This window comes from Cololabis saira, chromosome 11, assembly GCF_033807715.1.
Source record: "Cololabis saira isolate AMF1-May2022 chromosome 11, fColSai1.1, whole genome shotgun sequence".
Classification (NCBI taxonomy): domain Eukaryota; kingdom Metazoa; phylum Chordata; class Actinopteri; order Beloniformes; family Belonidae; genus Cololabis; species Cololabis saira.
The window spans coordinates 19,482,698-19,603,775 of NC_084597.1; the positions used below are offsets into that span (position 1 = coordinate 19,482,698).

Consider the following 121,078-nt stretch of genomic DNA (forward strand, 5'->3'; position numbering starts at 1 on the left):
GTTTGAGCTGCGTTAGTGCCGTTCGCTTAGAAAAGTGATTAATAATTCGAGTTGGTGGAGTAAAAGATAAATAAACATCAACAGGAGATAATAGATAAATAAACAGGATGGAGAGGAGATCACTGTTCTGATTTGTTGTGATCTCGGTAAATAAAACAGCGCGATCGGAGATGGTTTGTCGGACTGTTCAACCAGAGCCGTCAGGAGACTGCAGAGCTCCAAGTGCTGCCGATGCAGCAACTGATGAAAAACAGCAGAGATATTTCTGTATTTGAACTACAGGTGTGTTTCAGGAGAACGAGCCTGTTGACGGGGGTGAATATTGCTGCAGGTCTCGTTCTGGCTCTGGCCGCGAGCGGCGCTGGTCCCGGTCAGACACCAGCTGACCACAGGGACCAGACGTGGAGGTCAGAAACAAGCAGCTGTTTTCCTCACATTCATGATGTGACATTGTCACCACACAGAGACAAACATGTGTCAAAACAGCGGCGGCAGATCAACACATTCCCGGTGCTCATGGGAAGATGCAGCGCTGATGATGCTGGTCGGGGTTTAGGCCACCGATCATCAAACATCTGAGCTGGATACAGAGGTTCTTCGGTTATCAGTCGACTGATACCGACTTTACTCCAGATATTTCGGTAAATTATTCTCCTGACATGTGCGTGCTGCTCCACCTGGCCGCTGCAGCTCGTCCCCGTCAGGCAGCGCAGCAGCTCTCTGCTGTCTGTCTGGTTCTGAGCTCAATCAGCGGGACAATCCCAAGTAACACGTAGTCAAACCAAACGGAGCAAATACAGAAATATCTCTGCTGTTTTTCATCAGTTGCTGCATCAGCAGGACTAAGAACTCTCCTGACGGCTCTGGTTGATCAGCCCGACAAACCATCTCCAATCGCGCTGTTTTATTTACCGAGATCACAAGAAAATAAGAACAGTGATCTCCTCTCCATCCTGTTTATTTATCTTTTATCTCCTGTTGATGTTTATTTATCTTTTACTCCACCAACTCGAAATATTAATCACTTTTCTAAGTGAACAGCGCTAACGCAGTTCAAACAGCAGGTGTATCCGCCCCTTTAATCTGATTGGTTTAGGTTTTATCCACTGCTCTGCGTCCCCCACGTGGGTGCGCTCATATGATTGGCTGAAATAAAGGAAGACATCTGATTGGTTGCAGATTCTTCCGTGTTAAAAAAAAACCTATTTGTGGATCGAGTCACGTCAAGGGAGTCTCAAAAGTCACACACAAATCCAGTGCAGCTCACAGACAAAAAAACATTTGTAAATCAGGTTATATTTGTGTGTGCATCAAAAATACATTTGTATATCTTGTCCTACGCACGTGTGAATTGTTCTGTGCACGTGTGAAACGGTGTGTGTATTTGCAAATCGGTCTGTGCATTTGTAAAACTTGTCCTGTGCATTTGTGAATTATGAGACTGTTCTAGCTCCATAGATTTAGGATTATTGTATACAAATACACACCCAATATAAATACTTACCAACATTGAAAGACTATTCTTAAATGTCTTTTTTTTATTTTTATTTATTAACATACAGTGCAAACAACGACAAAAGACGACATCAGTATGTGTGTGTGTGTGTGTGTGTGTGTGTGTGTGTGTGTGTGTGTGTGTGTGTGTGTGTGTGTGTGTGTGTGTGTGTGTGTGATATCATATAACAATATACAATATGATAGCACGATATCATATAAATATAGCATAATAATATAGTAATATCCTAATATAACATAATTTTTATAAAATATTATAACATATAACCAAATGATATCACCATACTATAATATATAACAATATAATAATACTATAGTTTAACATCCCAATGAGATTTCATAACTTAATATAATAATACACTATGAAATAATATATCATGATAATGCCAGGAATAATTATTAAAGTTAGATTTGGTGGTTTATGTATTGCTTAAAATATAAAGCCTTTTCCCCCTGTAAATTGGGCTTCTGTAATTCTCCTCACTGGAAAAGTGAAACAACTTTGCCAAAACTATTAAATAACTACTAAATAACTTATGTTAAACATTTTCTCATGTGATAGAAAAATCAGAAAAATATTTTCTCTTCCACTTTCGGCATGCAGTAACAGAAAATAATTGCAAAAGGTTAGATAATAAAACACATATATTCTAAGAGATGACTGCATGTGAATGTGATCTTTTTGGCTTTTATATTAAATAAAAACAAAATATAACAGTTGGAGATCGATACAATAAATTGTGTATATGTACGTAGTAACGAGAAAATGTAAACCAAAGTGTAAATTTGAATCAAATACATTCATTAAGCAGTTCCTTTTTAAAATCTGTAAAACATATTTTGGTCTATTTGGCTTGCCGTACCACATACGTCGTCAGCACGGCCTGTGTGCGCCTGCGTCAGCAATTTGTCCACGTGCAGATGTTGTGTCGTGCACGTCTGCAGAGCGAAGAAACTAAAGAAACTAAAATAAACACCAGAGGTTTAAAGAAATAATTTGAGTTTAACAGTATGAACTTAAAGATCAAACATGATACTGAGCGCATGTATTCCTCAGAATTATATTCTGAGGTCTAACTTTTACCTTAATAAGTTTTTCAAGAAAAAAAAAGAGATATGATGGCTTCATGGTACGTGGGGAAAAAAGATTGTGAGCCTCGAGTTTCAAAGCCGATACACCGATTAGTGACTAATCAGAATGTTACGTAATTTTAAATACACATAAGTTAAACAAAGCTTAATAAATATATTTAAACTAAAACAGCAAATATTAATAAGACTATCAGCGGGAACTTAGGTAGTAGTTATAGGCCTAGTTAAGAGTCACTAGCTGGCCTGTTTCATACTTTTCATGGTCATTTTTGCAACAGTTTTGTGTTGTATTTGATTTGGTCAAAGCAGTGCATGAATCATATTTATATGGATTCAATTAAAAAAGATTTTTATTTTTAAAAAAAAGAAAAAAAAGGGATGTTAGTATTGTTGGGTGGTTTAAACCTGCACGATGTGAGAAAGAAGACAGTTAGAAATAAAGACAACTTCTCTCAATTACAGTTTTTCTTATTGGAGATTCAAAGCAAACTTACACACGGACCTTTCTGTTCGGTAGGCAACCTCCCAGAAAAGATCAGATCAAGAATGTGCATCATAGTTTTCTACTGACAAGTGCAAATATTTAGATAGATGAACAATATAAAGGCTAAACTGATGGGGAGGAACCGCCATACATAGTGGATTCGGCCTTGTACTCTAGTAATCACTCTTGGTTGTCTCCTCTTCGTCGCTGTTTTCTTGAGAACATCTCCCTGGATGAATGAAAACAAGACACTGTTCCCACTAGTCCTCCCCTTCCCCGCCTGTGGACCTGTATGAGAACTGTACCGAGCTGCTTGATAACATCAAGGACAATGGCTGAGAAGTAGATCTGAGGCATAGTTCACAGACTTATCACTCATACATACATGGCAAGGCAAGGCAAGGCAAATTTATTTATATAGCACAATTCAACACAAGGTAATTCAAAGTGCTTTACATTGACATTAAAAGCGGCAACACATAATTAGACAGTAAATAACAAATAAGAATAAGATGATAAGAAAAGATGTAAAATAATAAAAAGCACAAGCTGTTAAAAATAAGGGCAGTAGAGTACAGCAGGTAAGTTTAATTTAGGAGTACGCTTGAGTAAACAGTAATGTTTTTAACCCTGATTTAAGCTGACAGTTGGAGCAGACCTCAGGTCTACACACACACACACACACATGCACATAATGATAAATACACCTCTCCCATTATTCAAGGACTTTCCTGGCTCCCCCGTATCATCCCCCCAACACAGTAAACTAGACTGAAACGCTGCACCAGGAGGCTGCGGCGATCATCCAGGTGACCTGTGGATGACCTGCCCTTCCTGATACAACCCTCCTCATTCATTCAGGCATGGGACTGCAGCCCCCTGGATCAATAATATGACAGCAGGTTTCTAAGCAGAAATGTGTCACACTTTTGCCTCATTTTTCTTATTTTGTGTATTTGTGCTAAATGTATGTGGTTTGTACGTGTTCCTGATGGCTGAACAACAAATCGTCCCCTCAGGGATAATAAAGGTACCTATGACCAGTTTGTGTCCTTTCCCATCTACTTTTGCTCAGTGTGTCTCAATTGGGCCATTTAACATCTCTCTTAGGGTGTATTGGGTTTAAATTGTGTTGTTTTACATTCTTTTTGCAGATAATTTAGATCTTGTCACTATAGCTGTTTAAAGTAGAGTTGTAAATCACAAGTGACATCACATTGATTACCGGTAGCTAGATGAAAAGTCTGTTTTTGTCTCTATCACCAAAGTTCCCATGACCAAAGCCCTCAGCCAGTGTATTCCTTCCCAGAACATCACCTTTTCTAACTCAACTTCACTTTTCTGCTTTCACTTTTTGTACATCTTGGACGTTGACATTTGTTGATACCTTACATGATTCTCCTGTGATTTGTAAGTCCCTTGGATAAAATTGCTAAACAAGTAACTGTAATTTTACCAGGCCTCTTTAATTGGTTCTTCATAATAAAAAATAAATAAAATGAATAATTGTTTTTCTTTTTGTAGGGGGTGCATAATAGCTCGGCGAGTTCCTTTACATTTTCGTTGTACACATGGAAATGTGTATAATGACGAAGTTCTATTCTTTATTCTTTATAGTAGTAGCTGACATCCGGCCCCCCCTCCCCCTGTCTACATCTGCTTATATAGTTATCTCTGCGGTGCACTAGCTAGCCATTGTGTCGGTGTCTCTCCTTTCTCTGTTCTTCATTCTCTCTGTCTGTTTTCTCTTTTCCTGCTCTGCCCAGCTGGCCTCCCTTATGATCCAGGTCCTGCTCAAGGTTTATTTCCTCCTAAACTAGGGGAGTTTTTTTTACTTGCCACTGTTTATGTTATGTTTAACAGTGCTGAGCTCTCTCTGCAGTATTCAGGACTGAGTACGCTGCATGCACTTATGACAAGATTATCGCATGATGGTGTGTTTTTAGACGTAGCTTTCTTGTATAAAGTTGGGTTGGGCGAAAAATAAATAAATACAAACAAATACAATTCTAGCAATGACATGGCAGCACCTGGATGCCAAAACCTCCAGACACAGAGACCGTTTCTTCCCCCAAGCTGTTGCTCTGATGAACTCTCATCACTCATAGAGTCTCAGAGTTATCAATTACTGTGGACGTGTGTAGTAGACCATAGTATTCTGCAAATTATGTTTAAAGCTCATAAAAAAACTTTACCAATCAACATTCAGAAAAGATTTGAAAAAAGAAAAAGCAAGTATAACTTAAAAGGAACAGAGATTTTTATAAAACCAAGATGCAGGACAAAATTGATGGAACGTTGTGTTTCTGTGAAAGGAATCAATTTAGGGAACAATCTGAACAAAGAAAACAAAGAATCCAAATCAAACATTACATTCAAAAGAACAATTAAAGCCTGTATGTTAAGGAAATATAACGAAAAATGTTGAGTTTGATTGACATACCCGTAGGCGGTGGTAATTTTATTTAATGTTATTTTAATTTTATTTTAGTTGTTTTTATTCACTTAGTTGTTTTTTATTATTATTTTTAATTTATGTTATTTGTGAAAGGGGCAGATCAGATAAGATTCTTCTTCTTTCTGCTCCCTTTTCATTCATAAGTTAGGAACATTTGTATTTGTGTTTGTATTAAATTGTTTTGTTTTTTGAATGAAATAAAGAATAAAATGAAATGAAATGAATGAAATGTGGAATAATAATAATAATAATAATAATAATAATAATAATAATAATCACATCATATGCTGTAACAGTGCACCTTTCAATAACCATGTCTACCTCATACTGCTGCACCTTTCACTTTTTTTTAAATTGTATATATGTTAATAAGAGCTACTTGTCTATTACTGTTTGTAACTATTTAAATCTGGGTTCAGTGAGTTCAGCTTATTCTTTCCTATTCTATTCTATTCTATTCTATTCTATTCTATTCTATTCTATTATTTTCTATTCTAGTAGTAGTTTACGTCATAATTGTTCGGGGGTCATGTTCTGGGTCTCTGGAAAGTGCTTAGAGACAATTTCCGTTGTAATAGAAGCTATATAAATAAAAATTTAATTGAAATGTATTATTTCCGCCTTTAATGAGCTGGGATCATGGATGTATTATATTAACTGGGTTAATATAATACTGGGATAGGCTCCAGTAGACCCCCGTGACCCTGCAGAGGATAAGCATAGAAAACGGATGGATAGATGGATTCTTCCTAATCAATGAAACAGTTAAAAAGATTTGTCCGGTTTTCCTCACGGCCGTGAAGGCAGCATGTGGCTGAGTTTAAACCCCTCCCCGGATTCGACAAACACGCACCTTGTGCTTGTAAACAGAGGCTCACACGTGACTGCTGGAGCCAGCTCTGCCGCCAGCAGCGCATTGTCTGCCGGACAAAGAGCCGCACTGTGAGCCGGAGCCGCCGCTCGTTATACGGTAACAGCGACGTCATGGCCCGCTTCTCCTCCAGCCGACGTGTCGGCGTCGGTTCGGCGGTCTGATCCCCAACATCTGGCTCGGGGGGGAACCTTTTGTCTGACGGGCTCAGCTGTTTTTTTGTTTGGGTTTTTTTTTTGTTGTTTTTGTTTGCGCAGACGTGAATCCACTTTTCTGGATTATTTTTTATTTATTTATTTTTTTGGCACAGTGATAGCACAATATTTTTTTTATTTTTTATTTTTAGGAGAGGAAAAGAAGCCCGAAGGGCTTATAAAAAATCATCCCCTCAATAAAAAAAAAATTGGATTAAAATGTCCTTCGCCATGGAGGACAACTTGGAGTCCGGCTGGGTGTCGGTTCGGCCCAGGGCTTTCGACGAAAAAGAGAGGCATAAATTTGTTTTCATCGTGGCCTGGAACGACATCGAGGGGAAGTTCGCCGTGACCTGCCACAACAGGACGGTGCAGAGACGCACCGCCGTGCAGGAGCTGGAGCGCACGGACACCGACATCCCGGACCCCGTGGTGGTGGAGGATGCACAAACAGACCCGGACCTGGACGGCGACGGCAATGGCCGTGAGGACTTCAGCTGGGCCGGGCTGTTCTCCTGCCAGGACCTGCGCACCGTGCACCAGCAGCTGTGCGCCGTCAACTCGGAGCTGCGGCCGTGCCTGCCGCCCTTCCCCGGGGAGCGCTCCTCCGGCGTGTGGACGGTGCTGTTCGGGGGCCCGGAGGTGTCTCCGCGGGAGACGGAGGCTCTGTGCTACCAGCTGCAGGTGTACCTGGGCCATGCCCTGGACACCTGCGGCTGGAAGATCCTGTCACAGGTGCTGTTCTGCGAGAGCGACGACGCGGAGGAGGACTACTACGAGAGCCTGGGCGAGCTGCGGCAGCAGGGCTACGAGGACGCGCTGCAGGCGGCCAGGACGCGCATGCAAGAGGTGACTATACCTCCTTTTTGAAACCTTGAAATAAAGAAAAACTATTTTATTTATAGACGAACCCGTAAATCTTGTTTATACCCATGAATTATGTTCATATATGCACGTCTTAAGCCTGAATTATGGTTCTGCGCTAAATCGACGCAGAGCCTACGCCGTAGGGTCTGCGTTGGTGTAACGCCGAACCATAAATCAGCCTTTTACAGTTAACCCTATATTGCATCGAAAGGCTGGATGTTTATGGACCGTTTTGAAGTTGGTTTCAGATTTGATGATCACCAGCCATCCCTGTGAAACTGAGCAAATGGGAATGGATTTATCACTAATGCCGCGTTCCATTTGTCCTCGGAAATGGGAATTTCCCAGTTCCCAGTCGGATTTTTCAACTGGAACGCCCCTGGAAGTGGGATTTCCCACTGGGAAAGTGGGAGAGTCTTCACCACCCCCGAGTTCACATTCCAAGATGGCTGCCCCGATTGTAAACAGTAGAAGAGAGCTCTGTAATAATTCGTAGCACTTCTTTCTAGTTTTGGTCACACTAGATCAGTCATATACAAGTATTGTTCAGTATATATATGCTGCTATAGTGTACTTCACATTTTTCATGTGGTATATGCAAACTACAAACTTGTTTTCCGACTTTGTAACTGGAACGCTGATAACTCGGCTGCGACGTCATTCCCAGATCCGAGTTCCGACTTCCGAGGTAAATGGAACGCAGCACAAAACCTGCCCCTCAAATCCAGAAGAGCCAATGGCTGTGGAGCACGAGTTTCACATGGACCGAGCTCCATAAAAAAAACAAAGAACATTTGAAGAGCTTTAACTCCCATGTGTTTTTATTGAGTTTATGCCAAAAAAAGAAGGACGAGTAAAAAAATGTTTCTGGGATAGTTGTCATACTAATTTCCAGGTATTCCAAGAGGATGGAACATTGAGTTTATTTAATTCCATTAACTAAATCCAAACAAAATAAGCAACATGTCTTCTTTGAATGAGGCTGTTAATTTAATGTCCAGAAGATCAACAAGGATGGTTACATTTGCTTTTAAGATAAATCAATGAAACAACGTTTTTAATGCAGTTACCTAAGCTTATTTAATTTGAGTTATTTAGCAACACAACCTTTGCCAATGATAAATTGGCGATCTCGAGCTAACAGCTAAAGTTAATTTTCGTTAAGTGTGAGTTTACCTCAGATTGAGGAGCTACTGGACACCAGAGGTAAACTTATTACTTTAGATCCAGTGTTGGGTAAATAGCAGTATCAAATCTGTTATAATGTGCTTGAACAGTGTTGATCCTGATATTGTCATCTGTAAATGTGATGAGAGTAAGTTTAGCTGTCTCCCATGTGCACCTTGATTTGTAAACCCTCCCCTCCAAATGAACCTTTTTACCAACCATATCTATTTTTAGATTTTTCACCTATGCCTCTATGACATATTTAAGACCCATGTCAATGCTTCTCCATGAAAGGTGGTCCTTTTTTTGTGCTTGAATTTTCTCAACAAAAAAAAAAACGTTGATAACGGTAACAGGGACTTGCAGAGGGATCATTTGCACAAATGAGTTCCGATTAAAAGTTTGCCAGAGAGAAACAAATCTCCATTTATCCCAAACAAAGTTTATAAGCTGAGGTGGTGTTGTTGTTTTTTCCTGGCAGTTTGTAGAAGTTGCAAATCTGGATTAGAAATTTCTTGCTTTTTTGTAGGAACTACCTCTGTTGGGCATTATGTAGCCGGCACAACATGAGGAGGTTGACACGGTGCTCATCAGAAGCTGCAGAAGTTATCTCAGTTTTGAATCTAATCTCCCAGACAAAGATCCACCTCCCTAAGAATTCTTCAGACGTGGCTGGCTCTGTGGCTAAGGGACTCGACTCTTGGTGTTTCATTTTTGGGCCTTTTCTGTAAACACTTTTCTGCTCTTTTAATACCGTGACCCAGTGGTTATAATAACGTGAGCTGGATTGTATTACTGCAAGAGCCAAACGTCTATGTAAAACATTTGAGAGCTTTCCCTGTTTTATGTTCATAGTTTAAATATTATGCAATTTTTGTACAAAAAAGCAAAACATATATATTTTAATTTGTTTTATTCCATAATCTTTGCACATGAAAGTCAACTTGTAGTAGTGCAATTTTGGCACATCTTCATTTATTTTTAAAATTGTATTTCAGGGCTTCTTTTTATTGCGATCTTCCTCTTTCTTCAAGTGCAAACGTGTAATTTATATATCTTGTAGAGCTTCTATGCAGCTTAGACTGGAGTCACGTGGTTTAGAAAAAGGGGGGGGGGGGGGTAAAAAAAAGGATTCAGTTGAAAATAAATTCAATAGACATATGAATCAATAATATAGGATAGCCCCTAATGCTGTACAAATAGAGCTTACTACAGTTCAGAAAAGGTTTTGAGTCACTGGGTCACGTGACTTGGAGGCTGTTGAAAACCAAAGCCTGATCCACAGTGAACGTTTGTCCCATATCCAACCTGAAACTCACTTCATTCTGGTATGTGTTGGACCATAGTTGTACCTATTTTCTGCTGATTTGCCTCCTCTTCCCTTGTCCCTCCCTGGTGCTATACCATCTGTTGCTGAGCATTCACAGACTGTAATATGATCTGACCGGACATCACACTCTAGTTGGCTGAAAGCTTTGAAGGGAGTTGCATAGATACAGAGGAGAACAAATGGAGGTGGAGTTAAAGAATGACGTCGCACCAGACCTGCCGAGTTTGTTCCACTGCACAGCTGACAACACATATTTACTTATTTACTTCAATTTCAGTTTAAATGGGCTGTTAAAGTAGACAACCAAATATAAACTTAAGCAGACTTCTGCAGGATATCTTGTGAAGTCAAAAAAAGAAAAAAAAGAAAAAAAGGTTTCAATCACATAAATTGCTGTTTGAGCAGAGACAAAGCCTCAGGCAAGTTTTACCACTTTCTTAGTTTTGTTGAACTGGTTGATTCAGAAACAGCTGGTTAAAGACCTGACTCAACCAGAAAGAACAAGCACTTGTTTATGTATTGTACAGAGGTGTCTTCAGTATTCACATTCATTACTCAGGTAGAAGTATAGATACTAGAGTTTAAAAATACTCCTGTAGAAGTTGAAGTATCAACTCAAGTTTTTTTACTCAAGTAAAAGTATAAACGTACTGGTTTCAAAACTACTTAAAGTATAAAAGTAAAAGTAATGTAAGGGGGAAAAAAGCCATTAAGGACAAAAGCCATTGAAAATGAATGCATCTTAGTATAATGCAAATATATTAAAGAACCATATATGTGTACTATTGAGCATTAACGTGTGTTTCAGAGAGCAGGAGATATGATGACTAGTTGCCTATAAGTATTGTCATGGTGCAAAAAGTAAAACTTCAGAGGCATGTTATCATTTATCCTAACCTTTATTGGAATGTACATCCAAGTTTAGTTGCAGGAATCTGAGGGAACGGATGTAAGAACAAAACTGGACAAGAACATCTGAAACAACCACAACCAAATTCACTCTATCCGGATGGAGCAATTTAACTGGATAGTTTTGTTTTAAAGGCCGATATGAAATAGAGTAACGAGGCTGTTTTTAAAATGTAAGGAGTAAAAAGTACAGATAATTGTGTGAAAATGTAAGGAGTAAAAGTAAAAAGTCTTCTGAAAAATAATTACTCCAGTGAAGTATAGATAACCAAAATTTCTGCTTAAGTAAGGTAACGAAGTATTTGTACTTCGTTACTTGACACCGCTGGTATTGTATGACATCACCTTTAAACTACATATCTTTGGAAGATATGTTCTCTTCTCTTCTCTTCCCCTCACTCACAGTTTCAGATGTCTTACATGGTCTGATTAGTGGTTCAGACCCTTAAATTACTTTAATACACATGAAAAGAGAAGAATTTCTCACAATTTAGATAGTCTGTAATGTCTATTTGTCCGAGGTCAAAACTGGCGGAAGTTACGTACTGAAGTAAAGCTGAAAAGGATATTATTTAGTTAATTTAGTTAATCATTATTTAGTTAATTAAGTTTTGTTTTACCCCCCCCCAGCTTTTATCTAGTTTCTTTTTTTTTATTAGAGGAAAATGTAGCAACTGTTTACATTCAGTGTATCTTACCAAAAAATAGTCTAACAAAGGTGTTCAATGCTTTTCTCCATTACTGTTTTGACTAATGAGTTTTTCGAGTGAAACTGGTGTTTCATGGTCAGCAGTCGGCCTACTGGAACTTGGCTGTTAAATCATCTTTAGATGTGTTTCCATTATTGGGGGTTCTGGGTAGATTTTCTTTTATGGAGGGGGCATGATTAATGAGGGGGCATGATTAATAAAGTGTTCATTACCAGGAACGACCCTGCAAAAGTGGCCTTCATGAACCTTTTGTATGGTGGAAAACGCTCCTGTGGAAGGAAAGGCACTCCGATCAGCGTAGAGAAACCTGGCCTACCTGCTAACTGGGGTTTCTAAATTGCGTTCAGCACCCTCATGAACATAAATAACATGAACACCATTTTATGCCATTTGTGAACAGCTAAAACGCCATCATGTGTAATATTATTTGTTCAGTCAATGGTTGTTTTGGAGATGAATGGACACATGCCGGCTGAAGGGCTGAGGAAGGGGTCAGTCCTGTTAAAGGGATTGTCGACCAAAGCGGTTCCAGTGTTACTGCCAGGCTTGGCACCAGTTTTGAGTTTTGATGCCTAGCTGCGAGGTAGGCACAGACTTGGTGATACGCTGGACCAGATGCTTGAACCGCCACTTCATGGTGCATACTTTAGCTACCTAGCATTTTTGGTGAACTTGGCATCTGAGCTGTGGATAAAGAGTAACTGAAGGCTGCTAGCCAGGGTGAGGATGGCTGCTTCTGGCTCACTGACTCTAGCCCGGGTAGCAGCAAGATCCTGAGGCTGAGACATCTTCTAGGTTGGCCTGGACTCTTCCAGGTGGACTTACTGGAACGCTACCCTGCTAGCTACCTTCACCTAGACCAGGGGTCGGCAACCCAAAATGTTGAAAGAGCCATATTGGACCAAAAACACAAAAAACAAATATGTCTGGAGCCGCAAAAAATTAAAAGTCCTGTATCAGCCTTAGAATGAAGGCAACACACTCTGCATGTTTCTATATTAGTTAGTTAATTAGTTTTTCATTATGTACTTTGAGAAAAAAGTCGAAATGTCAAGAAAAAAGTCGAAATGTCGAGAAAAAAGTAGAAATTTCGAGAAAAAAGTAGAAATGTCAAGATTAATGTTGAAGTACAATCTTGAGACAAAAGTCGAAATGTTGAGAAAAAAGTCGAAATGTCGAGAAAAAAGTCGAAATGTTGAGAAAAAAGTCAAAATGTCGAGAAAAAAGTCGAAATGTCGAGATTAATGTTGAAGTACAATCTTGAGACAAAAGTCGAAATTTCGAGAAAAAAGTCAAAATGTCGAGAAAAAAGTCAAAATGTCAAGGTTAATGTTGAAGTACAATCTTGAGACAAAAGTCGAAATGTTGAGAAAAAAGTCGAAATGTCGAGAAAAAAGTCGAAATGTTGAGAAAAAAGTCAAAATGTCGAGAAAAAAGTCGAAATGTCGAGATTAATGTTGAAGTACAATCTTGAGACAAAAGTCGAAATGTCGAGAAAAAAGTCAAATTTTGAGAAAAAAGTGGAAATTTTGAGAAAAAAGTATAAATATCGAGATTAAAAAGGAAAGGAAAAAGTAAGAAAAAAGAGGAAAAAAACGAAAAAAACGAAAAAAGAGAAAAAAAGAAGAAAAAAAGGAATAAAAGGTCAAACATTTTTGAAAAAGCTCCAGGAGCCACTAGGGCAGCGCTAAAGAGCCGCATGCGGCTCTAGAGCCGCGGGTTGCCGACCCCTGACCTAGACTAAGGTGAGGGGATGTTGCTAAGTAATAATAAATAAAGAAGATTGGAAATTGCCCTATTGACTTTTCTTGTGAGCCACAACATAAAAGGGTTCAGTTTCTTATAAGATGACAGCAAAAGCAGGCTGCACGTCTTTGCAAAGATCACCCTTTACGTCAGTTTTTACTTGCCTTACCGGCCTTCTTTTCTTCAGCTCAACTGGTTCATTCTTGCGTATCTTCAAGCTTATGTAAAAGCATTGACAGGGTATGTGCCACATCAATTCAATTCAATTCAATTCAGTTTATTTGGGAAGGGACAGTGTACATTCATATACATTTAGAATAAAAAAATGCAAATGCACCCAATTTTAGCTACAGAGCTAGTTTCCATTGGCAGTCCCCCGGCTAAAAATATAAAAGAAAGACAAGTTAAACAACAAGTTAGAACAAATACAAATAAAGCGTGCAAAAAGTTTCTGTTCTTGTTATTTTGCTTCTATTTAAGATAGAAGGAACAGTGATTTAAAGGTTAAAAACCCAGAGATAAACAAATGAAAAATGAAAAAGCAAAATAAATTAATATTTCTTGGTTGTAGCATTTAAAAATTAAGTAAAAAAGCTTCATGCTGTCTTTTTTTTTGTTAATTTGTTAATTTAATATCTTTGGCATGGTGGTGCAGTGGATGGGTCTGTTGCCTCACAGCTGGAGGGTTGTCGGTTTAAATCCTGTCTGGGTTATTTCTGTATGGAGCGACATCCACTCTTCCTCTCCTGCTTGTGCTTGTTTGAGTTTTCTCTCCAGGGACTGAGGCCTTCAGTCCAAAAACATTAGATGATTAGAGATACTAAACTGTCCATAGAAGTGAGTTGTTGATTGTCTGTCTCTTCCTGTGATGGACGGATGCCCAGTCCAGGTTCTCCCCTCGATGCCGGCTGCGATAGGATCCATGTTTGTTATTTGGAAGCAGCTCTTGTCAACAGAAACGAGCGTGTTTTATCTCACATCCATGAATAAAACAATTACAGACGGCATAACGCGATCAAGCTCAACCGCAAAACTTCCACCACAGTTCTGCATCAACAACTGCAGTGGTAATGTTTACTGGTTTATTGGATTTCACACGTTCCCTTTTCCAGGTCAGGAAGTCCTGGACCGTCGGCGATTTATAGTTCAGTGAGTGCTGACTGGTCCAGGGGCTGTGGACGGGTGCAGATTGAATAAGAATCTTTTTTTTTAAACTTATGTTGAATTATATTTAACCTCCTTTTCTGCGTTTCATATGTAAATGTGACAATATTTTATCGTGACTGCAGTTCCCCGTTTTAATGTAAAGTGTAATTACTTAAATAAAATGAAATGGCAGCTTCAAGGATAATTAGTACGACGGAGTATTAGGGCCAAACCAAGACAAAAAAAAAAAGGAAATTACGAGAATAAAGTCATAATAATATGAGAATAAAGTTGTATAATTACGAGAATAAAGTCATAATATTACGAGAATAAAGTCGTAATATTTTGAGAATAAAGTCATAATATTATGAGAATAAAGTCGTAATATTACGAGAATAAAGTCGTAATATTACGAGAATAAAGTCGTAATATTACGAGAATAAAGTCGTAATATTACGAGAATAAAGTCGTAACATTACGAGAATAAAGTCGTAATATTACGAGAATAAAGTCGTAACATTACGAGAATAAAGTCGTAATTTATGAGAATAAAGTCGTAATATTATGAAAATATCATTTATGAGAACTCTAACAGGAAGAGCAGTCTTCTCCCTGTGTTAAAATTAGGAATATTGAGCATCTTGTGAAGTTATATTTATATATTTATAATATATTTAATATTACGACTTTATTCTCGTAATATTACGACTTTATTCTCAAAATATTACGACTTTATTCTCGTAATATTACGACTTTATTCTCGTAATTATACAACTTTATTCTCATATTATTATGACTTTATTCTCATAATTTCCTTTTTTTTGTCTTGGTTTGGCCCTAATACTCCGTCGTAAATTAGTAATTCTGGCCATTTAAAAAAAAAAAACGCTATTAACCTTTTTTCCCCCTGATCATTTGACATTTTAATTAAAGATTAACACCATGGCCTGGTTGTTTTGCTGGTGTGGAGCAGCTGCAGATGGACAACCAGGTCCTGGCTCTTATCACCCCTGACCTGAGATAGTGTGTCCAACGCTGCTCTGAGAGATAACTGGGCCAAAAATGCAGGAAGATAAACTTGTGGTTTTTAAAAAAAAACCAAGCCTGTGTATTCATGACATCCATCTGTCAGTCATTGACCACAGACACTTTCCTGATTTTTTTTTCTTATCTGTTGTTAAACAAACCAGGCAGACGGTTTGACAGCAGTAAACCATACACATTGAAAGTGAATGGTTACAATTCAATTGCTTTCTTTATTTTTTTCTCTCTTTGGTGATGATTAAAAGCGTTTATAAAATGTGATGAAACGTTAACTGATGTTGTATTCCAAGGAGTCGTTTCCTGTTAAATATGGGCACATGCATGTGAGATAAAAATGGAGTTTAAAGTTCTCAAATGCACGTTGGGACTAGAGTAAACTATGTTTATTATGGATTACTCCATATATTTGATCTCAAATAAAACTCAAACCAAACAGTGAAAGTTCTCTAATCACAAAGAGGAAAAACAGCAATTTGGTGTTTTAAAGGATTTAAACTCTTACGTAATTGTTTTACAGATTGTTTGATAAACCAAGCCTTTCATTTCAAATGGACATTTAGACTACCGGTAATTTAATCCTGGTTTATACAATTCAGCTATGTGGATTAAAAACGCCTGTTTCTACGTGTTTGTAGAGTCAGAGCAAACAAAAGTGTTGTCATGTACAGTATGTCTGCAGTGACCAGAGTTGGAAATTAGCACCAAAACCCAGAGTTGGGGTTATTTAGTTTAGTGGCCCCACGTAGTAAATAACTGAACTGGTTTTGGCTTTCCTCAACAGAGATTGCATCCTGAGTTTGTTTCACCGGGATGTTTAACATGCACCAAAACTACTTTTGCTGCATAAACTAAAAGAATGTATTAAATACCAGGAGTTAAAGGGTATATGGAGCAGGAGGGCACATCCAGCAGTGAAAATCCAAAAGCTTTTTATCCCCTCCCCCTTTTTAATGAAAAGTGGAGAATATTTGACAGAAGTTAATCCCATGACTGGTTGGTGTATGAAGAGATGAGCCAGAATGTTGTTCAGCGTGCTGCCAGTACGCTTTGTAATCAAGTTAGAATAACAGCTGTGGAATGAAAAAAGCATTCAGGTGGACACATTTAAGACCATGCGACATCCATGTGGCTCATCCGTGTCAAGATAATTGTCCAGGGAAAGTTGGTGGACGAAAAAACGAGTACCTTGAAGTAGGCCTGTTCGATTAATCGATTTTAAATCGTAATCGCGATTATGTAATTAGAACGATGTTAAAACGTTAAAATCGTAAAATCGATTTTTCACTTAAAGGAGGAGGGGGCGTTGTAACATGCCACCGGGCATCCCTCAAGCCAGATGCCGTAGACCGGCTCGTGTTCCTTGCAAAAAACTTGCAAATGTGAATAGCAAATGTAATGACTGACATTACACACCTCTACCTCCTTCATGGGTTGCATTATTATTTAGCATGCAAAGACCCAATTTAGTTTAATTAGAAAATGTCTTGTTTTATTTAATTAGAAATATAACTTACTGTATGTTTGCAAGTGCTGATTTGCTGATTTTTTTTTTTCAGAGATAAAACTTTATATTTTATTATATTTTTTAAAACTTTTTTTCAACTTATTTTACAGAGTTTTGCACTTTATTCATCCATTTTTGGTTTAATAAGAGCAAAGTTTGCACTTAAAGCCCAATGGGGCAAATGTTCAATAAAAAAACAGCATATTTGAAATCATTTCTTTGCCTTTTGTCAATTCACAAAATAATCGTAATCGAAAATCGGATTTTGAGAGAAAAAAATCGAGATTTTATTTTTGGGCAAAATCGAACAGCCCTACCTTGAAGATAGTTTGTAGCCTGAAGACTAAACGAATGGAGAAGACGTAGATGCACAAACAGTCATGAAAAAGGGTTGAGATTAAGAATAGCTGTATAAGTAAGGGGCCTTTGTTGATTGTTTTGTTAAAATAAAACATAATATGGGTGGCAAGGTACTGAATGAAACCCGCCCCGAGTTCTTTAGGGGTCTGGATGTTGTGGGGCTGTCTTGGTTGTGCCTGTGCAACATCATGTGGGCATTGGGGAATGGGCCTCTGGATTAGCAAATCAGGGTAATGGTCCTGCTCTTAAAGAAGGGGGACAGAAGGTTGTGCTCCACTTATTGACAGAGGTGGGTAGTAACGAGTTACATTTACTCCCTTACATTTACTTGAGTAAGTTTAAGGAAATTTTGTACTTTTAGGAGTAGTTTTGAATCACTATACTTTTTATTTTTACTTGAGTAGATTTGTGAAGAAGAAACTGTTACTCTTACTCCGCTACATTAGGCTACGTTGAGCTGTTACTTTTCTTTTATCCCTTTTATCCGCGTATGCGTCAATCTCATGACATCACTGGGTGATTCTTTGGGAAAAATGTTTGTTTTTGCATGTTTTGTCACATTTACACAGACTCAAACACACAGAGTTTCTATGAGTTCATGGGCTTGTTCTAGTTCTGCCTGGTTAAAAAAGAAAAGTACAAAGGCTTGAAATTTTGTGCTACTTGTGCTTAATTTATTTATTTATTCTGATATATTTTATTTATTTTATTATTTATTAAAGTACTTGAATTTACTTTAAGATTATTTTAATTTAAGCTATTTTTTATTTTTTATTAATTTTAATTTATTTTATTGATTTAATTTGCCTGAAGATGATTATTTTGTACTTTTGTCTGTTTGAATGGTTGTGTTAAAAAAATGTATCAGACGTTACTCAACAGTTACTCAGTACTTGAGTAGTTTTTTCACCAAGTACTTTTTTACTTTTACTCAAGTAATTATTTGGATGACTACTTTTTACTTCTACTTGAGTCATATTATTCTGAAGTAACAGTACTTTTAGTTGAGTACAGTTTTTGGCTACTCTACCCACCTCTGCTTATGGAGGGGTCACCCTCCCTGGTAAGGTCTGTCCAGGGGTACTGGAGAGGAGGGTCCACCACCCTCTGGGACTCCTGTGGGGGTTCTCCAGGAGTGTGGGGTGGCAGAATCCCTTATACGGGCCTTCCAGTCCCTCTATATCTGTGTCAGAGCTTGGTCTGCTTGTCTGCTGTAAGTCAGACTTGTTTCCTGTGGGGGTTGGACTCCGCCAAAGCTGCCCTTTGTCACAGATTCTGTTCATTACTTTCATGGTCAGAATTTCTAGCTGCAGCCGAGGAGGGGGGGTTTGGTTCAGAGGCCTCAGAATTCGGTCTTTGCTTTTTGCAGTTACGTGGTTCTGTTGGCTTCACAACTGAGTGTGACGCGGCTGGGATGAGAATCAGCACCTCTAAATCCAGGACCATGGTCTTCAGTCAGAAAATGGTGAACTCCGGGTCGGAAATCAGATACTTCCTCAAGTGGAGGAGGTCAGGTATCTCAGGGTTTTGTTCATCAGTGGGGGGAGAATGCAGTGGGAGATCGATAGGCGGATCGGTGCAGCTTTCAGTTTACGATTTTTACAATTTTGCTGAGCAAATATGTTAGAATATTAGAGTTTGTATTTGATTGTTATTATTATTTTGTTAACCATAGCATTAATTGCCAACCCTGATAGTGACGCATCAGTTTGGCAGCTTTGTGTTGCGTATTTCATCAAGTTTTTACTTAAATACTACACAGTTTCTCATTTGCTTTGCAGTATTTCAGTCTTGAACACCTATGGAGCATTGATGCATTTTTTCTGGATTTGGATGATAATTTAGTATATCATGTGAATATCATGTCAGGTGAAATTTTGTCTTTATTCATGTTTAAACTATTTGACATCAACGCACTTAGATAAGACTCTGTTTCATGTGGCTGAAGGTGTACTATAAATGTATAAAATTATTCAGGGTTTCTTGTTTCTCGTGAGCTCTCAGGCTCCACGTATTGCTGGATGTTCAGTCTGGCTGAGTTTCTGTATTTGTCTGTCCACAGTTTGGTGATCCAGCTGGGGTCACTGGGGTCAGTCTGCCCTACAGATGCTCAGTGTATAATTCATAGACTTGCTATCTATTTATTTGACACTGTCTAAACAGAAATTGTTGGGCCAGTAGTGTTGTGCACAATGTTTATTTTATCAGTTGACGTGTCCTTGGATTACGTCATTATTTATTTAAATCACCACTTAAAAGCATCATTAAATATTGCAGACATTCATTTTTTATTACTTGACCAGCTGTCTGAAAATTCACTTTGCTCACATAAAATACATTATAGCAGCCATTGCTTTAAATATTTGAATAAATCAATTGGGAAATTGAATTAACATTTTTTTGTTTGATAGGTGTAGATCTATAAGTGATACCCTCATTTTATATTTCAATTATAAATGGTTTTCTCATCTTAAAAGGGTTTATATCAGCAACATCTTGTAATTATATACTAGTAATATACTGGTAAAGCAAATTTTAGCCTATGAATTTCCCCTTATTTTTAGACAGGCTTTAATATGAGCATCTTGTCCGTCAGATAGCTCACTTGGTCCTACAGAGACAACGGTCCTCTTGCAGCTGGCCCAGGTTCCAGTCCCAACCTGTGGCTCTTGGCTGCGTGTCCTTCCACTCTCCTTATCTGCCCCCATTTCCTGTGTAAACCCTTTCAATAGAGACCACTACAACCACAAAATCTTTATAAAAAAATTATTTCATCATGAGTATTGTAAGGAAAAAGAATTCAGAGGAATATCGAGATCATGTCAGTCTTGAGCGATGTTTTAAAAAGAGGGGACAGTAGCAACAAACGGCGCTCTGAACTGAACTGTGGATTCTAGGGATTATTCCTTAGTCCGTATTTAGTCACATTAGTGACTCACTGCCATTTAGTTTAATTAGTTGTGGTTGTTTTTCATTTGGGATTACATTTCCAGCCTCTTTTGCAGTTATCTCAGCTTTGTTTAAAATGTTGTGCATAAGGAAATATATTTTCGATCATTGATGGTTTTCTTAATGAAGTAAAAATGAAATATTTGGCTTAAATTATGCTGCTTTCTGAGTTTTTTTTTTTAAATTTATGCTGCCTTGTTTTTAAAATGACTTGGTGAACTTCTGCTCCGTATGTATGATTAAATGAAAATGTCTTTTATTTAGTCTCTCTGTGCGCTATTTGGACGGGATTAAAATGATCTGGGGACCTGCTGTGATTTGTTATAATAACAGAGGACGTCTGTGATTTTAATCCCGTCCGAACGCGCCATGTCTGTGATTTGTGAAGTAAAAATTCCACTGCAAATTACCTCCCCTATTGCAGCATGAGAGGTCATGAGATCATTTTAATCCCGTCTGAATGCACGTGTCAGTAATTTGGTGATGTGCAGGCCAGAATCTTAAAAAAAAAAAAAAAAGTCCTCTTCTGGCTTTCTCTGCCTTTTCCCAGTGTAGTTTTGGCATTTGCAGAACTTAATGTGATATTATATTTGAACTTCAGCCCATGTCCACCACACACAGTGTAAATATCTGATAATATTAGATGATAAACATACAGAAATAAATTAGCATTAATCCTCACGCGGAGACTTTTGAAATAAGAATTCCAGATCACGCAGTAAGAAACTTTTCATCTTCATGCTCAAAGCTTCTTTGACAGCGCAAAACCTTTAGGGTTTTAACGAAAGCTCAACAGCCGGTTACATTTACTGTTAAGTTTACTGTTGGCAGATTAAAACATTGGCTGATAGGGCATTTTCCAGTTACTAATTCTTGCGTCTGATCAGATGCCTTTAACTCAATATGTAAAGGTAATGTTGAATGAATGAATGCACAGTTTATTTCGGTTACATTATATGCAACTTAACTTGTGTGCATGTAACTGACAAAACATTATCATATATTTACACTAATCAGTTTCACACAATAAACAATAACACACAAACTCAGTGTAACCGAAAAAGGAGTAGGATGAAGCCAGAGCTTATTTTTGCCGATCCTGGACCTTCAAAAGATAACCCAGTTTATCAGTAATAAAAAAAGTTTATTAAAAGGTAATTGTTTAATAAAAATGCAAGGTATTGACATCACTTCCGGGATCAATGTCTGTAAATAATGCTGAAACAGACTTCTCTCGGGGCCCTCGATAGCTCAGTGGGTTGAGCGGGCCCCATTTGTAGAGCCTATAGTCCTCGTGCAAGCAGCGCAGGTTCGAGTCCCGGCCTGTCACTCTGTACTGCAGTGTCTCCCCCTCTCTCCACCCGTTTCCTGTCTACCTAGAAGGCCAAAAGGCCACGTCTCTAATTATGCATGCATTTGTGGCTTTAAATGGTTTACGGTAGGGATGGGCGGTATGGACTAAAAAATGTATCACGATAATTTCTGGCATTTATCCCGATAACGATAAAAATGACGATAAAAAAACAATACCAATTCAACTCCACCTTTGTAACTATAAATCTATCACCACATTCAGTCTTTGGAGCCCCCAAATCACTGCTCTAAAAGATACTAAATACTACTAAACTACACCAATTAAATTGAATTGATAAAAACCAATTCAATTAGTACACCTGTACTGCAAAACTGGAATGTCTTTCTTTCTTTCTTTCTTTCTTTCTTTCTTTCTTTCTTTCTTTCTTTCTTTCTTTCTTTCTTTCTTTCTTTCTTTCTTTCTTTCTTTCTTTCTTTCTTTCTTTCTTTCTTTCTTTCTGTCTGTCTTTCTGGCTCATTTCTTTCTTTCTGGCTCATTTCCTTCCTTCCTTCCTTCCTTCCTTCCTTCCTTCCTTCCTTCCTTCTTCCATTCTTCCTTCCTTCCTCCCTTCTCCCTTCCTTCCTTCCTTCCTTCCTTCCTTCCTTCCTTCCTTTCTTCCTTTCTTCCTTCCTTCCTTCCTTCCTTCCTTCCTTCCTTCCTTTCCTTCTTCCATTCTTCCTTCCTTCCTCCATTCTCCCTTCCTTCCTTCCTTCCTTCCTTCCTTCCTTCCTTCCTTCCTTCCTTCCTTCCTTTCTTCCTTTCTTCCTTCCTTCCTTCCTTCCTTCCTTCCTTCCTTCCTTCCTTCCTTCCTTCCTTCCTTCCTTCCTTCCTTCCTTTCTTCCTTCCTTTCTTCCTTTCTTCCTTCCTTCCTTCCTTCCTTCCTTCCTTCCTTCCTTCCTTCCTTCCTTCCTTCCTTCCTCCATTCTTCCTTCTTCCTTCCTTCCTTCCTTCCTTCCTTCCTTCCTTCCTTCCTTCCTTCCTTCCTTCCTTCCTTCCTCCATTCTTCCTTCCTTCCTTCCTCCTTCCTTCCTTCCTTCCTTCCTTCCTTCCTTCCTTCCTTCCTTCCTTCCTTCCTTCCTTCCTTCCTTCACACGTATGTTGTGCGTGGATTTAACGCAGAACCATAATTCAGGCTTTACACAAAAACATCATCAACGGGAATTTATCGTTTTTACCGCGAGATGACAAATTCTTATTGTGAGGAATTTTTTTGACGGTATATCGTGAATGGTAAAATATCACCCATTCCTAGTTTACGGTACAGTTGTTATCCCAAAAGTGTCATGGCAGGTCTCTGGCAGTGCTGATGTGACATAGCCGTTCAGTCAAGTAATCAAAAAACTAATTTTGCTTATCCAACACAAATGGTCTGACATAAATACAGATGACGGGGTGTGATTTCAGAATTATTATCGTTCTGATGCAGTGCGAATGGGATATGCGTGGCTTCGCCTATCTCAGTCTGCGCAGGAGTTGATCATTCAGCTGAGGGGTTTTCCTGGCTAGCAGCGACTGAAGCGGGTGTATAGTTGGCTGGTGGTTGCCAGGGAGACGCAGTGCCAAGGTAAACAGTGGGAGCAGTGTTGGAGCTGAATCGTGTAGTGTCTGCCTCGGTGCCCAACGTGGAGAGCTTAGGAAAATCAGCCTGGATGTAATATAACAGTCTCCATTCACATCGGCCACACTCTGCAGAGAGAAGAGCACTTTATTCACCGCCTTTGGATGACGATTGGGTGGTGGTACATTTCAATATTATTTGAAACAGAACTGAAGGAGATGTATTGTGCTGTGTGAATCAGAGCTGCTGGTTTCTAAGAGTTGTGAAATGAATTCAATTTTCAGTGAACAAAAGCTGCATTTAGTGGCATTTTCAAAAGAACAATGAACAGGCTGTTGATACTTGGACATATGGTATGAATCAGCTGGAGTTGGGGCCAATCTATTCTCTTTGTGCTACAGTCAGCAATGTATTTTATGGTATAATGCTTTCTCTGACACATACTGAAGGAGCCTCTCTCGCACTCTTACGCTGGCTGGGAGGTTTTCTTCCTTTAGCTGTGAGAGACGTTTGTTTCGGACTGAAATGATGAATCAGCAGCATGGGGCTCTTACTAAAGAGAAAGTTCCTGCAATTAACTGGACATTAGTTTACAGTCATGTCTTTACAACCTCTGAACTCCTGTCACAGCTTACATTTTGACTTCACATAGGGCTGGGCGATATATCGAGATTTTAATATATATCGATATATTTTCAAACGCGATATGGTACGAGACAATATCGTTTATATCGATTTAAAAAAAAAAAAAATAATAATAATTTTTTAATGATTTTGATATAGCTTATTTTGTGACAAATTGACTTGAATGTTTTATTTGAGATTTGCACAAATGTTTTGTTATTTGCACAACTGTCAACCTCAGTGGAAAAGTCTGCCTGTTACTGTCTACATTGTATTCATTGCACAGTGTATTTTAATTGAATTGTTATGCAGGAAAGGGATATTTGTTGTATTTTATTCAAGAAGCATTTTTATTCTATATATGCAGGCAGTTTATTTTTATTTCATTTGTTTTATACATTTTGATATTGTGCAGACCTCTGTTAATAAAGGTACCTGTGTGACATTTGGCACGAGGCTTTGTATTAAAACTGACTGTTTTTTTAAGGGTTTGCCTCAGAAAAAAATGAAGCTAACAGAGATGCTATGCTATAATGCTTTGGGGGAAACCCCAATTATGGCACAGAAAAAATATTGAGATATATATCGAGTATCGCCATTCAGCTAGAAAATATCGAGATATGACTTTTGGTCCATATCGCCCAGACCTAACTTCACAACAAGTGAAAGTAAAAACTCTGTTGCGTCACAGTCCAAGATCAAGGTAAAATGATCAAACTTCCCCATCTCCATCTCCATCCATGTAAAAGTGCTGCATGAGCTGCACCTCGAAAGTGAATAGAACGGTTTGCAGAAATACTATTTTGCACTGGTCTGTTATGTTAGAGAGGGAACTGAGCTAAATGGCAAGACTTTGTTTATCAGTCTATGTTCCTACCTTTACCAGTGGTCATTAACTGTCGGTGGTGGTCAAATTGGTTTCCTCTGCAGGGTGTCTGGAGTCTCCTCCCTCAGAGATGGGGTAAGAAGTTCAGTTATCCTGGAAATACTGTGAGTAGAGCTGCTGCTCCTCCATACCGAGAGCAGCCAGTTGAAGTAGTTCAAGGATTTCATGAGGATAACTCCTGGATCCTGGACCCGGATAAGTGGAAGTTAATGGATAAAAAATCAGGAACAATGATTAATTAGAGCAATAATGACCAAAATTGATGCCTATTCTCAAGATTATAGTGAAGTTAGTCTACCCACCACTAGGGCTGGGCAATATGGACCAAAAGTCATATCTCGATATTTTCTAGCTGAATGGCGATACTCGATATATATCGATATTTTTTCTGTGCCATAATTGGGGTTTCCCCCAAAGCATTAAAGCATAGCATCTCTGTTAGCTTCATTTTTTCTGAGGCAAACCCTTAAAAAAACAATCAGTTTTAATACAAAGCCTCGTGCCAAATGTCACACAGGTACCTTTGTTAACAGAGGTCTGCACAATATCAAAATGTATAAAACAAATGAAATAAAAATAAACTGCCTGCATATATAGAATAAAAATGCTTCTTGAATAAAATAAAACAAATATCCCTTTCCTGCATAACAATTAAATTAAAATACACTGTGGAATTACAGTAACAGGCAGACTTTTCCACTGAGGTTGACAGTTGTGCAAATAACAAAACATTTGTGCAAATCTCAAATAAAACATTCAAGTCAATTTGTCACAAAATAAGCTATATCAAAATCATAAAAAAAAAAAAAAAAATTAATCGATATAAACGATATTGTCTCGTACCATATCGCGTTTGAAAATATATATCGATATATATTAAAATCTCGCCCAGCCCTACCCACCACGCATTTCAAATTTTGAAGGTTAAATACTTTTCGTTTTCATTTCCAGTGCTGAAATGAAACAGATCTCACTTTGTGGATGTCAGACTACACCGATGTCCAACCACCACATATGTTTCATGTTTTTTCGTAGGTGTTGGACAAGCACAAAGCCATGGACAGCATGGTGGAGCTGCTGCAGGTGTACCCAGAGGAGGATGAGGCGTATGGAGATCTGCTGGAGGCCACGACTCAGCTCTACCACTTCCTGCTTCAGCCCTTCAGAGACATCAGGGAACTGGCAACTCTGCGCCGACAGCAGATTAAGGTGATACACACAACCTTTCAGAAACAAAGACCATCTGTCCTCTAGCTTGACTTAAGTAGAGAGTAGAGAGTTCACTGATGCCAGTTTACTGGTACAACCTTGGAGGCTATTTGACCTGTGTCAGTGTCAATCTACAACAGCACGCTCCACCAGCTCTAGGGTTTTTAATATGGTTTGGTTGATGCTCTAAAGGTGCTCCATCGACGAGTCCACTGTGGTGATATTAACATTATTTGCTTAGGGTTTGTGTTGTTGTGGTGATAAAGGCATAGTAAAGAAGAGAGGATCAACATGAGAGGCTTTTTCCTCGCCCAGAGCAGATTAACAACCAGCTTAAGTATTATTACAGCTGTCACTAAACCACTCAGTAATTCTGCAACCTCAGCCTCTGTTTTCTTTTTTAACATTCTTTTTCTACTCTATTTTTAACCTTTCTACATTAGAGGTGTAACAGTTAAATCCAAGTCTACTGTTTCTCTCCTCTTGGACTTTGGTTCAGAATTAAAACGTGTTCAGTTTGGTCAGTAGGCCAGAGTCTGCTTGTTCTGCTCATCTCAGGTTCTTCTGGCATTACTTACACTGTTAAATAGTAAAGCTCATGACATCATGATCAAGTGTGGTTTGGGGGAAAGCGTTTGCAGGAGCTAGCATTTTCCCTCTTAAAGGAACATTGTTGTAGGGTTCAGGTGTGCAAAGTTGCACCTGAACAAACCACAACCATTGTTCTTCAGATGTGACCAAAGTGAAAAATGTTGGTGTAGATTTTCAGCCACCGAAGATCATGTTTATCCTAAACGTTTGAATTTAAGGCACCTGGACTTGTTCGCCTAACCCTAACCCTTGAAGAAGTTTCACTGGGAATTTCAGGCTTAAACGCTGTTAGTGAGTCATTTCTTCTTGTCAGCTGTTGCAAAACGTTGTGTGAATCGCTGACCCAGCCATCACTCTTTTGACCTACTAAGGCCTTAACTGTATGTTGTTTATATGGTTAACATGCTAGATGTTTTGATCACGTGGCCTGGGAGGAGAGTCGAGGCTGGAAGTGCTGGATAGTAGGGGTGTAAATCACAAGTTTTATCACAATGTAACACAGATTAATTGGAAGACCATTTTTAGGTGTGGTGGATTATCAGAAAATCTGAGAATTAAAGAAAAAAGATAACTTTTGGTGCGTCCGAAATGCCATACTAAACAGTATATACTCAAAAAGTATACTTAAGTTCGGCATACTTTAGTAAATATCAGTAGTATGCATTAATTTGGACGTACTACTCAGAGCCACATGGCACTTCCTGCCGTTGGGAGGGGGAGTTGTTACCATGGTAACAACTCCTGTCACAGCAGCAGTAGCAGCACCGCTCCGCTCTTTCCCGTTTATACTTGCCCAAACAAGATGACATTATATAATATTATTATATATGAATATTATAATATTAATATTATATAATAATATTATGATACTTAAGATTATTCTTATGACATATACATATCTGCGCAGCACTTAGCAACCAAACACCGCTGCATTGCATTGTGGGAAGTTTCTGCTTAGCTAGTGTCCATCAATCCACACTAATACATTTCTCTGGAATGAGTATGGATAGAGCTACTATTGTGTACGTACTAGAAATGGGCGATATTTTTCCGTTCACGATATACCGTCAAAACAATTCCCCACGGTAAGAATTTATCATCTTGTAGTAAAAACGATAAATTCCCGTTGATGACGTTTTTGTGTAAAACTGATTTATGGTTCTGCGTTAAATCCACACACAACGTACGTGAAAGAAAGAAAGAAAGAAAGAAAGAAAGAAAGAAAGAAAGAAAGAAAGAAAGAAAGAAAGAAAGAAAGAAAAGAAAGAAAGAAAGAAAGAGAGAAAGAAAGAAAGAAAGATTCCCGTGATGACGTTTTTTGTGTAACAAGCATGGCGGATCTGAGTCATTCCAGTTTTGCAGTACAGGTGGACTCATTTAATTGGTTTTTATCAATTCAATTTAATTGGTGTAGTTTAGTAGTATTTAGTATTCTTTTAGAGCAGTGATTTGGGGGCTCCAAAGACTGAATGTGGTGATAGATTTATAGTTACAAAGGTGGAGTTGAATTGTTTTTTTTATTGTCTTTTTTATCGTTATCGGGATAAATCCCAGAAATTATCGTGATACATTTTTTAGTCCATACCGCCTATCCCTAGTACGTACTAATGTTTCGGATGCACTAAAATCTCACATACTGTTGTGGCATACTCATTAGGGTGGATGCAATTTTGGACGCAGCCTATGAAAAAGAGGAAGAAAAGCAAACTGCAGTAGTGGAATAAGCATGAAAGCAGCTGAGATAGTTGCTATTGTCATACACAGAGATGGCAGCAATGAATGTGAAGACAAGACTCAAACTTTTAGGGCACGTCATGAGGCTTTAATGTCGTCTCCCGCCTGCAACATACACAGTCGGCCCTGACTCAACACCACGCCCTACCCAGCAGTGTTTCAGGCCCACGCTGGGCCACGTTGAAGCACCTGACCTGAGGCAATAAACTGTCCTGGAGGTGGGCGAGGCCACTCCTGGTGAGAAGATGAACCAAGGGTAGGGATGGGCGGTATGGACTAAAAGATTTATCACGATAATTTCTGGCATTTATCCCGATAACGATAAAAATGACGATAAAAAAAATACCAATTCAACTCCACCTTTGTAACTATAAATCTATCACCACATTCAGTCTTTGGAGCCCCCAAAACACTGCTCTAACAGAATACTAAATGCTACACCAATTAAATTGAATTGATAAAATTTCTTTCTTTCTTTCTTTCTTTCTTTCTTTCTTTCTTTCTTTCTTTCTTTCTTTCTTTCTTTCTTTCTTTCTTTCTTTCTTTCTTTCTTTCTTTCTTTCTTTCTTTCTTTCTTTCTTTCTTTCTTTCTTTCTTTCTTTCTTTCTTTCTTTCTTTCTTTCTTTCTTTCTTTCTTTCTTTCTTTCTTTCTTTCTTCTTCCTTCCTTCCTTCCCTCACACGAACATTGTGCGTGGATTTAACACAGAACCATAAATCAGCTTTACACAAAAAATGTCATTAACGGGAATTTATCGTTTTTACCATGAGATGACAAATTCTTACCGTGGGGAATTTTTTTGACGGTATATTGTGAACGGTAAAATATCGCCCATTCCTAACCAAGGGTCCCTAAAACTACCCCAGACCAATGTTGACAGAAACCTGATATATACTCTGATCACTTTGCTTTCATTAAGTCAGCTGAAAACTTGTTTTCATCTGAAGATACATATATCTGATTATAAGACCCGGCAGGGACCAGATGATGATTTATAGCCCGTTTCAAGTCCAGTCCACCAGGTCAGGCGATGAGGGACGGACGGTAAGGACGGTGTGTGCCAGCAGCAGAAATATCTGGGAAATCACAAAAGCAGAACTTGACAATCATGTAAATTTTCTGGCCTTTAATGTTCAGTTGATGAGCATTAAGTGTTTATGTCTCTGTCATTCTCATCCTGTCAAGGATCATAGTCACCCACTGCTGTGAGGACTCTCTAAACTACATTCCTCACACAGCATGCTCCCGCAGCATGGTGTCACTAACAAACACAGGCAGCTGTGTGTGTGTGGGGGTGTGTTCAGGACTGTGGATTATGATGGTATTTGGTTCTTGGGTGGGTGCTGATCTAAAGAAAGAATTTAACTGATTCACCAAAAATGCAGTGTGTGCAGCAGACGTGTGATTATATATTTGACATCTTTCTTTCTGTCACTAAACCCTTTAAAAAGATGGTGGAAAAAAGTAATATAAAGGTTGTATTTAGCGTATATGTATTTATAGACTTGCATGTTTGCATCCAGCTGCCACAACTGCCCTTACATACACTAAATCCTGGATTTCTCTCCAGCTTTAAATGATTTAGATGTTTAGAAGGGACCGTCTGCTCTGTTCCTATAAAGTTAAGCCTCAAGTGTATTTTGCTGCTGGACCGCTTGCAAAACGATGTCGATTTAAACACAGCAGATCCAGCAGGAAGTCAGATATGACGATGGTAGGGAATCTGATGGATTTTCAAAATAAAACGCCACCAGTGGGTTCTGACTGGTACTTGGACAATCTGTGGGGGCTGTGGGTTAACAATTGAGAGGGTTTTGCAGACATTTGAACACATACAAGGAGAGGTTGAGTTTGAAAGTAGAAAAACTCATGTTTTGACTTTACTTGTCCTTGTTATATGTATAATTCTGGAGGAAGACATGGTGAGATGAACGTCTTTGAAAGAAGCAGCGTAACGTGTGTTTCCCATCGTGAAGGGCTTTACTTTTGAACCCGGGGAGACCTGAGGTTGAAGCAGAATAACTGGAAAACCCCTGCAGAACCGGACCACAGCAGTTCTGTGCCTTGTGGGACCCGCCGTTAACCATCAAAACATTTTTTCCCAGCATTCAATACTTTAGTTTACTCCTAAAACTTTTTGAGATGTATTTATTAGTCTCAAAAGTTAAGAGGTGCTACTTTTTACCCATTTTTGTATTGCCTCTACTTTAATAGAATAAAATAATAATAATAATTATTCATTTGGTAGGCTCTTTTTGATATAAAAGTGTTGCATGATGTGAAACATTTCTAAATGTCTAATGACTGCATCCCCCAGCACTGAAAGCAGCTTCCACCTGGATCATTCTTAGAGTCAGAGGTTTTCCCACTCCTGCCACACCTGCTCCCCTCAGGGCGATCCAACGGCATAAACACAACCTGTATGATAATGACTCAGTGACGCAGGCGCACAGAGCTGGTTTCTCCCAGACTGATGAGTCGCAGGTCAGGAATTAGCACACAGTGAATTCTTATTTGCATCTAGTTTGCAACCTACTAGGATTCGTTAAAGTCTGGGGGATGGAAGACGAGTGCAGACACATCTTTCATGCTTCTTGCTAGATTTGAGCTTATTCTTACCTCTCTGTAAATACACTACACTAGGGATGGGCGGTATGGACAAAAAAATTTATCACGATAATTTCTGGCATTTATCCCAATAACGATAAAAAAAATACCAATACAAAAAGTGTTATCAACGGGAATCTTTCTTTCTTTCCTTCTTTCTTTCTTTCTGGCATTTGTCCCAAAAACGATAGTCGTTTCTTTCTTTCTTTCTTTCTTTCTTTCTTTCTTTCTTTCTTTCTTTCTTTCTTTCTTTCTTTCTTTCTTTCTTTCTTTCTTTCTTTCTTTCTTTCTTTCTTTCTTTCTTTTTTTCTTTCTTTCTTTCTTTCTTTCTTTCTTCTTTCTTTCTTTCTTTCTTTCTTTCATTCTTTCTTTCTTTCTTTCTTTCTTTCTTTCTTTCTTTCTGGCATTTATCCAAATAACGATAGTCGTTTCTTTCGTTTCTTTCTTTCTTTCTTTCTTTCTTTCTTTCTTTCTTTCTTTCTTTCTTTCTTTCTGGCATTTATCCAAATAACGATAGTCGTTTCTTTCTTTCTTTCTTTCTTTCTTTCTTTCTTTCTTTCTTTCTTTCTTTCTTTCTTTCTTTCTTTCTTTCTTTCTTTCTTTCTTTCTTTCTTTCTTTCTTTCTTTCTTTCTGGCATTTATCCCAATAACGATAGTCGTTTCTTTCTTTCTTTCTTTCTTTCTTTCTTTCTTTCTTTCTTTCTTTCTTTCTTTCTTTCTTTCTTTCTTTCTTTCTTTCTTTCTGGCATTTATCCAAATAACGATAGTCGTTTCTTTCTTTCTTTCTTTCTTTCTTTCTTTCTTTCTTTCTTTCTTTCTTTCTTTCTTTCTTTCTTTCTTTCTTTCTTTCTTTCTTTCTTTCTTTCTTTCTTTCTTTCTCATTTCCTCAATTTATCGTTTTTACCGTGAGATGGCAAATTCTTACCGTGGGGAATTTTATTGACGGTTTATCGTGAACGGTAAAATATAACCCATCCCTACACTACACAGGTAACATGAATTAGATAGTGTTTCATACCCATCCATTCATCTATCCATCAATTTATCCATCCATCTGTTCATTGCCACGTGATGGATTGGCGATCTGTCCAGAGACCCCGTCCAGAGAGTACCCTAGCCTTATGAGAGCCGGGACGGGCTCCAGCAGTGACTATAGATACAAGATACCAGGCCAAGAAGTATTGATCATTTCCACAACATATTAGATGTAGCATAATACTTGCAGGCAAGGAATTAAAAGGTGAAAATGTTTGACTTTTGTTATCAAAAATACTTTACTCTTTATAGTTTCAGCTTTTAGTTTGTCAGTAAGGTAATTTCTTTCTTTTTTTTCAGTAAGTATTTTCAGATTTAATTCTTCATGTTCTGTTTTAGCCATCTTATCTTATCCATATCTTGCGTTGCATTGTGGGACGAATCTGTTTAATGTCGGGGTGATGAAGTGTGGGTGTCATGTTGCCTGAAAGGTTGGAGTGCAGCCATGAATTAAAAATGTGGCTTCACTCTAACATGTTGTACCACAGTGAGCTCCAGTTACTGTTGCACATGGACCGCATCGTTACATGGCAACGGTTGCCAGGGTGTTTCCTTGTACACCTGCTGAGTTTACCTCCATCAGACAGGCAAATGGTACACAAATTTATATTAATGCTGCAGGGTATAATATGCAAATAAAGCACTTGCGTGACCTGGTTTGATGCCGTTTGTGGATCTGAGCCGTCATTTGTGTTTGATCAAGTCATCAAGTATTACAGATGTAAATGACTGTTTTAAATTGATTTAGGGTGGCTTTCCAAGACCTGATGTGCAATATTGCCATAAAAATACTGGAAATATAAAATACTCTTTATAAAAGTTAGCCATTTTATTTATACTAGTTTAGTTTATTTTTTTTTATTTAGCACATAACATAAAAAAAAAAAGAACATTACACAAGTAAGTTCAGTTAAAAGAAACTGTGCAGGGAGGAGCGAGCAAGCCAGTAGGCTTATGAGGAGCCCCCACCTAATAACATTTAACAAAATCCTTATGAGGATATAAAATCATAAAAATAAAAATAAATCATAAAAATTGCATGTAGAACATGAATGAAAATAAAATAATAAAAAAAAAATAATAAAAAAAGATAAAGAAAAAAAATTACTGTACACATGATCATGAAAATATGAGTATTAAGCTGAACAAATGGCAACACAGAATATGAAGTGCAAAAGAACATTAAGAGCTTTCTTGACTACATTTTTTAATTAAATGCTCTCTTGAGCGACTTTTGAACATGGATAGGGACCTACAATGTTTTGCAATATGGTACCAACTATTCCAGACTTTGACTCCTCTAAATCTAAACAAAAATTGGCTTCTTGATTCCAGACATTTAGGCGGATGGTGTTAGACTAGATGATGTGTCAATTGTTTACAACTGAGCAACTCAATATTTTTTAAGTATTAGGGATCTTGTCAGAGTTTAAATAAAATGGATTAGCCTGCTCTCTTGAAAGTGCCTGATAAACCTCTCCCGGTGTCTCGCACTGCATCATCGCTAAAAAAAAAAAGACTTGAACTTTTCTTTTTCTTTGTCTTTTTCTTTTATCCAAAGGGGATAAGAGCAGCATGGCGGTATGAGTCGCAGCTCTTCGTCAAAGGAACTAGTGTCGCCTCTATTTTTAGAATTTGGCACATCTTTGTTAAATCAGCAGAAGCTTATTGTCCGGAGGTGTTAGGAGACTGTACTGTTGCCCCCAGTGTTACTTACAGTTGCCCCGAGCTATGATTATAACTGGGATGATTATTAAAGAGTTGTGGTGTTAAAGGCTCAGAAATGAGATGTAGAATTACAGCGAGAGAATGAACTGTATGATTATGAGGTTTGGTGACTCAGTGACGTTTACATTTTGTTGAAATGAAGCAGGTGTCAGCTCAGACTTCACCAGATGACTGAATGGTAATGTTTAAAGTGGAGTATGTAATCATAATCGTATAATCTGTCCTTACCAGGTCTTAATTTAGCTGCAGAGAACCCCACATACGAAACAAAAAAAATATATTACAGTCTTTTTAACTTAAGCGAAATAAGCAGCTTTACTGTTTCTACAGGAATTGTGCTGGTAAGTAACAGCAGATGCTGCTAATCAAAGGTTTGATCAGTTTTCTGACCCGGAGCGTTCAGGTGTCTGTTAACAGACATCAACAAATAATATGGAGACAGATGTTACTGTTGTAACGACGTGTTCAAAAAGAACTTTCCGGTCAGATAAAATGAATTCCTACTAGGTTTTATGCTTTTAGAAGAGTATCTGGGAACTGGGAAGGAAGAGAAAGAATCCGGAAGAGAAAAGTACTTTTTATGGGTGGGAATGAAAGTAAAACCAGTCATTGGTTTCAAGCCTTCGTAAGAAACTGTGTCAAATATAATATTTTAAAGCCTTTTTGATTAACTTATTCCATTATTTCAAACCCTGGTTTCCAATTTGATTCAAGTAATTATTCAGTCCTATCTAGAAAGCATGTTGGCATCAGATCTGAAAAGGTCCTTTATGAGGCTGCACTTCATGCACGTCAAATGAATCAACTTGAATGAACTGGCAGCCTTCACAGACATGTGGAACAGGAGTACGTTTTGTAGTTTTATTGAAAAATGCAATAATCCTCGCTGTTGGAAGAACCTTTCAACGTTCTTGAGATGAAGACACATTTTTTACAGTTTTTTGGAGCCTGTCTGCTTTGCATAAAACCAGTTTAACGGCCTCATAATCGAGAATCAACTTGACAACTTGACTGGGCTTCAGTTTGATTTGTCGTTGAGGTCAACAGGGACAAAGTGACGAACACAAGCAGAAACATGCATACAGATGAGGCAGCAGATGTTTTTAGATGTCGCTGTCACCAGGTCTGAATGATTTCTCAAGGACAGGATTTGATGCTCTGTACTGTAGGTGTATGGAGGATTTTTTGTGCCAAAATTAAATAAATAAATACATCATTAATTAATTAAATTGGGAATGAAATATATCATTAATTAATTAAATGTGTCATTAATTAATTAAAATTAGAATTAAATATGTCATTAATTAATTCAAATACAATTCATTTTAAGTAAAAATATATATTTATTGTTTCAGCATTTAATTAATTAATGACACATTTAATTAATGATTTCGTGTTGCGTGTGAATCATGAAATGTAAAACTGCATTTAATTAATTAATGACACATTTAATTAATGATTTCGTGTTGCGTGTGAATCATGAAATGTAAAAAATGGTGAAATAAAACTGGAGCTTTTTAACAAGTCACATCAGCTCCATGTTCAGATGCAGGAATGAATCCTTCAAATAAAAGAGACTGTACCTTAATTAAATGCTGAAATAATAAATATATATTTTTACTTAAAATGAATTGTATTTTAATTAATTAATGACATATTTCATTCTAATTTTAATTAATTAATGACACATTTAATTAATTAATTATATATTTCAATCGCATTTTAATTAATTAATGATGTATTTATTTATTTAATTTTGGCACAAAAAATCCTCCATATAGGTGTTGCTTGTCCAGATGAGAAACCACTTGCTCTCTGATCAAGGACACTTGAACAATGAGATAATGACTTGAATGACTGAAGTTTAATTTGGTTTCTGTCATTCCTATGAAGACTTTATTTCACTGGTCTCTGATGTAATCTCCCCTCCCCATTCACTCCCAGTTTAACCCCAAAAAACCCCTCCCTGTGCCTGTGCCTCACGTGCAGACGCACTCACAAAAGGGCGAGCGAGCGAGTGTGCTGCTCACCATAAATGAGTGCCCTTTGAGGTTTGTTGGTGATTACTATAGTGGTGTTTAGTTTGGAGCCCCTACACACATCTGTTTTGCATTGACATATTACTATCCAGTTGCACACGGTGCGAGGCCCTGGTGAGGAGTTTACTTTATAATCCGTGTACATTTTGTTCCATATACTCTCCTTGTGGAGGGGGTTGTATTCCTCAGCCAAGACCCGGGACGGGACTTCACGTGGCACTGGTTTCCTCTGATCTCACTTTCTTCACATGGCCTGACACGAGTTGGTTCAAAACTACCTATGTGTGAATCAATCTTTAAAATCCTTAGTGTCCTTGAGGTTATTTTTTAAATCATTCTTTATACGTGTTGTGGCACCAGTCCATAAGGAGGTCACTGGGTCGGTATCATCAAATCTTAACACTGACATGGCTCACTGTCGCTGCCCTCTGCTGGAGGTTACTGGTACTACTACAGCAGTGTGGTTGGTTTTTACTGGGAGCTGCTGAAGATGGTGGGTGAAAGGAGATGCACCATGCAGGGAAAGGAGCAGCTGCATGTTGGTGTTCTTCAAATACCAGGAAATTGGCTCAAAGACGCAAATAAACATGATTTCCCTGACTTCTAAAGGTCAAAGGTGTGTATGCAGTTTTCAGAGTTGGACAGAGTACTCGACCCCAGTACTTGAGTAAGAGTACAAATACTACTGGTCAACATTTACTCCGTTACAAGTAAAAGTAGCTCAGTCAAAATATTACTCGAGTAAGAGTAGAAAAGTACTTGCATTTAAAGATACTTAAGTATCCAAAAGTAAATGCTTTTAAATTTACTTTAAGTAAAAGTAAGAGTAAATTTCTTATTTTCCACATCAGTAAATTACTATATTTTTTCTAAATTAATTTAAGGATCTTTTAACTCTTGTTTCTGAGAATTAACTCTTTGAAACCAGCTGCACTGATGTGCTGCTTTTAGAACCACAATGTTATATAAAACCTGCAGAAACACCAAAAACAAATCAAATGAATGGGATCATAAGAGGACAGCAGAGGATGCAGAGTTTATTAACAATCATGAACTGAAACCAAATGAACCTGCACCATCTAACTAAGTCTGGGGGAGGCTTGACGTATTTCCGCTTTACGTACATCCCAGTGGAGAGCGTGCACTGTGATAGGTCTCCTCCTTTGACAAAAACAGCTTGTGTCCAATAGGATTTTAGGGAAGAAGAAAAAAAGAGCAGACCTGAAAGTAACGAGTACTTTTCAGCCTTCCTAGAAATGTACTCGAGTAAAAGGAAAAATATTTGTCTTGGAAATGTATTTAAGTAAGAGTAGTAAGTACCAAAGAAATCTAATACTCAAGTAAAGTACAAATCCTCTGGATATGTACTTAAGTACAGTACTCAAGTAAATTTACTCCGTTACTGTCCACCACTGACAATTGGTTAAGCAATAAATCAAAGTTTTTGTAAAACAGTCGTACCAGAAGATGACTTTCTGCTTCTGAAAGCAGTAATGGCATCGGCAGATCGTTCCTCTGGCTGCAACGAGCATGTCAACCCGGTGGTAGTGAGGACTTTGAGAGGCCCTCACCGTCTCCCCATGGTCTGATGTTACACTCATGTTGGACCTGTTTTGATGACCTGCTCTTCCTCCTGTCAGATCTCTCTGGAGACAGAGCGTCTGGGTCCTCGCCGTGTGGAGAGCCTCAGGAAGGAGGATGAGGAGTGGCAGAAGAAGGCTCACACCGCCGTGCTTTCCATTCAAGACCTGACCGTCAAGTTCTTTGAAACGACGGCTCGAGCTCAGAAAGGTAAACAAAGCGGTACTTCCCTTCCTCATGGGAAAACTCTGAGCATTGTTTTTGCTTTGAACTTTTAACCCTCGTACTTTATGTTTACTGCGTCAGAAATGGCAAAAGGGATGCTTTTTAAAACAAATAATCCCTCTTGCCCTCCTTTCCACTCATAAACATACTAAAGTTATTTTTATACATTCTCATCGAGTATTTAAATGCTCACAATGTCTCAGCTATGAACTTAAAAGTCTTCATTTATAGAGTCTGAAAACAACAAATAATTTCCATTTGATGTTATGTCAGTGACTTGCAGAGTTGGGTAGTAACGAGTTACATTTACTTGAGTAAGTTTTGGGAAATGTTGTACTTTTAGGAGTAGTTTTGAATCACTATACTTTTTACTTTTACTTGAGTAGATTTGTGAAGAAGAAACTGTTACTCTTACTCCGCTACATTAGGCTACGTTGAGCTGTTACTTTTCTTTTATCCCTTTTATCCGCGTACGCGTCAATCTCATGACATCACTGGGTGATTCTTTGGGAAAAATATTTTGTTTTTGCATGTTTTGTCACATTTACACAGACTCAAACACACACAGAGTTTCTATGAGTTAATGGGCTTGTTCTAGTTCTGCCTGGTTAAAAAAAGAAAAGTACAAAGGCTTGAAATTTTGTGCTACTTGTGCTTAATTTATTTTTTTATTCAGTTATTTTATTATTTATTAAAGTACTTGAATTTACTTTAAGATTATTTTAATTTAAGCTATTTTTTATTAATTTAAATTTATTTTATTATTTTATTGATTTAATTTGCCTGAACATGATTATTTTGTACTTTTGTCTGTTTGAATGGTTGTGTTAAAAAAATAAATCAGATGTTACTCAACAGTTACTCAGTACTTGAGTAGTTTTTTCACCAAGTACTTTTTTACTTTTACTCAAGTAATTATTTGGATGACTACTTTTTACTTCTACTTATGTCATATTATTCTGAAGTAACAGTACTTTTACTTGAGTACAATTTTTGTCTACTAACTCTACCCAGCTCTGGTGACTTGTTGCAGCTCTGATGACCATGTCAACTGTTTGCGTTGCAGCTTTATACGAGCGGATGCGTGCAGACCAGAGGAAGTTTGGAAAGTCGGCATGGGCAGCGGCGGTCGAACGTATGGAGCGGCTGCAATACGCTGCTTCCAAAGAAACTCTGCAACTCATGAGGGCCAAAGAAATCTGCCTGGAGCAGAAGAAACACAGCTTGAAGGAGGAGGTAAAGTGTCACTCTGATGCCAGTCAGGAAAATGAACAGTTGTCGTAAATTCAGACGTTTATCTGGGTGTGTTCCTATAAAGCTGCAGCAACAAGACTCGGGCTTGGAGTTAGAAGAAGGGAAAAAAAAGCAAGATAATGGCTGTTAGTAAAAATGAGCTCATGGCTGCGGCATCCTGTAATGGAGGGAATAACATCCTGGTGAACAACAGTGGAAATGACTCATTACGAATGACTGTCAGGTCAAATGTTTGCTTTTCATGTGAAACCAACATAAAACAGCAGTGATTTTTATCTGAAGAACTAGAACACTGCTACAAGCCCAGTTTCAGTGGGACCCTCCCACACCCAAAACAAATGTAGTCTTTATTTTATTATTTTATTGAAGACACCCAGTCTGGAGCTCAGGCCTGCGAGACGGTGATGTCACTGTGTGGCTGTGGTTTCTAGATGCAGAACCTGAAGGGAGGGGAGGACGCCATGCTGCGTGTGGACCAGCTGGAGGCGCTCTACTACGAGCTGCAGCTGCAGCTGTATGACGTCCAGGCCGAGGTGCTGCTCTGTGAGGAGCTGCTGCTGACGGCGCAGCTGCAGAGTCTGCGCAGGCAGATGATGGGTGAGCATCTCTTCTCACGCGTTTTCTGCGCTCGTGTTTGTGTGGCTCAGTGTGAGTTAGGGCTGGGCGTAGGGTTGCCACCCGTCCCGTAAAATACGGAATTGTCTTTTATTTGAGAAAAAAATGTTGCGTCCCGTATTGAACTAATACGGGACACGATTTGTACCGTATTTTCCTTAACTTTTACACCATATTCTAGTTGAATTATTGAAATAAGTTAACTTTTACACCATATTCTAGTTGAATTATTGAAATAAATTAACTTTTACACCATATTCTAGTTGAATTATTGAAATAAGTTAACTTTTACACCATATTCTAGTTGAATTATTGAAATAAATTAACTTTTACACCATATTCTAGTTGAATTATTGAAATAAATTAACTTTTACACCATATTCTTCACCTGTAGGCTATATTATACATCTGGGCTGATGTGGACATACGTAGCAAAGGAGGCTATTTCAGTTGCTAGTATGGTTGTCTGTCTGTACAGTCATGCAAGTTCAATGCTATTAAAGCACTTTAAACTTTAAATCAAAGCATTTTGTTTTTTCATATAAAATAAACACATTTTTATTCAGTTTAGAAGTTTTGGGGCTTTTTTTTTGGCTCCTGCGCTGCTGAAATCAGGGCGTCCCTTATTTCTATTTCTGAAAGGTGGCAACCCTAGCTGGGCGATATATCGAGATTTTAATATATATCGATATATTTTCAAACGCGATATGGTACGAGACAATATCGTTTATATTGATATAGCTTATTTTGTGACAAATTTTTGTGACAAATTGACTTGAATGTTTTATTTGAGATTTGCACAAATGTTTTGTTATTTGCACAACTGTCAACCTCCGTGGAAAAGTCTGCCTGTTACTGTCTACATTGTATTAATTGCAGAGTGTATTTTAGTTTAATTGTTATGCAAGAAAGGGATATTTGTTTTTTATTCAAGAAGCATTTTTATTCCATATATGCAGGCAGTTTATTTTTATTTCATTTGTTTTATACATTTTTATATTGTGCAGACCTCTGTTAACAAAGGTACCTGTGTGACATTTGGCACGAGGCTTTGTATTAAAACTGACTGTTTTTTTAAGGGTTTTCCTCAGAAAAAAATGAAGCTAACAGAGATGCTATGCTATAATGCTTTGGGGGAAACCCCAATTATGGCACAGAAAAAATATCGATATATATCGAGTATCGCCATTTAGCTAGAAAATATCGAGATATGACTTTTGATCCATATCGCCCAGCCCTAGTGTGAGTCACAGATTAAGTTTTCCTGGGAGCTCGTTCAGGCAGGTAATCTTGAGCAGCATTTTTTGCTCACCTTTACCTGTTTGTTCTGATTGCCAACTCATCCATAGATTTACTTCAGGAGTAAGAGGTACTCGTCTCTCATGTGCTTCTGATGTCCCGCTGCTGCTCTTTAAAAGCCTAAGCCGTTCATCCTTTACACAAATATGTGTCGCAGCAGGAGGGAGGATAGATTTATTTTAAAATATGCAGATTACCCTGTTGTTGTCAGTTTGCTGAAGGACAATGAAATGTGTCATGGTCACATCATTCGTTAACCATGACAGGTTTCATTCAATCAGCAGGTTTCACGGGCTGATGGATTTTAGAAAAAAAACCTTAGCACAAGAACTGATAACTATAAAAGGTTGGATCGTTGAATGTGTTGATAAGTACAAATATCTTGGTACAGTTGGTAACAATAAACTGAAATTTGAGGCAAATCGTGAGAGTGTAACCAACTTTTTTACCTTAGAAAACTGTCATCTTTTCATATCGACAAAACACTGTTGACCCTTTTTATAGAGCTTTTATTGAATCGGTTTGATCATTTTGCATGGTTTCTTGGTTTGGATCTGTCTCTTAACAATAAGAACTGTCTGAACCAGATAGTGAAGTGGTCTAGTACAGCGGTCGGCAACCCAAAATGTTGAAAGAGCCATATTGGACAAAAACACAAAAAACAAATATGTCTGGAGCCGCAAAAAATGAAAAGTCTAGTATAAGAATGAAGGCAAATGGCGGAGGCGAAATGTCGAGAAAAAAGTCGAAATGTTGAGAAAAAAAATCGAAATGTCGAGAAAAAAGTCAAAATGTCGAGGAAATAGTAAAAATTTCAAGAAAAAAGTCGAAATGTCGAGAAAAAAGGCAAAATGTCGAGGAAATAGTCAGAATTTCGAGAAAAAAGTCGAAATGTTGAAAAAAAAGTCGAAATTTCGAGATTAATGTTGAAGTACAATCTCGAGAAAAAAGTCGAAATGTCGAGAAAAAAGTCAAAATGTCGAGAAAAAGTCAAAATGGCGAGGAAATAGTAAGAATTTTGAGAAAAAAGTCGAAATGTCGAGAAAAAACTCGAAATTTCGAGATTAATGTTGAAGTACAATCTCAAAAAAAGTCGAAATGTCGAGAAAAAAATCAAAATGTCAAGAAAAAAGTCAAAATTTTTAGAAAAAAGTCAAAATGTTGAGAAAAAAGTCGAAATGACGAGATTAAAAAAGGAAAGGAAAAAGGAAGAAAAAAAGAGAAAAAAAGAAAAATAGAAAAAAAGAGAAAGAAAGAAAGAGGAAAAAAAGGTCAAACATTTTTGAAAAAGCTCCAAGGAGCCACTAGGGCGGCGCTAAAGAGCCGCATGCGGCTCTAGAGCCGCGGGTTGCCGACCCCTGGTCTAGTAAGATGATGAGAGAGTAGCAGATGAATCCGGACATGCTGTTTTCCAGACAGAAACGCTGTCTGAATGTATTTTAACAGATACCTCTCATCCACTACACGGCCAGTTCCAGCTACTTCAGTCAGGACGCAGATATACACCACAATACAAAACCAAACGTTTCAAACATAGTTTTATACCCACTGCTATAACCCTCCTAAATAAATAGATAAGGTTTTAGCCTTTTATGTTGTGATTATGGTTTATGTTTATGTTGTATAATGTATGTATGATGGTGTCTTATTGCTGGACTCGCTAGACCGCCTTATTGCAAGGCAAATTTACCTTCAGGTACAGTTAAGTTGAAGTGAAGTGAACTCCTCCCAGCATCCACCTGCAGACTCAGATCCAACAGTTTGGGCGTCATTCATGTTCAGCACCTCAGATATCTCCATTTTCACCTTATGAGTGGATATTTATCAGCTCAGAGCCTCGGTGCAGACACTCAAATGGGTTTTGTCACTAATAAAGCATTTGAAGGTGCATCGCACGAGTTGATGTAAATGTAAATGTAAATGTACTTTATTTGTATAGCACCTTACATCGACCTCAAGGTGAACCAAAGTGCTTTACATAACATACAACAAAATAAAACAAGAATAAAACATATGAACAAATAAAAACATCAAGTATAAAAAAGTGTCGCCACACTACTGGGTATTAAAAGCCACCCTGAATAAATAAGTTTTAATTTTAGATTTAAAAAGGCCAAGGTCAGAGATGGTGCATAACTCACAGGGGAGCTTATTCCAGAGCCTGGGGCCGGCAACTGAAAAGGCTTGGTCACCCCAGCGCTTCTGCTTTGACCTGGGCACTTCCAACAAACGTTGGTTGGAGGATCTCAGAGCTCTACCAGGCTCACGCACCGTTAAAAGCTCTGATAAATAAGGAGGGGCAAGGCCGTTAAGAGCTTTAAAAAGAAACATTAAAAGTTTAAAATCAACTCTAAAACGAACAGGCAGCCAGTGAAGGGAATAGAGGACCGGGGTGATGTGCTCTCGTCTGGGTGTGTTCGTTAAAAGACGGGCAGCTGCATTTTGTACCAGCTGAAGACGGCTAAAAGAGGATTGGGCAATGCCAACATAAAGTGCATTGCAATAGTCCAATCTGGAGCTGACTAGAGCGTGGACAGCTCTCTCCATGTCTTGACGGCTCAAAAATGTTTTGACTTTGGTTAAAAGACGCAATTGATAAAAACTTGTCTTCACGACATTGTCCACTTGTCGGTCAAATTTTAAAAAGCTATCAAAAATAACTCCCAGGTTCCTAACTTTGGGACTAAAAGATCCGGACAAAGAGCCAAAGTCAGCCGTCACGGTGTCACCAAACAAAATGCACTCCGTTTTGTCCTCATTTAAATGTAAAAAATTGCGTGCCAACCACTGCTTGATGTCAGCAATGCATTCCAGCAGGGAGCTTTGTGCAGTAGTGGCTTTAGGCTTCAGTGGCAGATAGATCTGTAGATCATCTGCATAACAATGAAATGATAAGTTATGTCTGGCTATAATGGACCCAAGTGGCAACATATATAATGAAAAAAGAAGTGGGCCTAGAATAGAACCTTGCGGGACGCCGCATGAGAGGGAGGCACAGGAGGAGCAGGAATCACCAAGCAGAACAGAGAAGGTTCTATCTGACAGATATGACGTAAACCACTTGATAGATAGATAGACTGAGATGATCGATAAGAAAAGAAGGTTATCCCGCTGCTGCTTCCACCTGCCTGCTGTGTGCTGCTGACGTCCCCGACTCCCCCAGTTTGGCCTTCGGCAGGAGGGTCCCCCCTTACGAGCCTGGTCCTGCTCAAGGTTTCTTCCTCCTAAAGGGGAGTTTTTTCTTGCCACTGTTTGGCTTAAGGTTTTTCTCCCACTAGGGGAGTTTTTACCTGCCATTGTTTATGTAATAACTGCTCGGGGGTCATGTTCTGGGTCTCTGGAAAGCGTCTAGAGACAACATCTGTTGTATTAGACACTATATAAATAAAATTGAATTGAATTGAAAGGAAACATCAGTGTATTTGAATCCTGCGGAACAACTTATCATTTGAACCAGTGGTGCTTGCTGGATCCCATATGTGGGCGACAACATGCCAGCCGTGCCTGATAACTCAGTGTTACTGTTGAGTTTATGCTTCTCCAAGACAGCTAGTAAAATGTTATGATATCATTCTGAAATTAAAATATCTTATTTGTGCGTCTGATCAAATGAAAACACAGTAAACACGAACAGCGACTGCAGCTGAGACTTGATCCCAGCTTAGTGTTACCACAGGGTTTCCCTGAATCTCTTCTGACATTCTTCCAGAGCGACAGGACGAGGTGGTGTACTACGATGCCTTCGAGAGCCCCGATGCCATGAAAGGTGAAGAGGACCCTGCAACACCTCCATCGCCCCTCAGAGAAGAAGAACTGTGTGTCCTCCAGCAGAGGACGCGGCAGCTGGAGGCCCGCAGAGGCCGCATCACAGCCAAGAAAGTCTACCTCAAAAACAAGAAAGTGAGTCCTGATGAGTCACGATGCCTCCAGCTGCTGTTGTCTGCGGTTTTCTCTAACAGATGGACATGTCTGTGTGATTCATCTCTTTGAATGCTTTTCTTTTCTTTCTTCTTATTCAGGAAATCTGTGTTGCTAATCACAAAAAGAAGATCCAACAACGGCAAGGAAGTGACGCTGACTGCAGCTCTCTGCAGGTATTACAACTTCAACTTCAAACTAACAAGTTTCAACTTATTTCATTGACCACACATTTGTCCATGTGTTTATGGTGCAGGACAAGAATTCATAGTAATCGTTTTAGACTGAAAAAACGTCTCAAAGCTCCACTTTCTTGAAAATCAGATCTTCTGCTGTGCCATGACCTCCTTTTTATGATTTTCTTTCCTATATTAAAGGCCAGTCCCAATACTCCCCCTAGCCCTACTTTTCAGCCCTACCCCTAAATTTTGCGTGTTCCTGTGAGGGTAGTGGTGTCCCAATTCCTCTTTGCATGTAGGGGTAGTGGGCATAACGAGGGGTAGGGGGTATGAATCTACCCCTTGAGAGCGAGGGATTTCAGATGCTGACTTTTTCCTTGGAGCCCCCCCTACTTGAGTCTAAGACCAGCCGGGCCCCCCGACCCGTACGTACTAACACCAATAGAGTAAAGTGATTCGTTAAAAATCTTTAATTGAAAAAAAATTACATTAATTATGTTTTTGTGATACATTTCTCTTTGGTTTACCCTGTAAATATATGACTTTGTCTTTCTCACCTTCATTTTGTGTCACCAATGTATGAAATACGCACAAAAAATAATTGCAAGGACATAAAATAATTACTGAAAAATGTCTCTTTTAATATGAGAGCAACATTTTTTAACATTTTTCCTTTAACAACCTGTCGGAGTAGTAGTATGATTAAATGTTGAATAATCATATAATAATAATTTATTACGTTTTTATCCTGCTAAATAACGTAGAAATATATTTTGGTCATTTTAAAATACTACGTGGGTTTATACAGACTTGGATTACAGTATTCCATTAGGTGTGTTATTATGTTTTTTATTTATTTAACATGCGCTAATATAATGTTTACAACTGCATATCCTCAAAGCAGACAAAGTTTCGCGCCCCCCCAGAGATCTCAGGCGCCCCCCCAGGGGGGGCCCGGACCCCAGGTTGGGAGACACTGCTTTACGTCATCATTTGCAGACTGAATCAAACAAAAAAACAGGCCGGACATTTGCATTTTTAGTGAATAATATCAATATTTTGAGTTAGTTTCTGCATAAAAATGCGTTTTGATTACATTTCTAGCGAGAAATGTATATTTTACTTTCATAATATTCAGTGAATGTACATAATCGCTCGCTTGCCCGTTGTTGCTTTTTTCAGATCTCGCCAGAATAAAGGCTGATTTATGGTTCCGCGTTACACCAATGCAGAGCCTACGGCGTAGGTTACGCGGTAGGCTACACCGTACCCTACGCTGTAGGCTCTGCGTAGGGTATCGATTTAACGTGGAACCAGCTGCTGCTCCCGAGCCGGCGGCTCTTCTCATCCCCGAAAACATCGGATCAAATTTCTTAACAGGCGTTATTTGGATAAACTGAGCCCAGGTTGGGGATCTTAACGGTTACCGGTACTTTTACGGCTGAAAAAATATTAAAACTTAATAAAGTGGCATATTAACAGCGCTACAGCCAGGGGCGAAAATCCCGGGGGGGACAGGGGGGACAAGTCCCCCCCATTAGTAAAGCTGTCCCCCCCATAGAATAATTTGAGACAGAATTAATAATTTTGGAACAATGCAGTAGTATTTAGTAGTGATGCACCAAAATGAAAATTTGTGGCCGAAACCCAAATAATAATAAACAGTAAAATCTCATTACACTTAAAACAAGAGTCATCACCAGAAAAATAACTTGTTATTTGACAATTTTCACCTGTTTCAAGTAAATTTTCACTTGAAATAATTAGAAAAATCTGCCAGTGCGACAAGATTTATCTTATAAGCAAAACAATCTTGTTCCACTGGCAGATTTTTCTACTTATTTTAAGTGAAAATCTACTTGAAACAGGTGAAAATTGTTGTTCTTTTCCAGTGATTAGTCTTGTTTTAAGTGTAATTAGATTTTTTTTAACTAAAAATGAGACATTTTAACTAGAAATAAGACAAATATTCTTGTTAAGATTTTGGGTTTTTGCAGTGTATTATGTCAGATGTGCTGTATTATTGCCACCTTCCACCTAATACCATTGTTTTGTATTACTCTAAGAAAGGTTTTCTGCCTGTTTGCGAGATAGAGTTGAAAATGTCAAAATGCTGTATTGGAAGGCTAAAACTTTTTTTCCTTGTCCCCCCCCTGGATTTATTCTCTAAAATGTTACTGTTTATTGTCCCCCCCAACTATGAAACGGGATTTTCGCCCCCTGGCTACAGCTGAAATTAAAACAGCTTTTAGCTCTCAGCTTCCTGATATGGTGTGACGTATGTGCAAACGTAACTACGCAGTTGCTTACGTACCCGAACGTAAACCACGCAGTGACGTAGCAAGTGGTGTCCTAATCCCTAGGGAAGATTACAAAGACCCTTGTGGCTTCATTTTGAGGGTGAAGTGGTAGTGAGTAGGGTGAACATTGGGATTGGCCCTTAATTGTTTCATGGTAAACCCAGTTTTATAACGGAGCGCTTGTAGTTCTTGTAAGGTGACACAATCTCTTGAGGTAGATGCTACTGAACCCCATCGTCTTCTTGTTCTTTAAAGGGAGCAGAAGAAGATGACGAAGCCCAGCGAAACGCCCGAGTGAGTCAGGAGAGGCAGAGGACTCTGGATAGACTTCGCAGCCTCAGACAGGTGAGAACTTGTCTCAGAAATGCTCCACGACTCTTCTGAGGAGTTCCCTTTACCAACTACGATGTTCAGTCCTTCACACAGAATGGACAGCAACCCGCATTTATTTAATTTATGGTTGTTTTGTCATTATCAGTGTGTTTTCTTGTATTTCTGAGGCAGTTCATGGTCATCATGAGGACATCATGAGTCCCCTCACCTACTGTTGTAACAGTTTCAGGGTCTGAATGAAACATTTCTTGCTCTTTGATTTGACATAAGTTCACGAGGGCCTTATTTTATTCATTTTACATACTTTTAACATGCTTTTACCACATCTTAGAGCCTTGCAAGGGTTAAAATCTCCAACTTCATTAAATGTACTCAGCAAAATGTTTCTAGTCCAGCGGGTTCAAGTGAGTTGTGTTCACATGACTTATGTTTATGTAAGAGAACGTCATTTAGAAATCCCAATCAGTAAAGACCCCCTGCCCGGCCGCTACTGTAACTTCTGTACTACTGTAACGTCTGAGTAACTCTTCTACTCTCCTACCGCTAGGAGTCCTTGTGGTATTCTGCCGTTGTGATGGGTTCTTGTTACATTTCCACACTAGGAGGACCAGGTTTACCAGCATCTGTCCTCAGAATCACAATCAGAGTCAGAAAGAAGTTTATTGCCAAGTAGTTTTACACACACAAGGAATTTGTTGTGGTCAGAGCCGGATTAAATAAATGGACTACACTAGGAAGACTGTGATTTTTGGGCCCCCCTCCATTTATGTTATTTATGAATTGAAATCTTAAACTTACCAAAGTTACTAATGAAAGTTAATTCACATTTTACATATCATAGTCATAGTCAAGTTGGTTCTTTGTATTCCAAAATAAGTCATGTGTTGTATATTAAACAGTCTATCAGACTATTTTTTGATTTTTATTATTTATACGTTATTACACCGCTCTATTAAATGCTCTTAAATTATCCTTATCTTATCGATTGCGAGTATCATTGTTAAGGTATTAGTACCAGTAAATCACCAATAGGTGTCAGCATTGCTATGTAAACAGAGTAAAATAAGATAAATGTTTTAAGTAGTGATGCACTGATTGTTCGGTAACCAAAATTGTTCGGCCGAAAATGGCAAAAAAAACACTTTCGATGTTCGGTGGAATAAGTGGGAAAAAAAAACTAACAATTAATAACGGCGTTGTAAAATAAGGAAATAGACTGACCGCTCCCGTAACGGTTGTGCACCACAAACACAAATCGTTGGCCAACCAAAAAGTAACCACATAAGAATTTTACCTAACATTCACCAGGAGGTGGAACCAAAACAACATAAATCAATCTATTTTTATGTTCAATAAATATTTTCTACCTTGTAATTTTGTAAAAGATTTTTTTCTTTTAAAAGCATGCCTAAATCAAATTTATTTGATTTATGCAATGGTGAAAAAATTGGCAAAATAAATGAAAAACTGCGAAGAACCATGTTCGGTATTGTTCGGTATTCGGCCAAGTGTTTATTATTATTTTCGGTTTCGGTTTCGGCCACAAATTTTCATTTCGGTGCATCACTAGTTTTAAGCTATTGCATTTTGCAGAAAATCTTAATTAAATGTGTTGATTAAATTGAATAGTTAAATAAGAAGTCAAATCTACAAAGACCAATAAAATTTGCAGTAAGACAAAGTGTGCTGTAGTATGTGTGTATGTATGTGTATGCGTATGTATGCGTATATATATGTATGCACACTAAATATAGTAATAATGCACATATATATATATATATATATATGCCTTAGGTTCAACCATTAATATGTGTGCAGAAATTTTTTATTTTTTATTTTTTTGTCCCTCTGTCTGGGCCCCTCCCCTGTCAATCGGGCCCTAGGCACATGCCTAGTTTGCTTTTGCGTTAATCCGGCTCTGGTTGTGGTGATTGGTTCAATACAAAAGAGCAAATAATATTATAGGAAAAATTGTACAACAAGTTGGTTTTAACCGTCTCGCTAACTCCGTCTCTTCTCCCTGCGCAGCGTTATCCAGGCCAGGTGACCCTGAGGTCCAGTCGGTTGCGTCTGACTCAGCCTCACAGTCGGAGGCGAGTGGGACAGCAGCCCAGCACCCAGGCGGTCAGCGTTCAGACCGACTCCATCTCAGATCTCCCAGAACTCTCCGCTCCTCCTCCGCCCGACGCCTACGGCTGCGACAGCGCTTCTCTACCAACTGTTGACCTCCAGAGTCTCGGCGCTTCGCCTCCTTTCCTCTCTCTGCCTCTTCTCCCAACCTCTCCATCTATTCTTTCGCTGAGCCCCTCTTGCCCCCTCCCGCCTCCACCTCCACCTCCACCACCTCCCCCTCCCCCATCGCTTCCCCCCTCTGAGATTCCCGCCTCCAGCCCGGTGCGGCAGCAGAAATGCGAATCTGAACCCGCCTCCCTGCCTCTGGCTCCGTTTTCCCCTCGATTCTTCGACAGCAGCCAACTGCAGACGGCGATGAAGAAGCTGAGGAAGACGTCCTCCCTGGACTCAGCGCAGTGGAGGAGAGGTGAGGACGAGTGGCTCTAAACTTTGGGTGGCCTCAGTGAGGATCAGAAAGGCTTAGGTCCAATTCCAATACACCCCTTACTTTTCTTCACTAGCCCTACTTTCTTACACTCGCCCTTCTTTTCTTCACTACCCCTAAAAAAGAAGGGACAGATTTTAGGGCACTTGAAATCTTCCCAGGGGCTTGTCCCAATACTCCCCCTACCCCTCGTTTTCATCCCTACTCCTAATCAGGAAGCTGAGAGCCAAAAGCTGTTTTAATTTCAGCTGTAGCGCTGTTAATATGCCACTTTATTAAGTTTTAATATTTTTTTAGGCGTAAAAGTAACCGTTAAGATCCCCAACCTGTGCTCAGTTTATCCAAATAACGCCTGTTAAGAAATTTGATCTGATGTTTTCGGCAATGATGAGACCGGGGCGCAGCAGCAGCAGCTCATGTACAGGCGCCGTCTTCCCGGGGAGAAACCTGCAGCTCTGTGGAGAATTACCGCTGGCTGAAATAAATCATTTAGGAAGATAAATGTTGGTTTAATAGATGAAATCTAACAGTTGTAGCTACGCCTGTTAAGAAATTTGCTCCAAAAAGTTTGGGATTTCTGTCTGCCTGCCGGCTCCGGAGCTGATTTATGGTTCCGCGTTAAATCGACGCAGAGCTACGGCGTAGGGTACGGCGTAGGTTACGGCGTACGGCGCACGTCGCTGCGTAACTTACGCCGTAGGCTCTGCGTTGGTGTAACGCAGAACCATAAATCAGCCTTTATTCTGGCGGGGTTGCAAAAAACGGGCAAAAAAGTGATTATGTACATTCACTGAGTGAATATTATGAAAGTAAAATATATATTTCTCGCTAGAAATGTAATCGAAACTCATTTTTATGCAGAAACTAACTCAAAATATTGATTTTATTCACTAAAAAATAGCCATGTTTTTTTTTTTTGGATTCAGTCTGCAAATGACGACAAAAAGCATTCTGGGAAATTTTTTGGTCCCAAGGTCAGCGAGTGAGGATCGCAAATCCCTCGCTCCGTAGGGACAATTCATAGCCACTACCCCTCGTTTTCTCCACTCCCCCTAGGTGAAAAGAGGAATTGGGACACCACTACCCTCACGGGAACGCGCAAAATTTAGGGGTAGTGATGAAAACGAGGGGTAGGGGGAGTATTGGGACAGGGCCTTAAAGTTTGATTATCAAAATGTTAAAATGTTTTGTGGTAAACATCGATGAAGGTTGTGGAGTTGTGACCTGCTGAAGCTTTACTTGGCTGTAACAGCTGATTGGAATCAGGTTAGTGGGCTTTGATTTGCTCTCCTGGTTCTAAACGGTCTTTAACGTTGTGTGTTCACAGCGAGCTCGCCCATGGATGAGGTGCTGGCCTCTCTCAAGCGGGGCAGTTTCCACCTGAGGAAGGCCGAGCTGCGAGTCCTGGGCCCCGACCCGGACGACGACAGCAACAACATCCTGGCTCAGATCCGCCAGGGCGTCCGGCTGAAGAAGGTTTGCTCTCATCCAGAGCAGCATCGCCCCAAGAGCTTCCCGCACTCAGCCGACCCGCTGACCCGCAGCATCCACGAGGCTCTGAGGAGAATCAAAGAGGCGTCGCCGGAGTCGGAGTCGGAGTCAGAGGACGAAGGCCTTCCCTGCACCGACTGGGAAAACTGAGCTGGTGTTTTTTTAGAGCTTTTAAATCTTAAACTTTTACGGATATGTGGAGCCAAAAAGAAGGAAAAACCAGTGATCTGAGTCGAGACGAGCCGGGGTCAGCTGGAGCCACCTTGGTGCAATTTGAACAAACAAAAAACTGTCTTTATTTTCTAAAGAGAGCAGATGCCTGCCATACCTGTGTTTGTTAAGAGAGACCTTGTTCTATGTTGCTGTGGGTTTCCTGGTGAGGGTGCAACTTCAAACCTCTCGTTACTTCAGCGTCGTACTGTAACTCGCTTTGATGGGTTTGTTTTATCCAGCCTTTTAGTCCTCGCTACATTTTTTACTACTCAAGCATTTACACTTTTCAGTTTACCACGCAACAATATCTGAATACAACAGCTTTTAAAGCAGCACTACGTAACTTTTCCACCTTAATATCATATTTCCAGAGTCATTATGATGGTACATCAACTTACAACAGGTTTAATTACACCTCTGTCACTGTCTGAGGGGTCTGTATCGCCTTCACTGGCACTATGTAACTTTGAGGTGCATGGTAGGAACCCTGCCACACTAAAAAACTAAAAATCTTTACTTTACGGCATACGTCACTTCCCCCTCCTTCCCGATTTGGAGTCGAGACGAAAGCTGGGCGGAGCGTGGAGCGCAGAGCTCAGCAGAAGCTGGTATCATGGCCGAAGCAGCGAAAAAAACTAAGAAAATAAAAGTTTTATCAGAGGAGGCGAAAAAAGAAAGCGGGAGAGTAACAAGCTAAATGCCCGGACAAAAAAAAAAAATAAAAAAAAAATGCCAGGACAAGAATAAACATTGGCCTGGCGTTCACTCGCTTGCGTGAGCTGAAAGACGAGGAGGGATGTCCGACAAGAGAGACAGAATTGTTATGATACAAATGTAAATGTAGAGTTCTATGTTCAATAAATATCAAAATTAGAATGTTTTCACATACAGCGGATTCATCTTGGGTTTTAGTATTTTTCCTGAGAACTGTAAAATTGTGCAGGGCTGATCTGCAAAATATAAGGAATGGGCATTCAGTTATTCACAGGTTATAAAGTATTTTTTTATTTTGTCAGTAAGTATGTTGGACTACTAATTTATGACGAAGTCCCTCTAAAAAACGTGACAGGAAAAAGGTGCAAAGCGTATGAGTTTGTAGGGCGCATTATCTCGCTGAAACAACTTAATAAAACCAAGTTGAACTTAGTGTTTTTCAACATCGTCATATTATATTGTTTAGCCAAAAATAGTTACATTACCTCTTCGCTATCCATCCTGCAAACGACCGCTGAAAACAGAAAAGTAGTTTTGAAAGTCCGTCCCGTCTTCTCTCATCAAAACAAATGCACGCGACGGGGACAGGAGTTTTCCGGCAGTACGCGCTGGTGCTCATGGGAAATGTAGTTCTTTCTGGTAAAGCACTACCGCTTTTGTCCAAAGGAGCCGCCAAACTCAACAAAAGCTGAAAGTTACATTGTGCTGCTTTAAATCAACCAAACCTTTTTTTATTAGCATTGTTAATTTTTAAAATAGGTGCATAAACATTTAACAAGCAAGACGATGTCAGACTGACAACCAACACTGGAAATATTCATAATTTTACTCTCGTGACCGTTGACATGCGCGTCCTCTACTTCTCATCTGCAGATGTTCCTGATGCCGCATCAGTATTTAGAAAATCTGCCTTTGAAACGTTTAAGTATGAATGATTACTTGAATTAGGCTGTGGTTGTTTTTTTATGATCATCTGGTTTTACTGTCATTCTTAGAGGTGGAAAAATGGATGCGTTTAATTTAATATTTCCATATCAGGACCATTTCCACTTCTTGAGTCATCGTTTTGACTAAAAGGACAGTTTGACAACATTCTCCAATCGGTTTAATGAACCCCTACTTGTCAGATGTTTAGAGTAGAGCTCAAAGATTCATGCATTCCCTCTTGTTTTTACAATTTAAAGACACTATGTAGTAACCCCACCTCTGACCACACGGGGGCACATGGATCTGCTGTGTTGACTAAAGGAGCCACTGACAAGACTACCAATGAGAAGAGACGGGCACATCTTGTTATACCACTTTGTCCCACTGGAGGTGCACATTGTTGCTGACACATAAACTCCCATTATCTGATGCCATCGTGTGGTCAAAAGTGGTATTGCTACATAGAATAACTGACTAATTTCCTCTGTTGTCTGTGAGCATAAATCGTAAACGTCTGAAGGTTCTTGGGCATTTGGTTGTTGAAGGCACCTTAGAGAGTACTTTCCATATTTTATACAAGTTAGAATATTTGATATGAATTCAAAGTGCTCTAAACACATGTCTTTTTACGTACCTGTTGGCAGAGTTATCTTTGCTGTCCTCCGCTGGCAGCTGCCTGCTCTGTACGTCTGGCAATGCCGCGATCAGTTTTTCCTTTCCTTTTCTTATCGTTAGTTTATTAATTGAGTGAATCTCTTTCTCCACCGCCATTGTTTCTTTCCCGCTCTTATGTACTGGAGTTCGTGTTTTGTTTGGTGTGTTTGAGTTTTATTTTTAGTTGACAAACCTGTTTTTAACAGAAAACCCCATTTTTTTAAATTTGTTTTATTGTTGCTCGTAATTAGATGAGGATGGATTTAATGTTGCTTGGCTGGAAAAATACAAAGTTACAATTAGCTTTAAATTAGCTTAGCTTAACATAAAGACTGGAAAATTAGAAAAGATGAATAAATGGTAAATATTTTCTAAAGATATTTAAGAATATGCCTAAATGCCAACTTCTGTAATGGCATCCATCGATTGCTGCTTTCAGATTTTCTCCTTGAGCCACCTAGCTGGGCTGAGGCTAGGCTAGCAGCGGTTGGAGCTATGTTAGTCCTGGGCTCAGAATCAGTCGTTCCAGACGTTGCTGTCGTAGCGACATCTATCAGTCCATTCAACCGTTAGTTTGCATCATCGGTTAGCTTATCATAAGTCACCACAAGCTAGCTATTTTAGCTTAAGTCAGATGGGGATGTTTGTTCTGCTGTTTGCTGATTTTAAATTTTTTTATTTACATATTTCTTAATTAACCCTGGCCAAGATGGAGTCCACCTTAACACCAAAAAATGTGCTTCAAAATGACTCATTAGTAAGTTTATAAGTGATGTCAGTAGTGTTTGTCCAGTTCTTCTTATACAGTTTACACTCGCAGCACTTTGTGCCAAACTGTTAGGTCCTTATCAAATGTTACCAAAACATCTAAAAACGTTTCAGTTCTGGATGGAAAATATGCAGCTTACTGAGAGATGACAAAAGATGTAAAGCAGTTTATGACATTGTGCCTCAGTCACTGCGTCAAAGTGAAGACGGCAGCTAAATGCTTGTGGACTTACCTCTTCTCTATGGCAACCACCGCTAAGAGTCCTGGGTATTGATGCTTTCATCATCTCTTTTTAGATTTATTAATTGAAAGATGTAATTGTGAGGTCACAGATTTAGATTTTTACCACCACAAACCCAGATTTCATGACTTATGCTAAGCTATGCTTTCTGTTAAAACAACTGTTTGATTCATAAAATGACTACTGCTGAAGACCTGCAGACAGCTGCTACATGTCCAAGTTTAAAAATCACATGCAGTTCCTCCTCATCCTTTGACGTGTTAAGATTTTTTTTTTTTTTAGGTCTTCCTCTTGTTGTTTTTCCAGATATTGACGTACAGGTTATCTTTCATTTGTCACCAGTTTTACCACCGTTTCTGTGACTGGTTCCAAGACAAACCAGTCGACGTACGTGCAATAATGAAGATGGGAATAAAGTCATTTTTATGAATTATACTGTAATGAAATAAATGTAAATCATGAAACATGTACCCGCATGCCTAAACATATTGAAGTATTTATTGAAACTTCATATTTGAATTTTTTTTTAGAGCATACAGATATAAATGTACTTTATAAAGTCTTTGTTTCCTATCATGACATTCTTCTCCGTTTTCGATATCTCACGTTTATATTTTTCCTTTCAAAATAAAAGTATCAAAATGTTGTCTTTGAAAGCTGTTCTTTGCATGAAGACACAAATCACATTAAGTTTTATAAGCAGTCTGGGCACATTTGACCAACGGTTTATACCATGCTAAAGCATCAAGAACACTCTCCCTTGATGCTCAAACTGCTGAAGACTCTGGGCAATGAGCGGGCTGTGAAACCTCCGGGTGGTTTGACCTCCACGGGGAGACACCTCGCTCTAACCCGCCCCGTGTACTTTGAGTTTCCTCTCGAAGGCTTCTTCCAGGCGGTCTTCCCATGGGACCGTTGGCTCCAGCACCACGGCCTGCCTGGTGTCCACTGACTCAAGGACGTTACTGGACGCAGGGTGGTAGCAGCGACATACCTGTCAAGTCTCCCGTTTTGACCGGGAAACTATCGTATTTAACTCGTCTTTCCCGCCATCATCCCATATTAGTATTTCCTCTTAAATTTCCCGTTTTATAATACAATAATTTTTAAACAGCAAACTGAATTACTGAATTGTCACTTAGCTTGCGAGAACTGCCACCTACTGCAGCCTGGGTGGCAGCTCTCACGAGGTTAGTGGTGACAACGGGAACAAACTCAAGACAACAGATCAGAGATGGATGGATGTAACGAGAGAGAAGATATTTCTGCCAAAAAAGAAGAATATTTGGTGTAAATATCTCTAAAAAACGAATGTACTTTCCTAAAGATGAGCAGGATGGGGCAGAACCTCATGAGTGAAAATTGGAAATTAAAACAAGATGTAGGGAGAACGGGGTAAGTTGAACCACCCCCCTTATCTAAAAAACTACACACATGAGTTCTCATGTGACCTTAAAACAGTGGTTCTCAAACTTTTTTCGTCATTCCCCACTTTGAACAAGTGGGGACTTCAAGCCCCACTTGCCCCCGTCGCCCCAACAAAAATCTTGACGAATTACTTCAAATTATTTAAAATGTATTGAAATTACTAGCACCAAGTATATCAGTCATATTTGATACTGAATCAAAATCAAATAAAAAATAACACAAAGTTCAAAAAGAGAAAATAAAAGTGCAGTTGTGCTATCATAAGTTAATTTGCAAAAACATAAACAAGTGAACTTTCCCTGCATAGTGGCTGCAGTGTTGCCTGTTTTGCACTGCACATCCTTTCAAAACGGGGTTGCAGGCTGGAAACTGCCACTCTCAAATCATGCTCAATGTTGAGCTGGGATCTGTACTTAGTTTTTAGAGAAGCTCACTCACTCATCACTCATCTTCTCCCGCTTTATCCGTTCCCGGGTCGCGGGGGCAGCAGCCTCAGCAGAGATGCCCAGACTTCCTTCACCCCAGACACTTCCTCCAGCTCTTCCGAGGGGAGTCCGAGACGTTCCCAGGCCAGCCGAGAGACATAGTCTCTCCAGCGTGTCCTGGGTCTTCCCCGGGGTCTCCTCCCGGTGGGACATGCCTGGAACACCTCCCTAGGGAGGAGGGACATGCCTGGAACACCTCCCTAGGGAGGAGGGACATGTCTGGAACACCTCCCTAGGGAGGCGTCCAGGAGGATCCGGTACAGATGCCCAAGCCACCTCAGCTGACTCCTCTCAATGTGAAGGAGCAGCGGCTCGACTCCGAGCTCCTCCCGGGTGACCGAACTCCTCACCCTATCTCTAAGGGAGCTTATCTATCTTTTAGAGAAGCAACAGTTGAAAAACTTCTCGCAGAGATATGAAGTGGCAAAGGGAAGAATGATGTTTAAAGCTTTCTGTCCGATGCTGCAAATATTGTCCCGCTGCAATTAACAGTCCAACGTCAATCGTTGTTTTTGTACTTTAGTTCCAGGTTACATTTTTCTCCCGTCCCGTAATGCTTTTTACCGTATTTTTAGGACTATTAGGCGGATATAAACGTCTTTTTTTATTTTTAAATGTACCGCACGCCCAATGACGCAATGCGCCCATAGTATTATTGTAAAGGCCGATTTATGGTTCCACGTTACACCGACGCAGGCTCCGTGGCGGGGCGCCGGGAGCGGACGGAGCGACTACCGAGAAGGAGACGCTGCTCCCTGGGGATCTGCGCCGCAGAGACGGGCCTGAAGACCGGAGGAACCGCCGCCCGAGCGGGAGCCGATGCGTCGGCTGCCGCTCGGGCGGCGGGCTCCGTCGTTTACTGTTGAAGGATTGTTAAAGAATAGATGTGTGGGCTGACGTGTCTGCTGGGTTGGACTGTTGTTCGGGCTTTTGCAAAAGCCGGCATCATTTCCGAGGGGCCGTACGGCAGGAAAATTTTAGTGTTTAGTGAATTATCTTTATTGTCAATAGCATTTATAGTAAAATAGGCATGAAATTGAAAATTTCCTCCCGTTTGTCGCGCCCCACCTGACATGTCTCCGTTCCCCACCAGTGGGGCGTGCCCCACACTTTGAGAAGCACTGCCTTAAAATCAGGACACACCCATCATTTCAGCCTGGCTGTGAAGGTGAGAGACACATGAACAAAGTGGTAAGCACATTTATACTCAAAAAAGTGTTTTTTGGTGCTCAAAGTAAAATTCTTACTTTTATGGTATAATGATTGTTATGTTAAAGCAAATGCACCCAGGTCTAAAGTTATATATCATGCATGTTGGTGATATTCCAATGTATAAAACCCACATGAATCATTTAGCTAAACATTAGCCTGTAGCATGCAGCTAGCCATGTTTTGTCAAAAAGTAGCCATGGGGTAAGTTGAACCAAAGCCTTGGGGTAAATTGGGCCAGTGGTTCAACTGGGAAAATGGCTTAGCAGGTAGGCTGTATAGGAAAAACAATTGTGTATGTTAGGCAAGTCTACCTGATCTTGTGCATCTAACTAGGCTACTTTATTTTAATCTAATTAAATATGTTATTTTAGGTAACGATTGGTTCAGTGCATTTCTAGCACGCCACCATCTTTCCTGCCGTATTCCGGAAGCAACTTCTCTTGGAAGATCTACGGCTTTTAACAGAACTACTGTTGGGGAATTCTTTGACAATCTGGCCAATGTGATGGACAGGTACAGTAAATGAACTCTCTAGAACTATAATGGATGACTACACAATAATGATGTTTAGTTTACCTAATGTTTACCGGTATGTATTATTCTGATTTGTCTTGTATGTCTTGTCTCTCTTGCAGGTATAAGTTTCCTCCAAACATGATCTATAATGTAGATGAAACAGGTGTCACACCAGTACAGACTCCGAAGCAAGTCATCACAGAGAGCTAAATGCTGAGCTATTTGTTTTTTGCACTTTTGAATTTGGTTATAAAGAAAGGGATTTATTTCTTTTTATTGCCATTGTTTGAAATGATAGTCTACCTGTATTTTTGTTTTTAGTGTACATTGCACTGTTTTATATAAAAAAGGGGGGGGGGGGGGGGGGATTGGGAACATGGAACCAAGTAGAAAATTATAAGATATTGGCTACATGCATTTTCGTTTTAGTTTGTTCTTCAGAAAGCTACCTCATTCTCTGAATGCATGGGGGAACAGTAATTGTGACACTGTAGCCTACTGTATGTAGCACTTTTTTGTTTGAATTTGAAATTTTGCCACTTGAATAATAAAATGTTTTAAAAATAAACGTCATTGTTTTGTACCGTTTAATCTGGCCTATTTTATATGGCTAAATGATGCCTCTATGAAATGCTATGCCTATTTCTAACAGCTAACATGTATTAGTAAACTATGTTTGATGAATTAATCAATTATATTAATAAACTATACTCTTACCCCGTGCTTGGGGCAAGTTGAACCACTTGGAAACTTTTTTTTGAGAACCTATATTTTCACAACCCTTTGTTATAAATGCACAATTATTGTTTCAACTTAAAGAAGACATCCTGAAATATCCGTAGATGTATTGATTTGACTTCCATCTCATTTTGCCTTGCCTTGAGGACAGCAGAAGTAAAAAGTGGTTCAACTTACCCCGTTCTCCCCTAAATGTTTCACTTGAAGACAATGTGTATATTAACTGAAAATATTTAAAATAAATAAATGTGTTTTAATTCCCTTTTGTGTTTTCATTTAGGCTCTATTATAGGAATTACATACATATGAATGTCCACAGCATTTCAGTGTCAACAAAGGTCGGCCTGTCAGATTCTGAGCACATAATTGTAGTTTGTAATTGGTTGACAGGTAGTTATCTATCTTAAAATGTAAGATACTGGACCTCGGTTGGGCTGGTGGGACAGCGGCGGAAAATTTCCCTTATTTTTAAATCCAAAACTTGACAGCTATTATGAGCAGCGATGTGGCAACTGCTGAGGACGTGCTCGAGGGTCCCTCAGCTGGAACCCAGAGGGCATGCTGGGGACTCTGCAACGCCCCAACCGTTGAGGTTAGAGGGGCTTGGAAGAGCATCATAAGGCCCTTTCACACAGCCAGTTCGAGGCGGGAACGTTGCGCCTTTAAGCCGCCTCGCTGTTCTGTGTGAAAGTCACGGAGGCGGAATGGGGGGGCCAAGTGGCCCCACCAATAAGCCGGCAGCGGAGGTAGTCACAGAGCCGTCACAGAGACGGAACGGGGTCTGTGTGAATGACACAGCCGGCATGCCGGGGCCAGGCCACACTAGACCACACTAGACGCTGACGCTGTCGTCACGCCTCTGATTGCGGAACGCCGGCATGCTGTGTGAATTTACAGATGGGAGCGGCGTTATGCCGGCGTTGTATGGTTCTGTGTGAACCAACAAAGGCGGCGTATTGGCAGGACTTCTTTACACCAATATTGCGGAATCTCTGTGTGAAAGGGGCTAGGGACTGCCTGGATAAGGACTTGCAGTGAAACATCTGAGATGAGGACTCCAGCGTCAACTACGTTCGTTGCAGTTCCTCGACTGGCCGCAAAAGCGAGTCAATCTGCAATGACTCCAAAATTAAAATGGTCTCAATCATTTCATTTCACACCCATGAAAACTCTGAGGGAGGTGAATCTTTTTAATGTACCACGTCAGGAGAGACCACATTAAATATAATTATAACATGGTTGACTGACAGTCGGCTCTGCTAGTGGCAGTTATTGTTTCCTCATCCGTAATCAACACGCTACCACATTTAACTGAGCAACCACAACTGTCGGCTAAACGCAACAGTTATCCATTTATTTCACTGTTGAGTCAACATATTAAACAGTTTATCCTGCTGGAAACGTCTGAAGACAGCTCTGCGGGCGGGGTTCGGCCAAAGGAGCTGGGCGCGGAGCTAACTGTGATTGACATGCAGTAGGGGTGTTTGGGCGTGTTCCCGTCGGCTTACTGAGCAACATGGCTGCGCCGCATATGAAGGAAAATGGACTCCATACAACCCCAGCGTCGGCTAGGTGCAGCCAGTGGTGGACAGTAACGGAGTAAATTTACTTGAGTACTGTACTTAAGTACATATCCAGAGGATTTGTACTTTACTTGAGTATTAGATTTCTTTGGTACTTATTACTCTTACTTGAATACATTTCCAAGACAAATATTTTTACTTTTACTCGAGTAAATTTCTAGGAAGGCTGAAAAGTACTCGTTACTTTCAGGTCTGCTCTTTTTTCTTCTTCCCTAAAATCCTATTGGACACAAGCTGTTTTTGTCAAAGGAGGAGACCTATCACAGTGCACGCTCTCCACTGGGATGTACGTAAAGCGGAAATACGTCAAGCCTCCTCAAAACGATACCGCCAAAGTAGCCTGCGTTTGTCAAGACAGAGCCGCAACAAGTCAAGACATAGACGCAACAATGGCTACGCCTGCGTCAGGAGAAGAAAGACAATCCGCTGAGTCTGATAATGAGCCGGACTCGGAGCAGGGACTTTCACAAAATCCTTGGCCGTATCTTAACTCAATGTTTGAGTTCGACCGAGTAAAAAACGAGGGCACAGACAAACCACAGACATTTATTTTCAAATGTTTATTGTGTCTGCCGAAGCAGAACTACCTCTCTGCTTTCAACAACTCAACATCGAATTCTCAGAAACAAGACTTAAAAGATCCTTAAATTAATTTAGAAAAAATATAGTAATTTACTGATGTGGAAAATAAGAAATTTACTCTTACTCTTACTTTTACTTAAAGTAAATTTAAAAGCATTTACTTTTGGATACTTAAGTACCTTTAAAAGCAAGTACTTTTCTACTCTTACTCGTGTAATATTTTGACTGAGCTACTTTTACTTGTAACGGAGTAAATTTTGACCAGTATTATTTGTACTCTTACTCAAGTACTGGGGTCGAGTACTCTGTCCACCTCTGGGTGCAGCAGTGGTTTTTGATTTCACCACAGAATCAACGTGTAAAACCTTTATTCAGCTGTAAACATCCGTCGGCAGCTATGCAGCCATTTCGGTGGGAATAGTTTTGATCAGTTGGTTGATGCATCCAGGTTTGTTAATTTTGAAGTTTCTATAGTAACAACCTCAAGTTTAGACCATCTTCATGATGAACTGGTTTAAACAGTTTTTAAATAACGACACAACAACGTGGTCATTTGGTTTCGTTTTACTAGAAACTCAAAATTACAATTTGTGTTTGAAGCATGTGGTTTAATCAACATTTATGTCTTATTCAAATCCCTTTCCAGCTGTAATATACTTTTTTCTTTTTTTAACGTGATAAAGTCACTGCTAAAATCCTCCAAGTCTCTTAGATGTACCCGAACCACCAACAAGCCCTTAAAAAGTGTTTTTCAGTTGTTACGTACTGTAGCATATTCTTGGATTTTTGGCAATAGTTACTCCCACAAAAGAAAGAAAGAAAGAAAAGTACCGCTAGTTAGCTACCATTGATGCATCTCTGTGCCAAAGGCAACATCAGCGAAAGTTCAGATCTGTACAATAAACATTATTTGGCAAAAAAAAACCTCTGCAAACCCAACCAGCGCTCTTCTGCTCGATTGTCCGTTTCTTCTGATAAATATTGCCGTTTTTTTCAAAGCTATCTGGACAGCCACGTACCGGGAAAAAAAGATCAAGTCAAAACAAGTTGTAAATAAAGATATAATGCTTTCGTACCACCATAAATCAGTAAGCTTAGTAATAAATAAATCAATAACAAAAAAAGGATTCAATCATTGCACTTCAATTTGCAACAGAAACAAAAGGAAAGAAAACATCCGATTCATTCACTCTCTCCCACACAAGTGCACTATGAAGTCATTATTTTAAAATAAACAAACGCGTAGAAATCAAAACTGCTGAATACAATCCCGCCTCGCCTTTGGTGAGAAGTATCCGAGGGGAGGAGTGCGATTACCTGAAAGTGAGAGTGGAAAGTGTTTCTAAACCCTCTGAAGCTTCTTTATCGTATTGCTCAAATACTGTAAGAATATCGTTGACGTACGTCCTCGTGTGGCAGCCCCTCAATTTTCATCACAAAACAGTCGGGGGAAAAATAAAAAATACAGATCCGCCTCCGAGTGAAGTTTATCCGGCTGATGACGCCGGTTTGAAAGAACGACGTGAAGGAGAAAAAAAACGAAGGTGAGAGCAGAGCCACCGTCGACTCCTGGCGACGGCAGCGCTGCACCAATGGTCAAGAAAGGTGACTTTAATTTACAGTTATAGTGAAAGGAATAAAAAAATTGAACGTTTCCAGAGCGGAGCGGAGGGAAGGCTTCACTTGGCTGTTTGTAAACGATTCGAGCGAGCTGATGTGGCAAAGTTAGTGTACCATAAACGCGTGAAGACTCGTGTAAACTCTACAAAGAAAGATTTCAAGTCGTGTCATGACGATGTGAGTCCCAACGTGCAGGACGATGCATCGTCTTCAGGGCAGCTCTGTGAGTGGCGGCCGCTGCGCCAGAGGAGCTGATGGAAGAAGAAGAACAACAACGAGAGGGGGAGGAGGAGGAGGAGGTGCCTTCGTCCGCCTAACTACTCTCGATCAGCTTGGCCAGCGTGTCACGAAGCTCCGTCAGCTCGAAGATCTTGCTGTCCAGCAGCTCCAGCAGGGAGCGCAGGCTCTTACGATAGGCTTCCTGCTCCAGCTGGCTGCTCTCCAGACGCTGCTCCAGGTCGCCGAGCTGCGCCTCCAGCATCTGGTTCCTCGACTCTGTAACCTGGAGCACAAAACACAAGGATAATCTTAAATAATGACGCCTGAACTTCCAAAGAATTAAATCAAAATAATAATTTATACTCAAGCCTATAAGGTTGTCAAGATGCCAAAACCAAGAGCCCTGATCCAACCCATTCGTCTGACATCAATGTGGAAGTAAAAAAGATATGCAGTTAATGGAGCAACTACCAGAACCAGCCCTGGGACCAAGGGTCAAAAAACAAAGCAGGTTACGGTCATTTGGGATTAGGGGTGGGCAAAAATATCGATATGGCAATATATCGCGATACTTTTCCAGCCGATTCAGTATCGATATTAAAAATTTGAATATCGATTTTTTTTTTTTTTTTTTTTTAAATATTTTTTATCCCCTTTTTTCCCATTATATCACCCAGTGCTCCTACCTAAGTGACAGTCCTGGGCATTGCCACTCTCTACCAACCCTGGGAGGGCCCTGCACTGAGCTCAGGTTTTATTTCACGTTTTATTTCATTTTATAATTTATTTTTTATATAACACAATTGCCTGTCCTTAAAAAATGAAAAATAATGGACAGAGGTTTATTTATTTATGGATTTATATCTATACTGACTGATCACTGTGCCAGTCCTTGGTTTTAGTACCCATATTTCTTGTGTTTATTATCATTTGCCACATAATTAAAGCAACCTCATACTAAATTTAATGTTAATTTCATATGATGTAAATAATATGAAAAACATATACAAATAAGTTGTAACTTTAGCTTGTATAGTTATAATAAAACATATATACAACTTGGATTTTAAGATGTGTAATGCATTTTGAAATTTTTCGGTGAACTATGTAGAATATAATAATCGGGATATCGCATAATTGGGATATCGCAATGTGTATCGTGTCGTGGCTCAAGTATCGTGATGCGTATCGTATCGTGAGGTCCTTCCCAATACCCACCCCTATTTGGGATGCTCCTTCGCCCATTTTTGGATGAAAAGTGATTGGATGGACTCGGCTGCTGCTAATGTGGGCCACAAATCTCTGACGTCACACAGGGTTTGTCCTGCAACTAGGCGTCACGTTTCCACTTGAGATAACGATCTCTGTGCAGAGACGTCATAAGAGTCTAGATCTCTGCTTCATCAGCGGCCAATCACAGCTTCATTGAGTAATGATGTCACCAGGAAGGTGGAAACCAGCTGGAGGGCGCACCACTTCTAAAAGCAGGTGTGATCCTCATACAGGCCCCGCCCTCCTACCAACTCTGAGTGAACCTGATTGGACACCCTGGTGTCATTAGCTCCAGTCTGGAAATGATTTAATAATCACGCTTTAACTCCACGTCTTCGAAACGATCAATGATGCACACAAGCAAGGTTCTGGGATAGTGGATACGATTGATTATCAAACATCTGTTCTGACTACACTGATGTTGGACATTTTTAACACTAAAATGATGGAAACTGCGTGTGCAACTCACCTTAAGCTTCTGTGTGAGGGACTCTTTTTGAAACTTAAATTCATTGGCACTCTCCACCTCAGCTTTAACTTTCGCCAGCTCCTGAAAGTAAAATCAGTAAAACGTTGTGTACTGACTCAGTAAAATGCATTTCTGTGCGCAGACTCTCGATTCTCGTACCTCCTCCTTGGCCTTCAGAGCCGACTCCAGCTCCTCGATTGTCCTATTGAGTTCTGTTTTCTGAGATTTGATCACCGTTGTTTGGCCACTCACGCACTCCAGCTCCGTCACCTGCAACACAAAAACAAATTGCCAAAGTCCAGATCTGCTGAAGCTCCGAGTCCTCGGTCTGCGGTCGAGCACTGACGGAGCGGTACCCGTTTGTGGAGCCTCTCCGCTTCCTCCTGATAGGCCGCCAGCTGCTGCTTCCACTGTTTGACGTTGGCGGTGGACTCGAGCAGCGCCGCCGTCAGTTTGGCATTGTTCCCCTTCAGAGCTGCCAGCTCCGCCTCCCAGTGCTTGTTGATGCTGGTTGAACTGGAGACAGAGAGGGGACTGTTATTTATCATTAAATGACCCCAACTTCCAGGTTGAGCCCAACAAGAAAGTAGCTACAAGTGTAGTTCCTCTACTAACCACTAGGGGCTGGCTCCAAAAGCAAGTCAACCTTCCATGTTACAATGTCCAACTGTGCAAAAATGAGCAGTTATTCATAATTCATGAGAGAACATGTTTTTATGTGCCGCTAGACCTCCGTGACTTGCTGTGGGTCGGTCTGGAAAGTTCTGAGGCTGAGAACAGGCGGCTTATACGAACCAGGCATCGGCTAAATGCATCGGTGATGTGGCCATTAAAGTGATATCTGAAACCAAAGCTCCTGCAGCAACAAAGCTCAACCAGCATTGATAGGCTGAGGAAGCCGTCGGAGTCTGCTAGAACCTAGGGCTGGGCGATATGGACCAAAAGTCATATCTTGATATTTTCTAGCTGAATGGCGATACTCGATATATATCGATATTTTTTCTGTGACATAATTGAGGTTTCCCCCAAAACATTATAGCATAGCATCTCTGTTAGCTTCATTTTTTTCTGAGGCAAACCCTTAAAAAAACATTCAGTTTTAATACAAAGCCTCGTGCCAAATGTCACACAGGTTCCTTTATCAACAGAGGTCTGCACAATATCAAAATGTATAAAACAAATGAAATAAAAATAAACTGCCTGCACATATAGAATAAAAATGCTTCTTGAATAAAATAAAACAAATATCCCTTTCCTGCATTACAATTACATTAAAATACACTGTAATTAATACAATGTAGACAGTAACAGACTTTTCCACTGAGGTTGACAGTTGTGCAAATAACAAAACATTTGTGCAAATCTCAAATAAAACATTCAAGTCAATTTGTCACAAAATAAGCTATATCAAAATCATAAAAAAAAATAAAAAAAATAAAAAATATTTTTTTTTATAAATCGATATAAACGATATTGTCTCGTACCATATCGCGTTTGGAAAATATATCGATATATATTAAAATCTCGATATATCGCCCAGCCCTACTAGAACCTACAGTCAATCGGGCTGCAATGCTGCTCGGCTTCCCCGACTACAATGACTCTAACCCCTCAAGCTGCAAGCGACCACAGGTCCCAGAGGAGCTCTGGTAGCCCTGATTTCAAGTCTGGTAGCCCTGATTTCAAGTCTGGTAGCCCTGATTTCAAGTCTGGTAGCACTTGTTTTGGAGAAGGTTTAGAAAGATTTGATCAGAATAAATGTCAAGTTTAATAAAATAGCATAAAAAGTAGCAGAAGCTAAATGAGTCACTGACTGACATAAGGAGGGCGTGTGCTAGTGGGTTTCCTGGGCCTGTTGGCTCCACCCATTTGCGACACAGTGCTGCATAGCACAAGGAAAAAGAGGCTTCTTCAGGAAACCTTCAGGACGTGAGCGGTGTGACCAGGGGTTTGTCCAGTTCTTCTTATACAGTCTATGATCTAAATACAGCCGACTCATCCACCGCAGTGCTGCTCTGTCCCACCTCCCTCCTCTTCTCTGCCTCTACCCGGCTGGTCTTCAGTAAGAGATCCAGGTCCTGAACAAAGTTTCATCCCTCTTAAATAGTTTTTTTGCTGCCATTTTTTCTTTGATAATTACTCGAGGGTCATGTTCTGGGTCTCTGAAAACCAGCTAGAGACAAACCCTTATTGCAGACGCTGCATAAATAAGATAGTATGTACGAAACCCTTGCCTACTGCTACTAAAACAACAACAATTGCTTCTTTAAACGTTTCTTTCACCAAGTGTTTTAAGGATTTTAAGCCTGCGTCAGCATCACTAATCTGCAGAGAAACATCTTTCTTGGTATAAGCAAGTGGAGGCTCACGAGGCTCAGATGTCACATCTGTCGTCTACCCATGAACCCTTGTGTTCTGAGGTGCTATCATAGCAAACTAACCAGCAGAGGTGTCAAAAGTATTCACATTCATTACTCAGGTAGAAGTATAGATACTAGAGTTTAAAAATACTCCTGTAGAAGTTGAAGTATCAACTCAAGTTTTTTACTCAAGTAAAAGTTTAAAAGTACTGGTTTCAAAACTACTTAAAGTATAAAAGTAAAAGTAATGTAAGGGGGAAAAAAGCCATTAAGGACAAAAGCCATTGAAAATGAATGCATCTTAGTATAATGTAAATATATTAAAGAACCATATATGTGTACTATTGAGCATTAACATGTGTTTCAGAGAGCAGAAGATATGATGACTAGTTGCCTATAAGTATTGTAATGGTGCAAAAAGTCAGACTTCAGAGGCATGTTATCTTTTATCCTAACCTTTATTGGAATGTACATCCAAGTTTAGTTGCAGGAATCTGAGGGAACGGATGTAAGAACAAAACTGGACAAGAACATCTGAAACAACCACAACCAAATTCACTCTATCCGGATGGAGCAATTTAACTGGATAGTTTTTTTTTAAAGGCCGAAATGAAATAGAGTAACGAGACTGTTTTTATGTAATGTAAGGAGTAAAAAGTACAGATAATTGCGTGAAAATGTAAGGAGTAAAAGTAAAAAGTCATCTGAAAAATAATTACTCCAGTGAAGTATAGATAACCAAAATTTCTACTTAAGTAAGGTAACAAAGTATTTGTACTTCGTTACTTGACACCTCTGCAAACCAGTCCTCACATTAAAAGAAATGGACACCCCCACCAGGTAAGGCAACTAAAAAAAAAAAAGCAGATTTCTGGGTGTTTGTTTGCATCTGAAATTACCTACTTGTTAACCAGAAATACAGTCTAATAATCAGCATTTACAAAAAACATATTTATAGGAATTAGCTCTTTAAAATGCTGTTGTTGTGTAATAAATAAAAACGAGAGTTTGAGTTTCTCTCCTCTTGCTGAATGATTAGTTTCTCTCAGGCCACCAGACCGTTGAACAAAGATTTACTGCCGGAGGAGTTGTCGGCATAATTTCCCCCCCCCAAAAAAAGGTAAAAATATGATTGATGATGCACTTGTGCGGCAGGTCCGACGTAAATTCACTCCCACTCACCTGTGAGAGAAGGTCAGTGCATTCTGGGAAAGCTCTGCTCTTGCTGCAGTGTGCTGATTGGCGTCCGGCGTTACTGCCTCGTCATCTGTGCCGTTGATGCTCTCCGGGGTCAGAGGTGACTGTAGGTCACCTGGTACCGACTCCTGATCGGACACGACGGTGAAACAAATCAACATTTTTGTCAGACGCTTCTATAAATTCAGACTGATGTTTAAGAGAAGAACGAGAAGATCCGCACTTCTGCCGTCTGCAGTTAAACGTTGACACCTATACGAGACTATGACCTCAGACGATCATATAACATCATCTTATAACCTTTTTTTCTTTGTGCCAGGAACCAAAAAAGAAACACAACTCATGTGGTCATTACCAGGTACCCCCATTATTCACTAAACTACAGATATACTTTCAGCAGCGACAAGTCCAAGTTTCCTGTTTGGTGTCTTCACTCTTCCTGACGACGTTGATTCAGTTTATCAGACAGCTTCTCTGGCGTTTGAGTCGGACAACAAGAAAAGCACTAAAACTTTTCACCACTAATGTTATTGCTCTTTTTTAAATACAGAAATAAAAAGAGATTAAAAGTGGAGAATAAGGACCACATGAAAAAGAAAAAACTATTCAAGTTTAAAGTCTAAATGGTGAAATTTGAAGGTTAAAGTGGACAACAAACTCACTTTTTTTAGTAGAACGCAAAACTGTTTTCTGTCATTACAAATACACTGAAGTATTATATAGTTGTTTTTTTAACTTCCAAAGCCACTCAGCGACAGTCTACACTCATAGTGCAGTAGTGTCAGTCCTGCAGATCAGTGCGCCTCCATGTGGTCAGAAGTGGTTGTTGCTGCATAGCGTGGCTTTAAAGAAGTTGTACTTAAAAATGGAGAAACCCCACAAACTTGACCTTTTTAACTCATTTAACTTTCACATTACATCTTAACTTGTAATGGGTCGGTTGAAAATAATAAATCTGCATTCTCTAACTTTTATTTCTTTTAAAAGTGACCCTAGACTTGAAAAAACGATAAATTAACAATGATTTTGTTTTGTTTTTTCAATTTCAGGTTGCTGTTTTCAGTCTTTATGTACAGCAAAGCTGACCCTCCTCAGACCGCACATCAAATCTAAAGATATGGACCTGACAGAACCATCGATCTCATCCAAATCATCAATAAAACAAATGTAAACACCTTTTTAGTCTTCTATGGTTCAAATATTTAAAAAAACAAGACGGTGTAAAAAACAAGTTCATGCTCTGAAAAATCAACAGGACATTCTCCAAAAAGATCGTTTTTAACTGTAAATTTGTTCACTTTTATCCCAGATCTTTACAACAGATTTATCACTGTTGAGGCTGTCACAGGTGCTTCTGACGGACATTGTAGAGGCTTCGTTTTTCTTTTCAGGTCAGGATAAAACGTCAGCTGCCACTGTCTGTTTTTAAGAGCATGACATAGGAAGAGGATCGGTTTGACAGGGAGGTTTACAGGGTTCTCCTGGTGGTTAATCTGACAACAGACAAGGAAAACACAAATCGCATGGATTCATATCTCCCAAAAAAATGTAAATAAAATCATTGTGGTTAATTGATTAGCTCAAAACTGGGCAGAAGAAGGCAGGGAGACACCCGAGGGGAGTTTGTGTCCCAGCTGAGGGAAGAATTCGGAATGAAAGGGTTGTTGGGTTTCGGTCAACGCTTTGTTTTTACCTTCTTTTTACCAGGTTTGTTGACTGACAACAGATTCCTTCTTACAGCGCCACCCTGAGGAGAAACCGTTAGGAGGAGCAGAGGAGGAAAAACAGGCCACAAACTGTCAGCTTAGCAGCAAAATGTGAATTTGGGTCAAAACAGGAGAGCAGCATGACTGCAAAACATTAACATGAGTAACAAAGTGGATGAATTAAATCTTTTTTCATTACAAAACACTTTGATCAACTTAGACTGAGCTCATCTGGTAAAAGACGGAAAACTCCGTAGTCTGCTGAAAATATGTTTTAAAGCAACATCAACATGTCAGGTTCACGCTGTTCGACTGGAGTCGCTTTTGTGGCTTTAAACATTTATTAGGGGTGTAACGATACACTAATCTCACGATACGGTACACGATACACGATATTGAGGTCACGATAACAATATGATATTATAGCAGTATTTTTTTTAACAACTATGAATGAGGAACATATGACTAGAAAAAAATGGTCTTTTATTTGAAAGACACAAAATACAAAACAATACTGTGTGTTTGCCCTATTGTTACAGTTTGTAATGCTTTATAACTGTTTAAGTTTTAAAGAGAAAGCCAGGCCAACCATTTTCCACAAACTAAAAGTAAATGTCAGGTTTGCATTATGCATCTTCAGTTTCATACAAGTACAAATATTTTGCCACAAACTGAATAGTTTCTCTCATGTATGATTTGACTTTTTTCTTTTCCAGAAATGTAACAACTAAAATTAAATAAATAAAAGTAAATAATTACATACAATTTTACATCATAAAAAAGATTGATTCATGCTCACCTTATAAGTGTAAGAGGAGATTTATTTTTGGTAAGAAGGTTATTTTGGTAATTCAGGGTTCATTATTTTATGAATATATTCTTTATATTCTGTAAATCAGGGACTATAATTACACTAGTCAGTTTATCTGTAGTGATTAGTCTGTTTTAGATTGGACGAGTGATACAGCACTAGGTGCTGTGTTGATGTTCTAAAATCCTACACTGTTGAGGGACATTGAAGTACACTGGAACTCAGAAGAAGTTGTCCCCGTGTTTATCCTACTCACGACCCGAAAAAGGCTTAATTTAATAAGGTAAGGCTTAACTCTACACCAGCCTTAAAAGTTCAGAGCTCAAAACCCTGCAAGAGCCCCGTGATCGGGACCACAAAACGGTACTAGTTTCTTCTGAGTGTAGTAAGATTTTGGTCCGCGGGTCGGATGCGTGTTACTAGTCAACACAATAGATTCATATTAATAATCCAATATCGCGATACAATTCGTCACCTCCACGACACGTATCGTGACGTTTTTGTATCACGAAATTTCGTGGCACGATATATTGTTACACCCCTAATATTTATTCAGTCAATTAAGTACATTTAGTTCCATACCTGCAAACTCGTGTCGCTTTTAAACATTATTTGCCGTTTGAATCAGAATGTCATCCACGTGAATCTTGTAGATCCAAAGAGAGTCTTTCCACATCATGGAACTCAAGAAGTTGCTAAGCAGTACACCAACTTCTTAACTTCTTACTGAACTACGTAGCATCAAGTTTGAGAACGTTATATAAAGTCAGAGAAGTAACTTCACGTGGCATGATTCAAGCACATCACGGGAACAAAGCAATGCAACTGATCTTGACTGTAATTGGCCAAACGTGTTGCGTTTCACCAAAGACGGGTTACTACAAAGATGCTCTTCGGATCTACACGATTCACATGAACGACATGTTGATGCACACTGCAAATGTTGCTAAAAAGCAACTAGTTTGCAAATATGCAGCTTTAAAAATGTTTAAACGGTTCTGTTCCAAAGAGCGATAAGAGACACCAGAGAAATGCCATGGAAGTAAATTACAAGAAGTCCTTTACTCAAACAAATTACTTAAATAAACGTTTACATTGCTTTTGTGAATTTAATTACAAATATGAGAAAACATTTCATTTCTTGGACAGATTTAAGCTGGTTGTGACAGGTAAAGCGGTTTAACACTACCCTCTGCTGGTGAATAATTCTCCCTCCATCACAAACATCAGCCTTCCTGGCATTTCCTCTCTAGACCTAGTGCTGGGCGGTATGACCAAAAAATTATATCACGGTATTTTTCAAAATTATATCGGTTTGACGGTATATCACGGTATTTTTATTTTCATGCACAACTGGGTGTTAACCACATTTTCTAATGATTTGGAAAGGAATTGCTGCAGTAAATTGACTTAGAATGGCCTATTTTACTGTAATGAGGACGAAATATTGTAGAAAAACATTAATGTCCACAGTAGTATAAATACAGGTTTGCATGGCCTCACAAAATGATGCCGTTTACAATGCGATTATTTTTTTCAAGGTCCTGTTCTCATGTCCTGTTTTCAACTACACAAGAAATAAATCAGTCTGTTTTCAAGTAGATTTTCACTTGAAATAAGTAGAAAAATCTGCCAGTGGAACAAGATTTTTTTTGCTTGTAATAAGAAGATAAATCTTGTCCCACTGGCAGATTTTCCTACTTATTTCAAGTGAAATTTCAAGGTGAAAATTGTCAAATAAGTTATTTTTCTGGTGTTATTTTTCTGGTGATGACTCTAAAAGTTGAAATAGCAGTAATCCCACATTCATTGATGAAATGACATAAGGGATGGAAAGGAGGGATGGCAGTTTTACAGGGGGATGATTTGGACCGTTTTTATTTCAGGGGGGAGGGTGCCATCACATCACCCCTCATCCCCCCTCAACTCGAGTACTGCTCAGAGGGAACTCAGAACTTTTTCATAATATAACTCAAAAATCCCAGCGGCGAAAGCTCCGCGTCGATTTAACGCGGAACCATAAATCAGGCTTCACAGCGCGACTCACTGTGCGCCCGGCTCGTGCTCGGCGCCGGGCGCAGCTCCTCGCCGACTCCGCGCTCATATATTTAATACATTTATAAAGCCCATATATTTATAAAGACTCACTTGGCCAAGCCCTAACGCTGAGGCCATGGTAGATTTAAGTTACACGCGGACACGCAGCACTGTTGACTTTTCCCTGCCGGCTCTGCTCACTGTTCACTGGCTAAACAGTCCCCTCACAAACAGTGTCCAGCGGCGCTACGTTCCGCCGCGCTGCGCGGCGCTCCCAACGTTGTGTACGCTACTCACCGGTATTACGGTATATGAAAAATTCATATCATAAGAAAAATAAACACCGGTATTCGGTATGAACCGGTATACCGCCCAGCACTATCTAGACCTGCATGTAGATCAGGTGAATGATGCAACCGTTCGTTGCTGTTAGGAATCACAGTGGTGAGCAGTAAGATTAGTCAAAAAAGGCAGTTGAAAGTGACCAACGTCTAGAAAGACTCATTCTGGCATCACTGAGACTGTAACGTATTTTTGAACCAGACTGTAAATATGTTTATTTCTGCTCTAAAGTTAGACATTTAATCTGGAAGTCAGTGGATTGACTGACTTTTACAATTATTTTCTTTTTTTTTTTATACTGTAACGTATATTTTGAATGCAAGTATGAAGCACACACACAGCGTAACCATTCACAGTGCTGCAAATGAGGTCCAGCATCCTGCGATGCAGGACCTCGTTACGTGCCCGTTACCTGCGAGGGCGTGCTGGTGAGCTCCATCTTCTCCTGAGACTTCTCCTTTGCTAACCGCGCCGCTTCCTTGAACTCAGCAAATTTATCTGCAAACTGAAACAAACAGAGCAGCTGAGCCTGCAGCCCAGATGGAAACTCAGCGGCAACTTTAAGTTTTCTAAAAAGGAAACTTCGCACCTTGACCAGCTGGTTCTCCGACGAGAAGCCGAGGCCGTAGACCGTGTTGGCCCGGCTGTCGGCCCACTGGCCGAACTTCTGCGACGTCTTGGTGAAGGTCATGTTGGGGGTGATGGTGCTGTTGATAATGGCCTGTAGAGGTTTGAACACATCATGAAACCTCGCTAAAGTACGTCAAACTGAAAATAAGTGCGACCTGGGCAGACATGCGGGTTCGTTCTTGTTTGTTACACAAGAATCTGTAAATGATGACTTGTAAAAGTCACAGACTAATGTTTCTGTCAGTGGAGAGGGGCAATTGATGGGCTTGTCCATCAGAGTTTTAGTTTCAGGCTGTTGAGCTTGACTTGATTCCTGTTCTTAAGCATTCAGCTGAATCACGTGACTCATTAAAATTGATCTCCAAGAGGCTGTTGACTAGGGGTGTAACGATACACTAATGTCACGATACGATACACGATATTGAGGTCACGATAACGATACGATATTATAGCAGTATTTTTTTTAACAACCTTGAATGAGGAACATATGACTGGAAAAAATTGTCTTTTATTTGAAAGACACAAAATACAAAACAATGCTGTGCGTTTGCCCTATTGTTACAGTTTGTAATGCTTTATAACTGTTTAAGGTTTAAAGAGAAAGCCAGGCCAACCATTTTCCACAAACTGAACTAAAAGTAAATGTCAGGTTTGCATTATGCATCTTCAGTTTCATACAATACAAATATTTTGCCACAAACTGAATAGTTTCTCTCATGTATGATTTGACTTTTTTCTTTTCCAGAAATTTAACAACTAAAATTAAATAAATAAATAAAAGTAAATAATTACATACAATTTTACATCATAAAAAAGATTGATTCATTTTCACCTTATAAGTGTAAGAGGAGATTTATTTTTGTTAAGAAGGTTATTTTGGTAATTCAGGGTTCATTATTTTATAAATATATTCTTTATATTCTGATGTAAATCAGGGACTATAATTACACTAGTCAGTTTATCTGTAGTGCTTAGTATGTTTTAGATTGGGCGGAGTGATACACCACAGTACGGCACTAGGTGCTGTGTTGATGTTCTAAAATCCTACACTGTTGAGTGGACATTAAAGTACACTCCAACTCGGAAGAAGTTTTCCCGTGTTTATCCTACTCACGACCCGAAAAAGGTTTAATTTAATAAGGTAAGGCTTAACTCTACACCAGACTTGAAAGTTCAGAGCTCAAAACCCCCCAATAGTGCCGTGATGGGGACCGCAAAAAGGTACTACTTTCTTCTGAGCGTAGTAGGAATTTGGTCCGCGGGTCGAGTCGCGGTCGCCACGCGCGGTCAGCTGCGCGTTACTAGTCAACACAATAGATTAATATTAATAACCCAATATCGCGATACACTTTGTCACCTCCACGACACGTTTCGTGGCGTTTTTGTATCGCGAAATTTCGTGGCACGATATATTGTTACACCCCTACTGTTGAAAAACCAGTATTGAAAGATCAACAGCTGAAACTTGATACTGTTATTATAGAAATTTGAATAGCATGTACTGGAATATTGAGTCTTAATGTGAATTTAGAGCAACTCTATTTAGCAGTACCACTTCTGCGAGCGGGAGGCGGTCCGGTGTGCTTTGTCGAATCCTCCTTGTGGTCAGAAGCTGCATTACTACATAGGGTGGCTTCAAAAGGAGTTAAAACGAGCCAACCTGGTAAACCTTTGTTATGGAGTAAAACAACATGACTCAAAACAGTTTTAAGTGAGAACGTAAAGATATTCCAGGAAAAAAAACACCAATTGATTGAGTTAAAATTACCTAAGATTGTCCGTGGGAACCCTATCCACACTATTGTGAAAGTGGAATGAGACTTTCGAGTAATAAAATTGCTATTTATTTTGATTAAAGGTCCCCTCTGCCAACTTTAATTATCATTTTGGTTCAAACGTATATCCTATTCTCGCTCAAAACTGCTTCAATTTACACCTTTTTTTCCCCTTACAATCAAATAATAGATGAGATCGTTTTGATCTACAGCCTTCCTAAAGTATAAGAAACTCAGCTCTATTTTTTTTGTATTAAAATAGTTGATCAAATTTTGAATAAATGCCAACATTTATTGTGAGACAAAGCAAAACCCCACTCTGATTATGAACATTTAGAGATAAAATATGTTGTGGAGTTAAGACCTTAAAAGGTGTAGAGAGAAAAACAGCTGAAAGATTGGTTGTGATCTTTAGTGACTTTATGGCTGGATTTTCCTTTATTTACTTTTTTTTTTTTTTTAAAACAACCTATTATTGCTAAACAAAATAAGACACAAATAACCCAAAACTATTTTTTTTTATTTTGGGTAGAACTGCATATTTATCAAATTTTAGCATTATTTATTTAGAAAGGAGGTTCATACCATTAATTCAAACTCAGCACAAATTTTAATTGACCAATAGTTTATTTTTAAAGCTTCTGAAATTCATAAAACCAATATGTTATTATATTTTGAATTGATCCTGCAAGCCTGTCATGGAACAGTTGCTCAGTAGCCGTCCAGCAGGACTCGGCCAGAGACAATGTCATTTATTTGCTTTGTTTGTAAGGTAAATGCTCACTCGACGTCGATCAGCTGGCAGCTGCAGACACTGCACAGCAGTTTTATGAGGTTTTTGTCGGTGAACACCTGCCTCCTGTTGATGGTTTAAAGTTTGTGATTTGAAAACAAACAGCAAAGTTGCCCACCAACAGATAAAAACACAAATAAAACGATCCATGAAGCTGAAAAAAGACTTTCCATGTTGTTTTACACTGCCACTAAACAGTTACACAGTTCTTTTATGTTTGTTTGATATCTATTGGTGTTCATTTTGAAAAAAAAGATGCTTAAGTTTCCCAGCTCTGTATTAGACCATCACAACCAGAAAGACTTGTCACTGCGCTCGTTTGTCTTCTTGTTGTCATGGTGATGATGTCCTCCAACGCCTGCCCACCACATCCCTGCCCTTTTTCCAGCTAAATTGCTGGTTCAACAACAGCACCAGTCAACCAGGGAGGATCTTGCATAACTAGGCGAAATCCACCCCTGCCTCTCTCTGAAGACTAAAATAATCACTGCCACAGACATGCAAGAGGCTCGGTTGCCCCTTCACCGCCCGGCCTGAAAGGCAGCGACGACACAGGCTGAAAAACAACTCCAAGAAAAAAATGTCTGATCATTTTCCTTGAGAAGCAACATATTTATAATCCGCCTTTCTAACACGTAATGACATCTCCTTTTTTGGGAATGCTAACTGTTGTTGCCACTGAACAATATGAATATCGACAGGCAGTCCTGAGGGGAAGCAAAGTCATCAAGAATTTCATAGTTTAGCAGGTAGTTACTTGCTTTTGGGTCAAAGACGTGACGCTTACTTTTTCTGTCCGATGGAACTTTTTACCTAATAATAAACATAAAAATGAATAAAAAATATAACATGTATGTCTAATACGTTCCTTCTACATGTGCCCACTCTTATTTTATTTAAACATGTTGGTTATTGGTCATTTTCTGCCATCTGAAGTGTGAAAACATCATGTGGGGTGACCGTCCGGCCTTGACTTCTGTTTGGACAACTGGTTTTAAATCACATTAAAACAATTTAAAAATAATGCTTGCCCTATTGGGCATACTTTCAAACTTGTTTTAGATTTATTGACAAAGTTATGGAACATTTGTACACACATTTCAATCATAATACACAAACTAATCTTGTCCGAATATGTTCATTGTCTGAATTATCATCTGGGGTGACCATGAAAAAAATACAATTGAGGGACTTTTATATTGACAATCATCTCAAAGAGGATGTTGCATCAGCCAGTTACTCCATGAGGGTCCCAGAGAGACAACCTGCAGGTCAGTAGTCTCTCTCTCCTTTACAAATAAATCCTCTTTCTAACTGCTGCAGTGTATACGTCACATTTTGATATCATGTGGGGTGACCACCCTAAAACTGTAAATAATTCGTTTTATTTGCAAATCTATATTTTGAAGGTAAATTTGTTAGTGATATGTGGTGAGAAGTAGCTAGCTTAGATCATATAGCTAACTGTTAGCCTGTTATATTTGATTAAACTTGAAAGTATCATGTGGGGTGACCACCTGTCATGTGGGGTAACCAACAAATGGCAATTCTGTATCAAATTCAAAATTGAATGTCTATCAGTTTTGGTTCAAATATAAATTATTGGTATAGCATGCATAAGTGGATACACCTTGTACACATTTTAAATCAGTTTTATGAATTGTAGAGTAAGTAAGAGGGTGACACTGCCATTATGGATAGAATGTATTTAAAAATGGTTTTCAAAAAATGAAAGGAAAAATGTGTCTATCTTTCTTGAACAGTTAATTTAATTACTGATACTTATTAAAATATAAATTTTGTTATGGAAATCTATTAATTTTGAGATAAATGGTCCCCCCAAATGACGGTTTAAAGGTTTAAAAACACTAAAATACCTTTGTTTGAAGTTTTCACATACATGTACAGTATGTGTACACTACATTTCAAATGTTTGGAAAATGGCCAAAAATATCTTTATTTTAAGTATTTTAAAAATGGGCTACTCAAAGGCCTTATACGTCTTTGACCCTTTTATAAAACTTTCGGCATCAACGAAGCTGTAGGAACTAGCCAGAACTTGCACCTACCTTGGATCCGTCCAGACTGATGATTCGGTACACATTCCTGGTGCTGTCAAAGAAGTAGGAGACGGTGACCGCGTGTTTGCTTGTGGGAACCCAGTTCTTCTTGGTGTTTGGATCGATCTGGAAGACGTGGGCCCGTGTGCTGAAGATGGGCTGCTCACTACGCCAAAAAAAGGAGACAAGAAAGAGAGAAGATGTGATGCCTTCAGTATCTTTGCTACAGCTTCAACTCTTGTCTGGCGGGCCTCTGCCTCCTGGAAGCATTCTTGTACAGAGTCCCAGAGGAAGACCCAGTAATCACTGGAGGGAATGCATGTGATTTTAAAAGCAGTCTCATATCTCATCTGTACAGGACAAATACAAGTCCAGCTGCAATACCCTCCTACCCGGCCTTGTGCACCTAAACCACTACAAAAGGTCCGGAAAGCAGCAGAATGTCTGGTCTTTAATAAACCCAGACATGCATGTCACACCTCCGTTCATTGAGCTTCACTGGCTACCTGTGGCTGCTGCAATAAAACATCGCCTACAAGGTGATCTCAGGGTCCGCGCCTGCCAATATGAACTCTATCGTAAAAGCTTACACCCCTTCACGAGCACTGTGCTCTTCACGAGAACAGACTGGCCTTGTCCTCTCCTCACACGAGGAGATCTCAGTCCAGACTGTTCCCCCACATCGTTACAGGTTATCTGTGGTCACAAGAGCAGCCGTCCCTCTCTACATTCAAGACGGTGTTGAAAACTGTCCTCTTCAAATAACAACTTCTGTCGTGATTTCCCGAGCACTTGAATGTCACCTTATTCAAATACTGTTTTATCTAAGCCTAATTTGTGATCTATCTTCCAGTAGCTTGACTGTATTCTTATGTTGTAATTTGCTTTTGATAAAAGCACCTGCTAAATGTAACGTGAGGAAAACACGACATGTACTTGAGCTGCATGTGGGGACTCTGATTCGCTCATTCCTCACTGATCCACACAAATGCCAACATGTGAACAGAAAACCCTGCCCACCAAAGAAAGAGGAGCCCACAAGGACATTTTGTGGATTGAGAAGAGAGTCAGAGCTCATTTCACAGATCCCACCACAAACGTAATTTACTGCAGGTCTGTAAATCCAAGGAGAGCCATCAATCCGTCACACTGAGAACAAGTGTGTTTATGTACATGCACGTTTTACACGTACGCTTCCCACTCACATGGCATACACAAGGACATGGAAGGGCAGATGTTTAATATGATCAACTTTCTGTGTGCTCTCCTTTATCATATCCTTGCCGGAAGTTAGTAAACTTTTAGTCAGTGTGAGATGAAGTCACAGAGTGATTTATTCTGACAACAAAGCAACATGGAGGGTTAAACCTCAACATCACAACTTCATTTGGTCCCACAGGATAAACTACCTCCACAAATGGTGAAAGGAAACAAATATTTTGGGATTTGAGTGAAACAAATTATGAATTTCCCAAGACATAGCAAATGCTAAAGAGCTCATCTTCTATGTCTAGTCAGAAAAACAATGTAAGACTTTCAAGGTTAATGGAAACACATCTACAGGAAACTGTTAAAAGTAGAACTAAAGTATTTGAGGATGGCAACAAGAGCACAGGGAGACCTTTTAGCTGCACTCGGAGATTTTGGACTTCAATTTTTGGGGAAACTTTTGTAAGTAAAAAAATAAAGACATATAGGCAAACTACTTCTAGTTTGCACCTCACCTTAGGACAGACGTCTGCATGTTTTAAAGAGCATATTGCAGGTTAGAATTTTTTCAAAAATGATACCTGACCTTATGTGAAAATGACTATGTGAGAAGTTAATGTAGGATTTAATATGTTTTACAAGACATAAGGGCACGTATTCAGAGGAAAAAGTGGCTGATTTTAGCCAAGCTCGTACAAACGCTTTTTTTTTCGAACACCGCGTCATATGACGTCACACCAGGGAGCAGTCTCCACAGCTGCCCCATCTGACTGCCCAGACCCCGTAAACACGTAGCCGGGTATCTGCTAAACCGAAGATATTTTCCTACGTTTGGACCTGTCATCCACATGAAAACACAAATAAACGAATGTTTAAAAAAACTCCGGGCAAAGTGAAGATTTTTGAAAACTCCGTTTATGTATATGCGTGTAGACAGAGACAGAGAGCAGTTCTGCGTTTTCCAACGTCACATTATGCTCCAAAACAACAACAAATCTGCTCTGAGTCTGACGTCTAACGTGCGATCCAGAACTGCAGATGATCCACCATCTGTCCTCCAAGCTATTTATTAAATAAATGGTCTCTGCTCTTGACACCGTTACACCGACGCAGAGCCTACGCCGTAGGGTACGCGGCGACGCGCAGCAGGGCTGCAGCTGGGCTGCGTCGATTAATGCGGCAGCTCCGCGGCGGACACAGGGGGAACTCCAGCTCGTTACCCGAGAATGAGGCGCCGCTCCTGGGGAGCTGCGCTGCAGAGGCGGCCCGGAGGCCTGAAGACCAGATGATCTACAGGTCTGTGCTTATGAATGTGGTCGAAAACGCAGATCTTCGTTGGGGGGGAAATACGGGGAAATATTCGGTTTTAAAAATACCCGGCTATTTCGGATGCTTTTAATCAGAAAAAAGAGAAGATAATAAGCCAGTTTTCTGTTTAGAAAGTACAAACGTAGACAGATTACAAGTACTCACCCGTTTTTAAGGAGTTATTTTCAGAGTTTCTTTCAGGAGCACGGAGCAGGAGTGCTGCAGTGAATAAAGGATTTATGGTTCCGCGTAAAATCGACGGCGTAGCCTACGGTGTAGGGTACGCGGCGCACGCAGCGTTCTGTGCGTCGCCGCGTAACCTACGCCGTAGGGTCTGCGTTGGTGTAACGCGGACCCATAAATCAGCCTTTTAAAAAGCGAGTTTCAGCTGTCAATCAAAAGAACGTGGGGGGCCTAACGGGTTTCGTAATTATAAGGCTGTGGCCTGTCATATTGGTGTGAATACACATTCACAACCTCTTCAGTGTCACAACTAACATTAAGATCCATTATTTTTCCTATTGTTGACTTCACCGCGCTCCCTGATGTCACGTCACTTCCGGTTCAACTTTTTCAGATGCGGAAGTAAAATACTCTCACAAAAACAACTCCGGATGTCACTGTAGTATATATTTATGCGTATTTCAATGAAAATTCAGTTCCTACATTATTTTCCTACACATTGATTCACAGGGGTCTCCAACCTGCAATATGCTCTTTAAGTTCTTAAAGCTGCTCTATGTAGCCATACCACATCTGACCAAATGAGGCCAGCAAATCACAACAACATTAATGCGTCAGCCCCTGTCAGTCAGCGTGCAGCCCTGATTTATGCTTCTTCAGCAACTCAATGCAAAGAGAATACTGTCACATCAACACAGCCTTTTACCTTTTAAGACTCTGAATTGAGGTGGACGCACCGCAAAGTGATGGCCTTTTTTTTTTTTTAACAGGCCAACAAACCATCTCCAGTGTCGTCTGTTGTTTTGTCTGCTGTTACTGCAACAAAAGCAAATAAACTAATGACTGTCAGTGGCTCTTTGGCCAAAACAACAGATCTGTACGCCATGTGGTCAGAAGTGGTATGGCTACATGTAGTGGCTTAAAATATTTTTTAAAAGTTCAAACCGGCAATTAAAAACAAGAGCAAATATTTCAATTTGTCTAAACTCAAAATGAATAAAATAATAGAAGAATATTAAACAAACTGGGGACAACAGGGTCACACAGGCTCGGCGACAGAGATTTGACAGGTGCAGCTGTGGAGCCAGACACTGGCTGTCACTCATTTTAAACTCCACTTTCACAGGCGTGGCAGCGAGGACCGAGGCAGCTCATGATGTCGCGCCTGAATGATTCTGGCTGGAACGTGTCCGGGCGTTAGATTTTTCTGCCGTGTATGCGTGAGTCAGTGGAGGCCAGACCTGATCAGCAGGTTGTGTGCTGGCCTGAAGTCAAGCACCGATGCCAGAGTGACATGGAAGCACCTTTTTTGACAACATGCAGAGATCACCAGGAGCTGGATGACTTTCAGGCATTATTATAGATGAAAAGCTCACAGGGTCATCATTAAAGCAAAACAAGCTACATCTGCTCGGAAGAGGGAGATTTTTTTTCTCTTTGACTTGTACTAACTTTAAAATACTGAAGGAGAATGACAAACATTTCCAAAGAGAACGACTGACGCTTGGACAATTTCTACTTCACATGGTTGAGATAGATAGGTTTTTTTATTTTGTTGCAGCAATCTCATCTAAAAGCAGACAGAAAACTTTCTATGACTTACTTCCTTTAAAAGCAGGACACATTTAATAACGCACTGTTAGAAGAAAAAAAAAACCTATGTTTGAACTGTTAAATGAGCTATAATCATTTCAATCCTATTCTTTTTTAAATGTAAAATCATAATTGTCACCCACCTTAATTATTTTCCACTTGTGAATAATCTTTCTCGCTGTAGAATGTTAAACTCTAAACTGAATTGATAACCCTTTTCAGATGTAGCAACAATTGCTTCTCTCTGGGTGTTTTCACACCGATACTATTTAGATCGGCCCAAAAGAACTCTGTATGAGTGGGTATGAGTTCACGTGGGTCAGCGTGAACACAGCAACTGCACTGGAAGGCTGTACCGAGACGTCCCTGAAGTCGGTCCGTTTGTGGCGTGAAAGCTCTGCAACCTCTTATCAACCCAACTATGGGGCAGACTCCACGTTTGGTCTAAAAAGGTTTCTGTAGTCAGCTGGGTAGATGTGGGTTGTGAGGGAGCATATCAACAAACATCACGAAAAGAAAAGTCTTTCACTGTTCATTTCAGTTCTTTGCTTAAGGCCTGTTGATATCCAGAGCTTTGAGTACAACCACCGTCTCGCACTCTTTATTTACAGACCCACAAAAAGAAACCATGTTCTTAATGCAGTTAGAAAACTGACTTGTCTACAAAGTGTTTACAAAGTGTCAGTAATCTGAGAGTAATGAACAACAACGGTTTATCTAAGACCATTGCTCATGTCTTTCCCTCTTGGCATTGTCTTAACACACTTCTACTTCAGACCAACGAACGGTCAAAACATCTGCTTTTATACATTTTGATGATAAGTTCATAAAGGATTAATGATAAGAGGCAACTGGCTGTAACTTTAAAAGGAGAACTCTGAAGCTAAACCAACCTTCATTCTGGCATTAGATAGTAAAGAGTGTAAACTTTCATTAGGGGCCAGAACTACATGAACTGAACAGTTTTGAGCTAGGATGGGATATGTTTTTGCAGTGAAATGGCAACGCTAGTACAGCTGGCAACAAAAGGTACTCTGACTAGACTTAGATTATCACTCCAGTTAGGGCTGGGCGATTTTGGACAAAAATAAAATTCGATTTCGATTTTTTTGGTAAAACTACAAAAGACAATGGAATAAATTGTTTCAAATATTTTATCTTTATTTTTAAAGAAAAATAGCAAACAAATTTCCCTATTGGGAATGAAGTGCAATTGAAAGATACTGTAAATCCTCCTTGAGTTTAGTAAAGTGACAACATTTACAATTTTCTTGACCAAACAAAGACTAGACGAGCTCTGTCTGTAATGCAGCCAGCTGCAAAAAAGGAAAATCGATTTTCCGATTTTCCTTTTTTAACATCGATTTTGATTAATAAATCCGATTTAGATTTAAAATTGATTAATCGCACAGCCCTAACTCCAGTGGATTGACAGTCTGAATAGTACAGAAAGTGTATAAAAAGGGCTCTCCACACGGACACTTAAGGCGCATGATAAAACATATATAAAGCGAAACAAATCAGTCTGGTCAGTCAAACTTTATTAAACTCGTTCACAATAACTCCGAATATTGTTCAGTTGTAACTAATACAGAAAAATATTCTCACATTTTAAATAATTCGTCTTCCACAAATCCACAAATAAAAAGTGGCGGAGGTAAGCGTCGTACTACGTACTGTTCTATGATTGGTTCATCGTTGCCAGCGATAGCGGACACCTGAAGTTAGTGTGAGGTTGGAACAATGTTGTATTACAACATTTGATTATAATTAGATTATTATATAGATTTGAAAATTGGGTTTATGCTAAAAACCTAACATTGGCTTGACATCTACTTCTACTACTGTCATTTAGCAGACGCTTTTACCTAAAGCGACTTACATCTGAGAGAACAACACAAGCACAAAATCCCATAGGAGGGTCCAGCTGGATCAGTGCTGGTCAGACTGCTGAGAGTCCAGTTGGACACAGGAGCTGCCATGCCAGTGCTAAAGGTCGTTGGTTCTGAGCCGACTAGAAGTTTAGGGTGCTTTCACACCTGTACCGTTTCAAGCAGTTGTACCGGAACAGGGAACGTTTCCCCCTAAAGATCGGAACGTTTTGGTATATGTGAACCCAGCAATCGCGCTCTGAAACGGTACAAAACAAGCGATCCGAGATCACCTAGGAGAGGTGGTCTCGGCCCGATACCATTTGAGAAATGAAACGGTTCATTTTTTAAATTTGTAGTGAGAACATAATCCAAACAGCAACCGATACAACTCCATTCATGTGTATGTGCGACCGCGGCGCAAGGAGAGGAGTCGGTGCAGCCTCCACCAACTTCTCTCCGAGATGTCGTCCCAGCGCGGCACAGTGAAAATAAAAATTCGGGCAGGGTTTGCGCAGCGCCAACCCGGCTGCAGCAGGCGCCGTCTCGCCCGCCGCTGAGCTCCGCTCTGCGCCGGTAGCACATAAATGAATGGGTAAAGCCTGATTTATGGTTCAGCGTTAAATCGACGCAGAGCCTACGCCGTACCCTACGCCGTAGGCTCTGCGTTGTTGTAACGCAGAACCATAAATCAGCCTAAAGCCGGGGCCTACGGTCTGTGCTGCGCTGAGAGGGGGCGTGCCGTTTATCCCGGGGTACAGAAGAGGAAACTCCTTCCGCATTCATTTGACCAATCAGAGAGCAGCTGGTTCGCGCATGGCATTTGTTAACAGCTTTGAAACGGTACAGACGTTTGCCTTGTGAACACAAACGCCACAGACGAGAAACGGAACAACTGTATCGATTCAGCCCCTGAATCGGAACAAAACAAACGGGCCACAGGTGTGAAAGCACCCTTAGAGACTTCATCCTCATTTAGAGATCGGAAGGAGCAGGGAGAGGCGCCAGTAGCAGGTTGGAGTGGGCAGAGATGGTAAGGCTCAGAGAATCGGTTACTGATACTAGCAACCATTTCAGTAAAGTGGGAAGCAAACGTTTCTGCAGACAACTCAGTAGGTGATTGAACAGGAGGTGGAGAGAGAAGAGAATTAAACGCCAGCTGTCGGTTGTTGGGAGCATTTCTGATTTTGTTCTGGTAAAACCTTGGCAGCCTTTAAGCTGGATGTGAAACATAACAGTTTTTGTCGGTACTCAGACAAGTCAGTGCACTCTTTGAGTCTCTGAGTCCACTTCTGTTGTCCCTCATCCCTCTGTGAGCCATGGACTGGGAGGTTTCTGTCCAGCTGGTTTGGACACCAGAGGACAGAGTTCATCCAGAGAGGAGGCGAGTGAGGAGCAGAGTGTTTCTGTAGCCTCATTAACAGATTGGGTGAGAAAGCCTGAGAGGGAAGGGAGGTTAGAGCAGACCTCATTAGACAGCTGTGTAGGACTGAGAGAACGTAAGTTTCTGCGGTAGGAAACCATTTTAAGAGTCAGGTGAGTGACATGAGGAAGGGAGATGGAAAATGTAACCATGAAGTGGTCTGAGAGGTGCAGTGGTGTGACACACACGTCAGCTGTATTGCAGTTTCTGATCAGCACCAGGTCAAAGATATTACCACCTGTGTGTGAGTCTGAACCAGCAGAGATTCAGACTAACAGTGGCAATCAACGGCCCGAAACCAAACCAGAGACTCACGCAGATGCTCACTGAGGTTTTTGTAGTGAAATGAGGAGGTATCATAGAGATAACTTGTCATTTCAACTAACTGGATCAGCCGTTCCTCATCCGTGACCGTTTCCTACAGCGTTTTCAACCGCCTTTCAACGTGAGCGGCAGGAAACGGCCAGCTCAAAACAGCGCTGTGTCGCGCTGCGTCGCTGCGGCCAGTTAGAAAATAAAGCAATGGAATAGATTTTGTCGCTGACGCTCGATCGCATTGCATGCAGTTATGACACGGTGTTAGGACACGGTAACTCCGCCGGCCGGGGCTTACACAATTTTTTCGTAGGGGTGTGTCGCGTCATCGCGTCAGGCAGTCAATCAGCACAGTGCCTCATTATCATAGCCTCCCCGCCCACTCAGAATCCCTCATAGAGGAGGAGGTTAGAAACTGGGAAGATAAAGACATGGCTCAGAGGCTGAATTTCTAATTCATTTAGCAAAAACAATCAAAAGTTTATAAGACATTCAAGGCCTGTTTAGAATAGGGATTAGATGCCATAATAGGTCCCCTTTAAATAACAATTGATCAGTAAGCTACTCAAGTGATACGACTACTGTCATTATTGTTATTAAATATGGAGACATGCTCTTAAATTCAGATTTAGTCCTGGGATGACAGTCTGCCAGGCTTCCAGGGAAAGGGAAATGAACACTTGGTTGAGTGCTGTGTGTCTCAGGTCTCTTCTGGGATCCAGCTATGGTTCCCACCGGTGGGAATCTCGTTTCATATTATCAATGTGTTAATTAAAGAAACAAAGTGGAGATTCAGCAGATGTTATTTAAAGACAGACATAGTGAGCCAGTGTGAGACAGGAACTCTCATTGGCTCATGATAAAGAGTTAACCGATACCAGGAAAATAAGTGCGATATAGTTAGCGATTACTAGGGGTGTAACGATACACTAATCTCACGATACACAATATTGAGGTCACGATAACGATACGATATTATAGCAGTATTTTTTTAACAACCTTGAATGAGGAACATATGACTGGAAAAAATAGTCTTTTATTTGAAAGACACAAAATAAAAAACAATACTGTACGTTTGCCCTATTGTTACAGTTTGTAATGCTTTATAACTGTTTAAGGTTTAAAGAGAAAGCCAGGCCAACCATTTTCCACAAACTGAACTAAAAGTAAATGTCAGGTTTGCATTATGCATCTTCAGTTTCATCCAAGTACAAATATTTTGCCAAAAACTGAATAGTTTCTCTCATGTATGATTTGACTTTTTTCTTTTCCAGTGTAAGAGGAGATTTATTTTTGTTAAGAAGGTTATTTTGGTAATTCATGGTTCATTATTTTATAAATATATTCTTTATATTCTGATGTAAATTAGGGACTATAATTACACTAGTCAGTTTATCTGTAGTGCTTAGTATGTTTTAGATTGGGCGGAGTGATACGCCACAGTACGGCACTAGGTGCTGTATTGATGTTCTAAAATCCTACACTGTTGAGGGACATTAAAGTACACTCGAACTATGAAGAAGTTGTCCCCGTGTTTATCCAACTCACGACCCGAAAAAGGTTTAATTTAATAAGGTAAGGCTTAACTCTACACCAGCCTTACATAAGTAAAATTTCAGAGCTCAAAACCCCGAAAGAGCCCTGTAATCGGGACCGCAAAACAGTACTAGTTTCTTCTGAGTGTAGTAAGATTTTGGTCCGCGGGTCGAGGCGCGGTCGGCACGCGCGTTACAAGTCAACACAATAGATTAATATTAATAACCCAATATCGGGATACAGTTTGTCACCTCCACGACACGTATCGTGACGTTTTTGTATCGCGAAATTTCGTGGCACGATATATTGTTACACCCCTACCTCTACCATAAACATGTTCCGCTCCCTCTCACATGATCTGATTACAGGACATTTCCCTCTGATATCTTCCATGACATGTTCAGGATGAGCCTTCATGTAAAACAGGCTTGAAGCTTGAAGGTACAACAGTTTAACCAGTTTCATGCCATTCATAATCATCACAGTTTCGTACCTCTTACCAAAAAAGTTCTTGCAACTTTTGAACCAAGAAAGGTATCCAAAACCGACACTTTAATTTACTATCCTGAGGTTAAAGCTACATGTTTCTCTCTTGATAAACAGAAACTGGGTAAAGGCTAATTTTGTTGAAAACAGATGCTGGACAATACGTTCGGGTTCCTGCTTTAATTTCACTGATAGTAAACATGTAAAAGTACTGGCTTAACTCTGCTCAGTACTGTCAAAGTCTAAATGTGCCATGGTACTTGGGTTCTTTTGAAATTTGAGGGTATAATTGGACTGACGGCATGGCCTCAAAATCTACACCCGTGCTGTGTCTCTGTGAGTGAGTGTGGCGATTGTTAGCCCATAATCCCTTTTCACAATGAAGCGTGCTGGGGCATTCCAGTCTCAATGACAAGTGCTTCAACAGGAATCTGACCGCTGATGTTATCAGCTCAGCAGTTCTCCACCTACAGCCAGCAGATGCAATCACGGCTACAGAAGACCCACACAGACGGTTTTCAGAGCGGAAAGCAGAGACCTGTGTCGTCAGTGGCTAATGAGCTTACAGAGATACGGGTGCTTGTTTAGGCCTGCAAACTAAGACGAAACCGGATTGGAAACTATCGAAAATAAATTTTAACAGTGAATAAAAAGCTAAATTATGACTAGGGATGGGTTAAAAATATCGATTTTATCGATATACATGTGTAGGAATGATTATCGATACATAAATCCAAGTATCAATACATTTTTTTTTTTTTTTTTTTTAAATCCCGATTTTTTTCCCCATTTTATCACCTAGTGCTCCTACCTAAGTCAGTGGGCATTGCTCCCTCTACCAACCCCAGGAGGGCCCTGCACTGAGCTCTAGTCTCCTCCTTACTTGAGGAGTGAGCAGCTTCTTTTCACCAGACAGGGTGGGGTTTCTCTGGCTGGACGTAGCGCGTGGAAGGATCACGTTGTTCCGGCCAGATCCTCCCCACCCCATCTGGGCTGGCCAGAGGGGGCATGTATAGCCCAGGACTGCTGCATGTTTTTGTGAGGGTAGCTCACATTAGCTACCCAAGGGAACACGGGGAGAACATGCAAACATGTTTGGTTTGTCATCAGTGTAGAAAGGATCATAAACTCACTTTCAAACAACTTGGAGTTAAACATTTTACATTATGAATGATTCATTATATGTAGAAAGCAAGGCAGGTGGCAGTGTTCCAAAGAGAGGATGGACCGACAAATTGACCAAGTTTAGACCGTACAATGGTACCCAAGAACCCTATGAGCCACATTTCAGGCCTCACCAAGAATGTTATACATTACATTACGCATTTAGAAGAAGCCTAAACAAGTACAGCTTGTTCCAAAGAGAAGCTTTCTCAGCCCAAGAATGTGGAAGAACAGCTGAGGTAAGGGTGGGCGATATGACGATATGAGATCGTGAAGGATTTCAATGTGAAGACGATCTTGAAAACTGCAGAGATCGTGGGATCATCTAGGACACATTCTATAAATTGCAGTTCTATGCTGATGCACTGACTCGAGACGTATTGACATCCTCAACCTGACCGACCAATCATAGCCGACTACGGGCAGTGACACGCTTTCCTACCCGCCTCCTTGTTTGTGTGTGTAGCGGTACCACATTGAGAACGATGGCTGAAAGCACGGAGTTCATTGCAAAAAAAATTCTGCAAGTGATCAAGCTCAAGCAAATGTAATTTGCAAAGTTTGCACAGAAACCGTTCGCACGTCGGGCGCTAATATGACAAATCTGTTTAATCCCCTGAAGAGGAAGCATCCCAAGCAGTATGCTGAGAGCCAAACAGCAAGGGGCCCGGCGGCAACGCAGGTGGAGGCTGCAGCTAGCATGAGACCAAAACAGACAACATTAACAGGCATTTGACAAGTCAAGCAAGCAATGGAAAGAAATAACAGAAGCTGTTACCTTTTATCTCACAAAGGATATGGTACCTTTAAAGACGGTACAGAAATGAGGTGTTCAAACACCTGCTTAAAGTAGCTGAACAGCGTTGGGAGGTGCCCAGCTGTAAGTACTGGTAAAAGTTCAGCAAAGGGTTAAAGTTAATTCAGCTGTGAGAGTGCAATTAAGTCTTTCACTTTAATGAACTTGAAGGAAATATTTTCTAGACAAACCAGCTCTCTAGAAAGTTGAAATACTGGACAGAATGTAAATAATAAGAATGAAAAAACTGGCAAAACATGAAAATTGACACAAATAAAACGTCAGTTATTGAAACTGACAACTACAATCATTCAAGATTTCTTTTTCCTGGCCCCCACGGCTCTAAATTTTAATAGTCTCTTTAAATTATTGTCACCCTCAGCAACATGTATTGTCTGTTTTAATTTTTTCAATTTAAGAGTGTGATAAAATCAAAATTGTGATTTTTAAATCGTGATATGATATTTTTGCCATATCGCCCACCCCTAAACTGAGGTTCACAAAATGGCACCTGAACAAACCGCAAGACTGTTGGAACAACGTCCTATGGAGAGATGAGATCAAATATGTGTTAAGAGTTGAATGCCCAGCATCATGTTTGGTGAAAACCAGCACAGCGTTTCAGCAGAAACACCTCATATCTGCAGCAGAAACACCTCATGTCTGCTGTCACCCATGGCGATGGAAGACTGATTATTACTGAGTTTTTGGTTATCTAAATTACACCTGGTGTCATTTAAAAAGTTTTAAAGTGCTGTCTCTGTACTGTGCTCTGTACTCTGTTCATCCAAAATCCGGACTGATGAGCCTCTAAAATGTGTTTAAAAATGTATTTACTTGATTAAAAACAAGTTTTTCTAAAATTTTACTTAAAAATGGTAAGTTGGATACAGGCCGGTAATTATTTAAAACATTGGGGTCTAAACCACTCTTCTTCAGAAGAGGCTTCACGACTGCCGTTTTAAAGGAAGACCAAATACAGGAGCTGTTCCTCGAAGAATCCATAGAGTGTTTTAAAAAACGGTGTGGGAATGAGGTCTAAAAGGCAGGTTGTGGGCTTTACCTGGGAGAAAACTCGACCAAGTGTCCCCGCATCAACCAAGGCAAAACTCTCCAGTGTTTCAGATAAAAGCACTGATCCAGGTGTGTTAAGAGTTAAAATCTGTTGAGATAAAAGAATGGATCTAATTTCATCAATTTTACCCCTGAAGTGGTCTGCAAAATCCTCACAGGGCATCTGTTGCTGTTTTATGGGGTCTGTTGGGATTTCCATTTGTTAAAAAATCTAATGTGGATAATTAGAAATTTGGGATTGTTTTTGTTATTTGAAATTAGGTTTTTGTAATGGGAAGTTCTTACTTTTTTGATAGAGTTACTGTAATTTTTAAGGTGTTGGCATAAAATTTCGTGGTGTACTGTTAATTTCAAATTTGCTCCATTTTCTTTCAGCACTCCTGCAGTTTCTTTTTAGTTTCTTCATTTCCTCAGTTCATGGGGGTGTAGGTTTTATCCTAATTGTTTTAGTTAAAAGCGGAGCCACTGAGTCCAGCGTTGCTTTAAGAATATTGTTAAAATTGTCAACGATAAAATCACAGGGTGCTGGTAGAATCTCTGCAGGAATGTTCTGTAAAATCTGGATAAAATTTGCAGCCACTTCAGGAGTTAGGTAGCGTTTCCTCACCGTTCTCACCGGGGCCTCCCGCTGGTTAAAACTGGTGATGTTAAAAAACACGCAGTAGTGGTCAGACACAGCCAGGTCCACAACAGAGCACGCACCCAGGGACAGGACGTAGGTTATGACCAGGTCCATGGTGCAAACCCCTGCTGTGGGTCGGCTGTGTAACATGTTGCTTAAAATCTAAACAGTTTAAAAGGTTTAAAAATTCTCTGGATACTGGGTCTGAGATGTTTAAGTGCAGATTAAAATCACCAGTTATTAAGATCCTGTTGTAGGAGGTGTGAATAATTGATAAAAGTTCAGAGAATTGGCTGATAAAACAGTTGGAATACTGGGGGGGTCTGTAGACCGTTATGCAGAGAATCGGGGGTTGCTAAAAACAAAACCATGATATTCAAATGATGTGTAGCTGTTAAAAGGAACTGCATTGGATGACAAAGTGGTTCTTGTTATTGATGCAGTTCCGCCCCCTCTCTTGCTCCCCCTAGTAGAAAATACAAATTTAAAATCTGGTGGGTAGGCCTCAGTGAGAACAACAGGTGCATCTGTGCCAAGCCATGTCTCTGTAAGGAGAATACAGTCTAATTTCCTGTCTAAAATTAAGTAATTTATAATAAAAGATGTTTAAAAGAGAGCGCACGTTCAGCACAGCCATCTTGATGTCTGTGCTGAATGTGCGCTCATCGTGGTGATTTAATGGAACGTTAAAAACATAACTGGGTCTAAAAACATTCCTGTGCTTTATTTTTCTACATGAAATGATGATTTTGATGGTGTGGGTGTCCAGAGATTCTGGTGACAGGGGTGGTGGTGGTGCTGTAAAGTTGTGTGTGGTGTTGGTGTAGCATGTGGTGGGTGGGGGTGAGTGAGAGGTGGTGATTCTGTGTGCCTGTGTGCTAACGGTGAGTCATGAGGTGGTGGTGCAGGACCGGACTGTCAAGTCAATGTTCACTGATAAAAGCTGTGACCCCACCTGGTTTGGGTGGAGGCCGTCTTGCTTAAAAAGGTGGGGTCTGTTTAAAAAAGCCATAAAATTGTCAACATATGTGACACCTTTCTCCAGACAGTATCCCTTCAGCTACCGGTGCACCTGAAGCAGGCGACTGGTGGTGACGTCACCATAGCGCGGCAGGGGAAGCAGGCCAGAAATGACCAGCCGCTTCCCCGTGTCCAGCAGGCGGTCCACCATGGACCTGAAGTCCCGCTTGAGGACCTCCGACTGCCGGTTTTTGAGGTCGTTGATTCCGGCCTCAAGGACCAGCGTGGAGGCCGAGCTGTGCTGAGCACACAGCCTCCTTGACACCTTCACGTGCCTGACCATCGAGGTCCCGACGATCAGCACAGGTGGGGTGCGCTGCTCCGCGGGCTGCCTGGAGCTGCGCCTCTGGCGGGAAGGGACCCGGGGTTGGTGACGCCGGCCCGCGGTTGTTCCTGGCCGAGATGGAGAGGCAGAGTCAGGCTGGGCGAGCAGATCCCGGCTCCTGGGCTGGCGAGAGCCACGATCAGCTGATCGGACCGGTCCCGGTGGCGAGCCCGAACGTGCTCCCATAGGCGGGAAATCCTGCAGGCTCAGGACGTCGTACCAGTTCTCCAGTGGGAGATCTGGTGGCGGGGCAGGGGGAGATGAACGCCCGGCGCCTCTGGTCACCACTGCCCAGGATTTCTCCAGCCTGAGTGGCGTTGAGCTGACCAGTGCTGGAGCCGCCGCTCCTTCCTCCCTGATGGAGCACTGCCACTCTGCGGGACGAAGACAGGAGGTGGAGGGTGCCGATGATTTCGGCTTGGCTCCCTGCTGGAGCCAGCGGAGCCCAGCGAGTGCTGGTGCCGGAGATCCGGAGGTAGGGGAGCCGGTCCACGGCAGGGTGGTGTTGTCCATGGCCGTCATGTTCCGGTCACCAGCGCCGGATGCTTTCAGGTGAGCAATTCATTTTGATTGTGTCGTGGCAACGGTAGAGAAATCCATAAGGATTTTGTTCTTCTTCTTGAGATCAGCCTTCAGGCTCGCGATGCTGTCCTTTAATTTTGAGAGGGGAACAATCCAACAAGTGAAACGTGTGCTTTGCAGGAACAAAAAAAGAGAACACACACTCTCCTTAACTAACTTAGCTGCTGCATTGTCATGGTAACAGCCCATGTGACTAAGTGCCGGTCATGATCCGTGAACATCCTCTCCCTCTCCTTCCCACATGCTCTCCAGGCCAATCCGATCCTGGTGTCCCTGTCAGTTAACCCACTCTCTGAGGAAGGCAGCAGGCATCTGGCAAAGCGAAGCCTAAAGTCTCAATCACACAAACGCTGCTCGGTGGCAGTGGCATTTCACACAGAGGATAAAACGGAGAGCACGGCTGGCAACTTCAAACTGTTTATCAAGATAAGACTGACATTTTAACACTATTCCTCCTCCCGTCACTTGTCAACGACTGTCAACTTTTACATGACCCTCAAGGGGAATAAAAGCTTAATGAATAGAAATCCAGGAAAACCACACTTTACTTGTTAAAACAATTGTCAGACAATTTGACTGTGAATGTCACTAGACCCTCAAAATAAAAAACAGACATTACTATCTCATTTCAATTATTTGAACTGTGATTCTTTTTTTTCCATTTATTAACTTTTTTTTTTTAACAAGTTCTTGATCGTTTCAGTCCTAAGGACAATAAATCTTTTATGGCTCATCGCTCTGGCTCTAGAGAAATTGTCCTGCCAGAAGTGAACATTGATGAAGTGGCAAGACGTCTTAACAGTTCATTGCACATCATACTTCCCGCAGGTGAATTTGATAAGATACGAAGATTCCACAATTTCACACTCAGTACGTTTACATACGCTTACAGAAAGGCCAATTGTTGCCTTAATCCATCAAATTTTTAAAAGCCTTAGCCTGCTGTAGTCGAAGCAAACTGATGCTCTTGAGATCGAGCCATTGGTACCAGATAATGCAGTCTGAGCTACTGATGGCCCAGGCCCTCTCCCTTCCAGAAGTGACGACATCGCGAAAGCCAGAATATCAACACAGTAGGAGAAGAAGATGAAGACAAACAACAAAGAAGGAACCGGAAAAACGCCAACGCAAAAGTGCGTGTGGCACCACCTAGCATCACGGAGTGGAACGCACCTCATTCAATAATCGATTGTCAAGGATAAAAATCCTGCTGTGTAGTTCCATCCACCAATATCACTTTTGATATTGGATGTGAAAATACTAGCAAATATTTTGGCAAAAAGACTGGAAACATGTCTCCCTTCAATAATTTCTGAAGACCAAACTGCATAAAAATAACATTAACAAATTAATAAACAAAGTCAAAACTGACTTACAGAAGTGGTCCAAGTTGCCGTTGTCTCGAGCAGGAAAAGTTCAATGCATAAAGATGAATATCTTGCCGAGATTTTTGTTCTTCTTCCAATGTCTACCTCTCTTTCTGACAAAAACATTTTTCATTAAACTCAATCAAGTTATTATTTCACTTGTGTGGGTGGGCACTAGGGGTGTAAAGATACACTAATCTCACGATACGGTACGATACGCGATATTGAGGTCACGATAACGATTCGATATTATAGCAGTATTTTTTTAACAACCTTGAATGAGGAACATATGACTGGAAAAAGTGGTCTTTTATTTGAAAGACACAAAATACAAAACAATGCTCTGCATTTGCCCTATTGTTACAGTTTGTAATGCTTTATAACTGTTTAAGTTTTAAAGAGAAAGCCAGGCCAACCATTTTCCACAAACTGCACCAGCCTTACATAAGTAAAAGTTCAGAGCTCAAAACCCCCCAATGATCGGGACCACAAAACGGGACTAGTTTCTTCTGAGCGGAGTAAGATTTTGGTCCGCGGGTCGAGGCGCGGTCGGCACGCATGGTCGGATGCGCGTTACTAGTCAACACAATGGATTAATATTAATAACCCAATATCGCGATACAGTTTGTCACCTCCACGACACGTATCGTGCCGTTTTTGTATCGCAAAATTTCGTGGCACAATATATTGTTACACCCCTAGTGGGCACAGTAGCTAAGATTAATAAAGGCACCCTAAAAGCAGCAAGGCAAGAGGGTGAGCTGGGCCTAACTTTATGTTATATTACTGGGCAGGCAATTTACAAAAGTACTCTGCTGGTATGAAAGTGAGTTGGACTGGTGTAAAATGGAATCCCTCTTTTCTTCTAGTATTTACAAGACTTTTATAGGTTTTTTTTTCCTTTTTAAAAAGGCATATCTTACAAAGCAAAAATGTCAACAAGTAACTGTGATTTGTTTGTATCTTTTATACAAAATAAGACTAAATGAATATCCTCCATATGTTTTGCCGGCAGTTTTATTCTACCCATTCATTGTACTTGCATATTAAATTTTCATTTTGTTTGTTTTTTTGTTTTTTTTTTGGGGGGGGGGGGGGTTGTAACATATTTCCTTATACTGTCATCTGTGATTCATAAAGACAGGATAGGATATTGAACTACAACTGTCCCTATCTGCTTCCACTAAGAAAAAAAATTATATATTGTATATAAACACACACACACAGAACTCAACAAACTAGTCTGATCAGGGGAGTGGAGATTAATCCACAGACAATAATTCCATGTCAAATTTTCCATCATCTGCTGCTACAACAAAAGCATGTGGAGAATCCAATGAAGGTGTGACTGAACCTCCCAGCTGGGCCGTGCCCTCTCTCTCTGCTTGAGGAATTGATTGTTGACTGGATTATATCCACTGGCCTCAAGAATTACTGAGGATGAGGAGGTTAGCAGTTCACTCCACTCCCCATCCTCCTCCAACCACAATATGACAACAAACCAATCACATGCTACATCATCTGCTTTCATCTGGACTAAGAACTAGGTCGCTCTTGAGATTCACCATACATCTGCAGGTTCAGCTGCATGCATCCCATCAGCCAAGCCGTGGTGACTTAAAAAGACTTATCTCTTATCTTTCGCAGCACTAAATTAAAAGCAACAGTTGCTTTTTAAACAGTTCTCTCCTATGGAGCACTGAAACTAACCGCCTGCTCTCTGCCATCAGTTCACCAGCAGTAGCCTACTGAATTACAACCTAATCTTCTGGTTTCTGTAATCTAAAATGTCAGGAAGCTGGAAGGGGATGTAATGATGAAGAGCTAAATCTTTCAGCAAAATCTTATATTATCTGATTTCACACACTGAGAATTACCTTATGAAATCAAAGAAATATGCTACTATACTCGGCATGCAGAGTAAAATAATGAGTTATCAGACTCAAATAACACTATTTAAAAGAAATGCACAACAAAAATCTGGAAAAAAAAATAATCTTTAAAGCCACTCTATGGAGCAATACAACTTCTGACTACACTGGGCAGCATAATCACAAGGTATATGATTGCAATCATTTCTGAAGAGCAGTTTCGAAGCCTCTTTTTCTTCGTACTGTGCACCGCCATGTTGCTCAGGAAGACTATGGAGAGAAATATGTAAATTATAGTCAGCTGTGGTCTCCCCTGAAATAGCTTCAGAGCGGCCGGCAGATGTATACAGCTGAATATCCCATTTCAGATGCTGTGACGAAATCAAAAATTACCGCTGCGTTTAGCCGGAACTCGGTTAGTTTAAACTGCTGATTACTTTGCTTAGCTGCAGCATGATGATGATTGACGAGGAAGTAATAATGGCCAGCCATTGGTTGAGCAAGCTTTCAGTCACTCATATAACACATTAAATTCACCCCACTCAGAGTTGTTATGGATGCAAAATATATGGAGACCAAAACTGTGTTTTGGACGAGGCCATAAATATGTTTATTTCTCGAAAAACTGCAACAAATTATAGTCTGCATCAGCCCTAAACCCAAAAATTAGATGGATGGCAGTGTTTCTTCTAGGAATTTTTTCAGCAGTGGGGGCATGCTTCCTGGGGGGGGTGGCGGCGGCGGCGTAAATGTACGGCGTACACAAATGACCACTTGACAGCAAATGTAACTTTCAAAACCTATTTATTGGCTTTTATCCCTGAACAATAAATAAATGTTACTTCAACTTCAACTCTAACCAGTTGAAAATGTAAAAAATCAATAAAAACAATAACATTAAATAAATAACATGTAAACATCAGCTAGATGAGGCTGTGTAGACTCAATGACAAAGTTTGCACCCAGGCTCAGAGCACTTAATTTTCCTTGGCTTTTTAAAGAAGAGCTCTAAGGCTCTGTTGTAGGGAAATTCTCCCAGAGGTGGCCCATTGATGCTTAGCAGCATACATGCTGCAAGATGATCCCCCTGCAGCCTGTTTCTCAAGTCAGTCTTCACCTACAAATAGAAACAATAATGAGATTGTTTCTCTCAATTTCCTACACCCTAATCATTTAAAATTAAATTAAAATAAAAAAATTTAAAAAATTAAAATCCCAAAATATATGTACCGTTTCTGATTGGGTGGGCACTGCGCATCATTTTTAGACACAACAAAGAACGCATACAGCAAAAGTTGTGTCTCGGCGGAGGGACCCGGCGTCCCAGCAAAATGAGAAGAGAAAAAAGAGTTGTTCCGAACAGCAGACAGCGCACACACTAAAGGCTGATTTATGGTTCCACGTTACACCAACGCAGAGCATACGGTGTAGGGTACGCGGCGACCCGCACCGTATGGGAAATGCGGTCTTTTTTTTGCTATTAAAACATGATTTGTAATGTGAATTTGCAACACTTAAACTACAAATAATAGTTTTTTGACGTGTCATCAGAGATTGCGCATGCTCTCTGCGAAAGGATGAGGCAAATCGGGTCGTAGCTGCTTCAACTGTGCGATGCCTTCACGAGGAGCGACCAGGATTTCAAACATGCTTGATTTTCTTGCGACCTCACGATTTGTGATCGGGAGCTCGTAGTGAGCTGTTAATCTCTCGTCGTTAACCCACGTGTACTGCACGAGGCACGAGCAACGATTGGGTCAAAATCGGGCCCGATCAAAAAAAAGTCGCACGACTGGAAAATCGTCTCAAAACGAGCCGATAATCGCACAGTGTATGCCCGGCTTTAATGTTATCAATTCGTTTACCCACATTAGCGTCCCTGAGTTGGCTAATAAGTCTACCTTTTCTCCGGTAATTCGCTGCCTTATTTCTTACGGCGACTTCTCCTTTTTTTTTTTCTTACGACGACTCTGACCCAATAGGATGCCCCAAACACCCCACTCCCTCCCTCCCCTCCCCTCCCCCTGCCGTTGCGCTCATCATCACACAGGCTGTGCTGTGAAGGTGGAGAGATGCGGCGATGGTGCATTTGCGACAAAAAAAAACAAATAATAATAATAGAAAATTTTCAGGCGTGGCGGCTATGATTTAGCAGTGGCGGGCTGCCACTACTGAATGAATGTAGAGGAAACACTGGATGGCCAAGCGCCAACATTTCCACTTCAGGTTGAAGCCAGTGCAATCTAAGAAAAAAACTGCAATTCATCAACTCATCACTATGGGCAGGCTCCAAAGGTAAGCTTGTTTTCCCACCTAATAGTCCGGTAGGATTGGGAACTCGGCTCAGTTGGAATTGCACAATGCCCTTTGTGAAACGAATCGAACCGTTTGAATAACGTATTCCCTTCCTTGCCTGTACTGGTTTTGCACCAAGGATTACTGAGGAATACGACAAGACAAACAACGAAGAAGAAAACACACTCATCTATTGGTACATTCAGCACTACTTCCCTGCTGGTTAGTCTGCAAACTTATTTGTTCTTGTGTTTATCAACTGTGATATATTTTCATCTGACCATACTTCAATCAAAGCTTTTACCTCATCCTCACTCCACATCTGACCACAAAACATGTCACCCAGAAATCATGCAATTGTTCAAGTTGTGTTTCCACACACTGCCTTTGCACAGGAAGACGGTGGGAACTGCGTTACCGTCCACTTTCTGCATTTGGTTCACTGACTGAAACCTACATTTTTAGGTGGACCAGACTCTGCTTCTTTGTCTCAATTGTATGTTCACACAACCCCAAATTAATTGAACTTTCCAAGCAAACAAACTCGGGTTTGTTTAAAGTAGGGCTGTTCGATTTTGCCCAAAAATAAAATCTCGATTTTTTTCTCTCAAAATCCGATTTTCGATTACGATTATTTTGTGAATTGACAAAAGGCAAAGAAATGATTTCAAATATGCTGTTTTTTTATTGAACATTTGCCCCATTGGGCTTTAAGTGCAAACTTTGCTCTTATTAAACCAAAAATTATTGAATAAAGTGCAAAACTTTGTAAAATAAGATGAAAAAAAGTTTTAAAAAATATAATAAAATATAAAGTTTTATCTCTTAAAAAAAAAAAATCAGCAAATCAGCACTTGCAAACATACAGTAAGTTATATTTCCAATTAAATAAAACAAGACATTTTCTAATTAAACTAAACTGGGTCTTTGCATGCTAAATAATAATGCAACCCATGAAGGAGGTAGAGGTGTGTAATGTCAGTCATTACATTTGCTATTCACATTTGCAAGTTTTTTGCAAGGAACACGAGCCGGTCTACCGGCTCTGGCTTGAGGGATGCCCGGTGGCATGTTACAACGCCCCCTCCTACACTAAAGAGCCTCTCCGATGGGGCACTTGTCGCAGGTATTGAGAGGTATTTCCATCAATCATTAATATGGTATCAATCATTAATATGTGTGCAGACAAGGTATATAAAAAAAAAAAAAAAAAAAAAAAAAGTGAAAAATCGATTTTTCACGTTTTAACATCGTTCTAATTACATAATCGCGATTACGATTTAAAATCGATTAAGCGAACAGCCCTAGTTTAAAGTGGACCAAACAGGGCTGGTGTGAATGAACCGTTAAGCTCCTCTGACCTTCATGTTAAAATGTCCAACGTTACAGCAAAGCTAGACATATTTACAACCTGCTAAAAAAATAAAAAAATAAAAGTTTTGGTCTCCAAAGACAGTTGTCACATCCATAGACCTGGAAGCACTCATTTTGGATGTGGTTTTGGTAGCAACCCTTGAAATGAGGATATTTGAACTATTTGATAAAAATCAATGTAAAGTAACACCATATAGCATCATAGATAAGTTAGGTGAGATAACCTATAAGACCCTAACCTAAAGGTGATGTCACAGGGGGTTTGTCCCATTCTTCTTAGGCCACGTTTACACGTAGCCGGGTATTTACAAAAACTGATATTTTCCCCTCTACGTTTTCAAAGATATCCTCGTTTACACGGACCCGCATGAAAACGCTGTTAACGTCATGCCAGCCAATCAGAATCCTGGAAAAAACATTGCCAAATGACACGTGTAACTTCCAGTTAAGGCTGATTTATGGTTCCGCGTTACACCAACGCAGAGCCTACGGCGTAGGGTACGCGGCGACGCACACCGTACGGCGCGCATCTCCGCGTACCCTACACCGTAGGCTCTGCGTCGATTTAACGCGGGACCATAATTCAGGCTTTACTTCCAAGACGGAACAAGAGTCTTTCGTTTGGAGTGATAGAGAAGTGGAGTTACTTTTAAGTGTGACTTTAGAATTTAAAACAGGTAAAATAAAAGAAAATATTGACGGTGGCCAAACAAATTGTAAACACAGGTCGCACACATGACGCTGCTGGTGACGTTTCTGTCGCATAATGTGACGTAAATCTCAGTTTTCCTCCGTTTTGTCTGTTTAGACGCAAACGTGAAAACTGAGTTTTTGAAAATCTCCACTTTGGCCGGAGTTTTCAGAAATGATCGTTTTTGGGGGCTTTGAGCTCCGTTTTCGTGTAAACGAACGGCCAAAACGCATGAAAACGCGTCCGTTTTTGTCCCGTGTAAACGGGGCCTAAGACCCTAACCTATAGGTGATGTCACAGGGGATTTGTCCCGTTCTTCTTAAATACAGTCTATGTGTTTGATGCAAAGAAGTGCTCTACTACTACATCAAAGTGGTACTGCATGACATACTGGACCGCCCCCACTAATTAGCACAGTACTGTCAGTGGCTCTATTGTTAACACACCAGACATGCCCTCATGTGATCAGTACTGGCATTTCTACAGCAAGTGATGTATGACGATAAGGCTAGTTCCCAGAGCTAAGTGGACGTCGTATCAGAGGCAACAAAGACTCATGAAAGTAATCATGGAAGAGAAACGGATAAAGGAACCCAGCAAGAAAAAAAACAAAAAAAAAACAACAATAATGTTGTAACACTAAACTTCGTCCTTATAGCAGGACCTGCTGAGCCAAAAACTGAAAAAGTTCCTTTCTGCCACTTTAATACATGGTAGCTTTGTGATATGCACGCTGTATGCATATATGCAATTGTTTAAATCTTTGAAATGTTAATTCTTTTGCATGAATTATGTTTTATTATTGCTATTTATCAATTTAAAAAGACTGGTTGGCTGCTATTTAGTATAGAGTTATACTCATAAATGTTGCTTGTTTAAATTTAATCATTACAAATTGTTCCTTAAAGTGTTTTTTGATAACATGGATATGGGTGTTTGATTCCATTTCATTTATATATGAAATGTAAATACTGCACAAGCAATCATTTTATTTAAAAGAAAAACAGCAGAAACTAAAAATCTTAAAAGAAAAAACATCTCAATGTTGAATTTTTAATTCACAGGTTAGACTAGTTCATTCTTCATTCATTTATTTATCTTTGTTTTGAAAGGGTTTTTGTTGACTTCTACTGAGAATACAATACATTTTTATTTGAAACAAATGTTTTGAAAAAGAAAAGCAGCATATTCATTGGAACTCCCTTTTTGTTAATTAAAATTCTTTGTATAGAGGTTCATTATTTACATTTTTTAAGTGTTCAATGCTTATTTTAATAAAACCCAAAAATATCTAAAAAGTGTGCTTGTGCAAAATCCAAAGGCCTACATCACAAACTACAAAAAAGATTGACCTGGTCAGCAATATCTATTCACTTAATAGGTCTGGTAGCCGTCCCATTTGCAGCCATTTTCACTGGTATAAACTGTACTGAAACAGTTGCTACAGGGATGAGAGGCCCTTTACAGTTCACTCATACAGGTTCGTCAAAGAGCCAATAATCATAAATGCAGATGGCTGCAGGATTTCTTATAACAACTTGGAGTAACTTATTGTTTGTTAATTGCTACAATTATTCACCGGTGTTCCTACTCCACTGCACATCACACCAGTTTGGTTGTCATTGCCTGCATCTGTTTCTCTGATTGATTGCATGTGTATCCAAAATTGTCCAGAGGCAATTTCATCTGCAACTGATGGTATCATCTTCTGGAAATCAAAGTCAATTTGAGAGGAACCAGACGGATTATTTGCATCAAAGACGAAATAATTAGGATGGCTGGCCAGTCTATGCAAAGACACGTAGCAACAATCTATTATAAAAACACAATTTCTTTTTTTTTGTGCAAAGGTGTGTGTAAGATACATAAGTAAATATGATTTCTAACACATAAATATATAATTTCTAAACTATGTGGGGGAAATGGGTTATTTACAATGAATACAAAAGGTTTAACATCACAAAATGTTTTTGTTTTGTTTTTAGTTTCTTCAGAGGCTGAGAAATGACGAGTTTGGTAGAGTTAAAGTTAACATTTTCTGGAAAATCCCTCACTTCTTAAAGCAAGCTCTTGCACTTTATTACAATACTTTCACTTAGTTTTATTATTGATGTATGTTTTATGTCCTTTTGTAAAACAGAATCACGAATGTACACACACCACAGTGGAGCAGCATAACTAATGTTATTGTAAAACAGAATGACAAAATAATTCAATTAAATCATTAGGGATTAAAGATTTAAAAAAAGGATGATTCCAATTTGTGGTTAACAAATAAGGCTTTATCATCACCTGATACTGTTTTTCTTGCTGAAAAGCAGGGTACCCAATATAACATGGAAATGTAGTTATTTTTGGTGAATCTGAGAAAAATACAACAATTTACTCAGCAAACAAAACAAATTATGTCCTTATACTATATTGCCATTTAACCTGTTGAAATTAAGTCCTCAATAGTGTTTAGTTCATTTCTGCATTCTCAAAATAATTCAGTAATTTAGGATAAATTGCCTTTAACCAAAGCGCAGCATGTTTATTCTCTGAATCACCTATTTTTAATTGGATTTTATTCACATGTGATGACTTGATTTAGTTAGCTGTGGCTGCTAACTAGCGGCGCTTGTGTGGTCAAAACCCGCTCAAACTCCACAAAACAAGCAAAACATGCAGAGTCCCGACGAGCGGGGTGTGTTTGGCGGCTGTGGCCGGCCACCATGCCGGGTACTCACCCCATATTTGATGGATTTAGTCGCTGAAGTGGAGGATCCTGTGCAGGCGCCGCTGCAGACTAGCGCCGTGCGTCTCTGCGGTGGCGCCTTCACGGCCGCTCGGAGAAACGAGCTCCGTCTTCACCCCGACGTGCGTGTTGCTGTTATCCCCGCCGGTGCATCGGGGTTGTCGGCCGGGTTTACAGCAGTGAGACGCGGGGCTGTGCGTGCATGTTTGACGTAGCTGAATAGAACTAAACTCCTCAGTTGTGCGGGATTATCGAGCCCTAAACCACAGCACAGCGAGTCTGAGTTTATAGCACAATTAAACTCAAGGTTCTTAACTCGCACTTTTAAAACGAGAAAAATAACCAAAATGACGAAAGTATTATTGTGAAATAGCTGGTAAGCTTTTGCTGCGTTCCATTTACCTCGAAAGTCGGAACTCGGACCTGGGAATAACGTCACAGCCAAGTTATCAGCGTTCCAGTTACAAAGTCGGAAAACAAGTTTGTAGTTCGCATATACCACATGAAAAATGTGAAGTACACTATAGCAGCATATATATGCTGAACAATACTTGTATATGACTGATTTAGTGTGACCAAAACTAGAATGAAGTGCTACGAATTATTACAGAGCTCTCTTCTACTGTTTACAACCGGGGCAGCCATCTTGGAATGTGAACTCGGGGGTGGTGAAGACTCTCCCACTTTCCCAGTGGGAAATCCCACTTCGAGGGGCGTTCCAGTTGAAAAATCCTACTGGGAACTGGGAAATCCCCACTCCCGAGGACAAATGGAACGCGGCATTAATCCAGTCGATCCTAGCTTTCTGAATATAATCTGCTGTCAAATCCGATAAAAGAATGAGGATGTGAATAATAATAATAATAATAATAATAATAATAATAATAATAATAATAATAATAATAATAATAATAATTCCGATTTTAACTTTTTTTTAACCCCGTCAATTGATAAATCTCTGTTCCAGTCGCTGGTTCCTCTCTGGAGTTTAATATTGCAGAGCTTTGTCGCTTCAAGTGAGACATTTAAAGCTGTTTTTTGGTGACAGACACCTTCTTTCCACGCAGGGCTTCGCGTCCACTGAGAAAAAGCGACACTTTATGTGTGCACTCCGGCTTTTATCATCACGTCCTCCTCCAAGATCACAGCTCGGCTTCATCGACGTCGACGCCGACTGATGCGTCTCTCACCACCGGGCGAGTGGGTTTCTCTGAGCATTTATCTCATTATTTCTACAAAACAGGCATCGAGATGCTGTGAAATTACAGTGCTGGTGCTCCGTCGGTCGGCTCATCCTCCTCTTCATCATCTGTCAGCCCCTCATCTCATATACACAGATCATCATCACTGTTCCGTCCGGCGCTGCCGAGGCTCGGGGGCAACGTCAGTCTGTGACGTCATCACGCCCCCGGTTTCAACGTAATTAAGTACCGTAGTAATTATTGTAAGCCCGTGGAGGACCAAAACTAACATGATTAAAAATAAAAGCAGAAATATATTTTTTTTGTTTTTCCTTTTCCTAGTATATGCATTTGTTATTTTTACATTTCCTTGTCTCCTCTTTTTACTTTACCGTATGCCTTATTGCATGAGGTAAACAGCCCTTTTTACTTTACCATATACATTTCTGCCTCATTATATATATACCTTTTATTTATTTATGTATTTATTTATTTATTTATTTGCACAATGATAACAGCAATTTTAACATACAATGACAAATGAATTGTGCAGGAGAGGAAAAAAAGCCCGAAGGGCTTATAAAAAATCCTCCCCCTCAATACAATATCACCAAAACAAATCAATCAATAGAAAAAGAATCCACCTTATTCCTGGAGCCTCTACTGTAGAAACTGCTGTGGGAGTGACTTCCGGTTAGCCGCCGGAAGTTCCGTAACGCCATTGACTAACATGGGCAGCTGAGCATGAACAGCGGTTTATTTTAAAGCAATTTGCTTTCAATCTAGCAGAGAAGTTACGGTTTTGTTTTCTGACATTTAATGTTTAACATGTTTATCAACCGTAGCATTTACTAAAATGTCCTTGCGGAGCTCGGGTACGTCGTTTTGTGGAGGAAAACCGGCATCATACTTTGTGGCTCGGATCCGACAGACTGCCGGAGGAGAGACGGGAATCCTCAGAGGATTGACAGGAATATCATGAGAATATCAGGTGTGATTTCAGGTTAATTTCATGAGAATATCAGGTGTGATTTCAGGTTAATGTAATGAGAATATCAGTTATGATTTCAGGTGTATGGAGGACACAGCATTGTAGTATTTGTCCGGTAATGACAACCTTTAGTATTATTTATTATTATTTTCTGTGCAGTTAAAATACAAAGTGTGTTTATGGCACGGACTGCAGGGCAGCATTAGAATAAAAATACAATAGTTTCACTACAGACATGTTGATAAGAAAAAAGTTTTTTGTTAATTAAATTTTAAATCTTAGCTGTGATCAGTACTCGAGTTGTAAAAAAGAAATCAGGGGGGATGGTGGATTTTATCATATGGGGACAGATCATTTTTGCTGATTACAAATAATATAATATATTACAAACAATAGCACTGACCAAAAACACCTGCAGAAATACTGCAGGAATGACATAGCAGCAGTTAAATGCAGCCTTCTGTAAGCTTTAAATATCCACTGGGCTTACATCAAATACATCAAAACACAACAATAAAAAACACTTTTCTGAACTTATCAATATGACTCTGTCCTTCACAGGATAAGTAAAATGGATCACTGCAAAAACTCTAAATCTTAACAAGAATATTTGTCTTATTTCTAGTTAAAATGTCTCATTTTAGTAAAAAAATCTCATTACACTTAAAACAAGACTCATCCCTGGAAAAAACAACAATTTTCACCTGTTTCAAGTAGATTTTCACTTAAAATAAGTAAAAAAATCTGCCAGTGCAACAAGATTTTTTTTCTTGTAATAAGAAGATAAATCTTGTCCCACTGGCAGATTTTCTTACTTATTTCAAGTGAAAATTTACCTGAAACAGGTGAGAATTGTCACATTTTTGTGGTGATGACTCTAACCAGAATGTTAAATGTAAATGTTGAAATAGCATTAAAACCACTTTCATTGATGAACTGACATAAGGGATGTAAAGGGGGGGGGGGGCAGTTTTACAGGGGGGATGATTTGGACCGTTTTTATTTCAGGGTGGGGATGCCATCCCCCTCGTCCCCCCTCAACTCCAGTACTGGCTGTGATAATGTACCGGTTTTTTCCTAAACTTCTGGAGGGCTTAGGTGATGTGGTTGCAGGTTTTCCCCCAGGTACATTTGATGAGGGGGCTGGGGGTGTTATAGTGGTAGGGAAAACCCTAATGTATCATATCTTATCTTAATAATTGTGTACTGTATTGCTCCCTCAGATGAGCCTGACCAGATGGATCAGAACGAGGAGCTGTGCTCAACACCAAAGCTTCCTGTGATGCCCAAACACAGTGGTCAGACCCAGGGATGGAGGACCACACCTATTCTATTATTTACGTGCTGGAGATGAGGTGATGGGTGACCGTGGTTTCACGTTTGAGACTTGCTGGAGGAGCGTAGGGGGAAGCTGATCATTCCAGCATTCACACGTAAAGGATGCCAGCTGACCAGTGAGGAGGTCACTCGCACACGCCGCATTGCTCATGGCTGCATTCATGTTGAATAAGGAACCTGGAGGTGTACAAGATTCTTTCTCAAACAGGACCAAATTAACTTTGTGCCCAAAATTGACAAAATGCTCAAGATTTGTGCTGGTTTAGTGAATTAAAGAGCTGAGTTTATTTCAAGTGAAAAGTGAGAAGACATTTAATATTGCACTTAAACATACTTACATATTTCATTCATTTAACATTTTCTGAAAACAATTTAGGTACCGTTACACTTACAGTATCTTTAACACACAACTCTCAACAGGTTAAGTGCTGTATGTAGTTTGTAGAGCTGCACTTACATATTTAATTAATTTAACATTTTCTGAAAACAACCGAGGTCCAGCTGCAATTGTTTATTTTTTTGAGGAGATAAAAGTCTAAATATTGTGATTTCAGTTAGTCAGGTGTGAATATTTTCTGGTTTCTTAAGTCCTCCGACAGTAAACTGAATTTCTCTCACTTAAGACACAAATGTAATGTGCTTTTGTTAAACAATATTTTTGTGTTAAAATGTTTTGATTCATGTCCCAATATTGTATGTCCTAATATGTCAGGAGGGGATCTTTCAGGTTCTGTTTTTAATAAAACTGAAAACAAAAATGAAGTCTGTTGTACTGTTTTCCCCCTAGCTTTATACAGAGAGGCAAAGCTGAATCTTCTTTGTACCAAATTCATCTACAAATGTTGGAAGTATGTGTGAAAAGTTCTGGAGGTGTTTCATGTGTGTATCTGAAGTCTTTGTCAAATGAAATTTGGAACTCCAGGTGCTCAGTTGGTGTCCAGATAAGCAGCTCTGCAGCCCCAGGCACATCACTGCCAGCTGGACCTGAAAGAATAAATATAAAAGATGGCTTACAGTTTGTCTTAATGTAGGTTCACAAGTAGCCTACCTGTCACATTAGTTCATAGATTATAAGCAGTACTCGAGTTGTAAAAAAAAAAATCAGGGGGGGTGGTGGATTTTATCATATGGGGACAGATAATTTGTGCTGATTACAAATAATATAATATATTACAAACAATAGCACTGACCAAAAACACCTGCAGAAATACTGCAGGAATGACATAGCAGCAGTTAAATGCCGCCTTCTGTAAGCTTTAAATATCCACTGGGCTTACATCAAATACATCAAAACACAACAATAAAAAACACTTTTCTGAACTTATCAATATGACTCTGTCCTTCACAGGATAAGTAAAATGGATCACTGCAAAAACTCAAAATCTTAACAAGAATATTTGTCTTATTTCTATTTAAAATGTCTCATTTTAGTAAAAAAAAAAATCTCATTACACTTAAAACAAGACTCATCACTGGAAAAAAGAACAATTTTCACCTGTTTCAAGTAGATTTTCACTTAAAATAAGTAGAAAAATCTGCCAGTGGAACAAGATTTTTTTGCTTGTAATAAGAAGATAAATCTTGTCCCACTGGCAGATTTTCCTACTTATTTCAGGTGAAAATTTACTTGAAACAGGTGAAAATTGCCAAATGTTATTTTCTGGTGATGACTCTAAATGTTGAAATAGCAGTAAAACCACATTCATTAATGAAATGACATAAGGGATGGAAAGGGGGGATGATTTGGACCGTTTTTATTTCTCATCTCGAGTACTGATAAGTAACAATATTTACCCACCTGGAGGAGTATCCACTTTGCCCATTGGGAAGAATGAGAGACTTCTCATCTTCTAAGCATTTCTTCACTTCTTCAGGTCGTCCTCCCATCCCTCAACAGCAGGAGGCAGCGGTAAGATGATATTGTCCCGTTTGAGCTGTGACAGGTGGTGTTTCCACATGTTTTATATCCCCGACGCTCGGAGAAAGAGGGTTAACGCGTTCACTCAGCATGTAAACAAACGCCGGTTGGGGCAGCACCGGAAGTAGCTCCCACAATTCGCGCAAAGCCTCATGGGCCGTAGGAATAAGGTGGATAGAAAGGAAAAAAGAAAAGGTAAAAGAAACAAAGAAAAACACAATAAACACCCAAACAAAAATATTCATGAAATGGCAATTTCATTTCAGTAGGAATAGCCTGTTAATTTTGCCTATATAAAAGATACCCCACTAAGCTGGTCCTAAACATTTTTAAGGATGACGCTAACTTAAGAGATCTATCTAAACAGTTCAGAGTTGAGGGCCATGGAATTTGATAAAGGATTGGTGACTGCAGGTACGACAAAGAGGTAAATGAAAGTTCTTCCTACCTCTAACTGAATAAGAATGAATATCTGATGATAACAGAAAAAACAAAAAAAAACAAAATATATATATATATATATATATATATATATATATATATATATATATATATTTTTTTTTTTTTTTTTTTTTTTTTTTTTTTTTTTTTGTTATGAAATGTATGTAAATTATCTATGTTTTATAATGTTTGTAACTATCATTATACTCACATTACAAGTGGAAAAATACTGTGACAAGATGAGTGTTGGAAGCAATTTTTGACCTATGGAATTAAACTAGAAGAGTGTTGGAAGAGGCACTTTTGCCCTATTGAATGTAACTACAAGACTGTGATTGATATCACAGTAGTAGTCATGATTGAATCAGATAAACCATGGAGACAACTGAATGCTTTCAATATGATTGATTTGTAACTATGGAGTATATACTGTATATATATGGCTTACGGCTGTATTAACTTCAGTAGCCAGGAGGAAGCTGACACTTATGTTAAGCTGCCTGACTACTCCTTCTACAAGTAATACGATTATTGAATCTAACCTCTCTGTCTCGTGTCTCATTCTTGCTGCTGCATAGTTGGAGTGCAGAAACACATTTCTCCAACATATATATAAATTAAAATCCCCCAGTAGGACATTTTGATACCAAAGCTTAGAGGCAAGCAAACCACCATTATTTACCACTATGAGGAATTCTTTATGCTAGTAACCTCTGTCCAAAATTATTTGTGTTACTGCACAAATCAACTTTTGTTTCATAATTCCACAAAACATGTCCTCATTTCTGTAATGCTCCTTGCCAAATGTCAGGGGCCCCCTTTGCTGTTGAGTGACATATGAACAGAGACGCTGCCACCTACAGTGATGCCTTTAAGTCTTAATCTGGTATTCGTGGGGTCTTCTTTACTTCAATAAGGGTTCTGCGTCGGATCTTTGGGGTCATCTTGGCTGGATGTCCACTTTTAAGAAGAGCAGGGACTTGATGATTTGTCCACCTGTGGACTGATGCATGCCTAAACACTGTGTATCACTATCCAGCCTTATTCAGATCAATTAGTAGCATTCACAATGTATTTTCTAATTAAAATCTATCTTTTCTATACACAAAAAAGAGAGTGCTTTATATCACACACAGACATCCTGTAAACTTAACTAATTAATGAAACTGTGATGCCGATACCATAATAACTACATTGTATTGTTGAGTTGTAAAATAAATTAATAAAAACACCAAGAATTGTGCTTGATCGGAATGTTTTTTGGATGGAAAGCCTATGATTTACAGGAAGGAAGTGTGTCGATTACCCTGTTATCCTGCGTGAAAGATTTAAATAGGTGTGAGGCTGATATTTTCACAGGTGAGAGCCAAAAGAAAAGAAAAACAGATCTTTCAGTAAAACTTCTGCAATCTGGGATTTCCACGTGGCCTTCTAGCCCTTAAATAAAGACTGATGCAGAAATAGTGATTACAGTAGGTTGACTTTTTATTGGGTTTTGTTTTCTCAAAGAAAGATTTATTTTACAGCTACAAAACCAAACTGAAACACATCCAACATTCTTGCCTGTGACTGACTTTAAGACCGACTAAAGACATCTGATACTGGTCACCAGCACCAAAGTATATATAGATCTAGCAAGAGAAATGAGGCAGAAAATGTTACTTTATATTTCTGAATTACCACTGTTCAAATGATTTACTGGATACAACTATTTAACTCAGATTAACCCATTGACATCATATAACCAACCCAGGAGATTGTACACTGTGAGCAGATGCCTTCCCGACATGTTGCAAATGCTTCACATGAAACACAGGAAGGAGCTAGTTTTCTATTTCAAGATTACGCTGAGCTTGAAAACTGAAGTCGGGCATGCTTAGTACGAATGCAATCAAGCAAGCAGCACTTGGAGAGGCAAGAGCAAGCTCAAGATCCTGCAAACAATGGACACAGTCAATGAGGATTTTGTACAGCCAGATGTGGACGCTGTGATGACAATGCTGACACCAGCCGACGTTCCAGGACAAGACATCGATGCCAGCGATGAAGTAGAGAGGCTTCGAAACAGGTATTCTGTGTTCTCTATACACAGTCATGCAAAAGTTGATGCCCCCTCTTTTAATCCTATGCTAATTTTGTGAGTATGTGCACAGAAAAATGACTTTTAAAAACGAATTTGATCATAGTGGGGCTCACTACCAGGCAAATACAACCTCAGATTATTATATACCTTTATTACTGATTTGTAATTTATTTAATAAAAATCAAGAAGTACAATAGAGGATCCAGAGGATTTAAGAAAGCTAAATGCAGCCAGCTGCCGTTAATCATCAGTCATTTACTTGTATGAGCTGATCATTAGCAGGGCTGCAGACCTTTATAAAAGCAGGTTGGGTTGTCTTTGCAGTTGGGTGCTTTGGAGCATTCAGATGTGTTAAAGGGATTGTGACATGAAAAACACATTTTTCTTGATTTTTTGTGTTTTGTTGGGTGTCTTGACATCAATTACACCCAAAAAACAACGAACTTTTAACATTCAGTGTATTGTGTGCTTTCTGGGATTTTCCGCATAACTATGCAAAAACGGCGCACCTGGTTTGGTGGCGGATCGTTACGTAACGATCCGCTAAATCACCGCCCCCTCCACCCAGCTCCCTGTCTCCTCTCCTCTCCAGCGCACCATAAAGGCTGATTTATGGTCCGCGTTACACCGACGCAGACCCTACGGCGTAGGGTTACGCGGCGACGCGCACCATACGCTGAACCCTACGGCGTAGGCTCTGCGTCGATTTAACGCGGAACCATAAATGAGGCTTAACACGCCTCTTTTGTTCTAATCACCGGAGGAAAACTGCTAAGAAGACCCGCGGCCACTGACTGGACTTAAGATAAGGGGACAGTGCTGCTTGCATGCCTTTATTTTTATGATTGTTTGCTGTGGTTCGCCCTCCTGCTTTTCCGTGCATGCTTCGCCTGTCGCTCCGACGCCGCTGTGAGCGTATGGCTGGAGGAGGAGGAGGTTTGGAGGAGGAGCGGAGCAATGATTGACAGGAAAGGGGGGAAAGGAAGCATTTTTCACGGCGCAAAAAAACACTGTAATAAAAAGCCAGGAAAAGATTACTAGAGTGAAGTTTTTCTTGTTACACTCTTTTAGACACATTTGAGGGATGTTGCCCAAGACTTTTAATAGTGTTAAAAGCATGTTAAAAATGATGTCACAATACCTTTAACACAACGCCAAGAGAGGACAGACATAAGCAACAATACCAGACACGCCACTGCTGCTTATGGAACCATTTCAGTTTGAAACACTTTGAGTGAAGCCCAAATGTTTTGAATTTGTCACAATCACAAAGTTCTACGTGAGAGTATATTCACTTTACACTAATACCCACCATCATCAGATGATTCATTTATGGTTCATGTGCAATAAATAAAACAAAACAAAGCAAAAAAAAAACTTTGCGCAGCGCAGATTTCAAATATGATGATTTTGCTTAATAACTTCTCTAAAAGTGAAGCCATAGCAGTAGTGGAGATGGTAGAAGAAATAGCAACAGCAATTGAAAATGATGAATATTCTGTTGGTATTTATATTGATCTACAGAAGGCATTTGACACTATAGATTATAGTATATTATTAAGAAAACTAGATAAGTATGGATTTAGAGGTGTGGCTTATTCTTGGCTTAAGAGCTATTTGGAAAATAGACAACAATGTGTACAAATTAATAACACTATGTCACAATTCAGGGAGGTCACCTGTGGCATACCCCAGGGATCTGTGATTGGTCCAAAACTTTTTTTACTTTATATAAATGATACTTGTAATGTTACTGAATTGTTAAAATGTATTATTTTTGCAGATGATACAAATATGTACTGTTCTGGGAAAAATTTAAAGGAACTTCTGTCCTCAATTGAAAGGGAATTAAACATTCTTAAAACTTGGTTTGACGTTAATAAGTTATCACTTAACATTAAAAAAACAAAATTTATGGTTTTTGGAAACCGAAAAGAAATTTATGGGGATATTACATTAAAAATATGTGATTCTGAAATTGAAAGAGTATTTGATATAAAATTCTTAGGGGTTGTTATTGATTGTAAATTAACATGGAAACAACATATTACATAAAAGGAAAGATTTCAAAGTCAATAGCAATCCTGTATAAGTCTAGAAATATATTAGTAATCAGTAAATAATACAACAGCTCCTTTCAAAACAATTTATTTTATGGAAACAAAATCAACCAGTGCATGTTTAGAAACTGCAAATGCATGGAGGAAATCTGCATGATGGAGTGTGATGTAGGAGTTCTCCAAAGAGATATTTTCTCCTCAACTATGTTTGGGGTCAAAATTAAACATGTAAATCTTAACTGATGGCTCCATATAGCCTATAAGGATAGTTTCTTGCAATTAACCTCACCATCACTCTCTTTCCTCAGTTTACGTGAGTCTGTCCACGACGAGAGCGTCCGGCCGAAGATGCAGTGCCTGATGATGGACTCCTCTTTCTCCATGGTAACCATGCAAGGGGAAGACAGTGGGATAGCTTGGGAGACGACCCCCAGCCGCAGCAACACACCAAGGGCATCTGAACCTGGAATGGTGGAGGTCAGCTCACCGGTCGCTGTGCGACCTGCGACGCCTGGGTCCCACCCAGCTGGAAAGATTATATTTTTAATGGACGAAGAGATGATTTCAAGACGAAGGAAACCTAAAGAAAGGGCAAGCAGTCAGAAGAGCAAGGCAGAAAAAAATTGGGACATCCTGGAGGGAAGCTCCGAGAACATCTCAGGGAGGCCAGAGTTGGTGGAAGTCTCTCAACCGAATGTTAAAACTGAAGAAGGATACCAAGAGGAAGCGAATGATTCTATGGAAGATAAAGAGCAGCGATTGTTCAGCATTGTGTCCGAGGGTTTGGAAATCCTCAATATTGTTGTTCCCCCTAAAATGGCCACTGTGGATGAAGAGGAGAGCAAAGAAATGACAGACAACCTGTCGTATCTGGAGGAGAGTCTTGTTCCCAAAGCCAGCGAGGACACCCAAGACGCAGAGCTTCCGATCTTGGCAGAATCTGAAGCAGGAGTAGTTGACCAGCCTGCCCCCCCGACGGTTGTTGGTGTGATGGATCCACCAGGCGCTCCAGTGGCCAGACCTCTACCCAAGGGAGCTGCTGGGAATGTGGACTACTTTGAGGCCTTCTCCATGATTGATGCTCAGGCTCCTGGAAGTCCTGCTGTGATCAAACAGGAGCAAGAAGAAGCAGAGATAAAGGCTGTGACTGAGGGCCAGGACTCTGAGAAACCTGAGGAGTCTAAAGGCAACACCTTCACTGCAAATGTGGACGGGTCAGATACAAACGGTTTAGAAGAAATCACCAGTGAGCTCCTGGATGTAGTCTTCTACGCCGGTACAGAGAGCTTCCCAGAGAAAAGTCTGGACACTGGAGATGGAGTGGCCGAAGGTGCAACATCCAGGCTTCCCTCAAAACCAAGTGGTTCAAATTTGTTTGGAAGCCAAGAAGAGATCCTGACCCCCATCTTTCTGCCTGAAGGGCCGCCGAAGATTATCGACCCAATTTTGTTAGAGGAACCCAAAGCCATGGCTTTCCTGTACACGGACCTGTACGAGAAAGCATTGGGCACCTGGAAAAAAGATGAGGACGCGGAAAGCATGACCTCCGAGAAGTCCTTCCACAGCAGGCACTCAGACCGGGAGGCCAGGGGATATCTAGAGAAATACGTTCTCATTGATGAGACTCCTGCAGTGGAGGTGGAACCAGAGGATAAGGAAAAAGGCCCAGAGGGAGAAGCACGGGTACTGGCCCAAGATCTGTATGATTTTCCAGATTTTCAGACCACATCTGAGAAAGGTGAGGCACAGTACGCAGAGGAAGTCACAGACTTCCTCAGGTCCAGCGCGAATTCTTCTCCCTACGAAATGGAGCCGTTTCTTCCATCACTAGAAGAATATGACAACCAAACATCAACAAAACCTAAAGCCAAGACAGAAAAAAGAGTCTCCATAGCTGTAGAAACGGTTCCAGAAACCCCAGTAGATCCACTCAGCATCTCAAGCTTTGAGTTCCCCCCTGATGAACTAGAGTGGGGAGGTTCAGATGACTATCCTCCAGACCTGGATGAGCAACATGTTAGTGCACGTCCATATCCCGAGTCACAGAAACAATACCCAGAGACAAATAAGCCAGTTGCTCCTCCCAGGAGAAAGGCAGCTTCATCTCCTAAAGCATGCTTGGATCTTACACCTCTGACTCCAGCTGATGGGGTCACTCAGGAGAATGAGGAAGCTGGAGTAAAAGAGCAAAGGGAGGAGGAGAAGGAGACTGCATCACCGGCAGAGACCACAGACGAGGGCGATGGAGATGGAGAAGAGACTCCACAGGCCTCCTCTGACGTGGCTCTTCTGGAGAACGTGCTGGCTGCGCTGGAACCTGAGTCTGCAGGGGACGAAACTGTAAAAGACTCCAATAAAATAAATGACAGCGATGCAAAACAAGAAGAGGAGAAAGACACAAAACCAGAAGAAGAAGAGGCAAAAAGGGAGACTGAAACAGCTTCAAATGAAACTGATGTGAAGGAAGCAGATGTTAAAATGGAGACGAATCCAGAGACACAGGGAGGTACCGGTACTTCAACTGCCTTGTCAGACGAGCCCGCCAAGAAAGGGCAGTGTATAATTCTTTAGTTTAGTAAGGCTCTGAACCATGCATCCTAATTTAGCCCTAAAATGACATACAATTATCCTAAAGCCAGTTGAAGTAAATGTTTAACAGCTTATGTATACAGACATGTTTAAGAGTTATTACCCCCTTTTTAAATCCAGTTTGTGTGACTGTTAGAACATAATTAAAAAAATACATTAATTAATTGGGCAATGTAGTTTACTTTACTCATTGACCTAAATCCAAATAAAACAGAGCTATATGTCTGCTTTAGATGGATAACGGTGCAAAGTTAACATGTAGAAGATCAACAAGGTTTTCTACATTTGCTGAGGTAAATCAAAGCAGCCATGCGTTTAACTCTAACGCTAAAGAGAGTGTTTCCATTGGTGGGGGTTCCACGTTCATCATCGGGACCGGTACTTGTCTGCATTTTATGCTAATGAAGAGTACCTGTGGGGGTTTTCTTTTTTTATTTATTTATTTATTTATTTATTTATTTATTTATTTAAAGGTTTAGTTATCAGGGACAATGCACATTAATAATACATTTAAACGAATGTAAAATATACCAGAATCAGCCAAAAACGCTATTTTGCACCTGCTGTCCCTGGACTGATGTAAAATAGTCAACCTAAAAGAAAAGTTATTAAGATATAATCAATAAAACATTTCCAAATAAGAAGGCTACATCAGAATAAAGATTACAGAACTCGCTGCAAAATGTATTATGTTTTTCTGTCCAAACACAATTATGGGCTGTTTTAGGATCGGGCTTTTATCTCGAGTAGGTGTCCTATACGGTCGTCATGGCGACTGAAAGATGTCCGACCTGTCAGCAGCTCCCGCTGAAAGGTTCATGTTGGTCCAAACCGGAGCAGCTGGGTCCAGTTCAGGACAGAGATCCAGAAGGATCCTCTTGGTACCTAAACCAGCTGATGATCCAGTCTTAGTCCTGTACTAGCAGGTCTACGTGGTCCCTGAGACTCGCTCCTGATCCTGCCATCAGCAGATCCTGCCATCAGCAGGATCAGGTGTGTCCTCTAACAGAGCCAAGGCTGCCGTTGGGATTTGCGGGTTCCATCGTTGAGCTCCTGCCTTTAGTTGTATGTTCAGATCATGTGGTTAGTTGTGAGATTGTTGCAGCTCCACTCTTGTGTAAATTATTTGGTGATGTGGGGACTGTCATGTCCTTCACGTGTGGTCGTGAACTTATTTTTGACGTTACGTTTCCTCATATTCTGCACTTCACTGCATCACCAGCGAGTGTCGCCAATGGACAAAACCTCAGAAAAGTGCGTACGCCAGACATGATTTGTGCGTGGAGGACCGCAACTTTCTACGTTCAAATCACTTTTCGAACATCCGACTGTGAGCGTAGAAAGTGGCGTACGCACGTTTTTTGTGCGCCGAACGTTTCGTACATGAGGCCCCTGACAACTTAACTGTGGTCTCATCTGTCCGTAGGACATAGCTGTTGTGGCCTTGAGGTTTGTTCAGATAGTTTTTTTTAATGTCAGTTGTGCCACTTGTTAAGTCGTGGACTTTCATATTTAAGGTGTTCACTGAGCCCTGTAGTAACTGAGATGTAAATATTGAGCTTTGTTTTGTATTAGTCCAACCACTGTTCATTCTGACCTTGGGTTAAAATTCACTTGAGTGTGAATAATCCTTCTCATTGTAAAATTTAAACTGAAATTGTTTGAAAATGGTTTTATAACCCCTTCTTGGCTGATATGCAGCAACACAGGCTTCTCTAAAACCATTGCTGATGTTTTTCCCTCTTGGCATTGTGTTAATACACTTGCATGCTCCAGACCAGCAAACTGTGAAAAGGTCTGCTTTTGTGAAGGTCTCCACACCTGCTTATGGTCAAAGAACTGATCATAGCAAAACCTGTCTGCAACAGTAAGGGGGTACTTAGTATTGCTTGCATTACTTTTTCGATTTTAGTTTTATTTTTATTTTTTTAAATGGCTTGGAGAAAGTTACATGTTGTTGCTCTTATAACTGTTTCCCATTACTGTAAATATATCTGCATATCTCTTTGTAAACCCAGCAATAGTGCATGAGTCTTTGAAGGGGGAGTTTTGGATCACAAGGCCAAATAACAGGGTGAGAGCATAAAACGACAGGGTGCATCTTCTGCTATAAATAAGCCTCTCTGGCTGTTAACCTGACACCTTGTCTCAGTTAGGAGGCTATGTACTGGCCACCCACTTGTAAACAGACAAGAAAAAGTGTACAATATGTGCAGTTTCTGGTATGATGTGTTATTTTCTGTGTTCTTACACACTGTAATACCCTGTCAGTATGTTTATTTATGGTAGTCAAAACATTAAAACATCTACATGCGTGCTTGTTTGTTCTCTACACCATTAAACCCAGTATCCACTGAGACAAAACTGCAACAAAACCATTTACTGAAGGAAAATAAGAGATTTTTTTCTCTCTTACACAGTTTTTGTAGGGTGACGGCGCAGTACTGATGTTATTAAACTCGGTTCATTTTAAGCCTTTATTAGCAACTGCAGTTGCTTCCAAGACCTGAATCCAAAAACGCCATCTGTGGCCCAGCAGTGATCCTGTGGTCGTACTGACCTTGAAGAAGAGAGTGAAAACACACACAGAGATATCACTTTGCACACGAATAAAGGAGTAAAAAGGTGACAAACAGACGTGAACATGCAGCACAGAGATGGTTTGTTCTGTCGAAAAAATAATAGCTGTGTTTTCAGGCTTCACTGCTCTATAATCAACATTAAAATTCCACAGGCTTTTGTGAAACATTTTGTAACCCTTTAAATGAGCTATTCTCCACACCGGCAGATGGAAGCAGCGAGTTACCTTTTTTACCATCAGCTTCTGTAGAAATAAGTGCATAGATTCGAAGTCATGTATGAATTCACACATATTTTAGTCGATTGAAATCGATTTACAATCAAACATTTGCTTGTGTGATTTAAAAAAAAATATATATAGTGAGGGAAAACATATTTTATGTAATATGTAGTGCTAGTATGTTTTGATTATTGCAAAATACAATGATTTTGATGGCTATACAGCAACAACGTTTTATACACAGTATGTGTTTTTCTATATTTCGTTCAAACAACAAAAAACAGTAACAATTAAACATTTGTTCGGGACACTTTAGATTATTGCTGAAGCAAAATGTAGCTGCATATCAGACACAAACTGTCATAGAAGTTTTGGAATTAAAAATAAGGGACATTTTCCCCCGCTGTCCCACTGGCCCAACATCTTACATTTTAAAATAGATTTAGGCAAGGCAATGCAAATTTATTTATATAGCACAATTCAACACAAGGTAATTCAAAGTGCTTTACATTGACATTAAAGGCGGCAAGACATAATTAGACAGTAAATAATTAGACAGTAAATAACAAATATTGAATAAGATGATAAGAAAAGAAGTAAAATAATAAAAAGCACAAACTGTTAAAAATAAGGGCAGTAGAATACAGCAGGTAAGTTTAATTTAGGGGTACGCTTGAGTAAACAGTAATGTTTTTAACCCTGATTTTTTTACGAGAAATCCAAAATAACTACAACCCAGCCACTTTCAAACTACAATTATGTTCTCAGAATCTTATAGTTCTACCTTTGTTAACACTGAAATGCTGTGGACATATATATGTAATTCCTATAATAGAGTCTAAATGAAAACACAAAGGGGAATTAAAGCACATTTCTTTATTTTAAATATTTTCACTTTATATACAAATTGATTGTCTTCAAGTGAAACATTTACATTTTCTTTTAATTTGTAATTTTCACCCATCTGGCTCTTTGGCATTCACCGACTGATGACACAGACGAATGTGTCTGTGCCCCACC

At 39.9% G+C, this 121,078-nt stretch overlaps 3 protein-coding genes across 4 annotated transcripts; 2 read left to right on the forward strand and 1 right to left on the reverse strand.

Annotated features, from left to right (window-relative positions):
• The first annotated feature begins 6,449 nt into the window (after nucleotides 1–6,449).
• Nucleotides 6,450–52,231, forward strand: jmy (junction mediating and regulatory protein, p53 cofactor). Its single transcript, XM_061733915.1, has 10 exons — nucleotides 6,450–7,463; nucleotides 25,804–25,977; nucleotides 37,351–37,501; nucleotides 38,583–38,752; nucleotides 39,202–39,367; nucleotides 44,394–44,584; nucleotides 44,704–44,778; nucleotides 47,337–47,426; nucleotides 49,443–49,953; nucleotides 51,299–52,231. Exons 1-10 carry the CDS (start codon nucleotides 6,834–6,836, stop codon nucleotides 51,610–51,612), a joined length of 2,472 nt encoding a protein of 823 aa, XP_061589899.1. The 5' UTR covers nucleotides 6,450–6,833; the 3' UTR covers nucleotides 51,613–52,231.
• Nucleotides 52,232–62,651: 10,420 nt separating this feature from the next.
• Nucleotides 62,652–106,011, reverse strand: LOC133455080 (homer protein homolog 1). 2 transcript variants are annotated; one of them, XM_061733916.1, is made up of 10 exons: nucleotides 104,650–106,011; nucleotides 78,825–78,981; nucleotides 74,147–74,278; nucleotides 73,970–74,062; nucleotides 70,355–70,408; nucleotides 68,647–68,789; nucleotides 65,461–65,620; nucleotides 65,264–65,374; nucleotides 65,105–65,185; nucleotides 62,652–63,646 (listed from the first exon to the last, which is right to left on the reverse strand). In XM_061733916.1, the coding sequence occupies exons 1-10, from the start codon at nucleotides 104,652–104,654 to the stop codon at nucleotides 63,458–63,460; spliced, it is 1,125 nt and encodes a 374-aa protein (XP_061589900.1). In that variant the 5' UTR covers nucleotides 104,655–106,011; the 3' UTR covers nucleotides 62,652–63,457. The 2 variants fall into 2 exon arrangements, with proteins under 2 accessions (XP_061589900.1, XP_061589901.1); XM_061733917.1 differs by lacking the exon at nucleotides 70,355–70,408.
• Nucleotides 106,012–112,435: 6,424 nt separating this feature from the next.
• On the forward strand, nucleotides 112,436–117,426 carry si:ch1073-398f15.1 (cardiomyopathy-associated protein 5). The gene is made up of 2 exons (XM_061733337.1): nucleotides 112,436–112,594; nucleotides 114,978–117,426. The coding sequence occupies exons 1-2, from the start codon at nucleotides 112,470–112,472 to the stop codon at nucleotides 117,238–117,240; spliced, it is 2,388 nt and encodes a 795-aa protein (XP_061589321.1). The 5' UTR covers nucleotides 112,436–112,469; the 3' UTR covers nucleotides 117,241–117,426.
• The last annotated feature ends 3,652 nt before the right edge of the window (nucleotides 117,427–121,078 follow it).

Coding starts and splice junctions, on each gene's coding strand:
- jmy (XM_061733915.1), top strand. CDS start 6,834: ATGTCCTTCGCCATGGAGGACAACTTGGAGTCCGGCTGGGTGTCGGTT. Junction 37,502..38,582: donor GACGGCTCGAGCTCAGAAAG/GTAAACAAAGCG, acceptor TTTGCGTTGCAG/CTTTATACGAGCGGATGCGT. Junction 47,427..49,442: donor GACTTCGCAGCCTCAGACAG/GTGAGAACTTGT, acceptor CTCCCTGCGCAG/CGTTATCCAGGCCAGGTGAC.
- LOC133455080 (XM_061733916.1), bottom strand. Junction 74,063..74,146: donor CGGAGAACCAGCTGGTCAAG/GTGCGAAGTTTC, acceptor TGTTTGTTTCAG/TTTGCAGATAAATTTGCTGA. Junction 68,790..70,354: donor ACAAACCTGGTAAAAAGAAG/GTAAAAACAAAG, acceptor GTGTCCGATCAG/GAGTCGGTACCAGGTGACCT.
- si:ch1073-398f15.1 (XM_061733337.1), top strand. CDS start 112,470: ATGGACACAGTCAATGAGGATTTTGTACAGCCAGATGTGGACGCTGTG. Junction 112,595..114,977: donor GTAGAGAGGCTTCGAAACAG/GTATTCTGTGTT, acceptor CTCTTTCCTCAG/TTTACGTGAGTCTGTCCACG.